Consider the following 144,179-nt stretch of genomic DNA (forward strand, 5'->3'; position numbering starts at 1 on the left):
GGCCAAGGGCAAAACACGCCGCAGCCAAAAATTTCTGTCACTCCCAAGAGAGAGAGGTGGGCTGGCGCTACCAGACTTTAAGGCATATTATTGGGTAACGGTCCTGCAATACATCAGAGGTATGCTGGGGGAGTGTTACAGACAGATGGAGAGGTAGAGATGGTGTCCCAGACGTATATGAACTCGTAGTGAAAAACTCTAATCAATGGCTACTTACATATGAGGAGAGGAGTTATCACAAAAAAGTAAGGTTTAAAACCTTGGTGGCCGCAAGGTCAGTCTGGTCTGGGATAAAGAGAAAATTAAAACTAGGGAGAATTAATCATTATACCCCTCTGTATGGGAACCCATCACTGGGTTTTCACGACCCAGTTATGAGGGGCTGGGATGCATTAGGGGTTAAAACTATCGGGGACCTTATAGGGGTAACCGGTCTGATCTCTTTAGAGCAGGTACAACGCTTATGTAACCTAGGGCATAGAGACTTCTTTAAGTACCTGCAAGTGAGGTCAGTTCTGTTAAAGAAACAGGGAGGAGACATGAATTTTCAAAGAATCGAACTTCGGAATGTGTAAGGGATGAAGGGGGATCCTCCATCTCGTAACTATACGAAGAAATTTGTAAATATAAAAAGGATGATTGTGATAGAATGTATGAGAAGTGGAGAGTCAAACTAGGTCTAACAGGAAATGAGGCAGAGAAGTCATTAAAACTGTCAAATTCGGTCTTAAGTGTGGCAAATTTGCAATCTCAACAATATAAGACTATGTTTGAACTTTATTACACTCCTCATAAAATAGTGCAGTGGGGGGGAAATAACGGGGGCATCTGTCCGAGATGCAAATCCACGCAAGCAGATACAATTCATATGTTTGCATCATGCCCCTCTCTGGTTATATATAAAAAATCTTTGGAACAATTCTTGGCCGATTCTCTGGGGATACATTTAACTTTGACAGATGAAGTTATGATTTTGGGTGTAGTGAGGGCGGGTGTAGATGTTCTTCACCATGAGTTTCTGTATTTAGCTATGACCCTCAGCAGACTATGCATAGCCACACTCTGGAAGGATCCTAACCCCCCAACATTACAGCAATGGATCTCTCGCGTACTGGCCATATACATCCTAGAAATGGCCCTATATGAAAAAAGAGGGAGGGGAAAAAAAAGAGGCCGGACGGAGGATATGGGCCCCAATAATTGAATGGAAAAGGAGGCTGGGAGAGATTTAAGATGAAATGGGGGGGAAAGTCTGACGCAATCAAGATTATGTGATATTTCTTAATTATGGTTTTCTATTGTTTCTGAGATGAATTTTCCCCATTTTTTTTAACTCACTCTTCCCAGTATAAAGCTCTTTGCGTTTTTTGAAAAGTGCTTTATTCGTTTTAAACTTGATGATAATGCTTTCTGAATTGTAAGATTATTTTTTGTTTCTGTTTCTCTGGCAATGTATTATGAATTTGTAATTCTGATGTTGATGAAAAATAAAAATTTCTTAAAAAAAAAAAAAATGAATCCTGCCAGGGGCGTGCTGCTGCTTGGGCCCAGGGGAAGGCTTGCCTCCCTGGATTGCTGGAGGACTTCTTTTGGACCCTTCTGTCTGGCCTGAGGATGACTGGGGGATTTTCTCCGTGCTCTGGAGACCTTTTCCTGGGATCCCCTGCTTGATGCTGGGACCCCCTTGCTCTGGGAGACTTTCCTGTGGGGCTGGATGCTTGCTGTGCCCCAGAACCTAGTAGGTGTTTGTTTCCCCTAAAGGAGCCTTTGTTTCTGACCAGGAGCGCTGGGCTGCATCATGGGCTGGGGATTCTCCTCTTTGTGCCTTCGCAGGAGCCTACCCTGCGTTATGCCCCGCATATTTAATTATTATCGTGGGTGCCACCCCGCTCATTTTTATGTTTCTAGGTGCTAGCCTGGGCATAGCGCCCTTAGCGGTGCCCACCCTGCGTGCTGAGTCTAGTTTTGCTTATCGAGGGTGCCCACCCCTCATTTTGTGCCCTCGAGTAGAATCACCGCCGCCGGCCCAGAGATCATGTAAGGAGGCGCTGTGCCCGACTCCCTACCGAGGGCCGCGCTGCCATTGGCGGCCCTCAAACAGGAAGTCAGGCAGGCCCAGCCGTGATGAGGGTTGGGCCTGCCACCAGGGGAAGTGCGGGGAGAGAGAGGAAGCCGTGCCGTGGTTGCCGGTCTCCCGTAGGAAGAGGGAGACCGGAGATGCTGGCTGCCCCCCCGCCGCGACCAGAGGAGGAGTGTTGCACCCCTGCGGTGTCCGGTGAAGTCTGGACCGGGTAAAGATGCGCCTGTGTGCATTTCGTAGTGGGACTCCCATGAGGGAGGGGAGCCCCGGTGGCAGAGTACCGCTGGTGAAGCAGAGAAGCCGGTGAGTGGGGCCCTGGTATGCGTGTGAAGGGAGGAGGGCGTTGGGGCACATTGCCGGTGCCCGCCCCTCCCGCTTGGGCTATCTTCATTCCGGGGGGCCTGGGGGCATTTGGTCTAATTCGAGTCCCCCTGAGAGGGACTCCAACGAAGCCCGGGTGACGTCGGTTGAGCCCACGGGGCTCAAGGGGGCATTTGTGTATTTTGAGTCCCCCAGAGAGGGACTCCAACTATGGGGCTAATTTGATTTAGAGGCCCCCAGTTATTTGGAAAGCCAGAGGGCTCACATGTGCTGTATGCATTTTCAGAAGCCTGGTGTGGCTGTACCATTTGCCTAAGTGTTTTCAGCGCCTGGGTGGCTCCAACAGTTGGTGCAGTCCGGTTCTAGGGTCAGTGAGGGCCCTGTCGGTGTTTTGTTGTTTTCCAGCTGCCCAGCAAGTAGAGGGCAGCTGCAGCGTTTAGGCTGTTATTTCTCTTAGAGGGACGTGTTCTTTGTGAATCCAGGAGTGAGTCGCACTCCCTTTGCCCTAACTTGACCTGTCACAGCTGCGCAGCACTTAGTGCCAGCTGCAGCGTTTAGGCCCTTGTGATTGTTCCCAGCTGCCCAGCAAGTTGTGGGCAGCTGCAACGTTTAGGTTTGTGCCGGTAGTGCACCCCTGACTGGCGCTGCATTGGCAGCGCGCCCTGACATTCTGGACACAGGGCATTTGAGCCCTCCTTGAGATGGCCAGTTGGCTAGGGGGCTAGTATGTGATTTCTGCGCAATATGATTTTACTATGTTTATAATGGTAATTGCCTAATGTGATTTTTGCGCAATGTGATGTTACTGTGATTGTGAGGTTATGTTAGTGAGAGTTTACTTCACTGTGAGTTGCGCCCCTAAATGTGGTTTATTTTTAGGAGGCAGAGTCTAATGTGTTTAGACTAGTGAAGAGATTGCCTACTGTACTTTTACCGGTTAGGCCCAAATGTGAGTTATGCGTAATGTGCTATGCCATTATGCCTGTGACACCCCTGCATGTTTCTATGCATCATGTGTAATGCTTCTGACCTATACCCCTAAACATATTTTATTCTTAGGTGGTTGTGTTTTGCCTAGTATAGTGTATACTAGAGAAGTTATGTGTCCATGCGTGATCTAGGCCTATGGTTATTAGTATTGTGTAGTGTGTACCTACCTGTTACCAGTGGTTACTGGTTGTTGTCTATAATTGTTATTTTGTGCTATACTTATTCTAAGTTCTAGAAGTGCTGATTCTGACAGTGGCCCATGTGACCCTGTACTGGTGTAAATAATCCCTTGTGAATATTGCCTGTGCCAGTTGGCACAATGTATACGTGTGATTACTTTCTGATCTGTTTTGACAATACAATTTTTTTTTTATATAACCTTGTGTAGAGTTCCTTTTGTGGTGTGCCTAGGATATTGTTGCTGTTGTGTGCATGCGCAAATGCTTTACACATTGCCTCCGGGATAAGCCTGTCTGCTCGTGCCAAGCTACCAAGGGGGTGAGCAGGGGTTATCTTGGCGAGTGACTCCCTAGCCCTGACTAGAATGGTGGTTTCTGCCTGGCTTTGGCATCAGCCTTAGCCAACCAGAAATAGCCAATTATAACAATAATCACTCTTCCCGACCCAATAGGCTACTTAGTTATCGAATAACAGTATCCTCTCCCTGCTAGCCACTTATAACTGTGTTCCGGAAGACCGCACTTTCAGGCACATGCATCAACCATTTTTGCGAGAACAAACGGGGTGATTCGCAAAAAACGTCAGTTCGCACCCGCAAAAAGGGCATTTGCAATGCATCAAGGTTCAAGGCACTCGCAATTTGAGAACTCGCAATTAATTGTGAGTTCTCAAATTGCGATTGTATTTAAGGAATGGCAATTTGATATTTCTTAAATGCAATGCAAGAACCACTTTAGAATAGCGATTTTGCTACTAGGGGTCACAAATTACCATCAAGTTGAACTTGATGGTAATTTGCAAAAACTTTGAGAAATGCACTAAAGTGCATTTTTCAAAGTTCTAGGTTACACACACACATGCTGTTGGGGCATGTGGGTGCGCAACATATGTGCACAGATCAATCTCAGGGGTGCTACAGGGGGTCCTTTTGAGTCCCTTGCACCCTTGAAATTGCATGTACAATTTGAGAGTACCTATTGGTCCTTGCAAATTGCGCATGCAATCTCCCATTCATTCCAATGGGCCTGTAAGCCCATAGGAATGAATGGGAAGGCATTCCTTAATTGCGACTCGCAATGAATGTTTGGGAATTGCTAATTTTGTAGCGATTCCTACATGCATAGGCTTTTGTAATTCCTTAATTCGATTCCTTAATAATCGCAATTAAGGAATCGCAAAAGGCTAAATTGATGCATGCACCTGTATATCTGCTAGAAAAGTTTTGGCTATTGGCTCTCACCCTCTCAGGGAATCCCACCCCAGAACTAGGTGAACTAAGTGAACCTGAAACAAGTAATCAATCAATCAATCAATCATCGTATTTATATAGCGCACTACTTACCCAGAGGGTCTCAAGGCGCTGGGGGGGGGGATCCGCTACTGCTTGAACAGCCAGGTCTTGAGTTGCTTCCTGAAGGCGAGGTGGTCCTGGGTCAGGCGGAGGTAGGTGGGGAGGGAGTTCCATGTCTTGGCGGCGAGGTAGGAGAAGGACCGTCCCCCTGTGGTGGCTCTGCGGATGCGGGGGACGGCGGCGAGGGCGTGGCTGGTCGAACGAAGCTGGCGTTTGGGAGCGTAGAAGTTGAGGCGGCTGTTGAGGTATCCTGGGCCTTGGCTGTGTAGGGCTTTGTGTGCGTGGGTGAGGAGGCAGAAGGTGATTCTCTTGTTGACCGGGAGACAATGCAGATCTCTCAGGTGTCCGGAGATGTGGCTGCGACGGGGGATGTCAGGATGAGTCGTGCTGAGGAGTTCTGGATCCGCTGGAGTCTCTTCTGGAGTTTGGCGGTGGTTCCGGCGTAGAGGGTGTTGCCGTAGTCCAGACGGCTGGTGACGAGGGCCTGGGTGACCGTCTTCCTGGTCTCGGTGGGGATCCACCGGAAGATCTTACGTAGCATGCGCAGGATATTGAAGCACGATGAGGAGACGGCGTTGACTTGTCTGGTCATGGAGAAGGAGGAGTCCAGGATGAAGCCCAGGTTGCGTGCGTGGTCTGTTGGTTTGGGTGCGCTGCCTAGGGCGGGGGGCCACCAGGAGTTGTTCCAGGCGGAGGGTGAGAATCCCAGGATGAGGACTTCCGTCTTGTCCGAGTTCAGTTTCAGGCGGCTGTTCTTCATCCATTCGGCTACCTCTTTCATCCCTTCGTAAAGGTTGGCTCTGGCGGTGGTGGGGTCGTTGGTAAGGGAGAGGATCAGCTGGGTGTCGTCGGCGTAGGAGATGATGTTGAGGTTGTGCTGGCGTGCGATGTCTGCGAGGGGGCTCATGTAGATGTTGAAGAGGGTTGGACTGAGCGAAGAGCCTTGAGGGACACCGCAGATGACTTTGGTGGCTTCAGATCTGCACGGGGGGAGGCGGACTCTCTGTGTCCTTCCAGCGAGGAAGGAGATGATCCACTCCAGTGCCTTCTCCTGGACTCCGACGTTGCTGAGGCGTTGTACTAGGGTACGATGGCAGACAGTGTCGAAGGCTGCGGAGAGGTCGAGGAGGATGAGGGCCGCTGTTTCTCCGTTGTCGAGCAGTGCTCGGATGTCATCGGTGACTGTGATCAGGGCGGTCTCGGTGCTGTAGTTGGCCCGGAAGCCAGACTGCGAGGGGTCGAGGGAGCCGTTCGTCTCGAGGAAGGCGGCCAGCTGCTTGTTTACGGTCTTCTCGATGACTTTTGCAGGAAACGGGAGCAGCGAGATGGGGCAGTAGTTCTTAAGGTCGGTGGGGTCAGCCGATGGCTTCTTGAGTAGAGCGCTGAGTTCGGCGTGCTTCCAGCACTCCGGGAAGGTAGCGGTGTCGAAGGAGGTGTTGATGATGTCCCGCAGGTGGGGTGCGATGATAGCGTCGGCCTTGTTGAAGACGTGGTGAGGGCAGGGCTCGGTTGGAGATCCGGAGTGGATGGAGGTCATCGTGCGGACGGTGTCTTCGGTGCTGATCGGAGTCCAGGCGCGGAGGGTGGTGGTGGGGGGCGGTGGTTCGGTCGTGGTGCTCGTCAGTTGAGTGCTGAAGCTGTTGTGTATGTCCGCGATCTTGTTGTGGAAGTAGGAGGCGAGGGAGTTGCAGAGGTCTTGCGAAGGGGTGATGTTGTTGTTTCCGGCGTTGGGTTGGAGAGCTCTTTGACGATGTTGAAGAGTTCCTTGCTGTTGTGTGCGTTGTTGTCCAGTCGTTCCTTGAATGCAGTTTTCTTGGTGGCGCGGATGAGTTGGTGGTGTTTCCGGGTGGCGAGCTTGAAGGCAGTCATGTTGTCCGGTGTTGGGTCTCTGCGCCAGGTTCTCTCAAGGGCCCGGCAGTTCTTCTTGGAGCTCTTGAGTTCGTCGGTGAACCATGGGGCTTTCTTGCTGCCGGGTCTGCTGGGCGGGGTCCTCAGGGGGGCGAGCTCGTCTGCGCAGTCGTTGATCCACTTCGTGAGGTTGGTGGCCGCCTGGCTAGGGTTCGTTGTGCTGGTGGGAGGGTTCGTGCTCAGGGAGGACGTGAGCTGGCCGGCTGTGATCTTGTTCCAGTTCCTGCGTGCAGCCTGTTGCTGGTGGTGGTGGATCGTGGTCCTTGCGAAGCTGAAGTGGACGCAGCTGTGGTCCGTCCAGTGGAGTCGGGTGGCGTGGCTGAAGGCGATGTCCTTGCTGGATGAGAAGACGGGGTCGAGTGTGTGTCCGGTGTAGTGGATGGGGGTAGTCACCAGTTGCTTGAGTCCCAGGTTGGCGAGGTTGTCCAGCAGGGTGGTGGTGTTGCGGTCGTTGTTGTTCTCCAGGTGGAAGTTGAGGTCCCTGAGGAGGATGTAGTCAGCGGAGCAGAGGGCGTGCGGGCTGATGAAGTCGGCGAAGTCTTCGCTGAATTGTGTGCGTTGTCCAGGGGGTCTGTAGATGAGGGTGCCTCTGAGGGTGGTCTTGGGGTTGATGTGGACTTGGAAGTGCAGGTGCTCGGCGGTAGCGAGGGTGTCATCGGTGTTGGTTGTGATGCGGATGGTGTTCCTGTGGACGATGGCGATGCCTCCTCCGATGTTAGGCGCGGAGGAGGCGTTCATCCAGGTTTCCGTGAAGAAGGCAACGTCTGGGGCTGTGGTGTCGAGCAGGTTCCAGATCTCGATGGCGTGCCTGTGGACGGAGCGGGTGTTGAGCAGGATGCATCTCAGGTGGCTGCTGCTGTTGCTCGTCGAGGTCTTCGGCACTGCTGGAGTGGTGCAGGTCCGGATGCAGGTGAAGTTGCAGGCGTTGCAGCAGAAGGGTCCGTGGGTGCATCTCGGGGTGGCTCGGTAGCAGTCCGGGACTCGGCCGGAGTTGAGTGCGTTGAGGGTGGCGGCATCGTACGTTCGGAGGGTGGGCAAGGTACTGCGGGGGCCAGGGGTCCTGGCGCTGGGCGCTGGGCGCGGTCCAGGTGCAGACGGGCTTACCTTTGGCGCGCCTTCGGCGCACAATCGGCGCTCCCGCTGCGCGTGACCGCTGCACGTTCGCACGGTCGCCATACATGGCGAAGTGCGAGGGAGGGCGGAGCAGCTGGGAGGCGGGAGCGGGGAGGGCACAGAAAGAAAGGGGGCGTGGCTAAACAAAGGAGGCGGGAAGCGGGGAGCGGGGCAGGAGGAAACCGCGGGAGCGACTACAGGGGGACAGGCGAAGACAAAAACAATGCAAACAAAAGACAGTGTCAGTCACAGCAAAGGGGCACACAGCAGGATAAATATGGGGCACAGGAGCCTAGCAGGCAACAACAGCGAACACAGCACTAGATGTCCCGACCGCAGGAGACCACGCCGCTCGGTGGCAGGGGGTGTGGTCAGGCGGCGTCGGCAGGGTCAGCGAGGTAGGCGGGTGGCGAGAGGCACACGCAGCAGCTGGTGGCCGTGCGGCGCAGGGGTGTCCTAAGCCAGGTCACCAGCTCATATACATTTACGAATACCACTAAAACATTCTTTAAATGCTAGCTAGTCAACTTACATTCAGCTGTGAAACATGAAGCTAAAATAGCCGTTCTTAAGCTTAATTTTGGCCTTTTGCATCCCTATACTCACCTATACTCACTGAAACTTGGTTGAACAAATCCTCTTCCCCAGTTCCTGACATACTTGCCCCCCCAGTCATGACATCATCAGACTAGACTGTTCAGTCTGCTCTGGGGTGACCTAGCCTGCATATATAGGTCCATACTATCTATGAAACAATCGCATTAGCTAATTCTGCCTCCTGTGAATACCTTAAGATCAATATCATCACCAATGACAGCTTGACATGCTCTCTTCACACGTTTTACCACCCTCTCAGAGGGATTCATCGAACAGATCATGGAGAGTATCTCCAACAACAATGAAGACCATAAGAGGCAGATTTTTCCTGGTGACTTCAACATTCACTGGAACAACTCCAGTGACTCTCTTGTGAATAGTTTTACATCCTTCCTCCAGGACTTCAGTCTTATCCAAGCCAGCAACAGCCTGATGCATAACAAAGGGGCCACCTTAGATGTAACCATTGAAAAAAAAACATGCAAATTGATCCATCCTACCAGGCCACTGGACTGACGCACATAGCATCACCTTCCTTATTTCTGAAAGGTCAATTATCTCTAGGGGCCAACCTATAAAAGCCAAACATTGAGTCAGCGACATTTGTATTATTAACCCACTCACAAAGGTTGCTTTTAGTAACTGAAACCTGTACCCGTCCTTTTCCATGTATGACGGTTATGACATCACTGATCACTACATCATTCCATCTTTAAAATCATAAACATCATGTCCACCAAACAACTAAAGATAGTCCTGTTCAAAAGATTTCACCCCATGTCCATCAGTAACCTAAACGAGTAATGCTGATGCCTTATACTTGCTGAAAGAGCATGGAGACATACCCAGCATCGGTCTAACCTCAAACTTCTATGAAAAAGATGGAGCACCTACAATAGGCACATGAGTAACTCCAGAGTAGCATTCTTTCAAAATCAAATTGATGCAGCAATTAATTTACAAGAAAACTGTATGAAATTGTTGAAAACCAAATGAACCCAAAAAGAAATGCTTCATCCTCAGGCAGCAACAACCTGCCTAACTGCGAAACTTCTCCCTCCTTCTCTGCAGAGAAAACCATGCTAATCACCACCAATCATATTCAGAAAGCTATGAAACTCCTACTATGCAAACAACCCCACACACCATCTACTATCCAACAAATTCTTCTCAAATTGAGTCCTGAAGAAGGAGGACTGAACCTCCCTCTCCTCATGTGTGATGCATTCCTGCCCATTTGCCATTTAATTGTTTTGCACGCTTTCATCCATACTTCTGAGATCGGTATTGTTTCCTCCATTTCCCAGCCATCTACACACCGTCCTAACACCTATCAATCTTTGCCCATTCTAGTATTTATGATTGTCTAGGTGTTCCTATCTTTCATCACCTGCGTTTCATAGTAAGAGGCTGGTCAAGACAGAACTACCAAGTTCTTACCCACCCATTTGGGTGTGGAAGCAATGTCAAGTTCTGAGGGCTACCAGTCAGAAGCCCACAGTTCTTGGCTTGCCAAACCACATAATCTGTGTTTTTGGACCATTCAACTGGAGACAGTTCTCTGTCATCCAGGCAGCAATAGCTGTCATCCCGGCCGAGAAGCTTTCTTTCGTTTTGAACGGTAGACAGTCAAAATATCGAGTTGTTAATGTCGAAGTACCATATTATCGAGTCCTAAAAGTCGATGGTAAGAAATATCGACAACCAAAATATCGTTGTAGAAAATATCGATTCATGTGTGTGTCAATATTATCGAAGACATGAATATCGAAATCAGTAATATCGAAGCTGAAAATATCGATAGGCAAAAATATCGATATGTAAAAGTGATGTTTTAAAGTATGTTAAGTAATGATATAGTCAAATGTAGTCTATATATAAGGTAATTTATACATATAATTTCAATAATATTAGTTATAAGTGTAGGAGCGGGATGTAGAGTTTATAGGGGATAAGGGTGGGTAGTGTTTTAAAAAAGTATAGTGTAATTATGGAATAATACATTTCGAATTTTAAGTAAAATTTAACATTTTCGAAATTTGAATTAAATATTTGTAAAAGGCGAAATTTTATATAAATTTATGGAGTATTTTTAAATTTATTGTAGTTTGCTTTTGTGTATGTAGTAAACAAGTTTGTAAATATATATTTCTATTTAAATATTTACGAAATAATTGTATAATAATTTTAGGAGCGGGGATGTAGAGTTTATAGGGGATAAGGGTGGGTAGTGTTTTAAAAAAGTATAGTGTAATTATACAAAAAAAAATTCGAATTTTCATTTAAATTTGTAAATTTCGAAAATTGAAAAAAAAAATTGAATTAGTCGAAATTTTATCGAAATTTAGGGAGTATATTAAAAAAACTTTACTTTTCTTTTGTGTATGTACTAAAAAGTATTGTAAATATAAAATAATTATTATATATTTTTTAAATATTTCTAAAATAATGTTAGGAGCGGGATGTAGAGTTTATAGGGGATAAGGGTGGGTAGTGTTTTAAAAATATAGTGTAATTATAGAAAATAAAATTTCGCTTTTTCATTTAAATTTCGAAATTTCGAAATTTGATATAAATATTTTAACAAGTCGAAATTATATCGAATTTTATGGAGTATAGTACAACATTTTTTAGTTTGCTTTTGTGTATGTACTAAAAAGAATTGTAAATATAAAATTTTTATATATATTTAAAATATATTTGTCTAATTATTTTAGGAGTGGGATGTACAGTTTCAAGGGGATAAGGGTGGGTAGTGTATAAAAAAAGTATACTGTAATCATAGAAGAATACATTTCGTATTTTATTAAATTATTTCTACTTTTCGAAATTTTAAATACATATTTGTTAAATGCGAAATTTCACACACAATTATGTTATTTTGTTTTAATTTAGGGATTTTGTGTATGTAGTAAAAAGTATTATAAATATATATTTTCGTAGATATTTAAAAAAGAAATGTATTAAAATTTTAGGAGCGGGGTGTCGAGTTTATAGTGGATAAGGTGGGTAGTGTTTTAAAAGGGAAATTTTTAGCGTTCAGGGTCAGTTTTTTGTTTGTGGGCAAAGGGGTATTTTTAGGGTTCAGGGTCAGTTTTTAGTTTGTGGGTAAAGGGGTATTTTTAGGTTTCAGGGTCAGTTTTTAGTTTGTGGGTAAAGGGGTATTTTTATGTTTCAGAGTCAGTTTATAGTTTGTGGGTAAAGGGGTATTTTTAGGTTTCAGGGTAAGTTTTTAGTTTGTGGGTAAAGGTTTTTTTTAGGGTTCAGGGTCAGTTTTTAGTTTGTGGGTAAAGGGGTATTTTTTGGTTTCAGGGTTAGGTTTTACTTTGTGGGTAAAGGGGTATTTTTAGGTTTCAGGGTCAGTTTTTAGTTTGTGGGTAAAGGGGTATTTTTATGTTTCAGGGTCAGTTTTTAGTTTTTGGGTAAAGGGGTTTTGTTAGAGTTTAGGGTCAGTTTTTAGTTTGTGGGTAAAGGGGTATTTATAGGTTTCAGGGTCAGTTTTTAGTTTGTGGGTAAAGGGGTTTATTAGGGTTCAGGGTCAGTTTTTAGTTTGTGGGTAAAGGGTATTTTTAGGTTTCAGGGTCAGTTTTTAGTTTGTGGGTAAAGGGGTATTTTAAGGTTTCAGGGTCAGTTTTTAGTTTGTGGGTAAAGGGGTATTTTTAGGTTTCAGGGTCAGTTTTTAGTTTGTGGGTAAAGGGGTTTTGTAAGGTTTCAGGGTCAGTTTTTAGTTTGTGGGTAAAGGGGTATTTTTAGGTTTCAGGGTCAGTTTTTAGTTTGTGGGTAAAGGGGTATTTTTAGGTTTCAGGGTCAGTTTTTAGTTTCTGGGTAAAGGGTTTTTTTTAGGGTTCAGGGTCAGTTTTTAGTTTATGGGTAAAGGGGTATTTTCAGGTTTCAGGGTCAGTTTTTAGTTTTTGGGTAAAGGGGTATTTTGGGGTTCTGGGTCAGTTTTTAGTTATAGGGGTACAGGGGTACAGGGAAAAAATAAATTAAGATTTAATTTAAATTAAATTAATTAAATGAAATTACATTAAATTATATTACATTAATTTTTTTTTACATTCAATTTACGATAGTAATTTATTATGAATTAATGTCCTGCACTTACTCTAATTAATTGGTGATTGGAGTTGGAATAGTACATTAAATAGGTTCTGTGTCCTGCACTTACCCTAATTAAATGGTGATTGTAGTTGTAATAGTAAATTATTAAAGTTTTTTGACAAGCAATTACCTAAAGTAAATGGTGATTGGAGTCGGAATATGAAAATTATTAATTCTGTGTCCTTCAAATATTGATATTATATGTATATGGGTGTATGAATCATAACTGTTATAGGTTCAGTGTATAGTATGTACTCTAATTACATGTGTTATAGAGAAATAGATAGAACATTACAGTTATAATACATTTGCAAAAAGACATAAAAATGATTTTGTAATAGGTAATAGAAAATAATGACACAATTTTTGTTGACAATAATGTTTTTTTATTCAACAATTGAAAATTACGATCACATATACATTTTATCAAGCTATGTTTGGTATAAATATTAAAAAAAGAAGGACAATGTTCTTTTAATAATCACATTTTTGAGTAGTTTTCTTGAAAAGTACTTTTAATTTGTAGAGAAAAAATGGTTAGTTAACATAATGCAATGTATGATATTATACATACATAATAAAATTATTGTTTCTTAATAAAACATTAAACATGTGTAATGAAAAACATAAATTACAAAATTTCAATAAATATAGTGATATACAGATGATGATATTAACATATGAACACTTTTAAATGTATAATATAATATAAAGATCTTGATTAGAACATTTACATCATCATCAATGATTGTTTTAACAATACAATATTGTTATGTATAATTATTATTATTATTATTAATAAATACGTTTTAATAATATTAATTTACACCTATTAGTCATATTGTAAACAAGTAAATCAGAAAAACAAATACAATATTACACATTTAGTTATATAATAATTTTAATAAATATTACATTAAATATTTCAACATTTTCATACTTAATGTAATAAATATTAAAAGTATGTAAAATATAATTAATATACTGTAAAAAAGATTTTCATTTCACAATGTACTATACAATTTTTTGTACATTACACATAATTTCGAACATATATATAACAATAATGGACATTTATAGTAGTACTTTTCACAGTTACATATAATTCGGTTCTTTTATTTTGTAACCACTCTTTGTCTTTTTGCTTTATTTTGGGAAAGGGAAAGTCGCGGTTGGAAGCAGGTTCACGTTTGAGTAGGTACGATTCTACTTTTATTTTTTTAAAGTATTGTAACTAACAATTAAAGGTAGTCCTTTGTTATTTTGGGGTTGGTAATTAAAGTATGACTATTTACATATAATGGAGTGGACTCAATACGTATTTCCGTTCACGAGTTTTTGGGCCATTTGAAATAGTTGGAGTTAATGAGCATGAGGTATGATTTAATTAAAATTTAAAATAATAGGAATGTTATGTTTATATATTATAGTATACTCGTTAGTGTTATGTCGGTGGGATTGTTTTGAATTTTTTTGTCTCGTATTTTGAAACAGCTATTTCCGTTTCCGATTACTCTTTTTTTGGGGAAAGGAAGTGTGTTTCAGTTGTTAGAACGGAGATGTATAACATTCTTCCTTTATATTTTGAGTTCTCTGAAATATTTATCACAGTTTAAGAGAACAGTCGTCATTTTCAATGGCATTTAAAGAGCCGTTTTATTTGGATGATAGATAGTTTTAGCACAGTTAATAAAAAAATAATTAATGATTTGTTGGATTAAGTCTTTGAGATTTACACATTGTATTGTCGGTAAAGGATTAATCTTTATGATGTTCTATTTAAAGGTAAGTTATTCATTTTTATTATTTTGTTTGGATGGAAACAGTATTTAAAAATGTTTTTTTTTGATATAATGATACATTTATTTAGTCTTTTTATAATAGTGTAAAAAAATAAATTAGACTAAATAAATATAGATGTATTATATTAGAATATGTGTGTTATCAGATTAAGGATATTGTTTGATGTTTATACATTGATTTACTTATTGCAATTAGTTCAATGTTTTGGCTATCATTTTTAGATATTCCAGTCCTCTTGTTGTAGGATTTAGTTGGACTTGCTGTTGAAGATATAGATACATTTGAGCAGTTTGTCTAGATATTTTTTGTTTTAGTTGTATGACAGATTGCTCTATACGTAGTTCCTGAAAGCTTTGCTCTTTTTGTATAGCTGTGACTAGCTTGTGTAATGTGGGTGTTGTACGTCCAGTAGAAGAGAGGAAGGCATTGTGCCAACCTTCAACAGCATTGTTCGTTTTTGCCTCTTGGTTCAGCGTTGGTAGATATACATTCCACCAGGGAATTAAAAATTTAGGCTGGCGTCTGTGGCCTGACCTATGTAGTCTTCCTACCCAGTTGTCCTCAAAGAAATCTAAAAGTGGGGCGAGTCTTTGCTCATTTTGGGTGTAGAAAGGACTTTTAATTAATAGATTGTAATGTTCTGCCACATCAGTTACTGGTACATATGCCAGAGCAATGAGATGTTTTATTTGGTATGCAAAAGTTATATTTGTTGCATACTCAACACTAAGGGCAGATTTTTGTAAATGTCTCCAGAGACATTGATTGAAATGAAAATAACATCCTTGAATGGATGTGTGTGGGTAACTTTTCAAAATAGAATTAATCATAGCTTGTTTGAAGTCTATGATGATTTTCATTGGGAAGTAGTCAGAAGTTTGTTCTTTTATTTTTTGCAAAATTTCTGAGTAAGTTGTGGCTTGTTTGTTCGGTAATAAACAGTATATGAAGGGGATACAGGTATTATGATATTGCCCATGAATTGTGTATAATTGGTAGAAAGGTTTTGGGCATATAGAAAAAGTTCCATCCATCATCCAAGTAGCACTTTCTGTTAATTTTTTCATATTGTTATTAGTTGCAAACATGATTATTCTTTTGTCCTTGCTATGATTATCATAAAAAATAAATGGCTCGTCATTATGAGTGATTACAAGCTCAGGCGGAATTATGACTTCCTCAAAAGTTCTAGGAGTTGGTATATTGGGTCTACTTGCTTTCTTTGTCCTTGCTATTGTTCTTTTAATGGAAGCAATAGATGGTAGCTGACCTCTTGCTTCTCTGGGAACTTTAGGTAGTAATTCTTTCAGAATTACGTTGGTAGGTAGTTCTGATCTGGTACTTAATTCTTTGATATTCTCGAGAGTGGATCTCACTTCGATTTCCAAGATGTTTGGTGGGTGATTATGTTCAGTGGTATTAATAACACTAGTTTCCCTTATTGTAGCACGGCCATAGCATTTATTGGAGTAATATTTCGTACACTTCCAATTCACTTTAAGGTCTTTTTGTTTCTCCTGAGAATAAATGTAGCCCATATAGCATAACAAAAATGTGCCTTTCTGAGATGTAATAAATCTTGCATCATCAGTCATTCTTGAGTTCTGGTATCTAGAAAAGTTAATATACAAATATTAACAAATTGTGAAATCTATGAAAGATTTTAAATAAAGCAAGTACTCTTCTAGTAATTTACTTACCAGCAGTAATGTTCTATGAATCGAAAGTAGGTGCTTGTTCAGTCCGATGTTGTGGTCCTATTGCCACGGTCTGTTGAAAAAAAATTAAGTATGTTATAGGAAAAGTTACAATTTTTATCTTGGTTACATTTTTGTAAGTTTATAACGTCTCTAAAAATACTTTAGTTTATTTGGATTTTAAAAGAGACATTTCCAAGATAATACTAACAGAAGCATAAAAAGAGTCATTTTTTGTTCGAGTATATTCTATAGAGTTTATAAAGACTTGTTATGTTTTATTTCTGAACTTACCAAGAGAATTAGAGTAGTAGCAGAATGTTTGTTCTTTGATGTGAATTATCTGTTTTCTGTTGCTTTGAGGTCTGTTTAGAGAGAAAGTTTATGAAAATTACCAATGCGTTTATATGTTCCATAAACAATACACACTTGTTATAAAGCATTGTTACTTATTTGCTGAAAAGAACCTGGGATGACACATGTATTATGAGTTAAAGCAAAAGAAACATATTTAAGAACAGGAATAAATAATTTTTTATACAGCATTGTAACGTTTTTTCCCCAAAACATTCTGGCTTCACAATATGTATTAAGAGTTACAGCCTAAGAAACAAAGTAGAGAGTTTGAAATTAGGACACTAATTGTCAAATAACGTTAAGTAAATACTAAAAATATGTAGATACCTTTTTTACATTTAAAGTGTCCAGTATCTTGAAGTTGAAGTATAACTTGATTTGTTTGTAGAGTCTGTTTAAAGGCAAAGTACATAAAGAAACAACAATTTAGGTTACAAATCTTGGTCTATAAGTAATAGTAAAAAAACATTAGAATTTATTAACAGAGCTATATGATTACTTACTTGTAGTTTCAGGACGAATTTTCTTGCACAGAAGAATATAGATGGTGCTCCCAAAATTGGCAGTATGTGGTCACGAAGAATATTTCCTGCAAGTTGTATGGCTGTTTGTGACTGGTTTATATAGTCTATGTGTAATGAAGTTTGCTATCTGATTGGTCAGATATGTAAAGACAAGTTACTATTGGTTAGTTTGAATTTTTTTAACTTAAACTTTTAAGATATATCTTCTTATATTGTTTATCTAGAGGAACTGAAATGATATATTTATGTAATAAAAAACTCTTGTAATAAATATAGAATATGTACAATGAGTACTAAGTATAAAAAAAGTATGTTTACAAAGAGTTTATATCCAAATATCGTTAGTGCGCGAAAACACTATTTTATTGTCTCCCTTCTTCTCCTTCTTTCTTTCTTTCTCTTTTTTCTCTTTTTCGGATCGCCAACCACTGGCTCACCACCTTGGGTGCCATGTCACAGCACCCCAATGTAGGAAGGGGAGGGGTCACATGGGGGTGGGAGGGAGGGTAGCAGGGTCACTAGGGGTTAAGGGGGAATCACTGAGGGAGCCCCTGTCAGGAAAGGCTCCGAATATTAAGGGGATTGGAGTGGGGAGGAAGGGTTCAATGAATGTAGGTGGGGCAAGGGGGAAGGGTCCACGGGGACTGGGGGGTGAAACAATATAATGTAGCGGAACTATCATAGTAATGCAAGAGATCTAGATAATTTATTCTTTGTTTTTATATGTCAGCTATATCACTAAAGGTTATTTCCTGCAATGTAAATGGCTTCAATAATACACTGATGTAACGTTCGAACCTGGCTTGGTTTAAGTCTTTACAAGTCAATTACATTTTTGTTTTCAGGAGACTCATTAGAATGAGGGGTCACTAAGGGATAAAACCTCTGCATTTGTCCAACATGAATGTTATGCTTCCTCAAATGTGGCTATTAGGGGAGTAGCCATACTAGTGAGTAAAAAGGTAAAGGGTGATATTATAATGGTCCAGAGGAAGAACAGCGCTAGGTGGCTTTGTTTACAAATGAAGATCTGTAATCAATTATTTAATTTTGTAAGTTTGTGTGGCCCTATTGAAGACTCATCTGAGATGCTCCAGTCTTTATATGATTTTGCTATGGCTCAAACAGGGTTTATGGTGATTGTTAGGGATTTTAATTTGTTAATCGATCTAGCTATTGATTACTCACGACCTCAGAAATGCAGACAAAACCTAAATCGATCAGGGTCTGCCAGGATTTAATAGGGGACTTTAGGTTAGTCAGACTTAAGCTCAGATCGAGTTTAGATGGTCATTCGATAAGTCTTTCTTAGTGGATGAGCAATGGGTAGGCTATATATGCCCTCAACGTTATTGGATTTATTTAAAGCAATTTGGATACAGCTCCTGTCTACAGTATGGGGTGCTGTCAAGGCATTTTTTTGAGGGGAGGAAATCACTTACAAATCGTATAAGAAGAAAAAAGAGAATTAAGAAAGGTATCATCTAGAAAAACAGCTTTCGATAACCATGCCTAAATACTTAGCAATACCTTCTTGGGAAAATAAAAACAAGCTTCATCAAACAAAATATAATTTACAAGACTTCTATACCTCTAAGAAGATTCTAGCACATGATGCCATATTGCAAAAAAGATATGAAGAGAACAAACATATAGGTATATACCTTGCTTTGTCAGCAAAACGCAGGGATAATAAGAGTACTATTAAAAAGATAAAAGACCCAGGAACTGAGAGATCTACATCTCACCCCCAGGATATTTCAGCTATTTTTCTTGAACATTATAGGGAGTTTCACTCTGATCCCCATATTACCTCAACAGAGGAAGCGGCTAGCTGGCCTAATGAATCAATTGCCCCTCACTATCTCTGGAGCAAAGAGATCTTTTGCCTACGAATCTTACAGCAGAGGAAATAAATCATGCAGTGATGTCTTCACCTTCTCCAAAAGCAAGTGGGTGCAATGGTATCCCAATAGAGGTTTATAAGATTTTTCTACCTCAGCTTAGTTCTTTTTTGAGATTATTATTTAATGAAATTCTTTAGGCGAGACAGTCCCCCTCACTTTTACGCAAGCTGTAGTAGTCCGCTTCATCAAAAATGAAAATCAGAGGAGGAGGTCAATTCTTATTGCCCGATAAGTTTACTTACTACCGACTACAAGATCTTTTTGAAGATCCTGGCTAGTCGATTATCTCAGATGACTTTATCTCTTATACATAGGGACCAGAATGCGTTTGTCCCAGGCAGACTTTCAGCCACTAATATGCACTTCGTATGTCAATTAATTGATTATTTGAATACTAATAAAACAAAAGCAGTCAATTTAATGTTGGAAGCAGAGAAAGCGTTCGATAGAGTTCAGCGGAATGTAATATTTGCTATTTTAAATAAATTTGCGGTTCCAGAGGAATTCTGTTGAGCAGTGAGACATCAACACTCAGGCATCCATCATTATAAATGGGAACAAGGCCGGTAACATTTCTATTACTCGGGGGACGCATCAGGGTGCCCCCTTTCTCCAACACTTTTTTCTTTGTTTTTGGAACCGCTAACATGTGCAATAAAGCAGGGTTATTCTTTTCTACCCACGGTTCCTGGACCTGCTAAACTTAAGATGTTTGCTGATGACACAGCTTTGTACTTAGCTGCTGAGGAAGATAACATCCTGCAAACCCTCACCAAAATAAGCAAATTTACAGCCATTGGGGGATGCAAAATAAACCATTCAAAGTCACAGGCCCTGCTTTTTAACTGCTCCCGAATATATATTACCTCTCTCAATGCAAGGAAAACATTAAGGGCTAGATGTAGGTAGAATAGATTTACCGATTTTTAATTACCGAATTTTACCGATTCGGTAATTAAAAATCGGTAAATCTAAGGGGTGGATATGTAGGTATTCCAGATGTGCTGGAATACCGAATCGGATGAATTCGGTATTTACCGATTCGGTAAATACCGAATCAGTAATGCCCATTCAATCCTATGGGCTTTGAAGCCCATATGAATCAATGGGCAATACCGATTCTGTAATTACAGATTCGGTAAATACCGAATTTTGCAAGGGTGCAGGGGGTGTCACTTTGACACCCTCTGGCACCCCAAAAATAGGCATGTGCGCCATGTGGCACACAGACATGCCCTAAGGGCATGTCTATCTGTCACATGGCTAGGTGTGCATGCACACATGTGCATGCACACCTGAATTCGGTATTTTAACACCCAATTGGATTGGGTGGTAAAATACCGAATTTGTAGGGCATTTGGGACTCAGAAGAGTTCCACCTACATCTGGGAATTACTGAATCGGTAAAAATACCGATTCGGTATTTTACAGATTCTGTAAATTTACTGATTCGGTAAATTTACAGAATCTGTAAAATCTGGCCCCCTACATCTCAAGATGCTAAATACCGGTCGGAAACGGCCGAATTCGGCCGTTTCCGACCGGTATTTGCCACCTACATCGGGCCCCTAATGACTCAACCTATAAGGTATCTCAGAATATTTGTTACTTCCAATCTGGAAGATTTGTTCTTGCTTAATTTGATTCCGACACATATTAAGTTGTGTAATCTGCTTGTACAATGAAAGGACCTTCTCTTGACAATTATGGATTGAGTAGGGCTTATTAAAATGATACTACCTCTTTTTTAATTTCTATTTTCTGATTTGATGGTTAAGTTCACTCAGTCCTTTTTTGAGCAAATTAACTCTGAAATAAGATTTTTTATATGCAAGGTAAAAAACCAAGACTGACATTAGAAACATTACAATTAGATGTTGAAGATGGAGGCCTTGTGCTACCTAATTTCGATTATATTACCAAGCCTCACTTATCAATTGGCTAAATTACAACGATTCAGAAGAGATGTCTCCCGCAATTTTTTTTTTTACTTTACTGCTAGGCGAAACTGAGATCACCCTCGCTCCCTTTTTCCGAATTCCTAAGCTCCAGAAAAAAATCACGGTATACAATTCCCATGATCATAGCTTCTCAATTCCAAAAAGTCAGGAATACATTTGGTATCCCTTGGTTTACAGCCGCAGCTGAGATTAGTTGAATACGTTTCCTTGGGACTTCGCACGTCTATTCAGACTGGTGAACTTTGGGCACAATTCGGGTTTCTTAAGCTTCAGGATTTTTATTTTTAAGTGAAAGATTGATAAGATGGCAGGAAATTAGAGAGCACAATAGCAATATAAAGATGTCTCTTTTTTTTAACCTATTTTCAGATGAAGAAATTCTGTTCAGGGTTAATAAATTTAGACAGCTGTAAATTCTTGCTTTTAAGTAAAGCTCATTTTATACTTAGAGTCAGAGGAATTAGGAATTGGTATACATTGTTCAAGTCTCCTTAGATTGAACGAATGGTGCTTATTCACATAGAAAGAATCTCTAAGGCAATTGGCTGGCGCCTAAATTTCTAACAATGGCAAAGCTTTAATAAAATGAGTTTCAAAGTGGTAAGAGCGGCAAATTTAAGGAGGATGACATTCTTCAGCAAAGGGATGATTTATTTTACTCTGGCCAAATTCCATACAATCTATCCAGCAGTGGACCCTTGATGCTGTAGTTGTCTACGGGCAATAGGAAATTGGCTACATGTGGTATTTACATGCACCAGGGTCATGAAATGTTGATAAAAATGTTTTTTTCAGAAATTGGAAGAACACTGGCAGTCTATCTTCCTCCTGAGGTCTCTACAGCCCTCTTAGGCCACGTAAAAGCTAGAAATGCATTCACTCTACCTCAACGTCAATTTATTTTTCTTTCCACTTCAGTTGCAAGGTCATTCATTTTGACTAACTGGAAATAAGTAACAATACCAACAATTTCCCAATGGTTAATCAAAATGCATAGCATTTTTAAGAGGAAAACTACACACGCATGAAGGGTGGGGTCTGTAATCAGGTTGAATAGAATAGGGAAAGAATGGAAATAATACATTTTAAATGTAGGCCTGGACATTGATAAGGTATATTTTGATGACAGATGTTTCATTAATGTAATTTTTATGAGCAATTTATTAATGATTTATCATGTCTTTGTATTAGTTAATAATATGTATCACGATCTCCATATGCACTTTATGTACATTGCTGGAGATGTAATGCGAAAAAATATAAAATATATTTTTTTAAAAGCCAGTTTTGCCTGTCCCGTGAATTCCAATCTCCTGTAACCTCCGGAGTAACCTGGGATGAGACACAGTATCGAATGTGTGCACAAACTTAGCAGCACTAGCCTAGATGGTATATTATCACCCAAGAACCTCTGATGTGGTCAATGACTGATATAAATGCTGCTCTATCTGCCTCCTTATCACAAACATTATTTGTGTGCCGCCACTGTCTTTCTAATCTTTTATACAATGCTTTCGCCACTCTAAGAGCTAACTTATCCCAGGGGGCATGGGTTTCATGTGTGGAATTCGGACACAGTTTGAGAGGGGAAATCTTATCAAATGTTGTGCGTAAATCTTGTGATATTCTAAAAGCGCTTGCACCACCTCTGAGGCAGCTACTGTGCAGGAATGATTGAACACCTCACCAAAAGATTCCAGAGTGATTTTCTGCCAATGTCTAAATTGTTTTTTAACAACTTCAAGTGCTTTATCAGTATCGGTTATGATAGGAATCCTGAAACTGATCAATAAATGATCCATCCAAGTAAGGGTTGTAGTGTTTCACAGGTTAGAGAAATCGAGTTAGTAAAGATTATGTGGTAACGGTCTAGTTGTTACCAACTAGAGCCGGAAGTGGGTACAGGAACCGGAAGGCGGCCATTTTGTGTGGCGCCGGCCGGGCTCAAGAGAAGACGTAGTCCCGGCGCTCCGGGGAATAAAGAAACTAAAACTTATATCGGCTCCTGTTGTATGTGTGGGGGAGGTTCCTATAATGGCGACGAAGAGAGGCACGGACCAGCGCTAACAGCAACGAAAACAAAATACAACAAAGGAATGTCGAAAAACATAAGAAAACAGAGTCGCATACACCCACACACATGTTGATGCGAGATTAGGGGCCTTTTTATGAGTTTGATGGTCCATAGGACCGCCGAACCGGTGGTGGCGGTCTGACCACCGCTATACTGCAAGCCCACTTGCAGTATTAAGGCTTTGGGGGTCAGACAGCCACGAGACTGTTAGCACCGCTGGAATCAAGGATTCCGCTGGGCCACCGGTCTGCAACTGGCTGTAATATGCAGTCAGTGTCACTGCCAGCACCGCAAAGCATATTAAAAGTTGCTTTTTTGTCACCCTTTTCATAGGAGTGTTTAGCAGTATGAGTGCTTGGCCTTGTGTGGATGTGTCCTTCACTCCAAAGCTTGGGTGGAGTACATTTCTTCATGTTTTGTCTCTATTAGAGCTGTAGAAGAATTAGAAGTGCATTTTATGAATGCGTTTGTGCTTCTCTTTTTAGAGTGTGCTTTCCATTGCCATGCTCCAAACTAAACACTTTGGTAATGTCCATGTTCACAAACCCCATGTTGTAATACATATTCCCCATTTCTCAGCTGCCCCCCGCCCCTTGTGCCGTCCACATTCACTGCAAAAATGTAAACGTATCCATGCAGAGATATGCATGCAGAGAGCACCACAATCGTGGCGGTGATTACCGTACAAAAAACTGGTGCGGGGGGATTTGATTTGGTTATTTGTTAAGCGCACCTATCACTCTGGAGGGAGCCTCCTGGCGCCATGCGGAGAGGGTAGAGATTAAGATTAAGATGTCATGTCAGAGGTTTGAGAATTTCGTTTTGTAATAGGTACATTTTACTAGCTGACTAATATTTTATGTAACTAAAGCAAACAATGATATTATATAAATGTACTTTTATTGAAATAAATAATCACAAAAAAACACTTTCAATCTCACATGAATCACCCAAGTGAAATCTATTTTTTAATCTGTATTTTGGCACAATTAAACATGTTTAAGTAAAAAAAAAATAGAAAGTTTAAATGTCTATCATTACATTAAGATTCATTACAGTACTTCTGTACAGTGTTGCATACATATTTACGATTACATTACTTGCAAAGCTGCGAAGTACAAACACGATCTTTGCACTGACTAACCAGTACAAAAACATATTTCTCTTCGGTCCGTGGGCCAGATCTCAGCACAGATGTATGTCTATGCAGTTTATTTATTTACAACAAGGGGTGGTGAGGGACAGAGTCTCTGAATTAAACAGAATACTCTCACCAAGTCAAGAGATCAGGGCTAGATCCAACACCGTTTTTTAGCTCACTGCACCATCCCAGTTTCAGAACCTGGCTGTATGCAAATTAGTCTGTTCCTGTCCCAGTGCATGATGGGAACAGGGCAAACCAAACTACAAAAGCCAATTCTTACACTGGGAAGGAAACAAGCTACCGGGGACCGGTTTCTGGCATTTCAGCCTCTTCGGCCCGGCTTGCTTGAATCCTGATGGTGCAATGAGCAAGGGACTCACATCTGAGTATACCCTTCCACGCTTAGGGTGGACAAAAATATTTACAACAAGGGGTGGTGAGGGACAGAGTCTCTGAATTAAACAGAATACTCTCACCCAGTCAAGAGATCAGGGCTAGATCCAACACCGTTTTTTAGCTCACTGCACCATCCCAGTTTCAGAACCTGGCTGTATGCAAATTAGTCTGTTCCTGTCCCAGTGCATGATGGGAACAGGGCAAACCAAACTACAAAAGCCAATTCTTACACTGGGAAGGAAACAAGCTACCGGGGACCGGTTTCTGGCATTTCAGCCTCTTCGGCCCGGCTTGCTTGAATCCTGATGGTGCAATGAGCAAGGGACTCACATCTGAGTATACCCTTCCACGCTTAGGGTGGACAAAAATATTTACAACAAGGGGTGGTGAGGGACAGAGTCTCTGAATTAAACAGAATACTCTCACCCAGTCAAGAGATCAGGGCTAGATCCAACACCGTTTTTTAGCTCACTGCACCATCCCAGTTTCAGAACCTGGCTGTATGCAAATTAGTCTGTTCCTGTCCCAGTGCATGATGGGAACAGGGCAAACCAAACTACAAAAGCCAATTCTTACACTGGGAAGGAAACAAGCTACCGGGGACCGGTTTCTGGCATTTCAGCCTCTTCGGCCCGGCTTGCTTGAATCCTGATGGTGCAATGAGCAAGGGACTCACATCTGAGTATACCCTTCCACGCTTAGGGTGGACAAAAATATTTACAACAAGGGGTGGTGAGGGACAGAGTCTCTGAATTAAACAGAATACTCTCACCCAGTCAAGAGATCAGGGCTAGATCCAACACCGTTTTTTAGCTCACTGCACCATCCCAGTTTCAGAACCTGGCTGTATGCAAATTAGTCTGTTCCTGTCCCAGTGCATGATGGGAACAGGGCAAACCAAACTACAAAAGCCAATTCTTACACTGGGAAGGAAACAAGCTACCGGGGACCGGTTTCTGGCATTTCAGCCTCTTCGGCCCGGCTTGCTTGAATCCTGATGGTGCAATGAGCAAGGGACTCACATCTGAGTATACCCTTCCACGCTTAGGGTGGACAAAAATATTTACAACAAGGGGTGGTGAGGGACAGAGTCTCTGAATTAAACAGAATACTCTCACCCAGTCAAGAGATCAGGGCTAGATCCAACACCGTTTTTTAGCTCACTGCACCATCCCAGTTTCAGAACCTGGCTGTATGCAAATTAGTCTGTTCCTGTCCCAGTGCATGATGGGAACAGGGCAAACCAAACTACAAAAGCCAATTCTTACACTGGGAAGGAAACAAGCTACCGGGGACCGGTTTCTGGCATTTCAGCCTCTTCGGCCCGGCTTGCTTGAATCCTGATGGTGCAATGAGCAAGGGACTCACATCTGAGTATACCCTTCCACGCTTAGGGTGGACAAAAATATTTACAACAAGGGGTGGTGAGGGACAGAGTCTCTGAATTAAACAGAATACTCTCACCCAGTCAAGAGATCAGGGCTAGATCCAACACCGTTTTTTAGCTCACTGCACCATCCCAGTTTCAGAACCTGGCTGTATGCAAATTAGTCTGTTCCTGTCCCAGTGCATGATGGGAACAGGGCAAACCAAACTACAAAAGCCAATTCTTACACTGGGAAGGAAACAAGCTACCGGGGACCGGTTTCTGGCATTTCAGCCTCTTCGGCCCGGCTTGCTTGAATCCTGATGGTGCAATGAGCAAGGGACTCACATCTGAGTATACCCTTCCACGCTTAGGGTGGACAAAATATTTACAACAAGGGGTGGTGAGGGACAGAGTCTCTGAATTAAACAGAATACTCTCACCCAGTCAAGAGATCAGGGCTAGATCCAACACCGTTTTTTAGCTCACTGCACCATCCCAGTTTCAGAACCTGGCTGTATGCAAATTAGTCTGTTCCTGTCCCAGTGCATGATGGGAACAGGGCAAACCAAACTACAAAAGCCAATTCTTACACTGGGAAGGAAACAAGCTACCGGGGACCGGTTTCTGGCATTTCAGCCTCTTCGGCCCGGCTTGCTTGAATCCTGATGGTGCAATGAGCAAGGGACTCACATCTGAGTATACCCTTCCACGCTTAGGGTGGACAAAAATATTTACAACAAGGGGTGGTGAGGGACAGAGTCTCTGAATTAAACAGAATACTCTCACCCAGTCAAGAGATCAGGGCTAGATCCAACACCGTTTTTTAGCTCACTGCACCATCCCAGTTTCAGAACCTGGCTGTATGCAAATTAGTCTGTTCCTGTCCCAGTGCATGATGGGAACAGGGCAAACCAAACTACAAAAGCCAATTCTTACACTGGGAAGGAAACAAGCTACCGGGGACCGGTTTCTGGCATTTCAGCCTCTTCGGCCCGGCTTGCTTGAATCCTGATGGTGCAATGAGCAAGGGACTCACATCTGAGTATACCCTTCCACGCTTAGGGTGGACAAAAATATTTACAACAAGGGGTGGTGAGGGACAGAGTCTCTGAATTAAACAGAATACTCTCACCCAGTCAAGAGATCAGGGCTAGATCCAACACCGTTTTTTAGCTCACTGCACCATCCCAGTTTCAGAACCTGGCTGTATGCAAATTAGTCTGTTCCTGTCCCAGTGCATGATGGGAACAGGGCAAACCAAACTACAAAAGCCAATTCTTACACTGGGAAGGAAACAAGCTACCGGGGACCGGTTTCTGGCATTTCAGCCTCTTCGGTCCGGCTTGCTTGAATCCTGATGGTGCAATGAGCAAGGGACTCACATCTGAGTATACCCTTCCACGCTTAGGGTGGACAAAAATATTTACAACAAGGGGTGGTGAGGGACAGAGTCTCTGAATTAAACAGAATACTCTCACCCAGTCAAGAGATCAGGGCTAGATCCAACACCGTTTTTTAGCTCACTGCACCATCCCAGTTTCAGAACCTGGCTGTATGCAAATTAGTCTGTTCCTGTCCCAGTGCATGATGGGAACAGGGCAAACCAAACTACAAAAGCCAATTCTTACACTGGGAAGGAAACAAGCTACCGGGGACCGGTTTCTGGAATTTCAGCCTCTTCGGCCCGGCTTGCTTGAATCCTGATGGTGCAATGAGCAAGGGACTCACATCTGAGTATACCCTTCCACGCTTAGGGTGGACAAAAATATTTACAACAAGGGGTGGTGAGGGACAGAGTCTCTGAATTAAACAGAATACTCTCACCCAGTCAAGAGATCAGGGCTAGATCCAACACCGTTTTTTAGCTCACTGCACCATCCCAGTTTCAGAACCTGGCTGTATGCAAATTAGTCTGTTCCTGTCCCAGTGCATGATGGGAACAGGGCAAACCAAACTACAAAAGCCAATTCTTACACTGGGAAGGAAACAAGCTACCGGGGACCGGTTTCTGGCATTTCAGCCTCTTCGGCCCGGCTTGCTTGAATCCTGATGGTGCAATGAGCAAGGGACTCACATCTGAGTATACCCTTCCACGCTTAGGGTGGACAAAAATATTTACAACAAGGGGTGGTGAGGGACAGAGTCTCTGAATTAAACAGAATACTCTCACCCAGTCAAGAGATCAGGGCTAGATCCAACACCGTTTTTTAGCTCACTGCACCATCCCAGTTTCAGAACCTGGCTGTATGCAAATTAGTCTGTTCCTGTCCCAGTGCATGATGGGAACAGGGCAAACCAAACTACAAAAGCCAATTCTTACACTGAGAAGGAAACAAGATACCGGGGACCGGTTTCTGGCATTTCAGCCTCTTCGGCCCGGCTTGCTTGAATCCTGATGGTGCAATGAGCAAGGGACTCACATCTGAGTATACCCTTCCACGCTTAGGGTGGACAAAAATATTTACAACAAGGGGTGGTGAGGGACAGAGTCTCTGAATTAAACAGAATACTCTCACCCAGTCAAGAGATCAGGGCTAGATCCAACACCGTTTTTTAGCTCACTGCACCATCCCAGTTTCAGAACCTGGCTGTATGCAAATTAGTCTGTTCCTGTCCCAGTGCATGATGGGAACAGGGCAAACCAAACTACAAAAGCCAATTCTTACACTGGGAAGGAAACAAGCTACCGGGGACCGGTTTCTGGCATTTCAGCCTCTTCGGCCCGGCTTGCTTGAATCCTGATGGTGCAATGAGCAAGGGACTCACATCTGAGTATACCCTTCCACGCTTAGGGTGGACAAAAATATTTACAACAAGGGGTGGTGAGGGACAGAGTCTCTGAATTAAACAGAATACTCTGTAAAAAAAAAAATAGAAAGTTTAAATGTCTATCATTACATTAAGATTCATTACAGTACTTCTGTACAGTGTTGCATACATATTTACGATTACATTACTTGCAAAGCTGCGAAGTACAAACACGATCTTTGCACTGACTAACCAGTACAAAAACATATTTCTCTTCGGTCCGTGGGCCAGATCTCAGCACAGATGTATGTCTATGCAGTTTATTTATTCTTGACATTTCTGCATAAAATTGCACTGCCATAAGTGTGCTGGAGATCAGCTCACACTCGTCATAAATACCAGAACAGTGCAGTATGTTCAATACTAAATTGTTTTATTTAGAAAAGCCTAGCCAATTTACTGCATTATAGTCACTTTTAAAATCTGCCGAACAGCTTGTTCCTGGAATTTAATAAGAACATAAACACAATTGTTCAGGAACTGAACCACATTGCTCACAAGTCAAATACTGAACTGTTGTATTTGTTTTCCAGGGGAAAAAACTGAAAGTGTTTTTTTTTTTCAGGACAGTTTGCTGTATTTTCAAACGTGTCCTTAGGGAACGAAGAATGCATGTTGTGATTTAGGAATTAATAAACTGTAGGAAATTGGATCGTTTTGTCACAGAAGTAAGGCATCACCTTGCAGCCAAGATTTAACTCCTCTAATGGCAACAGTGAAGCACACAAAGGAGGCAGCATTGCTCCACTGAGTATCCCATGCTACCTTAATTAGTGTGGTTGATAAATCCCTACCTATAAACAAATGCTTTAGCAATATTCTCGTCTTCAAACAAACACGGACTACGCAAATTATTATTATATTACCATGCAGCTGAATTAACTAACTATAATTATCTTCCATGTTTAGGTGTGTTTGGATGAAATTCTTATCTGTAAAAAGGGCAATTTGTTCTAGTTTTGTTGTTTTTTCACCTGCAATGACCTGTGGTTCTTTTCGAATTATCTGTGGGAAACGAAAGTGCTATTTATTGTTAGACCAGTCAGCTTTAGGGTGGCCTCCCCTCTCAAACGTTTTGCCTGCATACCACCTCTTTTTACTGAATCTTTTTGTTAGCTGTAGGACTCTGAGCACTTTACTATTGGTGACCAGTTTTAAAGTGCACATGTTTATCGTCTACACATGTTAACATTGGTGTATACACAATTGGCATGTTTTCTTTACTTGTAAGTCCCTTGTGAAGTGGTTACCATATTCCTAGGGCCTGTAAATTTAATGCTACTAATGGGCCTGCACCACTGATTATGCCTCCCACGCAAGTTGCCTTTAAAACCTGAATCAAGCCTGCCACCACAGAGCCTGTGTGTGCAGTTTGACTGCCACTTCCACTGCATTTTAAACCCTATGTTAAGCCATAAACTCCCCTTTTATTACACATAGGTCACTTCTTAGGTAGGCTCTAGGTAGCCCAATGGGCAGGGTGCTGTGTAAGTAAATGGTAGGACATGTACTTTTAAGTTTTGCATCTCCTGGTAGCGACAAACAGCAAAATTAATTTTTCACCACTCCCTCTGTCTAACTCCCTTTGTCTTCCTCCCTCTGTCTCCCTCCCTCTGTCTCCATCCCTCTCTCTCCCTCCCTCCCTCTGACTCCCTCCATCTCTGTCGCCCTCTCTCTCTGTCTCCCTCTCCCTATGTCTCCCTCTCTCTGTCTCCCTACCTCTGTCTCTCTCCCTCTGTCTGTCTCCCTCTGTCTGATTCCCTCTCCTTCCCTCTGTCTCCCCCTGACTCCCTCCCTCTCTCTCACTCTGCCTCCCTCACTCTGTCTCCCTCTCTGTCTGTCTCCTCCCACTCCCTCCCTCTGTCTCCCACTCTCTATCTCCCTCTCCATCTCTCTGCCTCTCTGCCTCTCTGCCTGTCTCAGTCTCTGCCTCTATCTGCCTGTCTGTCCCTGTCTCCCTCACTCTCTCTCCCTCTGTCTCCCTCCCTCTCTCTCCCTCTGTCTCCCTCCCTCTTGCCTGTCTCCCTCTTGGCTGCCTCCCTCTTGTCTGTCTCGCTCTTGTCAGTCTCGCTCTTGTCTGTCTCGCTCTTGTCTGCCTCCCTCCCTCTGTCTAACTCCTTCTGTCTCCCTCCCTCTGTCTCCCTTCCTCTGTCTCCATCCCTCTGTCTCCATCCCTCTGTCTCCTTCCATCTGACTCCCTCCCTCTCTCTCCCTCCCTCCCTGTGACTCCCTCCATCTCAGTCGCCCTCTCTCTCTGTCTCCCTCTCCCTATGTCTCCCTCTCTCTGTCTCCCTACCTCTGTCTCTCTCCCTCTGTCTGTCTCCCTCTGTCTGTCTCCCTCTCCTTCCCTCTGTCTCCCCCTGACTCCCTCCCTCTCTCTCACTCTTCCTCCATCACTCTGTCTCCGTCTCTGTCTGCCTCCTCCCGCACCCTCCCTCTGTCTCCCACTCTCTCTCTCCCTCTCCATCTCTCTGCCTCTCTGTCTCTCTGCCTGTCTCAGTCTCTGCCTCTATCTGCCTGTCTGTCCCTGTCTCCCTCACTCTCTCTCCCTCTGTCTCCCTCCCTCTCTCTCCCTATGTCTCCCTCCCTCTTGCCTGTCTCCCTCTTGGCTGTCTCCCTCTTGTCTGTCTCGCTCTTGTCAGTCTCGCTCTTGTCTGTCTCGCTCTTGTCTGCCTCCCTCGGTATACACCTGTTTCAACGCATTTGTTACTCCGCACTACCATTACAACGCGACTTTTACAACGCATACCATTACAACGCATTGCGCTGGGGGGCGCTCTAGGATAGGGAATAAGTATAATTTACTATCCAACACCTTCCCTAGGGTCCACGGGGACTGGAGTTAGAATAGTAAATTATACTTACCACTATCCAGCACCTCAAAGCGCTATGCGTTGTAATGGTATGCGTTGTAATGGTCGCGTTGTAATAGTAGGTAGTTGTAACGGTATGCGTTGTAACATGGTACATCCCCTCCCTCCCTCTGTCTAACTCCCTCTGTCTACCTCCATCTGTCTCCCGCCTCGGTCTGTCGCCCTCCCTCTGTCTCCGTTTCTCTGTCTCCGCTTCTCTGTCTCCGTTTCTCTGTCTCCATCCCTCTGTCTCCCTCCCTCTGTCACCCTCCTCCCTCTGTATCCCTCCTTAGTTTTCCTCCCTCTGTCACCTCACCCCAGCTTCCTGGGCCCACACACAGTCGCACCCGAGCACTGCACAGGTCTTTTAAAGACCATAGAGCAGAGTGTCTAGGGATGTCTCTTAATTACCAGCAGTCATGTGCTAAGTGCTTGCGACACACCCACCATTTGCAGGCGACACAGTACTGTGTCAGGACACACCGTTTGGAAAGCTCTGTAGTAGACAATGGGCCCTGGTGTAGGCAGCACAAGGCCCTCCTGTGATCATTGCAAACACAAACACCAGGACAAGGTCAGACATCCTGTGCAGAAACCCACAACCACGATCATAGCAGCATGCTTCACAGGGGCACAGCCAAACCACGAAGGATGGACGCTTGCAAATCACACTCAAACTACTAGCATGGCCAGTCACACAAACCCCTTACATTAACTTATCCCCTGGGGACAGGCAATGGAGTGCAACCCTGTCACAATTGTCAAGTAGCACAACAAAACAATCACTCATATGAATACGCATCCAAATTTAACATGCACAGTGCAGATTCTCAAGTCCATTGTGCCTCTCACACAATGCACTTGACCGATCTAATGAACATTGTGGATGCACTTAAGTAGCACCATGGACATGGGTATTGACAAGGTGATGCGTCTTGGAGAAGTGCCACGTTCTAAAGCCATGATCTAGAAGTGGGTGTACAGGTCCAGGGGGGTTGGCATCGGTTGGCCATCACGGAACAGCAACACCTATCGAAAGTAGCTGAATTGAATCTTTACAATTCCGCTCTGTCTTTTACATGAACATGCTGCATCTAAACCCTGTGCATGCTTGACGCAGGCATAAGGATTGACACTGTATCCTCACTGTTGCGTGAAACAGAGCACTGCTGTATATGTGTTGTGCCGGCAATACAAGACACAGCAATGGCTGTGTCAGTCATTGTCAAGAGAATGGAACATGGAAAATACCCCTCAGTACATGTTAATTTGCTCCCACTACATACACAACTGAACAATGACAACAATGTAAAGCTGGTGGAACTGTGATGCTGACAATGGATAACAAATTAAGATGTTTGATGATAGTGCATTAACAGTGTCTGGCTCTCACACCCACAGGGCAACATGTGGAAACCACCCCCAACCACGGGGGAGAAGGATCCCAGTCCCAGGCTCAGCAGGACCCTGACCCCACCAACAGCGATGCCACTCAACGCACCGTGGATGACCCCAACTAACCTGGCTCCTCTGGATCCCAAACCCCTGCAGCAACTGTATCAGATACATCTGTGCCAACCATCAGACCCATTCCTACCACATCCCAGCAGACAGGTCAGAGCCCTGCCCATGACCCACCAGAGAGCCAGTCTGAAAATGAGGGACACCTTTGGCGGGCACCCTGGAGGTGGCAGACAACATCCAGCCTGCCAACACTCAGGGGTCCTGTCGATCCGATGTGCCCACAAGCGCAGGCCGTGCTCGTGTGGGTCAGGGTGGTGGGAGTGGTGCAAGGCAGAGGCGAGATTCTGGCCAGTCAGCTGCAGGGCCCGGTATGACTGAACTGAGTACCATCCTGGAGGCATACCGGTGGGACACCAGGGAGGTAAGCCAGGTAGTGGAGGCCCTCAACGAACTGAAACAACAGCAGGCCGATCAACATGCCAGGCAAGTACAACATCATGGACGGGTGGAGGCAACACTGGCTTAGCTCTTGACGGTGCATCGGGATATAAGCCAATCACTCTGTCAGATTGCTGCCAACATGCAGCACCCTCCCTGTGTCACCAGGTCAGACACGTCAAGGCAAAGTTCAACATCATCCACAGGGAGGGAGGAGGAGGAGGAGGAGGAACTGTCTGACGGAGCGTCCCATGCATTGTCCAGGCCTGCACGTGAGGGTCCCCCAAGGAAGAAGGGTCGTCCACGGCTAAGACGTTGAGAGGCAGTGGGGCATGTACAAATACCCGGGACACCTGACCTGGCATATTGCCCTTGGGTGCAACAGCATCACCTATGAGACTCTCCCACATGGACTTGCTGGTCACAGTCTGCCCAATGATGCCAAACACTGTGGCCTGGACTCTGTTGACTGAAACTGCAAGGCATCTCATCTCCAGCAGTGAACTTTGGATTCCCCCCTTTCTGTACAGCACCTAGTCACTTTTCCTGCACAAGGTCACCTAATAAATATAAGAAACATCATACTCATTGGTGTAGTAATCTTGTACCCAGAGTATAAAACATATGTGTGTGCAAATGTCTGAAATGCAAGAGTATTGAACAAACTGCAGCCATCCACACACTTGGATCTGAGTCTGGGTGATGACACATATAGGTCACAATACCCTAACAACTAGATACATGGATGGCAATACACACCTGTGATGGTTACTAAATGCTAGAGGGGGGTTTGCCTCACAAAACTGCAATTACAGACAGGCACAGGAGAGTCACTTGGAGGTGTATAGATCACGGTTAAAAAGCTAGGTGTTCACATAGGGAGTACCTACATCTGTGTCCTGAGGTATGAGCTATCATCAGCATGCTGCTGTACTGTGGATGTGATGAATGGCGCATAGGCCAAGGGTGGCAGGACAGACTGTGGGCAATGGGCTGTAGCACTCTATCCAAGCTCACCTGATTACGTGACCACCCCCATGGAGCTACAGCAACAAAACTCCTGTGATGGGTGCAACGCATCCAGAACACCTAGCCCCCTCTGACAATTCTCTGCATCAGAACGGCCACATCACACCACACCCAAGAGACGTGGTTTTGGTGTGTGTCCCCAGTGGATACTTAACTGTCTGTGACGGCTATGTTGAAGTGGTACGCCGAGATTGCGTACTGCCACCTTACTGTAAGGAAGGCGAGGTGTGCTGCTGTGGTGTTGAAAAGGTAACACAGTACAATATTGTGCTTCTGGGAGGTGTGTGTGTGCTGTACGAGGCACATGACCTGGTGGTACGTAGACACACTGTCATGTGGGTAAGCATAGTCTTGCCAGTATGTGTTGCACACACAGGCATAGAAGCTGTTATGGGTGAGTTTGAGGTATTGTGATACCAGGTGGATGATTGTCTGGTGTCCTCTGTATGTAGGGTGGGCGGAGCATGCTCAATAAATGGATGGAAGGAGGAGTATCCTGTAGGCGTGTGTGGTCCTGGATCTGGCCAGTCTGCACTGCATTGTGGCTGTGGATACAGCAGCAGGAATGAGTGAACACATGACGGCAGAAGGGGTGAGACAACATGCAAAACAAGACCATACCACAAGGGCATTGGCAAGCCACAAAGTTGCATGTGTATGTGAATGCAGGATTGTCTGCTTGACTCTTGGTCACTGCAAGCAAAATGGCAGAGTACTCACCAAAGATCACGGTCACAGGATCAGGCCCCTTAGGGACAAGTGGGGCACAGGACACACAGCGTCAGCAGGTGTAGTCTGCACGTAGTGTGTTCCAAGCCAAACAGCAACTATACAGCCATCTACCTCACACACAATATAGTACTTTTGCCTTTACCAACACCATGCATGTTGTCACTGTACACGTAAACACCTATCAACAATTAACTCACATTAGGCCATATTGAAGACATGCACATTAGAAGGACATGTGCTTTGACATCAAGGAGGCACAACGTTCTGTGGCAATCACACGTCATACACAACATGATGAATTACCTTGGGAGGACATGCAGCATTATCAAACGTACATGGTCAGTGGCATTGCCCTGAAGACAAAAAAAGTCATGCAATGATGTCACCTGTAATGCAGCAGAAAAATTCTCCAAAAGACTGCTAGGGACTGGCCGTACCTCACTTCATCAGAGTGGTGTGATGCTCAAAGGGTTCCACCTCCAAATAGCCCCTTGGTCTGAGTACAACTGACAGACACGATAGGGTGATCAGGCGAGGGAAGGAGAGGATGGGAACTGCAGGGAGGGAGACAGAAAACAGAGGCTAACAAGCATTAGGACTACATTCTCATGTCACTCATACTACTAATACCTCATGAGATACACTATACCAGTCACACCTGTGAAGTGTAACGACTGTACCCAATTTGAGATCACTGATATTGCTATGACATAAGATCAGATGCTTGAACATGGACACATAAAACCTAGGACAGTCTGTCACCTATTTGATTCTTGTGTAACGCTCACAAGTCGGCTACTATGCAATGAGATCCATGTGGACAAAAACTAAGTCACTGTGTATGATGATGTGTCCCATACAAAGAAAACTAAACGTATGGAAGTGCTACTTAGGCAAATTGTAATATCTGTATTTGTCCCTGTGTACCCGAAAGGGCCATGAAGGCAAACTTTACATCACCCACAACAGCTGTGACCATCACATATGATGAGGAAGCTAATGACCTAAATGCAATGAAGCCCCTCTGTAGCTAGTCTTTTGCTCTAGCAATGGAGCCTCACTATGCTAAACATGACAAGCAGGTGGAAATTAAGTCAACAGCAAGTAATGAGGAGCCAAGCCACATAAAGAACCCTACCGTCAGCCTGAGATGCTGCACGGGACAAGAGAATCATGTGAATGACCGCACTCCACTGGTGCCACGGAATAATTTACATGAGCTTCAGCCCGCCATTGTGATGTCATCAGCGCAACATACCTGGCATCATGTGAATGAAAACAGAACTTCAACTCACTGTGAAGGCTGGCGTAGCAGTATTCTCTACCTGCACTGAGGTAACGACATGACAGTGACATGACATACTGCCACAAGGGGCAATGCATCCATGCAAACAGAATCACAGGACAATTGTCTTAACATGTGGAACATACACTGGGCCACACCTACACGACATGTTTTTTGGGAAACCTAACTGTACTGGCCCACAAGGTTGAGGGGATGATCCAGACACATCCTGCTGCACACAGTGAGACTGCAATCCCCACAGAGTCTGTGGTTGTGACCTTCCACACAATGTCAAACCATGGTATATGCAATGTTTCAGTGTCAATGTCTACACACATTGATGCATTCACCAGACTCTAAAACAACGACAGATCTAATCTACTTGTGTTTCTATTTTTTTATATCATCCGGAACTTGCTCCATCATTATACAATATAGATGTTTAATTTTCCAGCTTGGTTACCCATAGTTTCAAACAATGACATTTTGGCACTTGGAATTGCCTGTTTCCATTTGCCAAAAAAAACCTTTATTTGAAGGTATTTAAAATAAGGCCTATCCGATATTCTGTACTTTTTTTGTGACTCAGCTAATGAATATAGTTGGTGTTTTGATTAAATATCCCCAACTGTTCTTAAACCGAGTTGCTCCCATTGTTTCCCCATAATATCATAAAACATAGTGATGATCTCCAGATGGGTGTATACTTTGTAAATTTCCTAATATTCATATGTTTTTGAGTTTTACCCCAGACTTTCCATGCACTTATAATGATCTTAAATTAAATCTTTTTATAGTAGCTGGGTTCCAACTGGCAAAGCAACAATGCTAATGCCAACTGGTAGATTGTCGAGAGACCCTCGGCCTGTACCCCACTAGCTCTGACATCATTATCAAAGAAGAGTATGTTCCAATGTTGTAATAATGCTGCCCAATGATAAAAGACAAGATTAGGAGCAGCCCATCCTCCCCGTGCTTGTGGCAAGACAAGAAACTTTAGAGATCTTCTAACCTTCCCATATTGCCAGATAAGTTTACTCAATAAGGAGTCTAAAGTTTTAATTATAGAACCCTCGATTTCTACTAGGAGCACCCTAAACAGATACAATATCTTGGGGAGGCTCACCATTTTAAGGACATTAATTCTTCCTATAAAAGTTAGGTGCAGCAAGCTCATCCGCCTAAGGTCATTAGTCATTTTATTAATCAGGGGGATAAAATTAATTTGGGCAGTCTGATCTTTATCCGAGCTAACCCTGAACCCTGGGATAGGTGGCCGTAGACACTCGCCGGCTACCCTGATAGATAACCTTTTCAGAACAAACTATCTGGCTCTTGGATTTATTCAGTAGATACCCCAACTCTTTACCAAATATAATAGCCTTGGTTTCTATTTCCTTCATTCCTCCCTTGGGGTCAGGTGTTAGTACCGCAATATCATCCACGTGAGCTAATACTTTAGCATTGAACCCCTGGGTTGTCACTGGTGTAATTGTCTGATTTTCAATTATTGCTTGGAGGAACAGATCAATATATAGGGAGAATAAAATTGGGAAGCAGGGACACCTCTGCCTTGTACCCCTTGACACCCTTATAATGTCTGACTCTCTGCCGATCAACTGTAGCTTCGCTTATGGTGCCTTGTACATTGCTTTAATTGCATTGATTACCTGAGGGTCAAATCCTTTGGTTGCCAGAATTCTCCATAAGTACTCCCATGCCACCCTGTCAAATGCTTTTTCCGCGTCCAGTTGGATCATAGCCAGACTATTATTAGTTTCCCGTGCAATATCAAATAAGACCACGGTTCGCCTTACATGATCAGTTGTATCTCTGCCCGGTATAAAGCCGCGTTGCCAAAGTGAAAAAAGTCTGGCTATGACCCCCAAGATTTTGGAATAGATTTTTGCATCCTCATTAATTAGATAAAAGGGCCATTAGAAAATAGGCATATCCTGTGGTTATCCTTATTGGGGAAAATAACATGGTGCCTTTCCAAGAATGTGGTGGGTCTCCAGAATATTGTACCCCCAGATACAGATCCCAGAGCAGAGAGGCTAGCTCTTCTGAAAAGATTTTATAAAATTCTAGAGGTATCTTATCAGGGCCGTCTGCCTGACCTGAGGCCAGCTGCTGTATCGCTATTTGTATCTCCTCTATTGTGAATTCAGACTCCAACCTATCTCTTGCGTCCCCCCAACCTCCTATACTCTTCACTGGTCTTCGTAAATACATTTCCATGGGGGCCATGTTTGTCTTCCATGTAGAGATCTTGATAAAACTTGTGAAAAACATTCACTTCATCGCCAGGTTCTGTATATGAGGTTCGGAAATGTTGCATTTTTCAATGGAATTGAATGCAGAAAAAAAGCTGTTTTTCATTTAAAATGTTGCAGCATGCTTTCTATGGTATTTAGTCCTGTTGCAAATTCCAGATTGTATCATTTGCACCAGAAAATCGGTGGTATATATCTGCACTCTGGAAATTGCAAATATGAACATAATTGGTAGCAGTTTAGGCATTAGCCACAGCTATGTATCTGAGTTTGCAAATGAAAAACCTACAAAAATATAAACAGTACCTTTAATAGTATAAAGTTATTGTTAGAAATTGGGTTAATAGTTGAATGGGATGGAAGCCCTAGTCAAGCAGCAACCACAACCCTAGTCAGGGTAAGGCACAAGCAAACCCCAACTTAACCTGTGCACATTGCCCTGGTAGCTTGTCACAGAGCATCCATCTGAGTATGCTCAGGTATGAGGTCTGCCAGTAATTCCAGATATCTTTCATGTATAATCATTAGCGTTAGTAGCAGGGGAAGAGGGGATTATGTCACTCTCCCTTATAAAGTCACAGGGCTTTTCATGGTACATAGATTATTAACCATCCTACCGCATTATTTGTATTTTGCATTTGTATTCTAATTGTGGAATGTATACTGCATTTCAGAGCATGATAGTTTAAATAAATATTCTAAACTTCCTTTGTGTCTCCTGGTTATCTTACTGTAGAAAAGTACGAGTGAGATAGCGGAAGGGTGTGTCCTGTTACTGCGATCCCTGAGAGGGTTGTGTTTTGGGAGGCCAATTCACTTGTTTCTCTGGTAAGGTTAGGAGACCAAGTGGGGCACTACAGCTAGTCAGACTCTGTCTCATCAACAGTGAAGTGGTATATTGACTCAAGCCCTACATACTGATGTTCTATAGTTTCAAGCATAGTTATGTTCCAGAGCAGAATCCTTGCAACATTATATTGTTATGCACTTTTAAACTTTGATATTAGTTTTGTGCACATATGTGTGTGTATGTATACATGTGCCAACCTTTTTGTAGTTGATAGCTGTGGGCCGATGTATATGTACATAGATATATTTATATGTGTATACATTGATTATTTATTGGATTTTAGCTTCACGTATATCAGGATTTTTGCTGGCTTTAATTTGCCGGGTTTTACTGGTTTTTATCCGGTGTCTGTGTGGTATTGGAGTCCAATGGTAGTTAATTTTGCACGTATTGAATACATATGTTTACTTCCTTTTTCCCTTAAAAGCATATATTCGTACAGTTGTCGTTTCAGGCATTTTAATGTACCAACTCATATGAATTTGATTAATTAGGATTTATGAATTGCATCCGCCCGACCTGTTCGTTTCTTTTCTTATTTTTGATCTTATCGTGTTTTCTATGACTTTATTAGTTTACCGATAAGAAATTGCACTTAATTGGTTATTTTTTAAATGCTCACGTTTACATTTGTTTATATCTGAATTGAAAGTATCAGACTGACGTTGTTGCACTTTAATTTTGGGCACTTGCCCTGCATTGCACATCTTGCACATTTGCTACTTTGAACAATATTGAAGTACTATTGGGAGTGATGTAAATTCAAGATTTTTCAGTACCTTTATTTTCCTTTAAGCGTTGTTTTTAAACATATTTATTAAGGTGTCTATATTTTATAACCACAAGGATTCTATCAAAAAAGTGAATAGGTGATAATTTTTATATATACTTTTTACCGTTTACACCAGGGTGCTAGGCTCTCTCTTACACATGGAAAGATGGGAGCACAATGTGCTTGTTAAAATACCCCTCACACTCTAAAAAACCAAGTAGAGTCATGCTTCATCATAGGGGTCTTCCCGCCCCTATAACGGGACGGGGCGTGCTACGACCAGACGGAATACGCGGGAGCACTAAGATGTGACAGAGGCTATGTGTGGGTGTATAGGAGTCAGTGAAAGTGTAGGGACCTAACACTAGTGAGTGTGTAAAAAAGTGAAAAAATGGAAAAGATTTAAAAATTCCCTGGCTAGTAGAAAAAAACACATTTATTAACTTCTCCAGCTGGGAACATTAAGAAGGGGTTGTGTGGTAGAGCATTAGCTACTACCTTGTCGACATGTTTCGTAAGCAGTCCCCTACTGCTTACTCATCAGGACCAAAAAGACGGTCCCTACTGTTGTTTACTCAGTTTCTAACAGATAATGCCTACTGTCCTATAAACAGCCAACAAAATTAAGTTGGGTGTTTAGGCCTCAGGGCATGAGTTGGCCCTCACGAGGCAGAAAAAATCGACCTATTTGGTCTTTATCTCAGCAGTTATCATGCCCCATGAGGTATTGCAGGCGAGGGGTAATCTGCGCAGTATCAGTCTCTGCTAACAACAGGAAAACATTGTTCCTACCCCCGTGCACCTCCGAGGATTGCCGGGCTCCTCGTGAGGGCCAACTCATGCCCTGAGGCCTAAACACCCAACTTAATTTTGTTGGCTGTTTATAGGACAGTAGGCATTATCTGTTAGAAACTGAGTAAACAACAGTAGGGACCGTCTTTTTGGTCCTGATGAGTAAGCAGTAGGGGACTGCTTACGAAACATGTCGACAAGGTAGTAGCTAATGCTCTACCACACAACCCCTTCTTAATGTTCCCAGCTGGAGAAGTTAATAAATGTGTTTTTTTCTACTAGCCAGGGAATTTTTAAATCTTTTCCATTTTTTCACTTTTTTACACACTCACTAGTGTTAGGTCCCTACACTTTCACTGACTCCTATACACCCACACATAGCCTCTGTCACATCTTAGTGCTCCCGCGTATTCCGTCTGGTCGTAGCACGCCCCGTCCCGTTATAGGGGCGGGAAGACCCCTATGATGAAGCATGACTCTACTTGGTTTTTTAGAGTGTGAGGGGTATTTTAACAAGCACATTGTGCTCCCATCTTTCCATGTGTAAGAGAGAGCCTAGCACCCTGGTGTAAACGGTAAAAAGTATATATAAAAATTATCACCTATTCACTTTTTTGATAGAATCCTTGTGGTTATAAAAGCTTACTTTGGAGGGTGATTCTATCAGTACCTCTACGCTTCTCCCTTTTGGTTTGGGTCTATATTTTATGGCAACTTTGTTATTTAAAACTCGCTATTCATATGTTTTGAGAAAAAAATTAAATAGGTACTTTTTGTTAATTTACACTCCTCTTATGTAGTCTGTCTTTTACCTCTATGTTGATCAAAGAATGGAGGGAAAACATTGTTACAAGAGTATTTAAATCACGCAGGAAGTGGAGCATGTTATGTGATCAAGACCCGGGAAACCCGGTCTAAACGCGTCAAGTTGTGACTTTAGAAATAAACGCACCTTTGATAATTGTATCCTGTGTGGCGGTCCGTTCCTGGACTCAAGGGAAAATAAATATAGACACAGTGGACCTATATTAAGTAAGGTGATTTGTCCAGCTGGACAGGGATCACAAATCTTTACTGTATAATTAAATAATCAAAACAATACCTTACATTCATTAGAGTGAGAGTGTTGGTGCCCGACAATTAACCCCCCCCCCTCGCGGGCTCATTCCATTTCATCCTTGCTTTAAACGGGTAAGCTCCAGGTTGCTGCTCAGCTCTTTTTTCAATCCTGCATGCGTTCATGGGCCACTGTATTAATTTCTGTCCGCCTATGTCTCCATCCTAGAGCGCGTCCTGATCCTTAGTGATTCGGCGACTTTCAGCCTTTCCTTCAATCGAACCCTGGCACCTACAATACGGCGACCCACTGTGGTTGGTAAGCCTCCCTCCCTCTTTCATGCGAGCCTCCCAACTTGCATTTACTGCAACTGGCTTACACCTCTGGTATTTCCACCTTAGATGCCATGAATTAATGCCCTCACCCTGCTCCACGTGACTGCTATTTCCTTTTTACCAGGTAGTTCGGGCTTGAACAGTCATGCCGGTTTCTTTTCTTATTATATCACTTATCTTAGATTATCACTTTTTATCACTTGTGTTTAGACCTCCTAGTCCACTGCGCTCACTGTTGGAATCAGTCCCACCAGGCTGTACCTTTGCCGCTGCCGGCTTTAATTTGGTACCATTTCCACCGTTCCACTTGTGCTGCATGGTTTCGCGTATAACTTCGTAGACTTACCGTTTACCCAGATGACTCCTGCACGCTGGTATTAGGAACAAATTCCTGCATGTGACGAGAGAGCCTTTGTGTAGTCCTTACACTCCCTTAGACACTCGTCTTGTACTTAGATGATTCCTACTCACAGTAATCTGTATGTGGATAGAACGCCGCACCCCAGTGCAATTTTTAATTCACATTTCACTGGCCATCACCACCACTTGTTGCTGTATTATTCTTCCTTGATGGAATTTCCTTGTAAATATTTTTCTATTCCTCCCCTCTTTTTTCTTTAGGCGATTGTGTCCAATACCCTTTAGGCATAATCTTTGTCCTGATGATGATCCCATGAATTTTGTAAAAGGGATCGAAACACCATATATCTAAATGTATACCAAATGTGATATGCGTATAATGGTGTAATTGAATTTCTGTCATTTCTTCATTTTCAGAAATCTTTCACTCTTTGCCTAAAAACTCTTCCCTCTGTCTCTCTACTACCCTGTCACTCTGCCAATTTGTAAGCGTGAGGGCACAGGCTTGTGTCTCACTCTAATGAATGTAAGGTATTGTTTTGATTATTTAATTATACAGTAAAGATTTGTGATCCCTGTCAGGCTGGACAAATCACCTTACTTAATATAGGTCCACTGTGTCTATATTTATTGAATTAGATTTTGCATGGGACCATTGTTGTTTGAGAAATATGTTCCCCGAGGTCCTGTGCTGACTCGTTTGGGCGCCCTTGTTGTTTTTGATAGGTTCGTTCCTGGAAGCATTGGTAGAAATATTGCTGCAGCAATTTCTTGTAGACAGGATTTGGTGTTCATATATATATATATATATATATATATATATATATATATATATATATATATATATATATATATATATAACCTACTGGCGGTCACCAGTAGGTAGTTATAGTTAGGACCTATTATCCATAGGAAATCCACAACATTCTATTGGCAATAACTTTGGCATTGCTTAATGAATCTTGTTGAAAATTTCCAAACTTTTGGCGAGCTTAGTTCTGCTCCTACCCTGAAAATTTGGGGGTGATTAGTAAAGCGGGGGACAGGAAAAAAGGGGGGTCCCAAAACGTGTTTTCCCAATGCAATTTCCCAAAGGACCTTTAGCCACAGCTACAGCTCGAACGGCTGAACGAAATTACACCAAATTTGGCAGAGAGGTAGTCCTCAGTTCCGGCTTGTGCCTTTTGCATATCTGGTGTCAATCTGTTCAGTAGTTTCTTTGAAAATTATGATTAAAGTCATTTATATATCTATGGGCGCGGAGGATCCACAGATTGTGCGACGATTGTTCTCGAAGGATAAGCGCACCGTCCCGATCACACGCTCAATTCTAATTGGCTGTTAAGTGGTTGCAAACATTCAAAAGCTGGAACTGTTGGCAGTCATTTTGTGCCTCAGTAGAAGCGAGTCTGAAGAAGTCATTGAAATATGTGTGGAACGTGTGAAAAGGGGGCAGAGTAGACACACCCTGACCCCCTAGGCCTGCTCAGGGGGTCACATAAGGACCCGTAGGGCCAAAAAAGTGAGATAGTATTTTTCCTTTTTTTTTAAAAGTCGCAGTATGCAAGTAGGATCTGTGCATTTCGCTGCAGAAAAAAAAGCATGTCTTTTTGAGATAATTATCAAGCTTATGTGTATAGATGTTGGGTGGCTCTAAAAAGAGCCACTGTGTTTATTGAGAGATTTTAGTACTTACAAGTAAGTACTGATGCAGAGTCTAAAGATCATGAGAAAGACTCTGTTCCCTTCATCTGTAAAATGTACAGCATCTCTCCTATAGATGCATGCATATTGAAAATGAGATTTTTGTGGTATATGGACACCATTCTATAGTCTCGGAGAAAAGTAGAAACAGATTTATTCCCATGTTTTCTTAGCTTTCTCAATCTGTGGACAAAATAGATTGTAGTAGTTCCATTTCTGCCTTTGGCATATGTTAGAATAGACAAAGGGAGTTTGGTCGAAAAGTGAAATTAATACAGAAAAGAAATGATTGGTTGTTTGACAACATTCTACACAGAAAACTAGGTGCATGTTTTTGTTTTTTAAAAGCATGATTCTTATTGGTTATCAGAACATGATTGAAAATAACATTACGTAGGATAAGGTAGTATATTGAGAAGTCGAGCACACTTGTTTTTTTTTTGCAACATTGTGTGGTGGCAAACTTTTGCGTTCTTCGGGAGCCTGTATTGCTTTTTTGCATGGGTAGATGCTAATTTGTATATGGAAATGCAATCTGCTTTGGATTTTGAAAGTGAGAATAGATTTCACTGCTCTGTCTTTCAAAATGCAAACTATGTTTGCTATTGGAGGGCAGGAGTCGTGAGAGTCCCGCTCTGTCAAAGCAAACAGCAGTATAGTGGGGGCAGGCACCCCGGGACACTGCAGGAGCCGGTTGTAGTAGTTTCCAGAGCCCTCAAGGGCACCAGGCGGCGGGCCACGCAGTCTGCCTCCCATAATACACAAATTCCCGGGGATGGTGATTCCCAGAGCTTGAGGGGGGTTGTTGAAGAGCACATACTTGTAATTTTGTAGGGGGGGTTTGGATGCGAAAGTGGTGCAACGGGGTTGTAAATCTGGTACACAGTGTTTTGTTTTACTTTGCTTTCCTTTCTGTCATGTAGAGGATCCAGGGTAAATATAATGGTTTCTGTACAGTCAGTAACTTTTTACCCTACCCCCAAATGGCTTTCTGCCTGTTACTATAGTACCAGTTCATGGAACACTTACGTGAGCACAGAGGTTATAATTTCACCACACTATGGGGCTGATTATGATTGCGGTTAATCCGCATCCTCTGGGCCGGCGGAAGCCACCGCCGGCCCGGAGGATGCAGATTAACCGCTGCCTACTGAAAAAAGACCCCCGCCAGATTAGGATGGCTGGGGGATCTTTTTTCCGTCCACCACTTTTCCGCCGCAGTAGCCTTCCGACCACGGCAGAAAAGCTCTAACATGGCTGGCGGTGTCTATCAGACACCGCCAGCCATATTAGGATGTCAGCGGTCCTATGACTTTCCACGGCGGCTTTTCCATTGTGGAAAGGCATACAGACTTTTCTTTGGGGGCCCGTTGCGGGCACCCAGGAGTGAAGGGGGGTGGGGGGTGCACATGGGGGGTACCTATGGTACCCCCCTGCCTTTGCGTGCACGAAGCGGCAGGCACCACACGGTGCCTGCTACTCCGTGCATGCAAAGGAAATCATACACTTTAACCTTGCGGCGGGTGCTGCTTGAAGCAGCATCCACTGCAATGTTAAAGGTAGGGGATGTGACCGCCAGGGTGGCGGTCACATCCTAATTGGGATGAAGGGAACGCCGCAGCCCCTGTGGACGGTCCCTCCACCTCGGGGGTGGCGGACGGACGCAAGTCCGTCCGCCATCCTAATTGGCCCCCTATGTTGCTAAAGGCATTGTACTTTTTATTCTTTTGAATTGGAACCGTAAGTTGTAGCTATACACTCTGGTGAAGATCTGGTGAAGATCTAGCCTCAGAATTATACTTCAAATTATAAATATCATTTCTATTGTGGATTGCTACCCCCACAAAAAAAAATATGTATGTACTTTTTGAATTAACTTTTATTAAAAAAATAAATAACTGGAAGTATAACTAAATGATGACAATACAATAAATAACTAGAACCATAACTTTAACTAAACAATATAACAAAGAACATATATATGGACTCCAATAGAAGTAGTGTAGTTAATCTGCAAAACAAAAAAGAAAATTAGTGTTGAAAATTAGATTGATGTGACTAAATGAGGTCACACATTACAAGTCAAGGTAACACTTGATGATATTTTCTATTTTTTTAATGTGTGTAGTGTACCTGATAGATTTCACTTATCTTATAGGCTTGTATTCAAACTGTGTCTGTATAGAAGTGCCTAGTGCGTCATATTTATATTACAGATGAAAAGGTCTTTAAAATGATTCACAGATGGGACAGAATTAGATGAGAGATGAAGTCATTATGCAGGACAATATTTTTTAGGGCTTATTTACAAAACTCTTCTGCCACTTTTGTTTTACTTTTCTCATGTTGAAATGCATTTAATCAGAAGTATTGTATATCTAGGCCGCTCTGCTTACGTTGTGTAAACACAGTGGCCAACAGAGTTCACAACCTGAACTCCGCTTAGGTTTATTACTTGCCAGATATGCAAGACTACTTTCAAGAGGAGACCCCAATAAAGAGTACTGGTGTGGAACTGCAAGTATGCGAAAGGACTTGCAGACTAAGAATTCGGTCAACTTTGGAAGGGAAGAGTTAAGGATATTGAGAGTGCTCCTTCTGAGAAGGCCCAAGTACCAGTGGAGCAACACCGTCAACCTCTACTGCACAGCCTAATATTCTTCCCCAATTTGGAACCCTTTAAGAGAAAAAGTAAGAAGGTTGGGAGCTTTGTATGCCATCCTAATCATCCATTATTTATACAGAGATCCCCCTGATACCAAAAACCCCTCAAGGACTTATATCTGTTACTTTTTAACTTCGTCGACTACTCATATTGAGAGTATTTACCTTAACGTTATCCGTTACAAATGTGTGAATCTGCATGGTTCAGACAACTAGTAAATGCCATATTAGAGACATCGGTATAATCAGTTGGAAGAGGAGGATATACTTTTTTTCAACCTCTGCAATTTGCTGCTGATTTATGTAACATTCTGCAAACTGAAAAAAGAGTTAAAAATGTATATGTTGTAGATATGTCCAAGATTAATTTTAATGTACATAAAAACATTTGTCCACAATAGGATTGTGGTTGAAAAGCAATTATCAGAGGTTATATTTGGCAAGCAAAATAGGAAATAGCATTGCATTATTCAAATGATAGGCCGAGATTGGTCACTCACTTCATTTACAAACTCCTGGTCTTGATCTGATAGAAACCTTTTTGGTCTTCCATGATCTAGAAATTGAGAAATAAACATCAAGAAAAATTGAAAGACAAGTCTTCAAATAATAAAATTCAAAACAACATTTTCAATTTGTATCTCAAGTGCAGGCTGAAAATGTGTAGCGAGCATTTAAATGAGAAACATATGGGTTTCAGAAACAAACGTCTATAAGACTATCACAGTGGAGATTTACATTTTATAATAAATATTTATAGAAGCAAGAAAAATTATAAAACACATTGTTCAATTTCAAATCACATATTTGGCCAATAAAATCACTAGCACATATTTCTTTTCATTTTCTTCATACCAGAATGCCCACTAATTCTACCAAAACATGAGAACAGCACAGTTATCTGTCTGAAAACACATGAAATACACCAATGCTTATCTTAGAATGCTTTTCAATTATGAAATGTTAAAGTCAAACCTGATAACTCCGTTAGGTCCATTGCAATTTTCGGCTGATAGGAATATGGAGAGCAATCAGTGGATCTGGTATGTCGAGTGGTTGACCACCATCTGGTATAGTACATGGGCAGGAATGAACAGCTAGTAGCGACCAGTACGTCTCATGGTTGAGATATCTGTATAATGATATAGAACAAGGGACAAATCAGGTTTAAGGTTATTAAAATAACTTGGACAGCTTACTAAAATACAACATTGACCTATCGATTACATGTGCAGTGCATGGGGAGGAAGTAGCACGTGGCGCACTACTTTCAAAAATTAGAGGCGGCAGAATTAAGTGATTTGTCTAGAAACATCGCCTACCAAGTCAAGATATTGGAGGTATAAGAGCTGGAAACCGTGTTAAAATACAGCATTGCCGAAAACACTACTTTTGCAATGCATGAGGCACGTGACGCACTATTTACACGAGAAAAACTACATTGCATTAAGTTGAAAAGCACGTAGCACACTGCTGCGGGAACGGCCACGTGACGCTTGGCAAATTAAAGAAACGTGGCAGGATTAACTGATTTGCACAGAACAAAGGATAGCAAATCAAGTTTAACGTTATTAAAAAACATGGAGAGCATACTAAAATACAACATTTACCAATCGATTACATGTGCAGTGCATGGGGAGGAAGGAGCACTTGGGACACTACTTACAAAATTGGAGGCGGCAGGATTAAGTGATTTGCCTAGAAACATCGCCTACCAAGGTAAGATATTGGAGGTATCAGAGCTGGAAACTGTGCTAAAATACACTATTGCCGAAAATATTACTTTTGCAATGCATGGGGCACGTGACGCACTACTTACACGAGAAAAACTACATCGCATTAAGTTGAACAGCACGTAGCACACTGTTGCTGGAACGGCCACGTGGCGCTTGGCAAATTAAAGAAAAGTGTCAGGATTAAGTGTTTTGCACAGAACTAAGGATAGTAAATCAAGTTTAACGTTATTAAAACACATGAAGAGAGTGCTAAAATTCAACATTGGTCAATTGATTACATGTGCATTGCATGAGGAGGAAGCAGCACGTGGCACACTACTTACAAAATTAAAGGCGGCAGGATTAAGTGATTTGCCTAGAAACATCGCCTACCAAGGTAAGATATTTGAGGTATAAGAGCTGGAAATCGTATTAAAATACACTATTGCAGAAAACATTACTTTTGCAATGCATGGGACAGGTAACGCACTACTTACACGAGAAAAACTACATCGCAATAAATTGAACAGTACATAGTACACTGATGCGGGAAGGGCCACATGGAGCTTGCCAAATTAAAGAAACGTGGCAGGATTAACTGATGTGCACAGAACAAAGGATAATAAATCAAGTTTAACATTATTAAAAAACATGGAGAGCATGCTAAAATATATTGGCCAATCGATTACATGTGCACTGCATGGGGAGGAAGCCGTACGTGGCACACTACTCACAAAATTGAAGGCAGCAGGATTAAGTGATTTGCTCAAAATAAAAAGTTACTAAGTCAACTTTAACAATATAAAAAAGTAGGAAAGCATGCTTAAATACAACATTGTCAAATCGAACAAAAATTTGCATGTACGTGCTATTTAACGATCATTCAGATTAATTAATTTAATTATTCTTTTAAAAAAGTGCTCACCTACAAAGAAGTGGATATTGGTTGTGCATGATGTCACTGGGTGTGAGAACTGTGATCGGGCATGTTGTAATTGAGCATGCGCAAATAAAACAAAATGCAATAGGGGTACATAGCCAGACTGTGGGACGTATTGTGCGCATACGTAATATTAACACGGATGCGCTACCACAAATGTGCATGCGCAAAGTGAAGGCAACTCCTAGGTGGTACATACACAGATGGACTTCGGATGTTGATAGAACTCCGGCTCCCGCAGGAGGCAGGGAGCTGATGGGACAGTGGGGGAATTGAAGACCCTCGCATGGTCCCTAACAGTGAGGGCCATAATAAAAAAAAAAGAAAAGGCCGTCCACGGGGAATGGGGTCCCCGAGGCCTTGAAGTGGCTTCAGTAGGGGGGCTATGCAGCCCTCCTCCATAAAATAATAATATATAATTAGCCATGCCCCGGGGGAGGGGACCTCGGTGCCCAGAATTGACCACAGGAGGGGGGCCACACAGCCCCCTTCCTTTAAAAAAATTGAATGCAGATACTTCGCTTATTGTCATCGTACGATAAGTGCAGCCTTCCGATCATGCGCTGAATGACAATTGGCTGTCAAGGGCTTTTCCATATTCGAAACTTGAAACTGTTGGCAGCCATTTTATGCCTCGGTAGAAGGGACGCTGAAGAAGCGTGTGCAATGTGAGTTTAAAACGTGAAAAGGGGAGGTAGGCCCACCCTGACCCTCTAGGTCTGCTCAGGTAGTTCCATAAGGACCCCCTTGGCCCCAATTTAAAATTTTTGGGATAAAATCACGGGGTGCGCGTATGATCTGCAGATTCTAGCAATATTTTTAAAAAAGAAAAGAGTCGTGGGCTTCCACGCCTCTTTGGTAATTTGCATTCTTTCAACTGTCTAGAGGTGATGCAGCAGTGCTAGATTCAGGATCCACCCCTGAGTAAGAAAAAGTAATAATAACACTATGTACCTGCTAAGTGAATTTCCTTTCATAGGCTGACATTGACTGGTTTCAGTTGGAAATTCTTCTAAGTGTGCAGTTTTGGAACTTTAAAATAGTCACCTTAGGTCATCCGAAGAACGGATTCGGATTTATTCATTTTTTATCAGGAGAGAAACCAGTGCTGCATCTTTTAGCCTAGCACTGACCCTGAAAAGTAGTTCCAAGCATACTTACAAGTAACTTATATTTCCTTCCATAGGAATCCCATTTCTATAAAAAAAAATAATGCATTTAGATTTTCGGGTCATGCTCTAGGGCAAATGTCTTCAAACTGTGGGGCGCGCCCCCCTGGGGGACGTGGATGTGCTGGCAGGGGGGCACCAAATGGTCTGCAATTACATGCAAATGAAGATAGCCTTTAACCACATGGCTGCTAGGCGTTTTCCCGTCCTGTGCTGCAGGATGAAAATTACCATTATTCATGACGAGCTGGCCTTGTCATCCGCGCACGGCAGGTAAGCGCCATGACGAGCCCAGCTCGTCATTAGCCTCGAAGGGGTTAAACGCGAAAGACGCCGGTCTAAGCTGTCTTCATTTACATGCAGCAATCAAACGCTACAAAAAAAGTGAATGGATGTATTAGTTAGTGGCACTGGGGAGGCCAGCGAGTGTGATGTTAGGGTCAAAGACCAGGCTAAAAAGAAGGGAAAAATTACATTCTATTGTTTTCTGTTCACCTTGGAATAACTACATATAGGAACGCACATTAAACTACGAAAGTGTTTAAGCAACTCGGAAAGGTGCGGTGGGTAAAATAAACAGAGTTTCCCTCCAAACTGCCAGTGGTCATTGAAATTTAGCACATAGAAATGTACTTAAGAACTTTTTTTTGGGAGGCAGAACAAACAAGGGATTTTTCTTTTTTATTGAAAAATAAACTTTGCACAACTACAACCTCACAGAACATACTGCTGCATTTTTGTATTTTGGAGCTGGTGAGAATAAAGTGCTCGCAATGTTTTCGATTTTGTTTTCAAGTGTGGAGATTACATGCAGGAGAGTGGTACATAGATGGCATTCATCACCTAACATTCTCGTTGGGGCACTGACAGACATGATGGTGACTTGTCCTGCACTCAATTACTGCACCACAGTGACGATTGGAAAAGGACTTTGAGGTATTGCAGATATAGGCATCTTTTCTATTCTTCCTTGGTGCTGCATATTTAGGGGCAGATTTACAATAACTGGCGCATCCCTGCATATCAGCAGGGATGCGTCAGTTATTGTGCGTCACGTCAGACACCTCCTGCGCCACCATGGATGCGCCGCATTTACCATGGGGCAAGAAGAGACAGATGCATTACGCATCTGCTGCCCTAAAGATGACGCATTGCTGGAGTTGCGTTGCAAGCGCGACGCAGCTCCAGCAAGGCTCAGGGTGCCTCTATGCCTAACATGCTGCATCAATCCTTACGCCTGCTTCAAGCAGGTGCAGGGTTTTGACGCAACATGGCCTTAAAAGTGACTGAGTGAAATCTTGTAGATTTCACTCAGCCACCTTTAGGAGGCGTTCCTGCTCTGGAACGCCCACCCCCTGCATCGGAATGCCCACATGTGGTGCAGGGCTTTACAACGTGACGCAGCTCCCAGATGCGTCACGTTATAAATACCTGGCAGCATGGCGCTGGCTTTGCGCCACCCCTGCATCACAATAGTGACGCAAAGGCGGCGCAAATGTGGCATCCAGGACTTGTAAATCTGCCCCTATGTGTGGATTACGAGCTACAGAAAAGAACACCTGAAATTGTCTCACGATCTCTGCCCCCTGTGATCATTCCTCCCACTCCCCAAATCCTTGCCATATAGTTTTGGAGGGGAGCCCAACTTCAAAACATTTTGGCAAGGGGGGCTCAGACCAAAATAGTTTGAAGACCTCTGCTCTAGGGGATGGGGTCCATAAATAGTTTTTAAAAAAAATTAGTAAATCAGTATAAAAAATAATAAATATAAAAATAATTATATTTAAAAATTGTCATTTGCAAAACCTTTAAAATTCACTGAAAAAAACATAGGTTTCAGACATGTTGTAGTTAGGAGATAGCATTTAAAAACATTTGAAATTCACTGAAAAAAACATAGGTTTTAGACATGTTATAGTTAGGAATTAGCATTTCAAAAACCTCAGAAATTCACTGAAAAAAACACAGGGTTCAGGGGTGTTATAGTTAGTTGGATATTTCACTCTTACAAAACCATTGAAATTCCTCCGTTATAGTTAGTTGTACTAATTATAACTCACGCGCCCGCAATCCACTGCTGATAATGTCACATATTACATCATTCATGACATGGTCAGTGGCATCACTGATGACATCACAGATGACATCTCAAATGACATCACGGCTTAGTATATAAGAACTTGACACACTAGATATTTGAAATAGCATGCCCACACAGTGAGTAAATATCCAAAGGTTGCTTTCACTGTGTAGGTGTATCTAGATTCTGAGTGAACTGGCTTTGATGCAAACTTTAATCCCCATTATCACTTGAGAAAATGCTAGCAAAATAATTCATAAATAATTTCTACTGAGTTTTTGAAACTTATGGATAGATGTATCAAAACATCATGCAATGTACTGCCACAAGACAACTTGCTGTACTGCTTCGAGTGACCGGGAGTGAGCAGATATGATACATTGCTGGTCTCCCTGTGCTGGCTCACTGAGTGCCGCCTAACACCAATGCAGGCACCTTTGTGGCAATGTGCAAGGGTGCTGTGTTACAGGAAGGATTTATTTTTGCAGGAAGGAACACCTTCAGTGGTAAAAAAACTTGGGAGGGCCCCCTTCAAAGAACATGGAGTGACCCCCTCTCCCCATGGACACAGACAAGGGCTCTCAGTCCTGGGGCCTGCTGTCCGTGCAAAGTGCCAGAGGGGGTCCCCTGGATCTCAGGGCCTCCCCCAGCACCACGGAGACTGCAGGAGTGAATGTTAGCCACTGGACACATTCCTGCTTAAAACTATCCTTTGAGACATTTTTCTCTTTCTAGTTTGCTGCAGAATACAACATGCATAGAAAGGGGAAATTACAATGAGAAATAAAGATATTTCTCCTATTTCTGCGCATACTCCAGCCATGGAATCCATTCCTAATACAGAGTAGCACAAGTCAGCTAATTACACTCCATTGCATTAGTCTGGATTTACTAATCCACGCGGAGTCATGCAAGGTCGTTGTACGTGACTTAGTAAATCCCACTAAAGGGCATGCATTGTCTTGCGTTACCTTGTGTGACACAAGGGCAATACAGGCCCTTTGTCAATCTGGTCCCTTATTTTAAAGGAAATAGGATTTTAGATAACTTTAGTGCAAGAGTAACCTTATAACAATATATTTCTTACTACCTAAGCCAAACCTCCCTTGGAACCATTTTTGCTCTAATCTCAAATCCAGAGGTCCAGAGCACATACATGACTGAGATTAAGGATCCACCTTTCCACAAGACAATAACCAGATTCATCAGGACCTTAAGTTAAAGGTATCGTACCCTGTGGAGCCTTACCTCGCTACAGCTTCCACCCTTGCCCTGCTGGAAGAACTAAAAGAGTAAACCTTTGGTCTGGGATGAAGACTTTAAAGCATTAAAACTGCATTTCTCATTTTCTCCTTATACAATTTGAATTATTTTGACATCATTGTGATTGTCAAATTTTTCTAAGTTGTTTTTCTATGTTGTTTTTTATATACGGCTGAGAAAATTGTTTTTTATGTTCTCATAACTTTAAAAGAGTTGGCATTGTTTAACCGTAACACGTTTCTCTGGTAAGTTGCCTCCTGCTTGTGCCAAAAGTAAAGGGTTGAGCAGAGTTTCACTGAGACTTACAGTCTTCTCAGTCAGAAAATGCACCCAGGCTAAACATTGAGCAAGCATAGTCTGCAATCAAAGTCTGCTCCCTCTTGACTAACCCTTGGCGTAGTGGACGTAGCAGGGCTACGCGGAGGTCCACCGAGTTGCAAACAAACTCAGTGGAACTCCCTGGAGCTCCGCTATGCCTCCCGCCTCCACCCCCCTATTAAGAAGTAAGTTAACCGTGATATAGAAAAAAGCTTAAAGCCACTTACCTCTTTATTGCAGCATCCCCGGACTGCCCTGCTCCTCTCCCTCACCGTACCGGTAATGCTTGAGAAAACTGCGCATGCGCATGCCCCCGTGCATTTCTGGCAAGATAGGGGGATGGAGGCGGGGGATGGCCACCTTTCCTCTGCTGCGGAGTGTGCGGAGATTTGCCTTCTCCGCATTCTGTGAATCTCTGCACACTCCGTTGGTGGAGTGGAGGTCTCCATCCAGGGTTACTCTTGACGTCATTAACATATAGGGCCCGATGTAGGTGGCCATTTACCAGCCGGTAACGGCCGAATTCGGCCGTTACCGACCGGTAAATGGGTTTTCAGATGTAGGGGGCCTATGTTTTACCGATTCTGTAAATTTACCGAATCGGTAAATTTACAGAATCGGTAAAATACCGAATTGGTATATTTACCGATTAGGTGAATCCACATGTAGGTGGCACTCCTAAGAGTGCCACAGGCCCTTCAGAATCGGTATTTTACCACCCAATCCTATTGGGTGGTAAAATACCGAATTCAGTGCATCTGTGCATGCACACCTGTGCAATGTGACACACAGACATGCCCTAGGGCATGTATGTGTGCCACATGGCACACAAGTCCAGAATTGGGGTGCTATAGGGTGTCAAAGCAACACCCCCTGCACCCTTGCTGAAATCGGTATTCACAGAATCGGTAAATACCGATTCGGTAATGCCCATTGATTCCTATGGGCTTCAATGCCCATTGGAATCAATGGGCATTACCGATTCGGTATTTACAGAATCTGTAAATACCGAATCTTAATGATTCGGTATTTACCGAGTCTGAATTACCTACATCCCCCACCCCCCCTCTCTATTTTACCACTTCTTAAATACCGATTCGGTATCATTCGGTATTTAAAAAGTGGTAAAAAAATATTACCTACATCGGGCCCATAGTGCTCTAAAAATGTGACTTTATACTGCCACATTTGTCTGGCTACTCATCGTTTTCATTCAAATAAGATGTTCCTAAAATGCCACTTAGGAAAAGAGGAATCAATATTTGTCTAAAGAATAGTGGTTGTGGGACAGATGGTGAGAGCCTCTTGGAAAGAGAAGAGGGGCTTTGTTAGCAATTGGCCATGATAAAGCAACCGAAAAATATTAGTACCCCCTGTTCTCCTGAATCCCTGTAGTTTTTTGTTAAGAACCCAACCTGCTGTTAACCTGTCTTCATGTCAACGCAAAGAAACATTCGACATATTTAACAGATGTTGCAACCAAATGTGATAAATTCTAATGTGCCAGACATCAAAAAAATGCCAATTTAGAGTGTGTTGCGATAGCAAAAACTTTTCCATGCTTTCATGACTTTACATCAATGTTATCTTCTGCTAGTTAAATAAAACATAACAATCGATGCAAGAATGCCATAAATACACTCTTTTCTTGATATGATTAAAGGGTACAATTATGTTTTTGATCTAAAAATGACTTTTCCCAACAGTATGGAGTTTAGAATTAGGGTCAATCATCAAGGTCGAACATTACCTACTTACATATTTATTTATTCCTGTAATTATTCATGCATTCATGTATTTAATTGTTTGTATAGCGTTGGCAGGTGACGCTTGCTAGTACCGTAGAGACAATTGCAAGCAGTTAAATAGTGAGAATCCCTCGAAGAGTTGAGATTCGTAGTAAACAATGTGAGAGATACGCCCATTTAAATTTTGCAGCAGAAGAATCAAATGTGTTTATTTTGGTGAAATATGGGGCATATTACCAAGCAATAGCGATAATTATCGCTATTGCTTGGTTAGAGACAAAAATTTACCGCTGAGCTGCGGCGATTTTTATCGCAGATAAACCATTACCAAGGTTTATCGCAAATGCGTTAAAAATCGGCCGCAATGCATGAATATCGCTGAAAAGTCAGCGATATTCATGCATTACCGAGCTAATGCTCTTAGCCATGTTATCCACCTCCCATTGGATAGCATGGCTAAGAACTGCTCAGGGCAGGTGTTAGCTTTTGGAGATATTCGCGCTTAGCGCGAATATCTCCAAAAGTTGGTAATAGGAGATCGCGATGTTAGCGACTGTTTCCAGTCGCTAACATCTTGGCACGCCCACTTTGCATGTCTTTAATGATAAATATCACTGACATGCAAAGTGGGGCCCAAGATGGTCGCTGTCTCCTACTAGCTGTCGCTAACTGGTGTTAGCGACAGCTAGGTAAAAGGGAGATAATTTTATCTCCGCTTTCTTGGCTTTTAAAGCCAAAAAAGCGGAGATAAACCCCCTTGATAATACACCCCATAGTTTTTAGAAAAAATAGCGAATCATACTACAAATGCAAATTATACATTTACGAAAATGTTTAATCTATCCATGAAAGAGGGTGTGCCCCACTGCCACTTTCTTAGAGCATATCCACCCTGCAGCTCAGTGAATTATGTCAAATTGCAGCTCTCAGTGGGGGATTACTCATGGCATGTCAGCTGAAATTCATATACTATTGATTTACATCCAATTAATTTTCCGCGTTTACTGCTACCTAGGTACTCACTCACTCTTAAATTGCAAGCCTCCAGGGGCTCAAATTACCAGCTGTCCCCAGGTGGTGGCTTGTTATGCCTTAGAGGTAGGATGCTTCCTTTGAGTGCTGGTCCACGCACAGTAGCACTTAAGAACTGAATGTATGGGAGCCTGTCACATAAAAAAGGACATCACTGAGCGAAAAATATCCTATTTTTTCTCAGAATGTAGTGCTTTCACACATCTCTTCGCTCCCCAATCAAACTTCTTTTGTAGTGTCCGTAATCTTTCGTACGTCTGTAGATATACCCACGTCTTTGCTCCCACCCTTCTCAAGACCTTGCTCCTCAGCTGCAGTCGAGTAAGTCATGGATATAAAATTTAAGGTATGCATGAAGTGACTAGTGCTACAAATCTATTACACTAATGTACATCACTTCAAGGACCTAAAATAACCACATATTCTGACTGGTAAGCAAATATTATTAAATAATATGCATTTTTTCTCAGTGCATCGCGGTCCAGGGTTATTTACAGCGGGCACTGATGATTCAAGAAAGCATTATGTTGTAGGCCTTACATTGTCACGATTCATTGATTATTGTGATTATGTGGTTTAGGTGGATAAATAGCCTCATGCCCTTCATTGTTCTTTCTATTTGTGTTTAATTGGACTAATCTCTATGTGGAGACCGGTCATTGAGTATTCAAGTGTGAGTGGGGCTGAGCCCAGCTCCATCCTCCAAACATGAACTACCAGTTGTTTTTAATGCACTTAAGCGTGCACTGCCGTGTTGCCTGCTGTCATTTTAAAGGCAGTCCTGCTTTGTAGGCTGCTTAAAAGAAAATGACATGAAAATTTGACTTGGGAATTAAAGGTACTTCCAAAGTCTTATACTACCTTATTTTTACAAAAAGGTCACAACTAAGGTCTCCCTTAGGTGCACCAGGGTAGAATTCCTTGTAACTATAAGCAAGCAGGGACATTCTAAAAGATGTTTATATGCCCTGGTGAGGGATAAAACTCCCAATTTCATTTTCCCCATTGTAGCACATTTGCTCCATATGCTAACATGGGATAGTTTAATAAAGTTTACCTATTGATAGGGGTGAGCAGAAATTGTTATTACTACCACAGAAAATAAGTTATAAATCGTGCTTTTCTGGTGAACCAAAATCCAGCCTTCCAGCAGTCACTCCTGTTTGCCCAGCCTTTTACATACTGAGCCAAACTGCTCTGATGATGTGTGAAGTGGCCTGCATAAAGACAAAAGGACATAAGGTGGGAGAAGATCTGAAGCTGCTGAGCAAAAGGCAGGATTGACGTTAAGTAGCCAAACTGATCTTCAAAGGGAGACTGACACTTTAGGACAGAATAAGCTCATCCTTACTTCCGGCAACTCCAGTCAGACAGGTGCCCAAAAATTGATTTGGCAGATGGGCTGCAATGGGAGTGTTAGGGGAAGTTAGCCACACTAGTGGGATGGCATAGCCAGATTTGAACCTTCAGGAGAGAGTTTCTTCTTTTTTGATTTTAAAGAATAGTGCTTTCTGGGACAAGAATATACCACACTTTGTAGGAAGTTGGCACCCTGAACCCCATTGGCCAGTAGTGCGCTGCTACTTGTCACCTATTGTAAGCAGGTTCTGACAATCAAAAAGGAGAAGAGTGAGGCTTGGCACTGAGGTATAGTTTAAGTTTAATTAGTCAGTAACGGCTGGGAATTGCAGCCACATCTCTTACAGTTACGTACTGAAATTCAACTTGCATTAAGTACATGGCATGGGTTATACTGTACAGCAGGTTCAATAAATAGAAACTCATCCCCCTTTTGATAGGAAATACTGGTACAGTGGCCTATAAATTAAGTGTTAGGTGCTTGCTCTCAAACTGAAAAAAGGAGCCATAATTACCAACTGGAGGTCACATTCTGAGCTGGTCCTGGTGGCTGGGTGTGTCATGTGTGTGTAATCTAGGATGATGCTTACTATGAAGCATTGTTTAGGTTTTATCTGATGAAAGCAACTGTCTGGTTGCTCTGGGATCCTGTCCATGGGCCAACGCAGGCCTTCTGCTGAGCTTTTGTTTGCGTTTATGAGTTTTTGGATCTGATTAGTTTCTTAGGCATTATCCTTGAGCTGCAATGTTCCAGGTGTGTATAAGGCTATTCCATATCTGGTGCCTCCTTCACAGGAAGTGCTGTGGGTGGATAGAAAGCATCTGTGTTACGTTTATCTGATAATGGGTGACTCTGAAACTGTAACTAGTGTTTTAAAAAAAAAATGTGGGTAGTTCAGGCAACAGTCGCTCTGCAGTGTGCTGGATTCCTAAAAGCGGGACCTTTTTATACATCGATCCAATGCTAACACACCAAAGAACACTGGATAAATATGGGAGAGCTGCCCAGCAACCCAGATCGATGTCTGAAACTGAGAGAGGAAAAAATACTGCCCTGCTAGAACTCTGGCCTGCACCAAGAGGGTCGCACTCTGATTGACTGTACGTGCTGCACACTTTGAAACGACAACCCTAAGGACTTTACCCTGCTTTGAAAAGTGAAGGAGTGGACTCCCTGAAAGCAAGAGATTAAAAGAGCAACATCTGCATCATTCCCTGCAAGAAGAAACCAGCTGACCGCCTTCAGCTGGACTTTAAAATAATTCGCCAGGTGCATTATGGGAGATTTAGTCCCAACATCCCAAAGAACTACTCAGAGCTTCTGGAATCTTGGATTGGTGTTGTTGACAATTTGGAACCCTCGCGAAGAAGATCCAGAAGTTTGGAGAATGTTTTTCAGAAAGCTCTATAAGGCTTTATACATACATTGCGCACTGCCCTCTGAACTATCCAAGGCCTACTCTAGAGGTGACTTCTATGTGCTAAAAAGAAAAATTGTGTCTGGCCAAAAGTGTAATTTGCCAGGTCAACATGACAGTTGCAAACTGCACCCAGAGTGCAATGGCAAGGGCAGGCCTGAGACATGGTTAAAAGGCTATTTCAGTGGGAGACACAATCAGTGCTGCAGGCCCACCAATAGCATTTAATTCACAGGCCACAGGTTGTACCACTTTACTAGGGACATGCAAGTAAATTAACTATGCCAATTGGGTATAAGCCAATGTTCCCATGTTTTAGGGAAAGATGACAAGCACTTTAGCACTGGTTAGCTGCGGTAAAGTGTGCGGAGTCCTAAGGCCAACAATAAAGAAATCAGCAAAAAAAGGAGGAGGAAGGCAAACAGCCTAGGGATGATCCTACAGAGAGGGCCAGGTCCCGCATGCCCCCCCCCTCCTGCCTAATTACATGGATGACTCATCAATGGCATAGTGGACATCCTTGCTAAGGCGATTGAACTTGTCCAGTGACCCTCTACTGTAGGGGCACTGGCCAGGCCTACTTTCTTCTGATCTCAGCTTGACTCCTCTGTTTATACTCTCCTGAGCCTCTGAACTGACCCATGGGGAACCCATCTTTTCATCTGTGGACCCCATCATTGCAGCACCTAACCTTACCATGCTCACAGATGCAACACATTAGGCAGGGAGAACCCCAGTGCCAATAAAGTGATGTGACCCAGTCCACCTCACCCAAGGAAAACTCTACCTATAAGGATAGCAACCAAAAAAGGCCACTGACAGCTGTTCACTTCAAGAGCCAGGGTCCAATTTAATCAGGACCCTCTTCCCTTTGAGGGTTCTCAAAGTGGGAGGTAGTAGTCCCAGGTGCTTTGCACCCTACTTCCACTCTACCTTCCACCAGTTAAGGGGTAATATCTGGAGACTATCCAATCAGCACAGGGTCTATACTCTGAGGCTGAACATTTGTCTGGTTAGTCAGGACATGTAAGGGTCTACCTGGCACAGATCTACAGCCCTCTGTCTCTGTAACAGCACAACGAGCACCCCTCTAGTCCTAAGTGGCCTCACCAGGGTCAGTCCTCTGGTGCTCGGTTCTCAGAGCTGGTTACCCAAGATCCCCTGATCTTCCTCCTGTGGACTGTTTGCACCTCCTGCCCTTCGTTCTGATTCTCTGTACCCTACGCTGTAGAGTATTATCCCAAAAGATGTAAATGATAGGGCACCTTGGGCAGCCGTCCCACCCAGCTCTGCTGACACTGGAGCTCCCACCAGTGGATCGTCTCAAGGTACAGACCAAGTCACCCTGCCGATGCTCCAACTTGAGAAATCCAAGCACTGGGGTTGGAAATATGACACTACGAGCCTTTGCCCAACAAACCTTCCCCTCCTACACTTGTAAGGGACATGTTAACCCTTTCCCCACACTATACTGGGACCTGTCCGGGTCGATGTGTACCTCTCCCACTCTGTCGGAGGGAACAAGAGCCACCTTCCATAGGATCACTCCAGAATTCCTTCCCAGGCATTCTGGTAATATCACAGAGGTCTGCCTCCTTTGCAAGTTCCCTGGGTTAGTAAGCTTGCAGTCAACCAGGTGTTGGTGTAGCTGTGGAAAACAATGACTACATATGTGCTCTTTGGTGTTCAAATTTTACAACCCCCTAAGAGGGGTTTACCTAACTTCCCTTCACCCAAACACACAGGGCCTTATATAAGTAACTCACAAAATCCCCCTAGAAAAGGTGAGCCAGTTTCTGGCTGATTCTAAACCACAACCTGCACTCTTCTGGGTTGAATCCATACCTCTCGACAACCGTCTCCTTCATTGGGGGATACCTCATCCTGTTCTCCTTTTCTAGGTCAAGTAATGTGTCCCTCCCATCTCTATGTATATGCCTCCAGAGACCAGCTCCACAATCTTCCTCAGGGATCTTGTGGATCTCTAGAGCAACTTCATATGCCTCAAACCACCTGTAAATATCATTCCCCACCTCTACATCAGTCACACAGTCCCTGGCTAAGTGGACCTTTTCTTCAGAACTGGTCACTGTATTTTTACTGCCACCATTTCTGCTGCACTCTAATAGCTATTTTGCCTTCTAGTCCAGCTCTTTAAGACTCAGTTCATAAGCCAGCAAGATTTGTCTTTCTTCCAAGACCCTCTCTGCTTCAGCTTTCCTTTGTCCTACCTCCTTTGCTGGTTTTCATTGGTTCCCCTCAGCCCACCTCTCCTCCACGTTTCTCTCCTTTGCAGCCAGTTGGGCCAAGTGCAGCCACAGGTTCTTCTCAGCCTGTCTGTCTCTCAACTTCTCAGGAGACTGGGTGTGGGAGGATATATGGCTTCCTGCAGGGGACTCCATCTCTGTGCACTCCGCATTCTCCTTTGGAGCCAATGTCATGTACTTTCCTCCTCCTCCTTCTCATCCTTCTCAGAGCCTTCACCTCTTAGTGCCCTGAATCTGGGTCATGTGTAAAAAGGGGCTCCAGTCTCTCTAGACCTAGACCTACAAAGTAGTCCTCCTCAGCCTCTTTTTTCTTTAATGTACAATTGTGTTCATTAAGTACTTCTTTAAGAATCTGGTAGTTTTTGCCTCAGGTAAGTTAAGGTCCCTAATTTCATTTCAAGAACCTGTATGTCGGTCTGTAAATTGCTTTTTTTTTAGTTCAACATCCCTGACCAAAATGTCGATCATACATGTAGAAGATGTGAGCAGAAGCTCTTCCCATTCCTTCCAATGATTTACACCTACGTCTTCGAAAGTAATCAAATGATTATATGTAAACCCATAGAGACTTGTATTTATATGAGACTGTGGCATCCCACTACCTGGACAATTCTTGCTTTTTAAGGTTTTTTAGTGAAGATGAGCTACATTTTAACAATTCCTCCAATAATTAACCCCGATTATCATCAAAAGTTGCCATTGTATATCAAGCAACAACAATATAGGTGAAACGTGAAAACCCCCAGTCAGACTGCAAGACAGCCTATACAGACAAAGAATAAATAATTCACAGGTGGTTATGCTATAAGCTTGCACATCAAATTAATCATATAGTGTAATAAATATGATATCAAGCATCCAAAATGAACTGCCCTGAAGGCACCATTACATTAAATGTATAACCCACATCTGTGAATTAATGGTGCCTTCAAAGCAGTTGCATGCAGGATGCAGGACTAAAATCTGTACAACATGTGGTTTAAAGGATAGTCGTTAACTTTGCCTAAAATAAATGTACAAGATTTTACATCCATTATAGTTTTTGGTAAGTGGTACTCAGCCGCGGCCCATGCAGGTAGGAGCGGTGGGGCTGGGTTGGGGGGATTTGGCAGACGACCACAAGGGAAAATTAAATGAATAATTAATTCTTCCTTGTCGTTGTGTGTCGAAATCCCACCCCACCCGGCCACACTCTCCCACTGCTCTGGCCTGCACAGGCCGCAGCTGGTGGTACTATCCACTCATTAATGGGTGTTGGGTTTGTAGTTATTTGCAGTGTAATTGTGTCAACTACATTCTCCCTGGAATGGAGTGAGTGGCTTTTTGGTTGCCTGTAAAGAACTAGCTTTCTGTCTGTACATTAGTGGTCGTATATATGGTGGGTATTTTGCACCGCCTCTTGTTAATTGAATAATGTCTTGTTAACCTATCACGCACAAGTAACAGTGACATTACTTTCAATTGTTCTTACCAGTGGGATTAAGATGAGTATCACCCTAACGGGTGACATCTTGCAGACATCGTTGCGGTATGGAATTGAGTTTCCACTTGATGGTGTTTGTTGTTCTTCAAATTCATGTTTTTCATATGAGGTCCTGGTATTTGGTATCTAACAGTGGGATATTTAACTTTGTCTCCGTCTTCAAAATTATACTTGTTTGTCAAAAACAGATGATATCTTTCTTCAGTTTTTAGTGACTTTTACGCAATCTCTATTTTAACTCCCCCGCCATGGCAGCACTCACTTTTGGTGTTTTCGAGCCATTACGGATGTCGGGTGAGTTAGTTGGCTGCATTCGTGCTGTCATTAAGGCTTAAGGAAATGTTACTCTTTTTTAAACTGGACATCCCTTATCAATATATATTGTTTTATGTTTTACTTTTCAGCAGGCTTATCATGGTTCTGGTTGGAAGCAGTGCTTGATTCAGTTTCACTTTATCGGCAACTCCCGTATGACGGTAAGCAAACGTACAGCTACTGCCAGTCAAGTGAACCTGTCTTTACACACTTCAGCCCTGAGGCAGGGGGGTTGTCAGTGTGTTGGAAGTTACTTGTATTGAACTGTACATAAAGTCAGTATATGGTCATGAAATTGGGTGGCAAGTTTCGAATGGGTATATGTATGGTATGGGCATTTTTTTAATTTGCACTAGCGGACATTTTCTTATGTTTTATACTTTAACATAAGAGGCCCCATAACTGCCAGGCTGGGCTCATGGTCAGAGTGGTTTATGATGAACTTAAGGTGGCTGCACAATATTATATGTGATTCAATGTATTTAATAATAGTGCCTACTTGGGAAGCTGACCATTAATATGTTTTTGAAGACTTGTACGATTTCTTCATTCAATCACTCAGGGAATTGTAAGTGCGCTACTCACCAGTGAGGGTCTCACGTTGCTGAGGGGGGGTCCGTGGGGCTGTTTAGCCAAAGAGCCAGGTCCTGAAGGTCTTCCTGAAGGTGTTCTGGTGTCTGCCGGTACACAACTTATGGTTACCATGAGGCCTTCAGCATTCCTGAAAGCAACGTGACCATGTAATGTAGGATTACCTCACATCATGGATCCTCGCAGGGGCGGTGGCTTGTAGTCACACATACGCCAAAGCCAGGCGCCGTATGGCACCTGGAACATCCAACATTCAGGCTTCATGGTAACCATAAGTTGTGCGTTTTTAGTATACCGCCACACAATTTGGTCCTGAAGAAAGCCTTGCTACGGGCATTTAGGAGGCTGAAACATGTAGACCACTTTTTACTACCACTTGGGGATGTTTCTGGTCAATTTAACAAGTTCCACACATCCTCCTCACTAATTCTTTTACCTTGCTGTACTTCTCCACCAATAAATTTGTTTGGGCAGATAAGATCACTTTTTACACCTCGGGAAAATCAAAAACCTGCCCCGCTGCAAGCAGGCATTGCAGCACACCAGAGAGGCACTCTGTGGTAACCCAATGATGAAGCATGTCACCAACTAGGTTGGTGAGTGAGGGTTCCTCTAATAAATATATGTGACTCCTTTTATTCATAAGCTTATAGCCAGTAACTCTTTCTTGAGATATTTCTAATGATCATAACAAGTATTTGTTGTAGCTTGAGTTTGTATCCTTAATCAGTGCTTGCCATGAAATGCTGATTAAAGGTCTAAACTGATTGTTTCATATTTTATGCCAGGATTTGATTGAGTGGTATCGTCTTACTATATTTTGCTGGATCATACCATATTTCAAATGGATTTGAGCAGGTGTAGCATTACAAGGAACACCAAAAACACGTTTATACGTTTTGATTTGTCCAGCATTTTAAAATCTTTACCGTGCATCACCATACTTGCGTAAGTTAACGTGGGAAGCAATTTTGCTTTGATGACAGCGAGCAATGGTTGAAAGGAAAAGGCATGTATTAAGGTGTTTTTTTTTCTAGCCATATGCAGCTGGTGTTTTTGAAAATCAAAGTTCTTGTCAAAGTAGAAGCCTAGATATTTGTAAGTGCTGACTTCTTCTATGGTTGCGTTACCCAGTTTGAATTTCAATGAAGCATTGAGATTATTTCCTATTGACATGATTTTTGTCTTTGTGATATTTATTTCCAATATGTTGAGTTTTGTGAAAAATGCAGTTTCTCTAATTAATCTTTGAAGTTCCACTTCTGTGTGACACAATATCATCAGCGTAAGACAGAAGAGATATTGTCAATGGACCTAATCTCAGAGCATGTGAGTTTACTTGATTCAGGTGGGTGGGTCGGTGGATAATCAGCAGTAAAGAGATTAAACAGGTGTAGTGCTAGCACACACCCTTGCTTAAGACCCTTAGCAGTTGGTATTTTTGTACCCTCTCCCACCTTGATTTGAATCCATGTCTCTTTACATAACATTTTAATCGCTCTTAAGTTTTTTTCTAAAAAGCCCCATCGTCTTAATTTTGCCCATAAAAGGAGACAATCCACCCAATCGAAAGATCGATAAAGCAGAGTTGCAGTTTTTTCTTTAGACGTTTGCACTTCTCTGCAATTGTTGCAACTGTTAACATATTAATTGTGGTACTGTACCTTTTCCAGAAGCCTGTCTGTTGGGCTGGAATCAGATTCTTGGTATTTGACCATTCAATTAAATCTTCCAATATTAATGAAGCATAGTATTTTGTTTCTGAGTCAATAAGTGCTATTACTCTGTAATTCACCGGCTTTGGTCTGTCACCCCCCTCAAAAATTGGGTTTATTATTGATCCCCTCCAACTGTCTGGGACCAGGCCCATATTTTCCACCTCTTTAAACAGTGCCATTATCAGATTAGCCCAATATTTTGGATCACATTTGTATATTGCTTGCGGAATACCGTTTGGGCCTGGGGGCGGGCACTGTCACTTCTGCCAGCATTAATCACTTTTTCCACTCTTGATTGAGAACAAGATGTATGATCTGAGAAGGTTAAGTAATCAAGACGAGGCAGTATTTGGTGCTATTTGTTATATGTGACTCCATGACTTTGATGGTTTTATTAAATTGTAGCTGCTCTTCATTAGAAAAGATGTTTGTCAGATAAGCTGCCCAATCTTTTTCTGTGACATTTGATGAGGTTGTTACTTTAACTTCCTTGTCGAAGCCATTTATTATTTTCCAAAAGGCTTTGATGTTTTTTCGTTTGCAATTGTAGAGTTGCTTAATCCAAAACTCTTGTCATTTTTGTCTTCTCCTGCCAGACATGTTTCTTATATTCCTTTTTTAATTGTTTTAGTTTTTCCAATGTAGTTGTTTTTTGGCCTTCCTCATTTCTCTTCTCAATTCTTTATTTAATTTTCTGGGTTTCTGTGATAATGGACAACCATAGTTTTTGAACCCTCTTGATGTTAAATTTGGGGTTTGTTTTGTCAATTGTATCACAAATTCAGCCCAGGCTTTTAATGCCATTGAGGATAATGCTATACTTGCCTCTATGATCCTTTTTTGCTTTATCTGCGAGTTTTGGAAGTAGGTGAGATGACCAATTCAGTCGTTTTTGAGTTTTCTTCACTTCCCCCACTGATTATGGAGCAAACTGATATCTTTCTGAGTTTATGTTTATAGCTATTTGCTGGATTGAGTGGTCTCTGTCTGTGGAACATTTGATTTTAAACATGCTTAGTTGTTGTAGCAATGATCAGGAAAGTATAATGTAGTCAACTATTGACCCATACGTTGGTCCGTATTATGTAAAGTTTGGAGGATTATTGTCCCATGTTCTTCCATTGATTACTCTCAAACCAAAATATTCTAGGGTGGTGACCAGTTTTTTACCCGCTTTGTTGGCTTTCCTCCTAGGATGGCTTGGTTTGTGATTTTCTGACCAGATTTCATTTCCCGCTGCTAGCTGGTCATCGTCATCTGGTATGTATATAAAATGCCTAATAAAGTCGCCTGTAATCAATATTTCCCAGTTTGGGGGTTTGTAACTTACTTCCCCTATTTCATATATTAGTTTTTGGAATGTAACCGATTTGTCTTGGGCATTTGAATGAGCATAGATTTTGAAAAAGAGTATCAAAGTTGTTGAATGATGTCTGCCAAAATGAAGTATAGTTATCTGTATGTTTGTAGTAGTCACCAATAGGTGTTCTGATTATACCTTGAGGTTGTTTGATATATAGACCGATTGCCCACCTGTCAGCCTTCCAAATTGACTCGTTTTTTCGGCATCCACCTGATATAGTGTATAACCTAGCAGTTGGAATGGACCTGACAGCCAGGTCTCTTGTAGTGCTCTGATGTTATATGTAGCCCAGATTTCAAATAGTGTACTATCTGTGAGTTTGAATTTTGCACCTGCTATGTTCCAGGTATATATGTTTATATTAGCGGCTTGCAATGCACCTGTTGTTTCAATGATTGGTCATTGGATTTTCGAGTTTTTTTAATGCAGACTCTGTCCAGCGTCTTTGACTTCTTTCAGTTAGTGTAGCTATATGCTTGGTATCTGTGCCCGTTGGACCTCGGGCAGTCTGCAAATTTTAGTATTCAGGGGTGTAAATGCTCTGCCTATGTTCATGATGATCCGGTGGTGCTGGGTAACACTGTGGTCCAGTATTTATACACGGTTGTGCCTTTGAAGTGGGGAGACACGTTAAGAGGCATGGCTTTGAAGTGCACAGATAAACTGTCTCCCCTGGCCCTGGCTCCAGACTAAATACAGGGGGTATGCAGCCCTTTGTGTGGAAACAAAAAACAGGAAATTGGAATGTAAATTGGGCTGAGGCAAGCTCCTCTCATCCATCCTGCCAGTGATGGCCCATCCACTCACACTCAAACTCGCCATTGTGTGTGGCTGTCTAGGAGGGATACACAAAGTGCAACTGTCACCCACAACCAGTCATGTGAACAGAGACAGGCTATGGGCACCAATTGTCTATGGCAAGACAATGCAAACTTTCTAATGCTGCATTTTCAGAATTGCAATTTGAAACACAACTTCACCAAAAGTTAGGTTTTTAAGTTTTGATTCCACAGACACCAAACATGAACTGATTATCTCTTCTGAGTATAAAATGACCCCTATAAAATGTTGTAAGGCAACTCCAATGATATCCTGTGGGAGATATAGGCCTTGTTGTAGTGAAAAATGAATTGTACATTGCCCTCTGGTTTATCCAGTGCCTTCCCTAGGGGTGGGTTACATGTATTAAAAAGGAATGTTTGGACCTGGCAAAAGTTTTTTTTTATATCACACAAATTAGAGGTAGGAATGTGTCTTCCAGTGGTGGCACGTGCTCAGTGAGTAAAAACTACCCTCACTGACAACATTGTGACATGCTTCATCATCGGCTTGCTAAATGACACCCATGCGCTGACCAATGCCTGGGGTGAACGAAAGGGGAGGGGGAAACAGTACAAATATAGTGTAGTAGTGGGATTAATTCTGGGTGTTGAACTCCGCTCCGCTTGTGGAGATTGCGGAGTTTTCCACACTTCGCATTACGCGGAGCTTCATAAAACTCTGCTTCGCATAGCGGAGGTTTTTTTTCTCGCTCGCCTTTGTCAACATCACATTGGTGAGCGCTAGTGACGAAAATCCACCTCAAGTGAGATTTTTACTCATTTGCGATTGTCAACATCAAGTTGGCGTGTACAAGCATGGAAAATCAACCTCCTTGGGAGATTTCTTAACGCAGGCGGTCAGAATTCTCATTGCTAGTGGTGGGGTATGCTCGCTACAGCTGGCGTCGAGAAACCATTCGTTCGCGTAGAGAGAGCTGCTGCTCGAGTAAAGATCTACTGGAGTGGCAGAAAGGAAGAAGCGCCCACTTGCGCTGTGCATTGTGTCATTCGTGATGATTGCACAGTGAGGACCAGCACCTGGCACTGAAAATCACAGCGAACTGCATTTATCTAATGCACTCCGCTGCTCGCAGAGCTCCCCGTAGCGTGGCAGATTTCTTTACGCAGAACTTTGCAAACTCCACCCAGGCTTCAATGGGATCAATGAAGAAAAGTGCAGCATGTGAAAGTTAACACTAGTTCAGATGTGTCCCTAATACAATTTTTTTTTTCGGACCACTCAGCCAGGGTTAAAACGTGAAGGATGGTGGTGAAAACAGAAAGTTAGGATCCCTCCACGCCTCCTTACTGCAAAGGTGTTGACATGTTTCTGCCAATTAAACTGCACCCACAGTATTGGGTCACTCTGGCATTCATCAGGACCTTCAGGATCCCAAACACCCTCTTATCCTAATTTAGGATTTGCTTGGTTATTCCCTCCAAGATAGGGTTTCAGTAACTTACACTCTTGTAATACTTGTGAAGAAAGGTGATCTTCCATCAAATCCTCTGGCTCTAAAATAATTTATTGGGCAAGAGTAACAACACTATTCTGGTTAGTGCTCATATGTACATCTCATTCAACATACACATATGACCACCACTTACAGATCATGTGGTCTCACATACAAGCTTCCGCTATCCAAATCGGAATATTGTCATGGAAAATTCACCTTTTCATTTAACCGCAGGTATTTGGTCTTCCCATTTGTTAAGAGCGTCTCTGACACACGTGTGCTATGGAAGTGCAAGCCCTAACCCTTCACCGAGTTTCATCAATCAGTAAGCTTGAACAAGAGAGGGAGTAAGAGCAGCTCCCTGTAGTCACATACTACATGGAAAATACATATACATATTGAATTAGTGGTAGGCGACTCAAGAACTGTGTTCCACATAGGTTGTAAAACAAATCAAGTTGCTTAGTTTCATGGGATTATGCACCTCTACGGTCCAGACATTGTGCTAGTCTGGGAAGCCCCCACCTATGACTGTAATTAGGGTTTCGCAAGGTTTTTCTCCTCCCCGTACAAGCATCGTACCAAGAGTGTGTCATAACGTCATCTACGACACACATAAAGTACTAATGCAGCGAGAGTAACTTAGCATACTGGTCATTGCTAAATCACTCACTCAAATGGTGACATTAACGATGTAGGTGATACCCCACACATTGCCATAAGCAATGGGCTAGGTAGCACTGTTTTTATAAGGAGAAGCTATCCAGTATTTTAAAAACTCCAGGCACCAGGACCATTTTTGCGGTATTGAATAGATTTGTAGCCCCCTCCCCTTGATTCCTTACTTCATCAAGGTGAGACCGCTGCCTGCTGTCTGCCCACCTCCAGCCGTTAAGGTGGCGGTCTCCCTTTTCCGTAGCTCTCTATAACAAGGGGTTTGTTCCAGTCATGTGGAGAGGCATTCCTAAATGTGACCAGGACATGATGACATCCTCGTTTCTCTCTGTTCCTGACTCTCAAGTAGTCTCCTTTTGCCCTTGTAGTGTCACTTGTGTACGTTTTTCCTTCAAAGAGAACAATAAACTTTATTAATGTGTTGTTGCATTCGGGAACTGGTGTGGTAATTTGTTTTACTAAATCTCAATTAGTACAAATTTGCCCTAACAGCATAGTGCTTGTACATAATCAAAAGGAGAAATAAAAAGTTACTAATGTATCTGGCCACAATATAATTGACGTGGTGAATGACGATTGTGCTGATTATCACCATATCCGATATTATGCATCAATCCGCTAAAACACGAGGTGCATGTACCTGAGTCTTCCATGGGTATCTCAGGGTGTGTGGAACAAGTGATAGATGTTCAGTTCTCAGAATCATGTACCCCTAAGTCGTATCACCATATAAAATACTAGATGAGGCATCCAATTGCATTATAACTTGTGTCTTACTCGGTATGGTACACAATCATGTTTTTAGAACCACCCTACTCACGTAAATGTCATGGTGATGTGTACCTGGAAGCATATGTGCAGACAAATCCTTTCCCATACTTGAGGAATTCATCTGTTCAGGGAACTCCAGAGGATGTCCTCATTGAGCCCTATCTAATGACTACGTAGTCTGTATACCCACTTCTGTTCCCTGAGAAGAAGTCGTCTCTTAACCTCTCCTGTGGAAGTATAGATCTTTGGTTTATCCTGCACTGTCCAGAATATGTCATTTACTGATTAGTGTTCCTCCAAGTAGTGTGTTGTGAATTATTTTCAGACCTCTGACATCGGATATTGCTCCTGTCTTCCATGAGTCGTATCTTCTCCTTTCTTGTCATCATGCCTATTTAACATTTCTTACATGAGTATTCTATCAAATAGAAAACATTCTCTGAATTGAATTTGTATAGATCTTCTGCAACCATGGGTAAGTAAGACCCACATCAATGCTCATGGTGTCCTTAGTCAGGTAGCAGACATCACAAGAGCCACATCTCGTGTGGTATATCACATGGATGATTCCCCACTGACCCTGAGTTCTATCCTGTGCAGTAATATGGGGTCAGGTGTATACCAGCAGATCTTTCAAGTTAGCACTCATTTTCATAAGAGATCAAGGGTCTTTTCAGGTTGAGGCCGTTGGAATTCAGGGTCCGCAAGTTCTTAAGTATCAGGCGTCTTATGAGGTGTAAGGCTGAGTTGAAGGTAGTGATGCATACGATGTTTGTGACAGTAGGTTTTTCCACTATTTCTAAAAGGCAATCCCGGTTGTCATTCTTGGCACTTTTTCTTGCCATTTGACCACCTTCTCAGGATATTGTCTATCTTGGAGTTTCTTAGTTAAAAGCGATGCTTCCTCTACAAAATCTGTCGTGTCTGTACAGTTCCTCGGGAGATGGAAGAATTTTCCCTCTGGCAATTTCTCTCTTAAGGATCTTAAATGAAAGCTCTCGAATGATAATTGGGCATTCTTGTCTGTTCATCAATGATGTCCTAGTACTATGGAGGGGAAATCGGCAGACTCAGGCACATGCACATTGTGTATTAGTGGATTGATGCATACTATCCGATATGGTGATAATCAGCACAACAGTCATGCACCCCATCAATTATATTGTGGGCAGATACATTCATAAAGTTTTATTTCTCCTTTTGATTACATACAAGCACTACTCTGTGAGGGCACATTGGCACTAATTGAGATTTAGTAATACAAATTAACACGCATGTTCTTGAATACACCAATAAAATGTATAGTTCTCGTTGAATGAAAAAACGTATACCAGCGACTCTTTGAGGGCAATAGGAGACTACTTTAGAGTCAGGAACAGAGAGAAATGAGGACGTCATCACGTCCCAGTCCCAAGTAGGAACGTCTGCCTACGTGACCAGATAAAACCCCGTTATAGAGAACTGTGCAGAAGGGAGCCTGCCACCTTCATGGCGAGAAGCGGACAGTCTCACCTTGATGAAGTAAGGAGTCAGGGATGGGGGGGGCTACAAACCTGTTCAATACCACCACAACAGTACTGGTGCATGGAGTTTTTAGAATACTGGGTACCTTTTCCTTGTAAAAACAGGGCTACCTAGCCTAGTGCTGATGGCAATGTGTGGGCACTTAAGGGAGTATCACCCACATTTGTAACGTTGCCATATGAGGGAGTGATTTAGCAATGACCAGAATGCTAGGTTAATCTTGCCGCATTCATAATTTTTGTGTGTGTCGTAAACAACATTAAGACACACTCTTGGTACAATGCTTGTATGGGGAGGAGAACATCCTCACAAAATGCTAATTGCAGTCATAGGTGGGGGGTTTCCAGACTAGCACAATGTTCAGAGTGTAGAGGTTCATAATACCATGAAACTAAGGGCCAGATGTAGGTGGCCTTTGAAGCCATTTACCGAGCGGTAAAGGCCGATTTTGGCCGTTACCGATCGGTAAATGGGTGACAGGTATGTAGGGGGCATTATTTTACCGAATCGGTAAAATTACCGATTCGGTAATTTTACCGATTCGGTAAAATAAAAATTCAGTCATTTTACCGATTCTGAGGCACGCAGATGTAGGTGGGACTCTTCAGAGTCCCAGAGGCCTTACCGAATCGGTATTTTACCATCAAATCCAATTTGATGGTAAAATACCGATTCCGGTGTGCATGCAATGTGTGCATGCACACCTATGCCATGTGACAGGCAGACCTGCCCTTAGGGCATGTATGCCTGCCACATGGCACCCGAGCCTGTTTTGGGGGTGCCAGAGGGTGTCAAAGTGACACCCCCTGCACCCTTGTGAAAATCGGTATTTACCGATTCGGTAAATACTGAATCGGTAATGCCCATTCATTCCTATGGGCTTCAAAGCCCATAGGAATGAATGGGCATTATCGATTCGGTATTTACCGAATCGGTAAATACCGAATTCTTCCGAATCGATATTCCAGCACATCTGGAATACCTACATATCCACCCCTTAGATTTACTGATTTTTAATTACCGAATCAGTAAAATTCGGTAATTAAAAATCGGTAAATCTATTTTACCTACATCTGACCCTCAGCTACTATATTTGTTTTTTATGTATATGTATTTGTTTTTTCCGTGTACTGTGTGACTGTAGGGAGCTGCTTCTACTCCTTTTCTTGTTCAAGTCTATCGATTGATGCAACTTTTGAGTGTTAGGGCTGGTACTGCCATAGTAGATGCATGTCAGAGACGCGCTTCTTAAATGGGAAGGCCGAATAGCTGGGGTTGAATGAAAAGGTGGATTTTCCACAACGAATATTCCGACTTGGATAGCGGAAGCTAGTGTGTGAGACCACATTGGTCTCTAGGTGGTGGTCATGTGCGTATGTTGAGTAAGATATACATATGCTCACTAACCAGAAGAGTGTTCTTACTCTAGTACATCAAGTTGTTTAAGAGCAAGAGGATCTTATGGAAGGTCACCTCTTTTCACAGGTTTTATGAGAGTGTAAGTTACTAAAACCCTATCTTGGAGGGAAGAACCCAGCGAAACCTAAATTTGGATTAGAGGGTTTTGTATTTGGGATCCTAAAGGTCCTGGTGAATGCCCGAGTGACCCAACACTTTGGGCGCAGTTCTTACGACAGAAACATGTCAACACCTTTTGCAGTAAGAAGGGGAGAATCGATCCTAACATTCTCGTCTCACCATCATCCTTCACATTTTTAACCTTGGCCGGGTAGTCCAGAAATAAAAATAGTATTAGGGAGACATCAGAGCTAGTTTTAACTTTCACATGCTGCACTTTTCTTTGTTGATCCCATTATGCTGTTGGTACTGTCTCTCCCTCCCCTTTGCTCCAACCCAGGTGTAATATTTGTTTAATTTATAATTAATTATGGTAATTATGGAGGTACATAAAAAAATATATAGGTGGGTTGTGAATTGTGAGGTAGTATATGGTAGGGATTAAACATGTTTACATTTATGTAATAAATAATATTTTTGTTTATAAAAAAAAATCTATACAAATATTTTTTTGTTTTTAAATATATATATATATATTTTTTTAAATAATCTGTCTAGGTATTTGTTAGATCTTTTAACATTGTTATGTTATGTTATGTTATGTTAGGGTTTTTTTGTAAAGCACACGTACGCCCGTGGGCTTCATGGCGCTGTTGAAGTAGGAACCTAACACGACAACTTACTGAAAATAAGCCTGTCTGAACAGCCAAGTTTTATAAGAACGTCTAAAAGTTAGAAAGTCTGGGCTAAGCCTAAGGGAAAGTGGTAGGGAGTTCCATAGGACAGCGGCTAAGTAATGGAAACAGCTGCCGCCCTGACGCTTTCTCTTGTAAGAGGGAACAACCAGCAAGTCTTTATTGATGGATCTAAGATTGCGAGTGGGCTTATATTTGGAGACCAACTGATTGATGAACTGAGGCCCTGTGTTTTGTAGACTCCTGTATATGATACAACCGGACTTAAACATGATTCTTTGAGATACAGGCAGCCAGTGTAATTGTTTTAGACCAGGCCGGATGGAACACCGCCTAGGTTGTTTAAGAACAAGTCTGGCTGCCTGGTTCTGCACTAGTTGGAGTCTTTTTAAAAGGCCAGATGGAAGGCCCAGGTACAGACTGTTAAAAAAGTCCAGCCTGGAAAGTACAAGTGCGATGGTAACCTGGACATTCCAACCTGTTTCTATCTTTTGTAATAATTAAAAATGTGTATATACATTTTTTTGTAAATCTTTTGTTTTGTTGTTAATTTGTTTGTTTTTAATTTTGCACTGACTCCAGCAGAAATATTAATTCTTACCCCTCCACTATCCAACTCTTTCCCTACTGTTGCACAAACTGGAGTGGGAATAGTAATTTTTACCCCTCCGCTGTCCAACACTTTCCCTACATTTGCACAAACTGGAGTGAGAATAGTGTTTCACCCCTCAGCTATCTAATACTTTCCCTACTGTTGCACTCACTGGAGAGGGAATAGTAATGTTTACCCCTCCGCTATCCAACACTTTCCCTACTGTTGCACTCACTGGAGTGGTAATAGTAATTTTTACGTCTCCACTATCCAATATTTTCCCTACTGTTGCACCCACTGGAGTGGAAATAGTCATTTTTACCCATCCGCTATCCAACACGTTACCCACTGTTGCTCTCACTGGAATGGGAATAGTAATGTTTACCTCTCCGCTATCCAATATTTTCCCTTCTGTCTGATTTATTTTGCCAGGTCGAAATGGCAGTTTAAAACTGAACACCCAGGCTCCAATGACATTCCTGAGACATGCTTTAAAGAGATGTTTAAGTGGGTGACACAATAAGTGCTGCAGACACACTAGTATCATTCAATGTGCAGGCCCTGGGTGCCTGTAGCACCCCTTTACTTGGGATTTATTTGTAACTTAAATCTGCCTATTGGGTGTAAGCCAATGTAACTATGTTTAAAGGAGAGTGCACACAATCTTTAGCACTGGTTAGCAGTGGTGAGGTGCACAGATTCCTATACGCCATCGAAAACGGGCCCAGAAACAGGAGAGGTGAAGGCAAAACAGTTTGGGGGTGACCCTGTAGAGAAGGGCAGGTCCAACAATAATGGTTTAATGACATGCATTCAAAGACTGTCACTGTGGTTGCCGACTGGGAAAGTAAATTGTTAAGGTATTACCAGAATATTTCCTTTCATGGCTACTGCAGAGATGCATGCATCTATGACAGATTAATTTTGTTAAATCACTACCAAAATACATTCAAGGATGTGCACAGCCAAGTCCATGCACTCACACCTAAAAACAAACAAGCATTGGCAGAGCAAATAGGTTTCACTCTGGAGACCTTACGTCTTTGTTAATGATTGCTGGCTAATCACTAGACAAGTCCGTGGAACAACGGTTTACAAGCGTACTTGGAGCATTATTGGGAGTCATAGGGTGTGGATCATAAACAGATAATTTGAGTAGCTGTGAAGTTATAACATGTTATAATGAGCAGTGGACTTTGGCAGTGCTTTTGTAAAATGCAGGGATTGTCCAAAAATGAAGCGTGTTTTACAGAGGTATCAATTGGTGGAAAAAGCCGCATCTTTCAGAGCCAACTTCCTGGTGGTGGAGCATACCCTGGATAACTGCCTGTTGCTAAACCATGAAGATAGCAATACGAATTATGCTTTGGTGCACTTATTGTATGCTTTAAAACTTATTATTTTAAAACTGTAGGCAGGAAATAAAATTCGGTCTGAACATTTGTAAATCTAAATACGTTCACTAGTGACGTCATAGACAAGGACAATAAACAGCCAGGAAATGATGTATGATTTTCTAATCTATTTATTTGATATCGTTTTTTTTTTTGCGGTATATACAAACATTTTCCAAATACGTTTTGTTCTGTTCAGACTACAAAAAATATTTGTGATAAAATATAAGGTAAGCCGTGCTCAGCGGGGCAGAGCTGAATAGCTGGTATTTGCTTTTGACAGTTTGTGTGCCTGATTTAAAAACACGGTATCTAGAATGGTGACATTTGCAGCGCGGTGCAATGTCAAAAGGAGGCAGGATATGTGACAAGCCTTCAAGACACCGGGCCTAATGATTCTGTAGCGAGATCATTCTTTAAGCTGTCTGTCTGTCGTCGCCATTACTAGGACCGCAGAGCCTTCAGGCAGCGGGCAGGAGAACACCCGGAGGTCCAATAAATTGATGGTGTGAAAAAGATCCAACCTGTGGTTAGATGTCACATTGACGTAGCTTCCAAATAACAACTCTGCACCCACCTGTTTTGGAGAATTATAAAGTGCTGGTGTCCCTACCCTCACAGAATTGAGAAACCACTTGCGCTTTAAATGAAAAATTGCTATTCACAGTTTTGAAGGTCAGCACCGTGCTTCAATCCATTCATGTGCACTGTGCTTTAAAATGGAAAATGCAATGGTAGAAATATACAACGGATTGGCACATCGTTTCTGTAACATTTCTCCTTTTTCATATTCCACGGAATGCCTGGTAAAAGTTCTGACTGTCAAAAGCATCTAAGAAGAAAGATGTGAAAAAAAGACAAAAACGTTTACACAGACAGGAAAAACCAGAATTGCGCATTTCCTTGATCGAGGAAGTTTGTTGATTTTTATTAATGTGTGAATTCAAAGCAAAGAGAAATTGAGAAAAAGAGGAGTTGCAATAATAACAGATGCAGGAAATATGTAGATAAGCAGAATGCATAGAGGTAGGATGGCTACGTATAACCAATGCATTCTAGTTAATATAGGAAAGGCAGCCAGAGCACAGAGAAGTGTATGTTTTGTTCTTGATGTATTCCATGGTGGCTGGTTCTGAGATCTCAAACAAAGAACTGAGAAGCACATTCCTGAGGGGGCTGAATAACCGTCTTTTTGGATCCCTACTTAAGATTGTGGATCACAGTCTTGAGCATCCCAAATCTCGTGATATCTTCTCTTGAGATTGTGTTTAGTTATATTTTACTCAGCAGTCCTACCAAATTCAGTTGGTTTATGGATTGATAAGGCGTGTACCTTCCGTTCCTGATGGGTCTGCCCTTTTGACATTTCCTCCTTCTTACGTTTCATAGAATAGCCCAAAACTCACCCACGGCCGAACTGAGCAAAAAGGCCCTGGCAATTAAGTCGGACTGGTGCAATAAGAACAGTTGATGGACAGAATGCAGAACAATGTCATACATTCACCCCAGTACAGAGATCTGGGCCTAAATCCATCGTTTTTTTGCACTCCACACCACCCCAGTACAGACATGGCCATATCAAATCAGCCTTGACCAATTAAGTCGGACTGGTCCGGGAGAGAGTTTCGGCGGGAAACATTACTGTTGCTGTCTTTACGGGCGGGCTGACATTGCAGCGCTGCTGGAAAACCAGACCCCACTAACAAAAAAACTGCCCCCACCCCTCTAAAACTGGCCCACAGCAATCTGGCCTACGGGGAAAACACCCAGTGCCAACTGCGACCAGTCCGGCCCTGAACTCACCTGTTCCTAGCACAATGGCTCTGTCTCACCTCACCTTAATTGTATCTAGTACCACAATACACTAAGGGCCTTATTTATGAAGGCCTTGCGCCACCGGTGCGTCACTTTTTCACATGTTAAAAGTGACGCACCGGCGGCGCAAGGCCTTCATAAATAAGGCCCTAAGTTACCAGTGTGCTTTATACATCTACCAATCAATGAATTATTCAGATGCCCTGAGGTTTATTGCTGAGGGCAAATTTTCCTGTTCTAAGGGAGGAATGGCTGTATTTGGACAGAGTTTTTGCATTCATGGTTGAAGGCTGTACGTGAGGGTGACATACTTAATATTGGTAGTGTTGACAAGGCAATAGTGAAATCAATTTTCTGCTCTGAGAGATTGGTCTGGGCACTGTTGTAAGGGTAGTGCATAGGAAATGGAAATGTATGATGCAGAACTTAGGGGCATATTTACCACTTTTTCACACAGAGCAGTGCAGTGCAGCCGCAAATGTGCACTGTGAAAAGGACAGAGGAGGAGAGCGCCAAATGTACTGAAATATGGCACTGTCCTCCCCAATCCCTAAAGCCAGTGTGGAAATCAGCTGATTCGCGCCACGGAGACACCTTTGCGCCATAGTGCAAGGGTGTCTCTGTGAGTCTTTAAGGTTTTGTAACGGAAGGGTATCCTTCCAGTACAAAATACTATGCATAGACTGACTTAAACTACTTTCCCTCTTTGTATGTGTATTATGCAGTTGAGAGAGCGCAAACTGACCTAAATGTATAAGTACACCACACTTACACGTAGTAAGCACAAGTCATGAAGAGAAATGCCATGAGTGCTGATAGCACCTACTTCTATATTCTGAAATGTGTAGTTAATGTAGAGATTTAAGTAGAAGTGGAACTAATGCAGAAATGTGTGAAACTATATGACTTTATTAGACGTGATTATTCCTGAATCCATGTCGTGTAGCTGCTAAAATGTAAGATGGCATACGGTTAAACGTAGAACGTGGTAGGCCTCAGGGCCAGAGCTAGAAGGGAGGGGGAAGGTGGTTCATTTCACGACATGGATTGCACTAATGTTTTAGTAATAACGTTAATAGGCCATGATTTATAGATGTGTTTACCGAATAATAGAATAAGAGTACTAACATGCTATTAATTAATGAAGAAGTTGAATGCTATAATCATTATGAGAAATGCTGTAGGCCTGAAATGTTTAAACATTGATTTACACGTATTGGTCTGGGCCGAGAAATGTTGCAAACTTTTGTTGGAAGTCTATGAGAATTGGGATCTTGGCTGCAGGTGTCTGTCTGCAAGAGAAAGGGGGGATCCAATTATACATGGAATGAATAGAGGTTTGTTCAGGAGACGGCCCAGACATGGAGGAGGGTTCCGGAATGTTTTAAGGGGTATCAGCGGGCCGGAGAAGAGTCTGGGAAGCAAGGTCAACTCTAACGCACGAGGCCTCATCATGGAAAAAGCCAGAAGCTACACCACGTGAGGGGCGTCTCACGAGGGGCGTCCCAAATGCTGTTGTGTGTTTTTGTATTAGGGACAGCACCCCTGGGTGGAGTTAGAGCAGATGCCTGAGGACCCTTTAGAGAGCGGATGGGTAGGCAGAGAGGGGTCATGACTGGAGAACTATAGGTTTTCACCAAGAGACTGAGAGTGGGTGACTTCCCTTGGGGGTCATTCACTGCTGACACCTTTTGTTAGGTTGAGACCTGGTTAAGTAGGGATACCATCTAGAGCAGGGTAGGGACAGCCTAACTTGTGTTTTTCCTCCAACTTAAATGACGGAGAGATCCCAGTACGTGTCAATGCTGATAGCTTTATTATTCTTAGAACTTGTACTCGTAGTTTCCGTTGCTCGTCTGAGGGCTTTCAGAGAGCACATGTATGTAGTTGGGCCTGTGTATCTTGTGAATCTCATTCTGAGATGCCTGTATTTGCAACTTATCTTAACCTTATAATAAACCTTTGAAAGCTAGAAGTTGTTTGTGATCTTTTGGAGCGGAGTCCTTTATTGGGTGAACTAACTTGGTAAGAGATGCACTTTCTTCCCTCTATGACAGGCAACAAAGGTTCAGTCGACCAGATCGGGGTTTTAGATCAATAGTGATAAGGTATCGATCAAAATCTCGCCCTTCCAGTTGGTAGCTATAGAGGATGGTTGCCTTCTTGAGGAAGGTGATCTAGGCCAGGTTAGATTACCCCAAGGCCCCTAGAGATCAATGATCGGAAGAACCGCCCGCCGAAGAAGGACCGGATGACGTGAGACAGACAAAGCAGCAGTATCGGTCGAGAGTGAGTATAAAGGGTCATGCGTGCTAGATTGCGGGGTTTTTGTGTTGTATTTATGTTGTAATGTCTGGCGGAGTTGAATGCCTGTAGAGAGACTGTGGAACAGGTTGTGAGCGCGCGCAACCGGTGGAAATCTTAAGTTCAAGGAGAGCTTAAGTGGTTCGGGTGTATCGGACACCCAGAGTAATTGTCAACTAGTGTGAAGGGGGTCATGAGGTACCATTGATCACCCGAAAGACCGGGATAGGGGGAACGTAAGAGTGAGTGCGTGAGTAACGGACGCTGGTCGGAGGTTACTGTGTGTGTATAGAACCTATCAGAGAGACGATAGACATTTCGTCAGTTGTGTTGACAATTACAGATAGACTGTGGACGTACAGTCGAGGGAAGTGACCGCTTGGTCGGAAGTAGTCATTTTTCAGGGAATGAATGGGACGCATGCATGACCGGGAGGAGAGCTGAGAAAGGAGGGGTGCTGCTGCGAAGCGGAGACTAGTGACGTCAGAAAGTGCCGCGCTGGGATTAGCCGGCCGGTGAAAGACCGCGCTGCGATAGGCCAGCTAGCAAAGCCGCGCTAGGATTGGTGGATTGTCATCAGGAAGTAAACAGAGTATTCAGGCTGGAAATTGTGCGTATAATTATGAAGTGTTTTAAATGGTTGAGAGCGGCGTTCAAAAGAGAGAGGCGGGGATCGTATGAAGGGGAAGAAGCCCCGCCGGAGGGTACGCCGGCTCGTTACATGGCAGTACATGTTGGGCTGCATACAATTTTGTGGATCTCAGAGTGGAGTAAGATTACAGAAGGAAATGAGGAACTGACGTTCCCGAAGTACGGGACGTTCAGATTAGAGGTGCTACACAGATTAAAAGCAATTATGACCTCAACGAGACCCTTGCCTAGACCGACCCAGTTTGAAGCCCTTAATGCGTGGATTAGGGCAGCGCACGAAAAGAACATGAACAGACGACAAGAAAGGGTGAAACGTTCGGTAAGGGCAGTGCAGGATGCCAAGTGGGATGCGGATGCTAAAAGATGGAGAGTACATAATATGGAAGTAAATAAATTGTATCCAGTGTTAGAGATGCCCGGGAACAAAAGCCCCCTAGAAGAAGATGATGAGAGCGAGACAGAGGACAGCCTGATAAACAGATTATTGACAGATAGGCCACCCCCGTATAACAGAGCAGGGGGGATGTCGAGCATAGTGGAGAAGGGGGGGGCAATGCAGGAGAGCATGGGCCGCTTCCCAGTTCCGATTGGGATCCCGCTGCGAAGAAAGAACTGTCCCAGCCTAGTCAGGTGCAGCAGGTGGTCGGAAGGTTTGTGGTACAAAGGGCGCCGGAAACGGAGTGTGCCACATCCTACGCATTACCAGATGCACTACAGGTACCTGTTACAATAGGTCCTATAGTATCGATATATGACCCAGAAAGGGCCAGAGGGGAGGAACGGGTACGGAGGGACAGAGAAAGAGCAGAAATGGCAAGGAGAAATGATACAATTAACTCCCCAAGTCAGTTGCCGATACCAAGAGAGTGGAGCACCCCAGTGCACACAGCAGGGGACCCAGCAGGGGATCCCGGGGACCATAGATGGCCAGTGGATATGAGGGGATCAGGACGAAAATCCTTTCAGGAGTTAAACGAGTACATGAAGAAGTGGGATGAAGCAGTAGAGGCTCACAAGAGCATCAAAGCTGCGGAAGCTGGAAGAGAAAGTCAGGATCAGGATAGCAGAGCCCGGACTCACTGCGGGGCTGAGGAGAGTAGCCCGGAGTGGGACGGGAGGGAGAGGGAAAGTAGGGGAGTCACCCATTGGGCCCGGAGTGGAGGTAGATCAGACCTGGAAAACGGGGGCCCAGAGAGCGGGGGGGTGTCTCGCCCAATACATAGTGAAGAAGACAGGAGGACTCGGGAGTACAGAGACAGCTTTAAGTGTATCCACTGTGTGCCTGGCAACAGAGAACAGAATGGAAGTTGCGAAAGGTCGCACCACAGTCCCTGTGATGATGGACATGAGCGCAGTCCAGGGAATATGGGGAACCAGGAAGGATCGTATCGGATACTGAGTGATACTAGGCCGAGAGAGAATGGAGACCGAAGGGAGAATAGCAGAGAGTCCTACTGTGAAAGGAGAGGAGAGAGAGAGAATGGACAAAGTAAGATAGGGGGTAACAGGCCCGTGTTCCATCACCTTCCAAGATCAGATGGCCGAGCATGGGACCTGGAGAGATGGGAGCAAGGGAGGACACTCCCCAACTCTCCCGAACCCAAACGTAGGGCTCGGAGTTGGGATGGGAGAGAAACCTGTGAACCTCCCTCGAAAGAGATATTGCGAGTTGAGATAAAAGCCAAGAGACTCGATGTCTCCAGCTTAAGGTCAGATCTGGATGACATGGTAGATGGTACCCTGCCCTTAGAAAGAATGGAAATGTATGAGCAGGATGAAATTCTGTTCATGGCAAAGGACGTAATTCGAAAGGCGAGAGCAATCCATGAGAAGTTAGTCGAACTAGCAGGCAAATATATGGTGGACCTGTCAAGGACCAAAGCATTACAGGGTAACCACAGGCTACATTACTCAGATCGAGACCTAGATGAGAGGAGAACGATCGGATTGAAAACGCACATAAGGGAACTGATTACTGGAATAAGGAGATGGAGAGCACTAAATAAGTGGGAAGAGAGGTGGTCCAAGAAAGGGACCGTCAGGAGAAGCACACTTGGTATGACACCAGGAAGACTGCAGGGAGTAGAGGCATACCCTTTGCGTGAAGTCGCAAATGGGACCTATGTCCACGTCCCTTGGAGTAGGGGAGATTTAGCTGCTTTTACCACCTCCTTCCCCAAGCTGCGGGAAAATCCAGTGGAGTGGTACAAGCAAGTTGAGAGATTCGTAAAAATCTCAAAGGTCCTATGGATAGATCTGAACACGCTGTTTGACATTGTAGTGCCAGGAGATTTGTGGACGGCATGCAAGGTTAGCGCTGAGTGGCCCACAACTGAGCCAGAGAGAGATGCTAAGACTAATGGGCCGTCTGAGATTGTGATGGCAAAATTCGAGAGAGTGATGACTTGGCTGAAAGATAAAGTGCCAATGCAAGACATAGATTGGGTCAAAATAGACCGAACAAGACAGGAACCCAAAGAGACAGTTCACGAATATTATGAGAGATTGCTGAAGGCGTTTAAACAGTATAGCGGTCTGGATGTAATGGATCCAAAAGACATAGGGCAATTTGTGTCCAAGTTCGTCTTGGGCCTGAGACCGGATATTAGTTTAATGATTCAGCAACACTTGATTTGTTGGCAAAATAAGCCCCTAGATGAAATACTGAGATATGCCAGGTACTGCTGTGACGAGATAGACTCCAAGGCAAAGAAACTAAAGGAGAAACTGATGGTGGTACAGATGCAGGCAGCTGGGAAGGGGGGACAGCAGCAACAGCAACCAGGAACAGGTACTGGAGGAAAGAAACAGTACAGTCAGAACAAGGGCAATGAGGAGAACTCCACCTTTAGACCCAGGATAGATATAGCTGCCTTAAAGAAAACGACTAGGTGCCACCAGTGTAACGAGGTGGGGCATTGGAAACGCGAGTGTCCCTATAATGTTGAGATAGGAGAACAAGAGGTAGAGGAGGAAGAGACCCAGAGTGCGCCTACAAGAGGGGTAACGCAATACCAGGGAAAGGTGCTCAAAGGGGGGGGGCCCTCCTCCCCGAGCCCAGTTCCCGCAGCCCCCCCGAGTAGGGACTATGGGTAAGACATATAGACAGATGCCCCTGTTTGTCGGAGGAGAGGAATGCTATTATGTGGACCCACTAACTGGACAGAGAGTGGAAAGGGAAGACTGCACCCTCGGGGCAGCTTTGGAGGTAGACCAGAGGGGACCCTATGTTGAGGCCGAAGTGGCAGGGTTCCCCACGACATTTCTAGTGGACACAGGAGCCACTCGATCCACGATCAGATCAGCCGCAGTTCCAGGCCTGCCTATGTCTGGAGAGACCATACAAGTGGTGGGGGTCGCTAACAGGAGAATGACCAGTCCTCTGACTGAACCCGTGCAGGTGAAAATAGGGAAGTACAGTGATGAGCACCAGTTTGTGGTTTGCGATTCTAGTCCTGTATGTCTGCTAGGAAGAGACCTTTTGTGCAAACTAAATTGCACCATATACTGCACACCACAGGGAGTGGAGGTATTGACTAATGACGATGATGCGGACTTTAAAGTTGCAAATTCCAGAATATGTGTGGAGTTATATCCCACTCTGACAGTAGATGAGCTCCCCTGGGATCTGAGAGAGACAGTAGCTCCAGAAGTGTGGGATTTCACTGGGGAAGAGATTGGGTTGGTGAAAGGGGTGGACCCAGTGAAAATTGTAGTGAAACCACATGCTGAGTTTCCAAGAACACCTCAATATAAAGTGACTCCAGAAACGATTGCAGGCATAAAACCCGTGATCGAGTCCATGATTAAGCAGGGAATACTGAAAGAAATCGTGGGTAGTCCATGTAACTCCCCGATTATGGGTTTGCAGAAACCAAATGGGAAATTCCGGATAGTGCAGGACCTCCGAAAGATTAATAATATAGTCGTTTCGTGTTGTCCAGTGGTACCGAATCCATCAGTGATACTGTTTCAGATACCGTTCCAAGCAGAATGGTTCACTGTGATTGATCTTTGCCAGGCTTTCTTTTCGATCCCTTTGGACGAAGAGAGCCATTTTCTTTTCGCATTTAAGCTGGAAGGTCGCGTCCTAACATGGTGTCGTATTCCTCAGGGGTATACAGAGAGCCCATCGATCTTCAACCAGCTTCTGAAGAAAAATCTTGAAAGTCTAGTGCTGCCCCAGAGGTCAGTTCTGGTCCAGTACATAGACGACCTCCTTGTAGCGTCAGAAACAGAGGAAGCTTGCAGGGAGGACTCTATTGCTTTGTTAAATCACCTAGCTGAGAATGGGCACAAGGTGTCCCCGGGGAAATTGCAGTACTGCTTGACAGAAGTGCAGTACTTGGGACACAGAATTGAGAAAGGTAAACGAAAAGTGTCACCAGACAGGATAGAGGCCATCATGAAGATGAATGCGCCTAAAACACAGAGAGAAGTCAGGATGTTTCTAGGGATGGTGGGTTATTGCCGACAGTGGATTGCAAACTTTTCACTGAAAGCAAAGCCCTTGCAAAAACTGACGCACAAGGAGGTGAGCGATCCGGTACCATGGGACAAGGACTGTTTGATGGCGTTCCTACAGCTGAGAGAGGACCTGTGTCGTGCTCCGGCTTTGGGAATGCCGGATTATGATAAACCATTCTTGCTTTATTGTTGTGAGAGAGAGGGTTGCGCGCTGTCTGTGTTAGTCCAAATTCATGGGAATGCCCGTAGACCAGTCGCTTATTTCTCGGCTACTTTAGACCCAGTAGCCGCAGCGTTGCCCGGATGTCTCAAATCCGTTGCCGCAACAGGTGTCAGCATTGAGAGGTGTGAGAATATTGTCATGGGGCATCCGTTAGAGGTGCATGTGCCCCACTCTGTTGAATTGTTAATGACCAGGACCAAAACACAGCATCTGACCAACAGCAGGCTCACGCGCTATGAGCAAGTTATTCTTGCTGCAGAGAACGTGACCCTCAGGAGATGCTCTGTTTTAAATCCTGCTACTTTGATGCCACTCCCAAACGATATTGAGGATGATGATGAATGTACAGACCATGACTGCCTCGATGTGACTGAACTATGCACCAAACCAAGACCCGACATCGTAGATGAGCCACTGACTGACCCAGATGAAATTTTCTTTGTCGATGGCTCATGTGTAAGAGACGAAGTTGGGCAGTTGAGGGCAGCTTACGCTGTTTGTACAATTACTGGAGTTGTGGAAGCTGGGTGCCTGGAAGGAGTACACTCCGCTCAGGTAGCCGAGATTATTGCCCTGACGCGTGCCTGCCTGGCAAGCAATCAAATCCGAGTCACCATATACACCGACAGCCAATATGGTTACGGGGTAGTTCATGATTACGGGCAGTTGTGGTCTCAAAGAGGTTTCATGACCTCTTCAGGCTCTCCCATTCGCAATGGAGAGTTTGTGCGCCTGTTGTTAGAGGCGTTGCAATGTCCAGCAGGTATCGCAGTTGTGAAGTGCACCGCACATACCAGAAATATGGACTTCGTGTCACAAGGCAATAGATATGCTGACGAAGTCGCGCGGTATTGTGCGGAACAAGGATACTCTTTCACAGAGGTGGAAGTGGGTGGAATAAATGTAAGAACTGAATTAGCTATGATATTAGAAACTGTTGACTCTTGGGATGAACTGAAGAGCATGCAAGAAAATGCCCCGGATTTTGAAAAAGAGACATGGGAAAAGGCAGGATGTGTGATGGGTGAGGCCCATTTCTGGGTCTCAGCAGATGGCAGAGCAGTGTTGCCCAATGAGATGGTGAGCCCAATGGCCAGACAAATACATGGTCCCGTACACTTAGGAAGAGACGCCATGCTGAGAGTGTTTAGACAGACCTGGTACAACCCTAAGTTCAGAGTAGCAGCCGAAGCAGTGTGCCAGCGTTGTGTGACTTGTCAGCAGTTGAATGTAGGGAAAAAGACACCAGTTGCACTGAGCCACATTGGGAGGTCAGGGGGTCCCTTCAACCGCATGCAGTTGGATTTTATCGAACTGCCAAGGTGCAACCGCCTCCGTTATATCCTGGTGGTTGTTTGCGTATTCTCCAGATGGGTTGAGGCATACCCTACACGTAGGTGCGACACCCTCACAGTAGCCAAGTTACTGCTTAGGGAGCTCATTCCGCGCTTCGGGGTGCCGGCCTCTTTGGAATCAGATAGGGGAACACATTTCAACAGCTCGCTTGTGAAAATGATTTGTGCGGCTTTGAACATAGATCAGAAATTGCATTGCAGTTATCGACCAGAGGCCTCAGGAATTGTGGAGCAGATAAATGGCACCATCAAGGCCAGAATTGCAAAAGTGTGTTCATCAACATCCTTGAGTTGGCCTGACGCTCTGCCATTGGTCCTTATGAGCCTCCGTAGTACCCCAGATAGAAGAACGGGGCTGTCTCCCCATGAGGTGTTGATGGGGAGAGCAATGAGGTTGCCTTCTGTCCCAACTACTGCACTGATTAACATCACAGATGATATGATCCTGGACTATTGTAAGGGGCTGTCTGACGCCATTCATTCTGTGTCCCTTCAGGTGCAGGCTGCCGAGGTTCCATCGTGCCAGGGCCCGTGTCATGACCTGTATCCTGGGGACTGGGTCCTGGTGAAAAAGCACGTGAGGAGTAGCTGCCTGGATGTTCGTTGGCGTGGGCCTTTCCAGATCATCCTGATCACGAACACAGCTGTGAAGGTGGGAGGCCTGCCCAATTGGATCCACGCGTCACATACGCGGAGGGTTCCAGCACCTCTGGAAGAAACAGCTCCTCTCTCGGATAGACGTCCAGCTGCGGACCGAGAAGCCATAGAGGGGGCTAGCCAAGCTGTAGAGGTGCCAGCGGAAGCAGGGAACGAGTCTGACCAAGCTGAGGACGGTCAGTACAACAGCGAAACTGAAGACGCTACTGAAGGAGAAAGTAGCTGGGAGTACGAGTCAGACACTGACAGGTCTGACAGAGAGCGTGAACCGACAAGAAGGAGAAGGAGTAGAAGGGTACGTGGAGAAGCTAATTGGCCGCAAAGAAGAAGCTCGAGCCTAAGGTCAACTCCAGAGAGAACCCTTCCTCCGATATCAGAGGACTCAGACCCGGAAGAAGGTGCTCAGGGCGCTGAAGCACCGGACTTGAGGAGGTCAAGAAGAGTGCGTATGCCTAGCAGAAGATACTCCACCCCTGAGTGGACATATCTGGCGACAAATGTCTTTGAAACCGGAGACAGGGAGGATCCGAGCGGTGGTGGTGTCCAGTTCTGAGCCCATCGTCACAGTGGAAATACGACTGTTAGTACCCGGAGTCGAACAAGAAGGGTCACTAACTTTCATGCTCCCCAGACCTCCCCGCCTCAGCAAGTTAAAGCACATGTTTCTCACAGAATTGCAATTCCCCGATTTTGGTACAAGGATAACAGACCATGAAGAGCACAATCTTCGTTTGGAAATATTGAACTTTGCTGTCGAAGCTGCAGGCACAAGCCTGATAGTAGATGCTTAAAAGACTTTGTAAATAAGCGTGAATAAAAGAAGATTACCTAGCGCCCAGGAAGCAGAGAATCTTAGGGACCTTCCCTTGAGTTGATGGAGAAGGGCTAGGGTTGTCTGTATTGAACTGTTAAAGAACTTTTTGCGAAGAAGGTTGTCAGCTTCCAGTTGTGTGGTTCTAAAGACAACAGGAGTAAAAGAGACTGTAAAGGAACGAAAAGAAAAGAACTTTGTGCTGAGTTACGAGAGAGCCATACTGTCTGACGAAATGGAGGCCGGCACCCAGAACCGCAGAGCTAAATGTATAATAGGCACACTAATAGTAGGAGTGATAATATTAATAGCTTTAGTAGTAACAGTTTCTTATGTAAAGGGACGTGAGGAAGAGGCAAAAGTAACCGATGTGAAATCTGTAGAGACGCTTACACCCACCGTTGCTGGTGAGAAAGGGGAAAACACTCAAGAGAAAGCGTTATTAGCTGCAGAAGCCCGCAGGTTACACGTAGATGAGTCCCAAGGCGACTTTAGGTCAAATGCTTATGCTAAACTTTTATATGAATACGTGGATGCCATGGAGGTTAAGGACTGCTATGTCTGCATGCAGTTGCCGGCGTCTGTAGATGAAGGCATTCGATATCATCACCTCCCGTTGACATATGGCATTACATGTAGCTTGTTGCTTAGTATATTTTATGGGAGAGATAGTTTTGAATACTATTTCTCCAACTACGATTCAGTGTTACCAGAAGTCCCAAATTATAAACAGATGAACAAATGGGACTACTGGAAGAGTGAAGACAGGTTGGCAAAGTTTTTCATTCCTTGGTTTACCTTAGATACTTCACATGCCCGCAGAAATAACCTGACATGCAAGGTGTCAGAAGTCGAGAAGAAATTCATAGGGCAGGTGGATGATCGAAATAGGAGACAAAAGATTTTGAAAAAATCAGGACAATGGAAAACAGATTGGACCGAGGAAGAGAAGGCACACAAGAGAAAGGGTAGTAGTGGTCCAATAGCTTTAGATAGAACGCAGAGAGGAAAGTTATGTCTTCATAGAGCCAAAACGTATTATGAAAATGTATACGTGGGAGAAGTTAGCTGTGAACATGCTTTCAATCTAGAGTACTATACCAAGGACTTCCTGAAGGGAATGCAAGTGATTCCAAATGTGTATTTTGTATGTGGAAGAAATGCCTACGTGAGACTACCTGACAATTGGTATGGATCATGTTACTTGGCAATTATCTTCCCCAAAATATATCATGCCCAAGACTTAGAGATCATCGAGGGCAAGACATCATCGAGGGGAAGGAGAGATATAGGAGATGCAGAAATGGTTGGAGATGTCTTTGGAGCTGTGTTCCCTCTTTTGGGACTAATCCTTAATGATGTTAAAATTAGACGACTGGCAACAGTCGTAGACAGGTTGTCTGCCAGCACTGCTCAGTCCTTAATGCTGGTAGAAGGAGAGATGCAATCGATAAGGGCTATGGTTCTCCAGAACCGTCTTGCATTAGACGTCCTATTAGCAAAAGAGGGCGGAGTCTGTAAGGCTTTGAAGGTCCAGGAATGTTGCACTTACATTCCAGACAATTCGAAGCCCCTTGAGAAAGTTATTAGGAACATAACTGATATTCACAAGGAGATCGAAGACCTGAGTAGAGAAAATGTCTGGGAAAAGGTGGGCCACGGAATGAGTGAAGCTGGAGGTTGGCTCACCACATTAGGCAAAAGCTTTGTGTGGTACATACTGAAACCTATCATCATAATATTGATCTGTGGGATCGTGTTGTGGGGATTGGTGAGGGTATTCAAATGGTACAGAGCAAGAAGGTCAGAGAGGGCCCAGAGAGAACAGCTGCAGAGATTGGCTGCCATACAAGATAGTCAGTACAGGAGTCTGAGGGCTCTGGAAACGCAGAAACGAGTTATGCTAGCAATCACTGCAGTTTAAATGTTAATGATGACCCCGAGAGGTCATCAAAGGGGGGAACTGAGAGAGCGCAAACTGACCTAAATGTATAAGTACACCACACTTACACGTAGTAAGCACAAGTCATGAAGAGAAATGCCATGAGTGCTGATAGTACCTACTTCTATATTCTGAAATGTGTAGTTAATGTAGAGATTTAAGTAGAAGTGGAACTAATGCAGAAATGTGTGAAACTATATGACTTTATTAGACGTGAATATTCCTGAATCCATGTCGTGTAGCTGCTAAAATGTAAGATGGCATACGGTTAAACGTAGAACGTGGTAGGCCTCAGGGCCAGAGCTAGAAGGGAGGGGGAAGGTGGTTCATTTCACGACATGGATTGCACTAATGTTTTAGTAATAACGTTAATAGGCCATGATTTATAGATGTGTTTACCGAATAATAGAATAAGAGTACTAACATGCTATTAATTAATGAAGAAGTTGAATGCTATAATCATTATGAGAAATGCTGTAGGCCTGAAATGTTTAAACATTGATTTACACGTATTGGTCTGGGCCGAGAAATGTTGCAAACTTTTGTTGGACGTCTATGAGAATTGGGATCTTGGCTGCAGGTGTCTGTCTGCAAGAGAAAGGGGGGATCCAATTATACATGGAATGAATAGAGGTTTGTTCAGGAGACGGCCCAGACATGGAGGAGGGTTCCGGAATGTTTTAAGGGGTATCAGCGGGCCGGAGAAGAGTCTGGGAAGCAAGGTCAACTCTAACGCACGAGGCCTCATCATGGAAAAAGCCAGAAGCTACACCACGTGAGGGGCGTCTCACGAGGGGCGTCCCAAATGCTGTTGTGTGTTTTTGTATTAGGGACAGCACCCCTGGGTGGAGTTAGAGCAGATGCCTGAGGACCCTTTAGAGAGCGGATGGGTAGGCAGAGAGGGGTCATGACTGGAGAACTATAGGTTTTCACCAAGAGACTGAGAGTGGGTGACTTCCCTTGGGGGTCATTCACTGCTGACACCTTTTGTTAGGTTGAGACCTGGTTAAGTAGGGATACCATCTAGAGCAGGGTAGGGACAGCCTAACTTGTGTTTTTCCTCCAACTTAAATGACGGAGAGATCCCAGTACGTGTCAATGCTGATAGCTTTATTATTCTTAGAACTTGTACTCGTAGTTTCCGTTGCTCGTCTGAGGGCTTTCAGAGAGCACATGTATGTAGTTGGGCCTGTGTATCTTGTGAATCTCATTCTGAGATGCCTGTATTTGCAACTTATCTTAACCTTATAATAAACCTTTGAAAGCTAGAAGTTGTTTGTGATCTTTTGGAGCGGAGTCCTTTATTGGGTGAACTAACTTGGTAAGAGATGCACTTTCTTCCCTCTATGACAGGCAACAAAGGTTCAGTCGACCAGATCGGGGTTTTAGATCAATAGTGATAAGGTATCGATCAAAATCTCGCCCTTCCACAGTGCAGCACATGTGCAAAGCCGGAAAAAGGAGAAATGAAAGCATTTCTGCCTCCTTACACCTACTTCTAAAGGATGCAGTTTTGTGACACTAAAGCATGTCTACTTTATTTAGTAAATTAGGTTTAGTGTCAGAAACCTTGGGTGGTTGCATGGGAATCCCGATGCTCCACCCATGGTTCGCCCCGTTGGACCTAAGCAATACAAAGCAGTGCTGTGCGCTGCTTTGCTCTAATATTACATTGTTTCCAGTGATAACATTTTTTAGCACTGTAAAGTAAATCAGAAAAGACAGATATTACGCTGATTTGCATCACTTTTGTGTAAAATCTTAGTAAATCACCCCCCAATGTCTGTTGTCTGCCAGTTGTGTCCCATTACAGCGATGTTTATTTTACCACTGACTCACTAACACTCCTGTTGTACCAAGAGCATACTTTAGTCAGCTGCTGGTATGGGAGGGGGAGGTGTGAGTAGTGGGTTTTGGTTGGCAGGACATGGTGGAAACAGCTGTTGGAAGGATCCCAAAAGCAGAGGTTTGGGTTGCCAGGTGACAAGTAGAGATGTTCGCTGTAGCATATCAGCAGGGACAGTCAGTCTCAAGATGTTTTGCTCCATGCATACAAGCTATGACATGGCTGTCATGAAAGTTAAGCTCAGTGGTCGAGAGGAGTGGTAAATACCAATGCCGAGGTCACAGCAGCTAGTAACAATAGATTGTTTGGACGTGTTGTGTGGTTAAGTTTCTTAGGAAAAAAACCCTTTTGATACATAAAGTGGGTCAGGTGTTTTTATTTCGCCTTTAACTTCAAACATTCATTTGTATAGTGTACATAAAAGACATTACCCCTTCCACGCTGATGACGAGCTGGGCTCGTCATGGCGTAGCCTCCTCGCACGCTGATGACAAGCCCAGCTCGTCACGCAAAGTGCGATTTAGAAAATCTCAGCGAGCGAGCGGAATTCCGCTCGCACGCATGAGGTTAAATTCATGTCATAAAAAAGGGACATACATATAATCAAAAGGACATCATTAAAATGGCAGTCTGGTGAAAGACTTAAAGGCAAGTGTCAATATGCATTTTTACAATAAGGTATGCTTCCCCAAGGCACGATTTTCCACAAACACTGTGACCCAATCTTTTTAACACAAAGTTCCTTTGTGGCAATGTTCATTAGAGTGCACCTTAAACACAGCCAATTTTTTAATTATTCATTTCAGAAAACCACTTTGAACAGTACAGAACAATTCGGTATCGAATGCCAAACAGCCTATGTACTTACCATTTCTTACTGAAAGGTAAGAATAGACTAAAGAGTGGAACAAACAGAAGTAAGCAAATATAAGTCTGAATTCACATTCACATCTGTGTAATATTCTATTAAGTTGTAGAGTCCCGGGAAGTCCTGGTCCTGAGGAGAACCCTCAAGGAAGATATGGTTCCGAAACGCGTCAAGGACACACAGCTAACCGCAACCATCACAATCTCACTGAATAATACAGTGTGCAAACAAGGCATTTTGTAATTAAGTCTGCACCGCTTTTGTTTCTTATCTAGCTCAAGGACTGATCATTTATGTTTTTAATGATTTTTTTTGTCATGCATTCGTTGAATGTCAATTATATTGTATTCATTATTTGATGTAATGTTGAATGATTGTATATATGTCCCTTTTTTATGACATGAATTGAATGTCTTTTATGTACACTATACAAATGAATGTTTGAAGTAAAAGGTGAAATAAAAACACCTAACCCACCTTATGTACCAAAAGGGTTTTTTTCCTAAGAAACTTAACCGCTTAATCAAGATAGCCCCAGAATAAAATGTGTTTCTAATGATATCTAATAGCATCCAACAGGAATCAGGCCTCACCCACGTGTTCTTTGCTCTGTTGCTCTTTCAGGGTGAAAATGACAGAAAGCATATCTGAGACTTGCTTCAGGTTCATGGAATGTTCCTGCTTCAAGTGTTTAGTATGGATCTGTGGTTAATAGCTGAGTGTTCTCTTCCAGTGTAAGTCAGCCTTTGCTCAGAAATGATTGTGAACCACAGCCGAGGTCACCTTTCTGTCACTTTGTCACTTTGTTTTGTAATGCGCTCCTCTACATTTGAGAAATGTGGGTCACTTATTCTATGACTTCGAGGCCCCATCTTTGAATATCTCAGGCACCAGGTCACATTTCATCAGGTCTGCATTATGGTTATGGTTGGTGCCTGATCATGTCCTTAATGTCTTCCTCTAGATGTGAATGTCCTGTTTTAGGTGGTATCTCTGGTTTGACATTATGTTCCAGGTCGTTGGATGAGTGCAGACAGGAGACAGTCCTCCAACTGCAAAGGTTTCTACTGTGGTTCTCGTGTTTCTTCTATTCATTATCACTATATCTCCTGCTGACAGTGAGGACCAACTGTATCATCAACATGGCCTGCTTCATTAGGTTGGAAGGCTAGATCTTGTTTCTTTGCAGTTACGACCTTCTTTGGAAGACGTGTGTAAGGGCCCATCTGCCATAATTTTTCTTGTCTCGTGTCCACAGATTGGACAACCCACAAGTGCATTCTCTAATTGGATAGATATATTGGCCTTCCAAATGAATGCCATGTAGCCAAGGGTTTTCCCCAGCATTCCTGATCCAAGGCTGGAAAGCCTAATTATATCATCCATAGGCACTTGGTTCATATAGTGCTTCAGACTAGCATTGTAGGTGTTTCTTAGTCCTCTCTTTACCAGATGTTACAAATACCCATTAATCAATGTTGCAAGCTTGACAGGGTGAGTTGGCCGTACTGGAATTTGAACGTGTGACCTGCATGTCACAAGATGTGGCTGTTACCTCACTGAGTCATCTGACTGGCATATTGACATGTCAGTCTAGTGTCACCTGTGACTTCTCTACCAATTACCTTGCTTTCAATTAATATCCTAGGTCATAATGTTTGGGGGTTCCATACCAGGCCTGGATTAGATTGTGCTGGACCTTCCGCTGTTGGTAATTGACTCTCCCTTTTCTGTCATCTCTTTTGATTTCTACAAGTCAGAGTACTTAATGGCAGGGGAGGCTCCTCCGTTTGAGCAGAGGAACGTCACCTCACTGAAATTACCCCAGAGACAAAAAATAAAATGGTAATGAAGTTCATTTATTACCATTTTATTTTTCGTCATATCATCAGGGTGAGGGAGGAGCTGCTGCAAACTGGTATCAGCAAAAAGAGCTGGGCACTTTCGGTTTAAAGTGTGCATGTCTTTTTGGCCGCTATCTTGCGAAGGTCAGCCACTATGTACACTTTAAACCTCTCTGAACCAGCTGTCTTTAGACAGCTAAGTTAAAGAAAGCAGAAGCCTCCAGTACTTTTCTGAGCGTTGATAGAGTCTGCTCAAACCAATCCTGGCGTTGCTCTCATAGTGGTGAGAGCACCATCAGGATTGGCTTTGGTGTTTGGAGCCTGGCTGCCTCGAGGAGAGAAGACCATTGAGGTGGCTGTCACACTTGCAAGTGCTTTTAATTTAATTATTATTATTTTTGTTAATGGCCCACCTGGCACACCACCGTCGGGACATGCCAGCCACCACTGCTTACTGGCGGCATCGTATCTGATTATGAAAGCCTATTTCATAGCTACTGTTGCTACTGGCACAAAGTATGCTTATCAAATTCCCGCCCAACCACCTACGGCCGGGTTTATAAAGCAAAAGAGGTTAATTTTTTTATTAAGGCCCAGCAAGCTGCTATTAATTGTTTCGAAACTTTCCATAAAATAACTAAAAGGTCATTATCTTCTGCCATTTGAATAGATATTGTCGTGTATCCCTGTATCTGAAAAGTTTTAGCAGAAGCATGACAAGCTAATACAGTTTCTAATTCCGATTTATGATGTGTCTGACTTACTTTGTTATTTATATTTATATTCAGAAATGTATTTTCTTGGCGAAATATGTGTTTGAAGGTAAAGATGAGAAGTGATCTGATTTCTGAAAGCCTCCCCACAGTGTAACCCGCTTTTTCAGTCGTGAGACTGAGGAGTTCATGTCATCACAAAACCTCTCAAAAGTTTTTCTTTGGCTCTCTAGCATTTCACAGAAATTTAATGTATTTATTGTTTTCAGGGTGGCAACATCTGAAATTATAACTTCAGAACAAAACGTAGACCTAAATAATGTGTTCTACCAACAACCATACAAATATGTGCCGGCATAAGAGATGCTGTCTTAGATTCCCTCAACATTGATCAAGTGCTCAAAAGAACTCAACGGGTTTGACTGAAAATGCCCTTGCTAGATATGTCTGTTAGCGAAAGTAACCCTCACCAAAATGGAAGATCTTCAAATAGTGTGATTCAGGTGGTTACTGCGGTATTCATTTACTATTAAAATGTAGTATTCATTTAGTAAGCATGAAGGCTAAGTAGTGTGCCCACGAGCCGAAATATGCTAATGAGGGAATACTAGTTCTACTCAACTACCCTTCAAATACATGATGAACACTTCAATTGATTGCTAAAAGAAGACTAGTAGTATTCTAGAAGAATAGTATCTGAAGCTTAGTAGTATTCTGTTAGGGTTTATTTGCAGCTCTTGTGCTATTTCAAGAGCAAAATGAAGGCTAGTCTCATTGCTTGTGACCACTGTTTGAAGACTAGTGGTATTCTTTGTGAATACTAACTGAATACTAACTGAATACTAACTGAATACTAACTGAATACTAACTGAATACTAACTGAATACTAACTGAATACTAACTGAATACTAACTGAATACTAACTGAATACTAACGATTGATGGGGGGGGTCGCGCAGGGAGGGGGTGCAGGCCAATCCCCCCAGCAGCACTTCAGCTTGGGAATAGTCTCTCCTCGGTTTCTTCAGGTTCCTCTCCTCAGTAAAGGTTTCTTCTTGTAGTCCAAAAGTGATCTAATTTCATGGGCTCAGGGTCCCAATACTTATACCCCAAAATCCTTTGTTCTCTGTGGGGAGAGGGGCCTTTGCCCAGTCCAAACCAGTTTTGATTGTAGTCCAAAAGTGATCTAATTTCATGGGCTCAGGGTCCCAATACTTATACCCCAAAATCCTTTGTTCTCTGAGGGGAGAGGGGCCTTTGCCCAGTCCAAACCAGTTCTGAAGCACTCTGTTTACCAAACTTCTCTTTTCCTTTCACAGTGCAGGGCAGAAACATCAGAAGTACAGCCCTGGAGCACTTTGTTGACAGGACTCCTCTTCTTTCAGTGTGCAGGGCAGAGACATCAGCCGCTCCCCAGGGGGCGGAGCCAGCATTGTGGAAGGCAGGCACAGCCCTATTCAGAGTTCAGGTGCACTCGTCCCTCCCATCTAGATGCAGATCACTCTATTCACCACTGGGTGACTCAGCCTGTCTCTTGGTATCCCCCAGCCCTGTCACTCACAAAACCAGACAAAGGAATACACAACCTAGCAGAGGCAGGTTTGAATGGTTAGACAAGAAAATACCTACTTTCTAAAAGTAGTATTTGCAAACACAGAAAATTAAAATAAACTTTACTAAAAGATGTATTTTATTATTCTGAGTTCAGGCATAATAAACTCAAATTTCTACCATGTTCTCTGAGCCTGTTAGGATTATAAAATGTAACAATTCTAACAGCCCATTCTGGCCTATGGAGAACAGGTAGCCTTGCAATAGTGAAAAACGAAAATGGCTGTAATTCACTATTAGGACATGCCACACACATCAGGGCTTGTCCTACCTTATGCTTACAATGCACCCTTCCCTCTGGCCTACCATAGGGGTGACTAATAGGAAGAAAAGGGAAGGTTTAGGGACTGGCAAGTGGGTGCACTTGCCCAGTCAGCATGACAGTACCAGGCTGCACACAGGCTCTGCAATGGCAGACCGTAGACACATTTTACAAGGCTGCTTCTGTGGGCAGCACAACCAGTGCTGCAGGCCCACCAGCAGCATTTGTATTACACGCCCTGGAACACTTAGTGCACTAGACTACGGTCTGACAAGCAAACCAAAGGAGCCAAACATGGAATCACGAATCAATTTACAATAGGGAGCACTTGCACTGTGGTACTGGATAGCAGTGGCACAGTGCCCAAAGCATCTAACACCAGCAAAAATTCATGAGGCAACAACAAAAATGGAATGGAGACCCACGCCAATGGTGCCAGGTCTAACAGGGGTGTTCGCGCAGAGTTTCGGATTGCTTATGCGTGACATTTTCTGAATTTCAGTGCAATTATGAGTGGCATTTCAATGACTATGAGCGACATTTTCTTGCGAGCAAAATCAAGCAATGAAGATGAGGGAAACAGACATTTCAGAAATTACAGCCATTTAAGCAACGAGAAACTCAAAGATCATCTTAAAACTGCTGCAAAGAACAAGGAATGGAAGAGTTTGACATCAGGGTTTTAAGTGGGATGAAAAACAATAGGTCTCGCTTTTGCGGAGGGAGGTGAGCGGATACACATGTTGGCATGCAGATAACGCAGGGAAGCATACAGAATGTGGAGGGCAGGGAGCAAGTACTGTATGAGGAGCACATTTGGAGGGAAAATGCAGAGGGTGGAGAGCATAAGTGGTAGCAAGAAAGTATATATGGACAGGCGAGCCAATGTAAGAAGCAAATGTAGAGGGTGGAAAGTTAATGTCAAGCATGAGGATAGGAAATAATGGATGTAGAGAGCCGATGTACATGGTGGAGAGTGGAAGTGGGACTTGGGAAGTGGATGCAGAGGGCTTTGAATGGATGTAAATGGTAGAGAGCAAATATAAAGAGTGGACAATGGATGTATTATTGAAAGTGCATGTGAAGATTACATATGGAGGGTGAAGATAGTTTAGAGAGCGGCTATTCAGCATAGAGAGCAAAGGTAGAGTACAAGGCGAAGCACAGAATTAGGGTAAAAGCAGATATACAGCATGATGAGAGGGTTAGAAGAGTGGATGTGCAGTGTAGAGAGGATGTGAACCACTGGGTACGGATGTACCTGGTAGAGCCTGCACTGCATTTGTTGTATGGGGTGTGGAGAACACAGAGACAATAGAGAGTGAAAATACAGAGTGGATATACAGAGTAGAGCGTGGATATGCATGGTGTGCATGGATAGCCTAGAGTGCATCCTGCGGATGGTGAGCAGACAAAGGGTGTAAAATTCAAGTGAAAGTCAAGGAATGTATGTAGAGGGCATATGTACAAGGTGGAGAGGGGATGCACACAGTGGACAGCAAATGTGAACAGTGTAGTGCATATGTATTGCATATGTGAAGGATTAACAGCAAATGACTGTATGGACTGTGCTCTTGGAGTGTAACTGCGTTAGGTGGTGCACACATGGAGTGTAAAAGTAGGTGGTGAATGTATATGGAGGATGGAGAGCCTTTTCAGAAGGCAGATATACAGGGTGAACAAAGAATGTAGAGGGTAAAGTGGATGCAGCATTTACACCGTAAGAGGGAGTGTGCAGAGAGAATAGAGCAACAACAGAGAGTGGATGTGGAAAGTATAAGTATATTGTATACAGTGCAGGTGTGACTTGGAGATGAGAACAATGGATTTACACTGGAAAGAGCAAATGAATGGCACACAGATGGCAGAGATCACACATGGAAGTACAGGGTGAAGTGGATCATCAATGTATGACAGATGTGTTACAGGGTGGTAACAGGAGAGTGGATAAGCAATGGAGACAGAATACAGGCCGGAGAGTGTGCATACACACGAATGAGAGAGGAGCTACAACAAGCACATCTGATATAGTGAGGTGGATTGGAAAACAGATATTGATAGTGGGTGAGGACTGTGGACATACAGGGCGGAGGGTGCTTGTGCAGGGAGGGGAACACACTTTGGCAAAGGACAAAAAGAATGTCACACAGTGGAGGGGCATGTCGTACAGAAGAGTGGCATAGAGTAGAGTGGTACAGAGTGTTGTGCTATATCGCAGAGTGGGGTGTTGTGGAATGGCATAGATGGAGTGGAGTGAAAGGGTGAAGAGTAGCATAGAGTATTGTAGAGCAGTGTTTCCCAAACTGTGGGTTGCAAGCCAAATTTTGTGGGTTGCCAAAATCCAGGCAAAAAAAATCGGCTAGGGCTTCTGCTGCTTATTTTAACACAACAACTGCTGTTTACGAACTCCTTTCACTTTGCAGTCAGAGAAAGTAAAGTGAATTATCTGACAATCATGCTGGGGTACATAAAGTATGTCTGTCTCTCTCCGTCGGTCTCCCTCTCCCACCCCTGACTGTATACCTCTGTCTCCCTCCCTCTCTCTGTGCCTCTATCCGTTTGTCCCCGTCTCCCTCCCTCTCTCTGTGCCTCTGTTTGTCCCCGTCTCCCTCCCTTTCTGCCGCCTCTATCTGTCCCTGCTGTCTCTGTGCCTCTATCTGTCTCTGTGCAAACAGAAAACTTCCCAAAAGGCCCTTTTAAAAGTCAGCCGTGAAAGCGCTAACAGCTGACCTTTAATGGGCCTTTTGGGAAGCTTTCTGAAGGTGCCCTGAGGTTACAGAGGCTGCCTGTAAACACAGAAGATGGCCGCAGGCGCATAAGTAGTGAATATCTATTTAATACGTATTCACTACGTATGCTCCTGCTGTCATCTTCTGTGTTTACTGCAGGCCGTGTAAACTGCAAGGCAAGGTCCACGGGCTGCCAATGAAGGCCGGCCGGGCCGCCGGAGGCCCACGGGCTGTACTATGAGTACCACAGGTGTAAAAAGTAGATAAATAGTGTGGCAAGCACATGTGCAGTATAGAGAAGATGCCTGATGTGGACAACAATGTGCACAGTAGAGATCGGATTTGGTGAGTGGAGATAGCGGATAAAAGGTTAGAAAGAGGTATTACAAAGAGTATAGGCAAGGAAGTAGCCAAAAAATGTAAATACCCCCAACTTTGAACCAAAACTCTTATGACACCAAGCAAGTGAAGCAAGCCATCGGGACCAACCCAGAAAGGCTTGCTTTTCTCTTGCATCCAAGCATTTATCCATTCATCTATTCATTCTTCCATCCACTTGATAATCATCATTTCACCTTACATTCTGTCTTCCATCCAATATTCAGTCCTTCACCATTCTGTCCATCCATATACCTGTCTACATGCAAACCTATTCATCAATCTTCAAACCTATCCACAAAACTTCTATCCTTCCACTCAGACATCCACCATTTCACTTGTCCATCCCCACTTTCTTCCATTGAACCTTTCATTCATTCTTTTCTCATCTATTCATCCGTTTATTCCTTCCATCCTGCCTTTCACTCATTCATTGACTGATCCATCCTTTCACTCAGCGATCCATCCTTTCACTCGTCCATCCTTTTACCCATCCATCCTCTCATCTATCCATATACCCTTTCACTCACTCATCCACCCATCCTTTCACTCAATACAATTATGCATCCATTCAGCCTCTCCATTTAATACAGGCACCCATCTACCCTTCCCTTAACGCATCCATGCATACATCCTTTCATGTAGCCCATCCATTCATCCATCCACTCAGTCCTTCCATTTACTCTTTCCCTCATCCACCCTTCCTCTCATCTATCCATCCTTTCACTCATCCATTCATTTTTCCTTTACTCATCCATCCTTACCTCCATTCTTTCACACATTCATCCATGCATCCATCTATCCACCTCTTCACTGACATCCATCCATCCACCATGTACCTCTTCACTCATCCAATCCACCTTCCCTTTCACTCATCCATCAATCCACCATTTCCTTCAGCCACCCGTCCCTTCACTCACCCTTCGACACATTGATCCACTCATCCATTTACACTTTTACTCATCCATTCTTTCGCCTGAACCCTAAATGAGCCGAACTTTCACAAGTGACTTGTTCATCCATCTATCCACCTCTTCACTCGCATCCATCCATCATCCATTTACCTTTTCACTTATACATCCATCTTCCCTTTCACTCATCCATCAATCCACCCTTTCGTCCTGTAGGTATCGCCTTTGGGACCTATTGGCATTGCTAATGCCTTTTACTACTGCTGTAGAGAATCGGCATGTTTCAGAGACATTACCACACATGCTTCACTTTTAAAACAAAGAAAATACAGTTAACTCATCACAATTGGTGTTTTCATGTTAAATAGAGTTTAAAAAAAATGAATATTCATTTTGTGGTTCAATTTAAATGTGCGTATTTTAGCAATGACAACAAACTGCTCAGTTAAAAAAAAAAGTTACGCTTGTGTACTAGGGTATTTTGGAAATGTTGGCCTATTAATGCTGCATGCTCACCTTTTATTATTTTTCCATAAATAGGATACTTGCTTTGCATGAAGCAAACACACCTATGTAAAGGTTTCTTAAACAGATAACAGTTTGATAACCGAAGTTAAACGTGCTGTGCCATTCCACATGTCAAGCTTGGGCTGCTAACACTTGACAAAGTGAGAAAAGTCAGAAGCCGTGCATGTTAAGGAATGCCTTCCTTCGTATCACACAGCAGGCATATCTGAGCTTTCGTCTTAACGCCAGACCTCTTGTTAAAGCAAATATTTATGGTGAGAAATCCGTACGTACACACGAGGCTTTAAGAAAATATTCTCCCCTTGCCAAAAAAAAAGATGAATTTTTAAGAGCCTGAATCGGCTCCCCCTCTTAACTTATTGACTCATCCACCTCTACCACCACGCAAGTGCCTTATGTAAAAAAGAAAAAAAAACTCAATCATGCAAAAAGCCACAGGTTCTCGGGTCCTGTTCCCACGCCGTAAAAAGGAAAGCCACAATTGGTAAAGATCACAGTGGCGATCGGCGGACTCATGCATCCACCTCTCCCAAACAAAGCAGCCGGTCCGGTCCGATGGCTGCATTAAATGGCGGGCTTTCGTCTTTCAAACAATTAGCACCTCACTTGCAAATAACCCCAAATGGTGAGGAGAGGCAGGAAATCACACCCCATACTTTCAGTCTCTCCACATCCACAACCCGACCGAAAATACCGAACGAAATAGCTTATTTCTCCTTCTTGCTAGTGAATGCAGTACTTCACGCGGGTCCCGACGCAGTAGCACCTTCTCTTTCTCCTCGCCCAACCAAACAACTGCACTTCCGCTTCCGCTCCGAGGCAACGGCCACAATGTTGGATAAAAGAAACAGACAAAGGACTGCAGCCAATACACAGTAAAATACTTGACCTCGCAGTCACTAAGCACTGGCAATGACAATACCAGTGTCTTCATTTATATAACGCGCCACCTTAAACCTCTCTGCAGATGGGCGCTCTGCACAAGCCTTTATGTTTTTTCTTATTTAAGATAAATCTCGTAGATGCAGATGAGACCCTGCTGACATTTTAATTTGTTTGAAAGAAGCATTTAACTGCAGTTGTATGTAGCGCAAACTTGCTCCAATTGGCATTCGAGCGCTATACACAAACAAAACATTTTTACTTTTGAGTCAATAATTGCACCTTTTTTTTAGGTACAGGGATGTTCAGTTATTTACGCTGAATCACGGAATGTGGAGCAGAGGTCAAAACTCGAAGAAACAGTTGTTTCAAACCTTCACTTGGAATATTATTCTGTTAATATAACAGCCACACCACATATATTAGTTATTCTTAGAGCCATTGAAAATATGCAATAATGGAAGGACCATATTACGGAAAACATAAATGGTGGCAAAGATGGCCATATTACGTGGCAATAAAAGGAAAATTATATTGCATTATCTGCACACGCTGTGACATTAATGTATATATTTTCTTTATTTCACCACACTTTCCTAAAGGTTTCTAAAAATAAATAAATGTTGGACATTAATAAATAACTAAAATGTTCCAGAATGGTGCGCACACCCCAAATACACCGACATCCCCGGCCCGATATGTAACTCTTACTTAAGGACGGGCCTGAAACTCTGAGTCCCTTCGGGGTGGGGAGGAGGGCATCCGCTGCATGACAGGTTAATGACAATGTGCAAGCAGAATATATGGGGTGTGCTGCGGAATACTGTATTCCTGCTACCCTACAGCAAGAATCACCAGTCGTCTCCCCGCTGGCAAAGGGATTTCCTCTGGGGCCTATAATCAAGTCGAAGCCCCCTGGCAGGATGATTAAAACCACCCGCAACCCACCGACTGAATGTCACGGTTCAGACGGTAAGGTCCATCTGGAGGGGTCCTCATCCACAGCTTTGGGGCGCGGCCCACAGGACAACGGATTTGCTAGGTTGAAGAATCCTGCTTGATGCCGTGCTCCCCTACACCCATCTGGCCACAAGCAGGCCCAGCACATGCTCACCCTGCTCCGGCGGCGCGGGCGCCTCGTCCGCTCTATCGGCTATTGTAGCCATCGGGAGAGCGGTGGATGCGGCTATCTTACAGCCTCGCACCCATCTGGCCACAAGCAGCCCCAGCACGCGCTCACCCTGCTCCGGCGGCGCGGGCACCTCGTCCGCGCTATCGGCTATTGTAGCCATTGGGAGGGCGGTGGAGGCAGCCATCTTGCAGCCTCGCATGTGGGGGGAGCCTAAGGAGGAAGGGGCGGCAAGATGGAGCAGTGGAAGAGCCCGTATTTATTTATTTTATTTTATTTATTTATTTAAGAGGTTTTATATAGCGCTGGCTGGACCCAGGAGTATCAGAGCGCTTTACAAGGTGTTTCCATACAGAAACAGTGTGTATAAGCACAGACAATGGAATAATAAAAGAGCAAGTCCACATAGGATACATGACATCAAGATAAAAAAGTAAAAACAATTGCTAGACACTATGAGTAATACAAAATCAGGGGTGTGGAATTTATTAAAATATCTACTTGTCCATGGGGCAAGTTGCTTCATAAATCTACTTGTCCTGTAACAAAATCCACTTGTCCCTATGGTGCCATGTGGTTCGGCGACAAATTATGGCAGCAATCTCATTATATAAGAGCTCTTATATTGCCTCTCTGATTATGCAAGGGCTCATACCATAGTAGTTTTTGAATACTAGCAATCCCTTTATGTTGCCACGTTTCTGCAGATCTACATACTGGGACTAAAGGTAGTGGTAAGCAATAGTTCCAGGGTTGGAATGCCCTTTCAGTCTGTGCAAATCTACTAACTTGCATGTTTTAAGGGTTTTCAACATCTCTTCTCTAATCTTTTCCCATACTGAGAAATGTTAGAAATTTACTCCTGACAATGGCAGACGTAAACCTTCTGCCAAAGTTGGGAAAAAAGTGGTTGATGGGAAAATGACCTTGCAAACACTCGGGTTTTCGCATGAGCAAATCTACACATGCATATATGCTCATGATAAACTGCAGTTCACAAGTATTTTCCAGGAGTACATTTCTTGCCCTACTTCTATAAATAGTAGGGCCCCTAATTTGGTCGGGCGTTAACCACAACCTTTTGTGTTTGTTAAAATTCTCTCTCCCTCTCTCTGTATCGGCTGGCTTCACTGTGAGGGACGGCATTAAGCTCTTTCTCAAGGAGTATATTGGCACGCAAAGTAGTTTTGTTCAGTGGCAGTAACTAATGTGGCAGTGTGTGCTTTTTTTAGACCAATTTTTTTTGTTACTTGTGCCAATGTTTGTTTTAATGGTGAGGGCCCGGCAGTTCTCACATCAAGAAGGCTTTACAAAAACCATGCCAAAACAAGTCACGTATTGGCAAAACTAAAAAGCTGATCACTAATTTCAGACCTACTGGCTTTGCCAATGCTTGTTTATTTGTATGTTTCTCATAATCTTATTGAAACTGGTTACACTGATTTTACAATATGAATATTTTTGCGAAATACTAGCATGCATCAACACATTTTACTAAATGATGCTGCAAAAAAACGGTACCTGAAATTTCACAGTAGTTTAGCAAAAAAATGTTTTTCCTACTTTTATTTTTTTTAGGAACATTTTATATTGAAAGCAAAGAGTCATTAATCTTGCTCTCAAGCTTCTGCAAATATATGCATCTAATCAGAGAGCATTCTGGGAGCATTATGGATAGCCTCATATTGCTAAACTTTGAAACTGAGTACACATTTTTATACTGTAACCACTGTCAGTAGTGCGATCAGAACTTACATTTACTTAGAGCACTCACCCTAATAATAGAGGCTTTCAATTAATGAACCATGAATACAAGTTTGAACAGCATTAGCATAGGCACACAAATAATAACTTAACTTCAGGCAGTGCCCTTCCCTGGCCCTTAATGTGCTACTGCAAATTGGCAGCCAAAGCGTTTGTGCTGCAGGGGGTTGGGCCTACTTGTCCCAAGGACAAAATACACATTAAAACTTGTTGCCCTTGACCCCAAACAATATGTCCTGGGCGTCGGGCTATAGGAATTCCACGTCCCTGCAAAATAGCGGTCACAGTTTGGCGGGAAGCCTCACTTAAGTATACAAAAAACATGCAAGAGTACTGAGGGTCATGAGGAGGGGAGGTAAGGTGATCAGATAGAAGGAAAGGGAGTTGGCCAGGCGGGTGGTCACAAGTCATATGCGGAACAGCTAGGTGGGGTGATGCAGAGGGGTGAGGCTACCAGGGAGGGATTAGAAACCCCAGTATTTATTAAGGAGAAGTTTGAGTTCTTTTTTGAAGCTGGGGTAGGACTGGTTACAGCGGAGGTCTTTTGGGAGGGCATTCCAAATAAGTGGGGCATTGCCTGAAAAGGAGCGTGACTGAGTGGAATTCTTTTTCTGAAGGGGGGGGATAAGTAGGAGGGTGTTGGAGCTTCTCATTGATCGCGTGCAGCCTGCTTTGGTCAGTTTATTGGAGAGGTATGTTGGTGTGTTTTGGTGGAGGATTTTGTGCGTAATGCAGGCGGTTTTATATGTGGATCTACCTTCAATGGGGAGCCATTTAAGGGATTTAAGGGCGGGAGAGATGTGGTCAAATCGTTTGCAGTCCGTGATAAGCCTAGCCTCGAGGTTGAGCACAGATTTAAGAGGTGCCAGGTGGGTTTTGGGAATTCCGGAGAGGATGGCATTGCCGTAATCAATGCGCGATAGAGCAAGCAATTGGACTGCCAGTTTAAAGTCATCAATTGGGATGAAGGGCTTAATTTTCTTAAGGTTACGGAGGGTAAAGAGGGCTCCTTTGGCAGAGTTGTTGATGTGAACGTTGAGAGTTAGGCAGTTGTCAAGGGAGATGCCCAAGGATTTGACTGAGGTGGCTAGGGACAAGGAGCAGTTGAGGGCGTTAAGGTCTGTGATCCACTTTTGAATGGGGAGCTGGTTGTTTTTTGGGGAGAAAAGAATAATTTCAGGTTTTTTTGGGTTAAGTTTGAGATGGTTCGAGTGGAACCAGGCTTGAATTTTGATGAGGGTGTTGTTGAGGTGGAGGATGTCAGCATGGGTTTTTATCTTATGGTAGAGTTGTGTATCGTCAGCGTAGAGGTGATAGTTAATCCCTGCTTGTTTGAGAATGAGGGTGAGAGGTTCCATGAAGAGGTTAAAGAGAGAGGGAAATAGTATGGATCCTTGTGGAACTCCAAGAGAGATGGGGGAGGGGTTCGAAAGGCAATTGTGGATTTTAATTTGCTGAGCGCGGTGCTGCAGGTATGAGACAAACCAATTATGAGTCATGCCATTAAGGCCGAATCGTTCTTTAAGGACTTTAAGAAGAACAGAGTGGTTAACGGTATCGAACGCTGCGGAGAGATCGAGGAGGATCAGTAGGCTAGATTCGCCATTGTCGAGGGAGTGGTGAATGTCATCTATAATGTTAAGCATGGCGGTTTCGGTGCTGCAGCCTTTCCTGAAGCCTGATTGAAGGGGGTCAAGTAAGTTAAAAAGTTCAATGTGTCTGTCAAGCTGAAGAAGGACACATTTTTCAAGGGCTTTCGAGAGGAGGGGCAAGTTGGAGATAGGACGGAGGATGTTGAGGTCATTAGGGTCAGCCGTAGGGTTTTTAAGAATGGGGGTGATTTGTCCCAGTTGAAGGGAGGTGGGGACACAGCCGGTGGCTAGGGAGGTGTTAATGATCGAGGTCCAGGCAGGTGTGATGATATGTTTGAGGTTTTGGACGAGTTTAGAAGGGAGGGGGTCTTTAGTGTGGGAGGAGGGTTTAAGTTTTGCAATGATGTCAAAGACATCTCTTTCAGTGACTACAGTGGCACGTTGCAACAAGATGGGTGTGGGGATGACGATAGGGGCGGAGCCAATAGAAACCAGTAACAGAGACACCACTAAATGAAGAATGAATTACTCTGCGGCCTACTCTAAGTATTTATTTATTTGTGCATTTTTATAAAGCGCGGACATTACCCGAAGGTGTCAGAGCGCTGTACAATAGAGCCAGATACATTACAAAAGAACAGTGGAATTAATTAATTAATTAAGTAATTTGTCACCCCCTGATGCAGGTGCATAGCTGCCAAGGTTTTAGACTGCTATGTGTGACATTTTCATAATTTTGATGTAATTATGAGTGACATTTCAAGGAATATGAGTGACACTTTCTCGTGTGAGAAATCAAGTAACAAAGAATAGGGAAATATATTAAATTACACCCAATTGAGCAAGGAGATCTATATCTAACCCCAAGAATACATTGTCCTTCATTGAATCTGGAAACCTCAGTCTTATTTATAAGCGTGGTCGGTCTTTCCACTTATCAGTATTGTGTGATCCTTGTTCAATCACCTGATCTCGTACTCCACTCCGTTACCAACAACATAGGATTGCTTGAAAACATGTGCCTGTCCGTATTAGATGCTGTGTAAAAAACAAAAGAAAGCCACCCTCGCTTAGTGATTATTATTTTTGAAACGCTCGTCTTTCTAGAGTCGCTTCTGTGGTACTGTATGCATGCAAATATTTAAAATGGGCTACAGGTGAAACATGTTTTCTGAGATTGACTATTTCATCAGATGTCAAGATGTGTTTTCAGTGAGCCATTTCATGACTGACCTGTGTTTTGCCTCAGGACACAAGAGTGTAAAAACAGCCCAGGACAGAAGAACTTCAGCTAATTATACGATTGGCACTTCAGGCAGCTGATCGTGGGCTGCCACTAAAAAGCAAATTCAATTAACACACTCTGCTGTACTCACTAGGTTGCGAGGCCGCAAGCCACTGCAATGGGGCCAGACCTGGCCGCTCCAATTTCACCGCGGAGAGGTGACTGTCACGGACTGCTCAGCTACCAGATGAGGTGCGCTGCAGTGTTTTGCGTGGCCCAGCCGCCCGCCGCAATTGACATTCATGCCTCTTGCGTGGCGGGCGGCCATCAGAGACTCTCCTCGTGCTGCACACTCTGATGAGTCCCCCGCAGTTCCACTTCCTCCGGACATGACGCAGCACTGACTCTACTGGCACATCCGGATCCCGGCCCCCATGGTGTGCCACAGTGATGATTGACAGCAGTAGTGACTGCTGAGAGGGCATCGATCGGTTTAACTATTTAGGAGCTCAGCAAGCAAGCAGCTCGTCTCTCAGAGTACCAAAGAGCCCTTGCACAGGTGCCGCTATCGGCGCACTCTGGCATGTGGCAAAATGCGTGACAATGCATTTCAGTGCGGTGATGCGGATCACCGCACTGAAATGCGTGAGCGTCACGGCTGATGCGTGATACTTGGCAGGACTGCAAGTGCGGCGGGTCTGTCTTGGCAAAATCACGCCCTACAGTGGACCTCAAGAATACAGCAAGTCTCACCTGCACCCCGACCAAATAAAATACCAACAAAGGGAGCTATTTTCTTTTTTCCTCTCAGCCCAATCCATGTGCACACACTGCGGTGCAGCAGCATGGTACTCGCCTCACTCAGCCTCAGACTAGTACAACTCATCTTCCGCTTCCGTTCTAACCAATGTTAGAAATGGCTGCGGCATGGTTGCCTGGATTCTACCAAAAGTAGCCCAAATGTGGCCCATTGTTCTACTACGAAGCAGGGGCTGGGCACTTGATACAGCCAGACCTCCCAAATTGAACAGCCTACTGCCACATCAGAACCAGTGTGCAAAGGCTCTGGGCAATTATGTTAAAATGTCAAAACAACGTTATTAAATCAGTCCAATATTTTCTATTGCTTATTCATCTGCAAATAGGTAAATCTCTCCCTAAAATGTCAATCAAGTATTATATCATGAAAAAACAAGTATATAGAATAATGCAAACAGTGTTAAAACAAGCCTCAGTGCCTTACATATCAGGAACAAAAAAAACACAAAGCAAGACGTTGGATACTGTCTATAATGCACCTTTCAATAAGCACTGAAAATGCAATCGGTCGTGCATTTGTTGGTGTTAGAGCTATATGCATCATAAATGGCAATACCTTTTACCTATGTGTTATGGAATGAGGAGTAAAGCAGATGACGTTGAATGGAGAGGAGCCAAGCAGAGTAGTGTGGAGTAAAGCAGAGTGGTGAGTGGAGTAATGCGGAGTGAAGTAAAGCAGAGTGGCGTTGAGTGATGTGGTGTGGTGTGGAGAAAAGTGGAGTGGAGTTAAGCTGAGTGGAGTAAACCAGAGTGGCGTAGAGTGGAGTAAAACAGAGTGGAGTAAAGCACAGCAGAGCGGAGTAAAGCAGAGTGACGTTGATTGAAGTGGAGTAAAGCAGAGTGGCGTGGAGTGGTCAAGCAGAGCGGCGTAGAGTGGACAAGTAGAGCGGCGTTGAGTGAGGCAAAATGGCGTTGAGTGGAGTAAAGCAGAGCCGAGTAAAGCAGAGTGGTGTGGAGTAAAGCAGTATGAAGTGGAGTAAAGCAGAGTGGAGTAAAGCAAGTGGAGTGGAGTTGTGTGGAGTAAAGCAGAGTGATCTTGAGTGGAGTAAAGCAGAGTGGAGTGGAGTAAAGCAGATTGCCGTTGAGTGGAGTAAAGAAGAGTGGCGTTGAGTAGAGTGGAGTAAACCAGAATGTAATTGAGCAGAGTGAGTGGAGTAAAGCACAGTGGCGTTGAGTGGAGTAAAGCACAGTGGCATTGAGTGGAGTAAAGCAGAGTGAAGTTGTGTGGAGTAAAGCAGAGTGGAGTGGAGTAAAGCAGAGTGGCATTGAGTGGAGTACCACACCACAACACTACCATAAACCCTAAAACACTACTCCCAGCATGACCCTCCCCGACCCCCAGTCCGGTCCCCACACTCAAACACTACCCTGCATGACCCCCCAGCACTACCCTAAACCATAAAACACTACCCTACACTACACAAACACCACAAAACTACCCTAAACCCTAAAACACTACTCCCAGCACGACCCTCCCCAGACCGAGTCCGGTCCCCACCCTCAAACACTACCCTGTATGACTCCCGAGCACTACTCTAAAACCTAAAACACTACCCTAATCTACACGAACACCATAACACTACCCTAAACCCTGAAACACTACCCCCAGCAAGACCCTCCCTCAACCCCCAGTCCGGTCCCTACACTCAATCTCTGCCCTGCACGACCCCCAGCACTGCCCTAAACCCTAAAACACTACCCTACACTACACAAACACCGCAACTACCCTAAACCCTAAAACACTACCCCCAGCATGACCCTCTCCGACCCACAGTCTGTTCCCTACTCTCAAACACTACCCTGCACGATCCCCCAGCACTATCCTAAACACTAAAACACTACCCTATACTACACAAACACCACAATAGTATAATAAATAAGGCATCAAAATAGTATAATACATAAGGCACCATTAAACTACCATTCAGCATGCAGCTTGAATAGAATGTTGATAGTAGTCTGGATAAAGTCCAGTAGTATTCAAATTGTTTGTATTCACTAAATGTTCTGCATTGTAAATGAAGACTATGCGATTACAAATAAGTATGTGCTTAGTATTCTGTTAGTATTCAAGAAGTTCCACTCAAATATCAGTAGTCTTCATGCACTAGCCTTCCCAAAAAGAATACTACTGAATACTAAAATTGGCATAAATTAGTCTTCGAATGCTATAAAAAGACAGGTTAACCACTAAATGTAGTATTCCACTTCGGTAAGGGAACTTTTAATTACCTCCCCTTTTCCTCGTCGCCGCAGGCACAGACTTCAAGGCCCAGCTCCTCTTCAAAGCCTTGTAAAGCACAGGAAACCTTCAGGGCTAGCAGGGATTTTGGCAGCATCTGAAGAAACGTGGTTGTCAAGAGACGGGCATAAAGGGATAGCGTTTTTAGCGTTTCCAAAAGTATTACCTGAGTCACAGACAATTACGTTTTTGAATTGGAGGTACCACGCCTTTATTATTTTTGAGTTACTGGAGTAAAAGTGTGAGTATTTACATCAGTTTTAATAACATACCATTCCTTTCAGTCTTCAGTGGTGTCAGGCTTTACTTTTTAGTTATTTTTCCTCACCTAGCTTAACATAGATTCTGAACCAAAATATTTGTTTCGTTTATCTAGGTATGAAAAAACGATGCCCTATTCAGATCAACCATCTTACCCAGATGTGGAATCGACCCAATGAGCCTTTGCTTTTCTTTCGATATTAGAAATTGCGGAAGCGACCCTGCCATTTTGCACTCCTACTTGAATCCCATCTAAAGGTTTTGTTTGCATGAAGTCTGATGACTGGAAACAAATCTGTGAGAATTTGCGTTTATGCTTGAGAGGGGTGTGAAGCCTTCTCAAGGGTGAACCACACAAAACTCTCTGGTAGGCTGGCACAAGATCACCCAGTCTTAACTTAGAGGTAACTGCATTGTACAGCACACTCAGAATGTGGAAGACGTTTTAAATAATGTCTGAGCCTAATATTTGTTGCGGGACAGGTACCATTCCAGTACAAGCGACCCATGTTAGACATCACACCTGCACCTTTGCACTATGATGCAAAGGTGTGCGTGTGGCACTAAGCAGTCTTATTGTGCGTCAGAAATGGCGAAGAGGTCATAAAGCGCCATTTCTTAGTAATGCAATGGCAATTAGCATGAGAGAGCGCAATTTGAATGCAAAGTATATAGTAACCATATCTAGACGTATATGTCATAAACGTAGGAATGAAACGCATATCGTAATGTAAAGTTGGCGATTATAGCATAAAGGCCAATGGATGTGATAACATGGTATAGGAAATGTAAATGTATTCACATGTTAAAATGCTTTAGATTTAGAAGACCCGTATACATGATGGGTATATATAGAAATGTGTAGAAATGCTTATGAAATGTAGAACGTGCACAGTAGAATTCGTGTACATGTGTAACTTTAAATTGGAAGAAGCGGCGAGAAATATAACGTGGAAAGACGTAAACGTGGAGAAACGTGGATAAATGTATAAGAGAACTCACATAAAGATGTAACCAAGGAAAATGCATAAGTTATATTCTATACAGTCGTATTCTATGTATTACTTATATTTGATGTAGAATGTTTAAGTATAACTAAGGCTTTTTGCTAAAATACGAATATATAAATGTATGCCAAAGGTTATGCTGTGTAGAGGGTTTCTGTAGGAATGCTGGAAGAGTTTAGGTCATTTGTGTTTGTAACCTAACTGGTCAAGAGTTCGAAGGAGCATAGTCACATGAATGTAATTTAGAGGGTTTGTGAAGGTCGTAAATAGCTTGATGTGGACGTGAGAGCCAAGAAGTCTAGCACTTGTTAGATTTAAGGTGACAATGCCGGACGGAGCTTATTGCTCGAACGTGAGGAGAGACACTTTGAATGTAGACTATGTTTTGACAAGACCATTCACAGGACCTAGCAGGGTCAAGTTAAGAGACATAGAGTTAAGGCCTTGTCTAAATTCATATGTTACATGATCTGAAAGAATCAATAAAAGTCGACGATGAGATGATGGAGATGACATCTGAAGAAAAAGGTCAACTTAACGAACGACGCGAGGAGTGGACCAATGGAAGAAGCAGGAAGTTGACATCATCGGGGAAAGTCCGTGGTGGGCGTCAAGGGGCGTTCCACCCACACTGTGATTGTGTATTTTAGGGACAGCACCCCGGGGAGGAGAGAGCAATCAGGGAAGAGCAATGTGAGGAATAGCGAGACGAATTGCTCAGAGCAAGGGCGAAGGGTAGATGCCTTGAGCAGATGCGCTGAGAGATCAGAGCGCAAGGGAGCAGTAGGCCGAGGACCCTTAGAGAGCGGATGGGTAGGCAGAGAGGGTACTGCTTCTGAAACTTAAGATTTCCTTTAGAGGCTAAAGAGAGTTTGAACTTCTTTGGAAGTCAAACTGCTGACACCTTTTTAGGGGAGAGAACTTGCGAAGTAGGGATGTCACATAGCATAGAGTAGGGACAGTTTTAACTCGATTATTGTTTTTATCTTACTGCAGATGACGCAGAAGGAACCACTTCACACCGAAGCTTGAGATTCTGATATTGTAACTGATTTTGTATTTTGTATTCTTTTGAGATTTATCCTGAGTGGATTGTAACGCATTCAAAATAATCTTATATAAACTCTTAAAACTTTATCAGTTGTAAGTGGTTCTTCAGAGTGGCGTCAGTTAATGGGGTTTATCTAACCAATGCGGGGGTGGTCCTTTCCTCAATGACAGATACGAGCGGTCCAAAACAGATGAATGGGATTCTTTATTGAATTTATCATAATCATAAATTGATACCAAATCTCATTCCCCGCAGTTGGTAGCAGAGGATGGTTATCTTCTTGAGGAAGACGACCTAGGCCAGGTTAGTTTACCCCAAGGTCCCTAGTCATCGTCGACCAGAAGAAGAATTGCAGCCGAAGACGGTGCTGACGGTGCGTCGAGAGAAAAGCAGCAGAGTCGGTCGAGAGTGAGTATAAGGGTCATGCGTTGTAAGATTGCGGTGTTTTATGTTGTTCCTGTGTTGTAATGTCAAGCGGAGTTGAATGCCTGTAGTGTGATTGGGGGAAGGTTGTGAGCGCGCGCAACCGGATGAAATCTTATGTCCAGAGGACTTAAGTGGTTCGGGTGTATCGAACACCCAGAGTAATTTGTCTACCATTGAAAGGGGGTCATGAGGTACCATTGATTTCCCGACAGACCGATGATAGGGGGAGCGTATGTGTGAGTGAATGAGTAACGGACGCTGGTCGTACGTTTACTGTGTGTAAGTAACCTATCAGTTGAGGCAAGTGTCCGACCGTAAGAGGAAAGACGCGGTGCCAGTTGAGGTAGCAATTACAGTTAGACTGTGGCCGTACAGTCAGAGAAAAGTGATCGCTTGGACGGAAGTAGTCATTTTTCAATGTATGAATGAAAACGCATGTGAAATCGTGAGACGAGTCGAGAAACGAGAAAAGCTGCTGAAGAGAGAAGTGACGTCAGCGTAAGAGCCGCGCTGACATTGGTCGATTGGCATAGAACCGTGCTGGGATAGGCTGATTAGCGAGAGTCGCACAGGGATTGGTGGTTGTCATCGAGACGTAAACGAAAAAGAATTAGTACGTTATCAAAAAAAAAAAAAAATGAAGTGTTTCAAGGGTTTAGGAAAAATCTTTAAACGAAAAAGGAGAAATTTGTATGCCGGAGAAGAAGCTCCACCAGAAGGCACACCAGCATATCATATGGCAATCAATGTAGGCTTACATTCAATATTGTGGATCTCCGAGTGGCATAGGCTAACTGAAGGGCAAAAAGAACTGGCGTTTCCGAGATTCGGGACGTTTAAATTAGAAGTATTGAACCAACTGAAGGCGACGATGCTTTCAATGAGACCTCTACCGAGGCCAACACAATTTGAAGCTCTTGGTGTGTGGTTTAGAACAGCACACGAAAGGGGCGTAAAGAGGCGCCAAGAAAGAGTGAGAAGATCAGTAAAGGCAGTGCAGGATGCTAAATGGGACGAAGAAGCTAAGAAATGGAGGGTGCAGAAGGTAGAAGCGGACAAACTGTTCACCATGATAGAGGCTACGGGAGAAAGGAAACCTCTAGAACAAGAAGATGAGGAAAGCGAGACGGAGGAGGATCTGATAGATAGGCTGTTAACAGATAGACCACCTCCATACAGCGGTGAACTTGCGAGTCCCATATTACCGCAAGTAGACGGAACTAGGTGGGGGGAATATAAGTCGATCCCAGTAACAGAGTGGGACGCTACTAAGACTGTAGAGATACCCCAAACTAGTCCTGAACAGAGAGTAGTGGGAAGATTTGTGGTCCAGAAGGTGCCGGAGACGCAATGCGCTAGGTCATACCAAATGCCGGACGCTTTACAGGTCCCGGTCACCATAGGCCCTATTGTGTCAATCTATAACCCAGAAGGGGTCCAGCAGGAGGAACAGGCATGATGGGACAATGAAAGAGCAGAAGAGGAGAATAGGAATGCCACAATGAATCCCCACAGGCAGATACGAGCACCAATAAGTCGGAGTACCCCATTAGATTCTGCAACAGGTCCCAGAGTAGAACAGGGAGGTCGAAGAGGGCCAATGGATTTGAGGGGTCCTAAACCGAAAACCCATAAGGAATTAAGGGAATACCTGAGAGAATGGGACGCTGCCGAAGAGGCTCGGAATAGAAGTTTAGAAACGGGATCCGAATGGAGAGAGCAGGATAACAGGATTCTCTCTCATTGTGGAGCTGGCGAAAGCAGCCCCGAGTGGGAGAGAGGAAGCCAAGAGAGCAGGAGGGATACTTATCCCACTGATAACAGCAATAGGCTAATGTGCGAAGACAGAAGTGCAGGGTGTGGCGAAGTGCCTCGCGTCACCTTCAGTGAAGGGGAACGTAGGACACAGGAGTACCAGAATACCTTTAGGTGCACACACCATGCCCCAGGTGAGAATGTGAGACATTGGAGTCACGGAAACATAGAGAGTCGCGAAGCGTCTCGACATGCATCCGGGGATAGTGGAAGGAGTCATGAGAATTTAGGGAGTCGCGAAACGTCTCGCCATCCATCCGGTGATCGCGAAAGAGATCACGGGAACATGGAGGGTCGTGACGGACCCTATCGTTTATTAAGCGACACCAGACAGCAAGAGAGTTATAATGGGTTAGAACAGAACGGTGGATCCTATCTCACATCTGGAGAAACCGAGCCTAAAAATCGGAACATAGGGTTGGGGGACGGAGCATTATTCCACCATACCCCACGTGGAGATGGAAAGGCTTGGGATCTCGAAGGGTGGGAACGAAGAGATGGAAGGAAGACTCCTCATAACTCACCTGTGCTCAGGCGTAGGGCGCATAGTGGAGGTGAGAGGGATATGAGAGAAGAACATAGAACTGAGATGCTGAAAGCTGAAATAAAAGCAAAACGGCTTGATGTGATGAGTTTGAAGGCAGATCTGGATGAATTGATTGATGGTACAGTATCATTAGAGAGATTAGCCTCGTATACACCAGATGAGATACTGTTCCTATCCAAAGATATTACTCGAAGAGCGAGGTCAGCTCATGAGAACTTATCAAATTTGGCAAACAGGTACATGGTAGACCTGTCACGAACTAAGGCTTTACAGAGCAACCATAGGCTAACTTGCACAGATCAGGATTTGGATGACCGCAGAACGATTGCGCTGAAAGTACACATAAGGGAATTGATCGTAAGTATCAGAATATGGAGAGATCTAGATAGATGGGAGGAAAGATGGTCCAGAAAGGGCTCCGTTAGACGGAGTGTGCTTGAGGGCTCCCAGGACACAGGCTTGATGCGAATGGAAGCCTTCCCTTTGCGAGAAATCGCGAATGGAAGTTACGTTCATGTGCCCTGGAGTAGGGGGGATTTGGCGGCATTCACCAATTCCTTCCCAAAGCTTAGGGATAATCCTGTCGAGTGGTATAAGCAGGTAGAGAGATTCGTGAAGATCTCGAAGGTACTGTGGATCGATTTGAACACACTGTTCGATATCGTAGTACCCGGAGACTTGTGGACGGCGTGCAAGCTTAGTGTTGAATGGCCCACTTGTGAGCCATCAAGAGACGCCAGGACGAATGGTCCATCTGATAGAGTCATGGAAAAATACGAGAGAGTAATAACGTGGCTAAAAGAGAAAGTGCCGGTGCAAGACATAGACTGGGTAAAGATAGATCGAACTACTCAGGAGCCGAAAGAGACAGTGCATGAGTTCTACGAGAGATTGCTGAAAGCATTCAAGCAATACAGCGGGTTAGATGTGATGGATCCCAAGGACATAGGACAGTTTGTTTCAAAATTTGTCCTCGGATTAAGACCAGAAATATGCCTAATGATCCAACAGCATCTGATCTGTTGGCAGAACAAACCTTTAGATGAAATTCTGAGGTATGCAAGGTACTGTAGTGACGAGATAGACTCGAAGGCAAAGAAGCTTAAAGAAAAGTTAATGTTAGTCCAAATGCAAGCTGCTGGAAAGGATAAACAGCGGCAGCAGGGAACAGGAACGCAGGCAAAGAAACAGAATAATCAGAGTAGAGACGAAGAAGAAAGACCAAGACCGAGAATGGATATTGCGACACTGAAAAAGACGACGAGATGCCATCAGTGTAATGAGGTGGGACACTGGCGACGCGAGTGTCCTTACAATGTTGAGTCAGGGGAATTAGAGCAGGAGGAGGAAGAGGTTCAGAACAACGTGGTTAAGGGAGCCACAGTCCCGAAGGGCAAGTTTGTCAAAGGGGGGACTCAGACTCCTCGAGCCCCGTTTCCTCAACCACCTCGTATCTCAAACGGAGGGAAAACCTACAGACAGATGCCATTGTTTGTAGGAGGAGAGGAATGTTACTACGTTGATCCTCTTACAGGGCAGCGGGCGAATAGGGAGGAAGACTGTACACTAGGAGCCGCCTTGGAGGTAGATCAGAGAGGACCATACGTAGAGGCTGAAATAGCGGGATGTCCTACAACCTTTTTGGTGGATACGGGGGCCACTCGATCCACGTTGAGATCGGCGGTAGTCCCGGGTCTGCCAATATCAGGAGAAACGGTTCAGGTGGTAGGAGTCGCGAACAAAAGGATGACAAATCCCTTGACCGAACCAGTGTCAGTAAGGATAGGGAATTACAGTGACGAACATCAGTTTGTGATCTGCGACTCTAGTCCTGTGTGCTTATTAGGGAGAGATTTGCTGTGCAAACTGAATTGCACGATACATTGCACACCTGAGGGAGTAGAAGTGCAGACCAATGATGAGGACGCTGATTTTAAAGTCGTGAACTCAAGGGAATGTGTGGAACTTTATCCTACCTTAACAGTGGAGGAGCTTCCGCAAGACTTGAGAGAGAAAGTCTCAGCTGAGGTATGGGATTTTACTGGGGAAGAAATAGGATTGATCAAAGGAGTAGACCCGGTAAAAATCTTGGTAAGACCCCATGCTGAGTATCCAAGGACACCACAGTATAAGCTAACGCCAGAGACGATTGCAGGGATAAAGCCTGTGATCGAATCTATGATTAAGCAGGGAATACTGAAGGAGATCGTGGGCAGTCCATGTAACTCCCCGATCATGGGTTTGCAGAAGCCTAGTGGAAAATATAGAATAGTGCAGGATCTTCGAAAGATTAATAACATTGTTGTCTCATGTTGTCCAGTGGTACCGAATCCATCAGTGATATTATTCCAGATACCGTTCCAAGCTGAATGGTTTACCGTGATAGATTTGTGCCAGGCTTTCTTTTCGATACCGTTAGACGAAGAGAGCCAGTATCTTTTCGCTTTCAAGCTGGAAGATCGCGTCTTAACATGGTGTCGTATCCCTCAGGGGTATACAGAGAGCCCATCGATCTTTAACCAGTTATTGAAACGAAATCTTGAGAGTCTGGTACTGCCCAAGAATTCAGTTCTGGTCCAGTACATAGACGACCTCCTAGTTGCGTCAGAAACTGAGGAAGCTTGCAGAGAAGACACCATCACCTTGTTAAATCACTTGGCCGAAAACGGACACAAAGTGTCTCCAGGTAAATTGCAATATTGTAAGACTGAGGTGCAATACTTGGGCCATAGGATTGAAAAGGGAAAACGGAAGGTGTCTCCAGACAGAATAGAGGCGATTATGAAAATGAACGCGCCTACGACACAAAGAGAAGTCAGGATGTTTCTAGGCATGGTCGGTTATTGTCGACAGTGGATAGCAAACTTTTCACTGAAGGCCAAACCGTTATTGCAACTGACGCACAAGGGAGTAAGTGATCCGGTACCATGGGACAAAGATTGTTTGATGGCGTTTTTGCAGCTGAGGGAGGACTTATGTCGTGCCCCGGCTTTAGGAATGCCAGATTACACTAAACCTTTTTTGCTTTACTGCTGCGAGAGAGAGGGATGCGCTTTAGCGGTATTAGCACAGGTCCATGGAGATGCGCGCAGGCCAGTGGCGTACTTTTCGGCTACATTAGATCCAGTAGCCGCAGCGTTGCCCGGATGTCTCAAATCCGTAGCTGCAACGGGTGTCAGCATTGAACGATCTGAAAGTGTAGTTATGGGTCATCAGTTAGAAGTGTATGTACCACATTCTGTAGAACTGTTAATGACCAGGACTAAGACTCAGCATCTGACGAATAGCAGGCTCACACGCTACGAGCAGGTCATACTGGCTGCCGAGAATGTGACCCTAAAGAGATGCTCTGTCTTGAATCCTGCAACCTTGATGCCACTTCCGAATGAAGTGGACGATGAAAATTGTACAGAGCATGACTGCCTTGATGTGACTGAACTATGTACCAAACCGAGACCTGATATCGTAGATGAGCCATTGACAGACCCAGACGAAATTTTCTTCGTTGATGGTTCATGCGTAAGAAACGATGTCGGTCAGCTGAGAGCAGCTTATGCAGTGTGCACGATTACCAGAGTTATAGAAGCCGCTTGCCTGGAAGGAGTACACTCCGCACAGGTAGCTGAAATTGTGGCTTTGACTCGTGCTTGCTTAGCAGGCGACAAACTTCGAGTCACCATATACACCGATAGCCAGTATGGTTTCGGCGTAGTTCATGATTACGGGCAGTTATGGTCTCAAAGAGGTTACATGACCTCCTCGGGTTCTCCTATAAGGAATGGAGAATTCGTGAAACTACTGTTAGAGGCTTTGCAAAAACCTATGGCCATAGCTGTGGTCAAATGTGTAGCACATACAAAAAATACGGACTTTGTATCACTAGGAAACAAATACGCAGATGAAGTAGCGCGTTACTGCGCAGAGCAGGGATATTCTCACACTGATGCAAAAGTGGGGGGAATCCAGGAAAGAACTGAATTGACCATGTTGTTAGACACTGTGGATACATGGGATGAATTGAGAGCAGTACAAGAAAATGCAACAAATGATGAGAAAAAGAGCTGGGAAACAGCAGGGTGTGAAAAAAGTGAGATGAATTTCTGGGTTTCTGCCGACGGAAGGGCAGTATTACCAAATGAGCTTGTTAGTCCAATGGCAAGGAAATTGCATGGATCAGCACACATAGGGAGAGATGCTATGGTGAGAGTATTCAGACAAACGTGGTTCAATCCTAAGTTTAGAGTAGCGGCAGAAGCAGTGTGTCAGCGATGTACGATCTGTCAGCAACTAAATGTGGGTAAGAGAACACCAGTTACTTTGAGTCACATAGGAAGGTCTGGGGGGCCTTTCAATAGGATGCAGATTGACTTCATAGAAATGCCTCCATGCAACAGACTCAGATACGTTTTAGTGATTGTCTGTATATTTTCTAGATGGGTTGAGGCTTACCCTACACGTAGGTGCGATACACTTACAGTAGCAAAATTGTTACTTAGGGAATTAATACCGAGATTTGGGGTGCCATCCTCTTTGGAATCGGACAGAGGAACTCATTTTAATAGCGAAATAGTGAAGATGCTATGTTCAGCTTTGAATATCGATCAGAAGTTACACTGCAGCTATCGACCAGAAGCTTCAGGGATTGTAGAACAAATCAACAGCACGATAAAGTCCAGACTTGCCAAAGTTTGTTCAGCAACATCCCTGAGTTGGCCAGACGCACTTCCAGTGGTTCTTATGAGCATACGTAGTACACCAGATAGAAAAACGGGTCTCTCTCCACACGAAGTGCTAATGGGGAGAGCCATGAGATTGCCATCGGTTCCGACTGCAGCTCTAGTGAACATCACCGACGATTTGATCTTGGACTACTGTAAGGGACTATCTGACGCCGTTAATTCTGTGTCCCTCCAGGTCCAGGCTCCAGAGGTTCCATCAGCACAAGATTTGTGCCACGACCTGAGTCCGGGGGACTGGGTCCTGGTGAAGAAGCATGTTAGGAAGAACTGCTTAGACGTGCGCTGGAGAGGACCGTTTCAAGTCATACTTGTAACGAATACCGCAGTGAAGTGTGGAGGTCTGCCAAACTGGATACATGCCTCACACACCCGAAGAGTGCCAACACCTCCAGAAGAAACAGCTCCTCTCTCGGATGAAGATCCGACCGGAAGCGGAGCAGCCATAGAGGGGGAAAGCCAAGCTGTGGAGGTGATCGAAGAAGCTGAAACTGTGTTGGAACAGGACGACGGAGGTCAGGACACTAGTGGGACCGAAGTCGCCTCAGGAGAAGAAAGTAATTGGGAATCCGACACAGATATCGAGCAGGCTGAGAGTGACCAAGAGACAGGTCCTAGAACAAAGAGCGGAAAGACGGAAAGCAACGAAGCCAGTTGGCCGGAGAGAAGGAAAAGGCCAAGTTCGGAAAGGAAAAAGGAAAGAACTCTTGCCCCGATCGCTGAAGAATCGGATCAGGAGGAAGAGACGACAGATTCAGGAACTGAGAGTCCACGAAGATCAAGAAGGGTACGTGTGCCCAGCAGAAGGTACGCCACCCCAGAGTGGACATATCTAGCAGATGTATTGGGGACAGAAATCTGGGAGAGTGAAGAGCGTGAAAGTAATCGATCTCGATCCATTTGTGGCAGTGGAGATATGGATGTTGGCACCTGGACTCGAGACTGAGGGGTTACTGACTTTCACACTTCCCATACCCCCACGTTTGAGTAAAATTCAAGATCTAGTGCTAAAAAGATTACAATTTCCAACAGTTGGTCAGCAAATGACAGAAGAAGAAGAAAAAGTTATTCGCTTTGAACTGTTAATTATTGTTGTGAAAGCTGCAGGTCCGAAAATAATTGTTGATGCATAAAGACTTTTTGTACGTATGTTATAAAGAAGAAGATAACCTAGCACCGAGTGGAAAGAAGAATAAAATTAGGGATTACATTTAGAGGACGGAGAAGGGCTAGGGTTGTCTGCTGCTAAGAAAAGAAAAAGACATTGTGGTGAAAAGATACCTGTTGATAAAAAGCACTTTAAAGACTGTGAAAGCAAACAAGCAACCAAAGACTGAGAAGAGAACTTTCGCTAGAGAACGAGGTACGCTGTTGATGACATGGAGAACGGCAACCCAAATCGAAAAGCTAGATGTATAGTAGGTACACTTATAGCGGTAGTGATACTTCTTATAATTACAGTAGTAACGATATCTTACATGACAGGACATGAGAATGATAAAAGAATAGCAAATGTAAAAATTGTAACGACCTTGAAACCTGCTCTGGTGGGAAAGAAGGAGGAGAGCACTGTTATACGTGAAAAGGCGTTACTTGCAGATGAAGCTCGTAGATTGCACATAGATGAGTCACAGGGAAACTTTAGGTCAAATGCATATGCCAAATTATTGTACGAATATATCGATGCCATGGAGGCCAAAGATTGCTACGTTTGTATGCAATTGCCGGCTTCTGTAGACGAGGGCATTAGATATCACCATCTCCCATTGACTTATGGGATAACATGTAGTTTACTGCTTAGTATATTTTATGGAAGAGAAGGGTTTGAGTACTACTTTTCAAATTATGATTCGGTACTGCCTGAAGTTCCGAATTATAAGCAAATGAATAAGTGGGACTACTACAAAAAGGAAGATAGACTAGCTAAATTCTTTCTTCCTTGGGACACATTAGATACATCATATGCACGTAGAAATAATCTGACTTGCAAAGTATCAGAAGTAGAGAAAAGGTTTATAGCACAAGTAGATGATCGATGCAGAAGGCAGAAGATTCTAAAAATGTCAGGACAATGGAAAATAGACTGGACCGAAGAAGAGAAGGCACATAAAAAGAAAGGTAGCAATGGTCCAATAGCATTGGATAGAACACAGAAAGGAAAGTTATGTTTAACTCGAAGCAAAACGTATTATGAGAGTGAATTTGTAGGTGAAGTTAGTTGCGAGCACTCTTTTAGGTTAGAGCACTACACGAAGGATTTTATGAAAGGGATGCAAGCTATTCCGAATGTGTATTTTGTATGTGGGAGAAATGCCTATGTAAAACTTCCAGACAATTGGTATGGTTCGTGTTACTTGGCAATTGTCTTCCCCAAAATATATCATGCAAAGGATTTAGCGATCATAGAAGGAAAGGCTTCGAGGAGAACGAAAAGGGAAGTAGGAGATGCAGAAGTAGTAGGAGATGTATTTGGAGCGATGTTTCCATTGTTAGGTTTGATTCTTAACGATGTTAAGATTAGAAGGTTAGCGACAGTCGTGGATAGATTGTCTGCCAGCACTGCAAGATCTTTAATGTTAGTAGAAGGTGAGATGCAGTCGATTAGAGCAATGGTTTTACAGAACAGACTTGCTTTAGATGTGATATTAGCAAAAGAAGGCGGAGTTTGTAAAGCTTTGAAAGTTCAGGAATGTTGTACTTATATTCCTGATAATTCAAAACCACTTGAGAAAGTCATACAGAACATTACACAGATTCATCAAGAAATTGAAGATTTATCAAAACTAAATGTTTGGGAAAAAGTAGGAAATGGAGTGGGAAAGGTTGGAAGTTGGTTTGCTAATCTAGGCAAAAGCATAGTTTGGTATATTTTAAAGCCTGTATTAATAGTATTAATTTGTATAATTACATTATTAGGATTAGTAAAATTGTATAAGTGGTATAGGTCGAACCAGTTACAAAGATCGATGAGAGACCAAGAAAGGAGACTAGCTGTTCTACAAGATCAACAGTATAAAAGTCTGAGAACACTTGAATCGATAAAAAGAGGAACTGATGTAACTAGTTCGATATAAGTGATGTATTCAAATTGCTTTTAGTGATGACTCCTAAAAGTCATCAAAGGGGGGAACTGAGAGAGCGCAATTTGAATGCAAAGTATATAGTAACCATATCTAGACGTATATGTCATAAACGTAGGAATGAAACGCATATCGTAATGTAAAGTTGGCGATTATAGCATAAAGGCCAATGGATGTGATAACATGGTATAGGAAATGTAAATGTATTCACATGTTAAAATGCTTTAGATTTAGAAGACCCGTATACATGATGGGTATATATAGAAATGTGTAGAAATGCTTATGAAATGTAGAACGTGCACAGTAGAATTCGTGTACATGTGTAACTTTAAATTGGAAGAAGCGGCGAGAAATATAACGTGGAAAGACGTAAACGTGGAGAAACGTGGATAAATGTATAAGAGAACTCACATAAAGATGTAACCAAGGAAAATGCATAAGTTATATTCTATACAGTCGTATTCTATGTATTACTTATATTTGATGTAGAATGTTTAAGTATAACTAAGGCTTTTTGCTAAAATACGAATATATAAATGTATGCCAAAGGTTATGCTGTGTAGAGGGTTTCTGTAGGAATGCTGGAAGAGTTTAGGTCATTTGTGTTTGTAACCTAACTGGTCAAGAGTTCGAAGGAGCATAGTCACATGAATGTAATTTAGAGGGTTTGTGAAGGTCGTAAATAGCTTGATGTGGACGTGAGAGCCAAGAAGTCTAGCACTTGTTAGATTTAAGGTGACAATGCCGGACGGAGCTTATTGCTCGAACGTGAGGAGAGACACTTTGAATGTAGACTATGTTTTGACAAGACCATTCACAGGACCTAGCAGGGTCAAGTTAAGAGACATAGAGTTAAGGCCTTGTCTAAATTCATATGTTACATGATCTGAAAGAATCAATAAAAGTCGACGATGAGATGATGGAGATGACATCTGAAGAAAAAGGTCAACTTAACGAACGACGCGAGGAGTGGACCAATGGAAGAAGCAGGAAGTTGACATCATCGGGGAAAGTCCGTGGTGGGCGTCAAGGGGCGTTCCACCCACACTGTGATTGTGTATTTTAGGGACAGCACCCCGGGGAGGAGAGAGCAATCAGGGAAGAGCAATGTGAGGAATAGCGAGACGAATTGCTCAGAGCAAGGGCGAAGGGTAGATGCCTTGAGCAGATGCGCTGAGAGATCAGAGCGCAAGGGAGCAGTAGGCCGAGGACCCTTAGAGAGCGGATGGGTAGGCAGAGAGGGTACTGCTTCTGAAACTTAAGATTTCCTTTAGAGGCTAAAGAGAGTTTGAACTTCTTTGGAAGTCAAACTGCTGACACCTTTTTAGGGGAGAGAACTTGCGAAGTAGGGATGTCACATAGCATAGAGTAGGGACAGTTTTAACTCGATTATTGTTTTTATCTTACTGCAGATGACGCAGAAGGAACCACTTCACACCGAAGCTTGAGATTCTGATATTGTAACTGATTTTGTATTTTGTATTCTTTTGAGATTTATCCTGAGTGCATTCAAAATAATCTTATATAAACTCTTAAAACTTTATCAGTTGTAAGTGGTTCTTCAGAGTGGCGTCAGTTAATGGGGTTTATCTAACCAATGCGGGGGTGGTCCTTTCCTCAATGACAGATACGAGCGGTCCAAAACAGATGAATGGGATTCTTTATTAAATTTATCATAATCATAAATTGATACCAAATCTCATTCCCCGCAAGCACAAAATAGCACCACAACTTTACTTACTGCTGTGCATTACATAATTTTAAAGCAAACATGGCCCTTTTTTTTCACCGTGTTGGAGGCAAGCTTGTTTTAAAGCATGAATACATATTTTGTGAGACAACATGGCATATCATTGGTGCTAAAGAAAATGACCTCTTTCTGTTGTTTTGTGATATCCTTGAGTTTGGCTTTTAAGCTATCAATCTGTTATACCAATTGCTGGGGTCCTTGGGATCCTTGGGAGGCCTTTGCAACTCTTTTTACCCAATCCCAAAGCTCTAAATCAAGGCACAACATGTTTTCCGCCTTTTGGATGGTCTATGTTCTCACTTCCCTTAAGGGTTGCTGGAGACAAAGCTACTGAAGATTTCATGAATTTTATTGAGAAATCACCAATGAAAATGAGGGAAGACCACTCATAAAATGTGTGACCACTTCAAAATAGTCACACATCAGTGAACATGCCTGAAGCGTTCTAAAATGGTAGATTTGTTCGTGTGCACTTCCTATGTATTCATTTTAAAAGAGAAACAACATATTCATAGGAAGGAAAACTGGTTTCATATGAAGCGTCCTCTAGGTCCTGTATTAGTGATTTAAGAAAAAAGCACTGTTCAAATTTTTCACCTTGTTTCTTCACTGTCAGAGAGCATAACCAATCCAAGTGAAATGGCCTCTCAGAATAGTAGGAAATCATAGGTATTGTAGGATACATTCGCTTAGCTGCTCACAATGTGTCACTGTGTCTTGTCTTTTATGTCAGTAATGTAATTGCTGCTTCAAGACACACGTTGGTGCCAATTTGACTTTCACATAGGATGGATGCATAAATGAGTATTATCTTGTCTTTATCAGTTTTCCAATAGGTGCTGCATGCTTCATACTACCTTCCTGTACAGTTTGGTATCATTGACCCTTTCACATATGCTATGTTTAGAAATGAATATTGGGACTCATCTCGTGAGACTGGGCCAAAGTCTAAAGATATGGCCACCCGTGATGGAGCGCAAGATGGATACAAAAAGGGGGTTGGGCCTAACCAGCACTTAACTTTAGACTTAGAAGGTAGAAGTTCACTCAGGCAAGGATGCAAGTGGAGGACAATTAAGAGGCATAATCATTCGGGCCGTTAAACGATGTCACAGTGAAAAATACAACGTTAGCACTTAGGGCTAGATGTCCGTAACTTAGGAGTAGCGATTTGCTAATTGCGATTCCCTGCAAATCACAATTAGGCAATTGATATTCCTAACGTGTGAAACTCTTTTACTTTTAACTAGTGATTCGTAGTGGGTCATAATAGACCTACCTCATGAATATCAATGAGGTAGGTCACAATTTGTGACCCTTTAGGAATCCCAGCCATCACAGGGATGGTGGCCATCATGGGTCAGCAGACCACCATTTCTGTGATTGCTGTTAAATAAACCAATTTCTTGTTTTAAATGCAGCCATTTTCCTTAACCCCTTCGCCGCGGGGCTAATTCCCCCGCGGCGTGGGGGGGAGGGGGGCCGTGCACGGCGCCGGGGTGCTGATGACGAGCCCAGGCTCGTCACGCAGCACGGTTCTCGTGTGCTGGTGACGAGCCTGGGCTGGTAATGAGCCCGCCCGCGCAATGGAACGCTCAGCACAGCGGGGGAAATATCTCCGCGTGTGAGCGTTCCACGGCTCATGACGAGCCCAGGCTCGTCACCAGCACACGAGCACCGTGCTGCATGACGAGCCTGGGCTCATCATCAGCACAGAAGGGGTAAAGTAAAACTAGATGCAAAAAAAGAAAAACAAATTTAACTTGGAAGTTTCATTTTTCAAGAGTAGGCCACTGCCTAATGTTTAAATGTATTTTATCAACCATTTTCAAAGTAGAAGAGGTCCCTTGGGGATCCTGTGCTATTTGCAAATGGTTTATCAACAACTTTCAATTGGTGGTAAATTGAAAATGTTTTGCGACCGTATTTCAGTTGCAAAACATTTGTACATATCATTCCAATTTGGCATTAGGAATGGAAGCCCTATACACACACTTTCCTAATACCCAATTGCAAAACCCAGATGGCGATTTGGTAACAAGCTACTGAAACACAATTTGGGCTTTGTACATCCCAAAAAGCATTTCTGCAGTAACAGACAGACCAATTCTTTGAAATGGGCTGTTTGCGACCTCAAAAATACTTCATAGATGTAGGTGTTAGGGCCAGATATACAAATGAAATAGCAATTACCAAATAGCAATTTTTTTGTGAAACACTATTTGGTATCAATCAATCAATCATAGGCATTTATATCGCGCACTACTTATCCGGAGGGTCTCAAGGCGCTTGGGGGGGGGTCCGCTACTGCTCGAACAGCCAGGTCTTGAGCTTCTTCCTGAAGGAGAGGTGGTCTTGGGTCAGGCGTAGGTCGATCGGGAGGGGGTTCCAAGTCTTGGCGGCCAGGTGGGCGAAAGACCTTCCTTCTGTTGTCGCTCTGCGGATGCGGGGGACGGCGGCGAGGGCGTGACTGGTCGAGCGGAGGTGGCGTTTGGGAGCGTAGAAGTTGAGGCGGCTGTTGAGGTAGGTTGGGCCTTGGTTGTGTAGGGCTTTGTGTGCGTGGGTGAGGAGCCGGAAGGTGATTCTTTTGTTGATCGGGAGCCAGTGCAGGTCTCTCATGTGTCTGGAGATGTGGCTTCGTCTGGGGACGTCGAGGATGAGTCTCGCCGAGGCGTTCTGGATCCGCTGGAGTCTCTTCTGGACCTTGGCGGTGGTTCCGGCGTAGAGGGCATTGCCGTAGTCCAGTCGGCTGGTGACGAGGGCCTGGGTGACCGTCTTCCTGGTCTCGGTGGGGATCCACCGGAAGATCTTACGTAGCATGTGCAGGATGTTGAAACAGGACGAGGAGACGGCGTTGACTTGTCTGGTCATAGAGAGGGAGGAGTCCAGGATGAAGCCCAGGTTGCGTGTGTGGTATGTCGGTTTGGGTGCGTTGCCCAGGGCTTGGTAGTTTGGTCTGCCCTGTTCCCATGTTGCACTGGGCCAGGGACAGACTAATTTGCATGTAGCCAGGTTCTGAGCTGGGATGGTGCAGTGAGCTAAAAAACGGTGATGGATCAAGCCCTGATCTGTTGACTGGGTAGGAGTGTCTTGTTTAATTCAGATACTCTGTCCATCACCACCCCCTGTTCATAATGCTTTTAAATAAAGAAATCTTTTTTTCAAATGTGTAGAAAATTAGAAATATTGATGTACATAAGCAACGTTCATTTCCCTTTTCCCACTCCTCTCCCTGCACGCACCATGAATACCGTAAAGCATTGACTGCATCCCTCTGCCAGCAAAGGCCTGTACCCATACGTACATGACAGCCATTTTAGGTACCCTGGCCTTTTGCCCACCTAAGATTAGAATCACCGGCTTCCCTTCTGCGCGTATTTGAAACCCCCCCCCCCCTCTCTCTCACATGCATAAACCATGAAACCCTCTCCCTCTGCGCGACCCTGCCCTGAAAGGCAGCCCTTCTGCTTGACCCACGCAAACCCCCCATTTCCTCTTGAAGAGGCATCCTTCGCCTCAGCTGACATAGCCCTCCCCAGCTGCACCTGACTGCCCCCGCTCTCTCATGCCTGAGTCATAAGATCTCTCTTACTCTATGCGACTCTGTCCCTGCGCATACCCTGGCTCCCCCTTCCCCTTCTCCCTCACACGGGCAAGTCAAAAACCTTCTTCTGCAAGACCCTGTCCTTGGGAGTCACGGCTGCGCCTGACCAACACCTCCTTTTCCTTCCATGAATGCCCCTCTGTTGACAAGCCTTCCCTCCGCACTCGATTGTCCACGCGGCATGAATACCACTCCTTTGATGACCCCTTCCCCCGAGTCCGACTGACCACACATGTCCGAGGCCATCGCCTAAGCCAGGAGATACCATTTACTGCCCTTTTTTGTATGAAGTCACTCCTCTTCAAAGGACCCACTATTGATCCTGGCCACCCCACCCCCTGGGCTATGATCAGGCGCACACCTCCTAAACAGCTGACGGAACACTCAGCTGCGTGATTGCCCTCCCCTCTTATCAGCAGGTCAAGGGCCCCTATTGTGAACACATGTGGGGTAGGATTGACACAAGGATTATGGGGATGTCTTTTCCTTGTATCACAATGTCGTAATTGTAATGCCAAGTGTTTTGTAAAGTATAAAAGACGGAGTCTCAGCTCACTTGTTAGAGCACCTCCCGACAGACATTGTGTTTCGTGTCCGAAATGACTGGCTCTCCTCATGAGTAATAAATCCTGTTCTTATGATTCCTGCTTCCAGCGCCCGTCTCTTTATTTGGTAACTATTCAGAATGGGAACTAAGAGGCGGTTTGCGCCAGCAGCCCGGGCATCGATGCTAATACGGGCTCCTGTTTTACAATTGGCGTCCCAACGCGGGGCCCATCAGTGACATAAGGTCCGGTAAGAGAGATCCAGACGAAGAAGTGAACATCTAAATGATCGGAGTATACCTGCCTTGAGAGGGCCCTCGTCCGGCTGCCGATCGAAAGAACTTCACTGATTCTGAACGGACCTCTCTCGAGTGACCTATTGTCCTGACTGGAATCCCACAGGAATGCTGCATGGAGAAAGAGAACAATCGGGCGCTGGAGGAGGAAGACGAAGAGCTGTCCGTATGGTCCGGTCCGGGTAAGATTAAGTAGGGCGTTTTGCGCCTGATTGGTAGGATGGTTTTATCCATCTGATTGATTGATTGATTGTATTGGAATCGGTATTTGAATACTGATATTGTTGTTATTGGTTCATTTAGCTTTGGATGCTACTTGAAATATTGGTTCTCTTCTTGAGAACGAGACATTCTCTGTTTGCAAACGGCGGCGAATAGGAACGTTCGTCCCTCTTTGTAGATAGAGAAGGGTAGGTAATGCAGACTTTTGTCCCCGTTGTAATCCGTCATGCCTACTTTTCTCCCCACTGATTGTTTGAAATCGATTAATAATCGATTGTTGCTCTTTGAGATCTTCCCTGTCCACAAACAGAGACGAATAGGAATATTCTGTTTCCCTTTGCAGATAGCGAAGGGCAGGTAATGCAGACATTTGTCCCCGTTGTAATCCGTCATGCCTGTTTTTCTCCCCACTGATTGATTGGTTGCCTGGACATTGTTGTTCCAGGAATTGTTTCGTTTGAGGTATTTTCTACTTGCAAACAACGTGGAATAGAAATATTCTGTCTAGTCTTTGCAAGTAGTAAAGGGTAGGTTATGCCCCTTTGTGAATTCGTCAGTCCTACCCACTCCCCACTGATTGTTTATTTGGGGGGTAGCTCGCATGGTCCGCCCAGGAGACTACCCTTATGGAGGACATATGCTCCCCGCTCATGGGCCATTTAGTGGAAGTAGACCATCTGGTCCATCCAGGAGGCTACCCTAGTAAGTGGAAGTACATCGTTTGGTCCGTCCAGGATGATACCCTAATGAAGGAATATATGTTCCCCTTTGATCGATGATCTAGTTCCACCCCGGACCATTTATTGGAGGGAACTCGTCTGGTCCGTCCAGAAGTACCCCCCCCAGTGAAAAGGACACATAAAAATATGAAGTGATCACTGTTCCCTACTAACAGAAAGCTTTGGCTCGAAACACGCTAAGGAAGAGAAGGAAAAATAAAAAGAAATCAGGCTAAGTCAGTAACCCCCTGATGAGCTTTTGACTTCACTAAAAATAAGAAACATTAGAAACAGTTCGTAATAAGAAATATAAAATGGCGAAAATTTGACAGCAAGACAGCCACGAGGTAGCTAGGTTACACTGCCTACTCCTGCTCCAAACATGTCTGCCTCATTGCCCACCCCACCCAAATAACGGTCACATGAAATAGATACAAATCAATAGGTACCTACCCCCATTCCGGAAGCTCCCGAAGTGCAACAGGTCCGTGGTTACGCCCATCCGGAAGGCGAGGCCTCGAGGCATGTGGGGCTCGCCTGACCGCAGTCGGAAGGGGAGGCTGTGGGGCGGACGGCCCAGAAAACCGTGATGGCCTCTCCTTCTCTCCTGACCCGGCCTGCAAAGAAGGCCGAAGCTGAGGCAAGGACAGCGGCGCTTACAGGTAGTCCCGCCACATGTCAACGCATGGACAATTGTAGGTAGTCCCGCCACATGTCAGCGCCTGGACAATTGCAAGTAGTCCCGCCACATGTCAGAAAGGGGGGGGGATGTCTTGCCTCAGCCACCGACCCCCCCCCATCTTCAATATCCGGCACGGCCAATACCAAAGCGGTGGAGCCGAGGAACGGCGCGGGGTCGCTGGAAGGGGGAGGCGGCGCGAAAGAGCCTCCCCCACCTCCCTCCAGGTGGAGGCTTCCAGCAGCACCCCAATGCTCTTTGCTTAAAGAGGGTCCACATCGAAAAGCGGTCTTTTGCCCGGGACGAGCGCACGCCCCATGCCTTCTCTCCTCAACTTTGAAGATTCTATGAGAGCCGGGGGGGCCCCCCGACCCCTCTGCATGGGCGCCCCCGTCCCCCTCACTGGGAGCCGCGACACCGGCGCACTCCTGCCTGCGCCAGCCTCAGTTTGGAAATGGCTAAAATACAGCCAAGGCACGGACTTGTTCAGTTCCGGAGGAACACCAGAATGACCCGGTAGGAAAAAAAAATTGTTGCCGCCCACCCCACTCTTTGACTGATGGTCCATGTTGTTAGACTGTTACCACATTGCGCAAGACTTTTTGAACTACCAACGGAAGGTTCTGGTCCGACCACGAGTCATTGGAGACATTCTGACTGTGCTGGAACCTGCCTGACCTCGCCCAAAATGGCGCCGACACAAAATGAGACTTTTTAAATAAACCTTGTTGCACCCTGATTGCGCAGCTTTTTGCCCCGAGATATGTATGCAGTTTTTGGACAATGAAAGTAGATATGAAGGATATTGAGTATGTGCTTGGAAAAGAAAGCGATATAAGATGGATATTGATTATGTGCTGGAACAATGAGCTGATTTAGAGTGGGTACTAATAATGTGTTGGAAGCAATGAATTGGTATGAAATAGGAACTGATTGAGCAATTGGACAATGAATTGGTAAATATTAGATCTTGAGTAATAATTGGACAGTGAGATAAAATTGAATTATTTGCATGCATCATACTTGCAGTATAAGAAAGTTCGACATGATTTTATTGCACTGCTGCACTTTATGCAATGAACTACCACCAACTTCGTTCTTCTTATGCACAGCTTCAATCTGCTCCGTGGCCGGTCCACTGGGTTGTAGGCCTGTATTTATACATCAACACCTTTTATTAAAAGTATTTTGAAAAAGAAAGCATAATTGTAGCGGTTGCATTAATGAGTTTTGGATGTTTTTCTCCTATGAGCGAAGAATAAGTTTAATGAAAGCCGAAGGTTAAAAAGGACCAGATATTTAGCAGCTACATTATGTGTCACAGGCAGCCGGAAAAGTGTTTTAGACGCCTTAAAATGACACCACAGAAATGCCACCTGACTGCCACCCTTGCACCCAACAAAAGGGGTTGCGACCAAGTAACTCATGCAGATACTCAGATCGCAAATGATTATATATCTGACATTACTGGTCCCTCTGGGCTTAAACGCCGAGGTGGTAAAGAAATGCAGTACGTGGAGATAGGTCGAGTATGTGGTAGGTAAAAACATTTTCGGACTACTGCATGCTGATGTGCTTTGAATGCTGCCCCCCCCCCACCCCTTCTTTCTCCTCCCTTCTGCAGGTCGCGTCGGAACGCCGGCTGAAGTATGGGAGAACGATGATCGAATCACCGACGAAAAGGGAAGGAGGGAATATGTGCATAGTCCTTATGACGATAAGTTTTTTAAAGACATAGACTTAAACATGACTGTTCCTCCTTAGAACGTAACGACTGGAAGGATGGACTGACATAGAAACTTGACGGGTACTGTAATGACGGAAATTGACTCGACATTAGCACATTGACTCGACATTAGCACGCTAGATAATGCGATTATGACGTTTAATTAGATAAGGGAGAGGACTAGGAAAAGTCCTGAGGTAAGGGTACCCAGGCACCACCCGTCTGAAAAGTTAGAAATATTTTTGACGTTCGAGATATACCACCTCCTTCTCACCCTCTTATAGATATAACCAAGCTGCCTGACTGTTTTCCTGACCAATACCCTCTGTTGCCACAGCCTGGAGAACATCCAACCAATGGAAGAAAATCAAAAGTGGCTTAAGATCCACCTATGGGCAATAGCCCGACCAGGTTAATTTCTGACCGGCTGACCGAGGTGTAAGTATTGGCAATTGGGAGCGTTCGCAAAAATAGCCAACGAGAAGAGAAGGAGGAAGGGTAAAAAGAACTCAGCCCATGGATAAATAGGATGTTAAAAATGCGCAGAATGCGCATGAAGATTTTTTTTTGGCCAACAACTGTTTTATGTTTTGTTGTGAACGCTCTTGTATGTAACACATGTACTGTCTTCCCTTGTCTGAGTTTGTGTGTATGTAATGTACGGATTTATGTCTTCCCTCTGTCTGTGTTCGCGTGTTACCTGACCCCTGTTGTTCTGTGTTGTGAGCGCACTAAATGACCTATTACCGTACACATCTTTCTCTCTCTCTCTCCCCTCGATCTCTCTCTCTCCCTCTATCTGTCTCTCTCTCTCTCTCTCTCTCTCTCTCTCTCTCTGTCTCTCTCTCTCTCTCTACATGTCATATGTGTACTGAATAGCTCGTTTAGGTTGCGGACGACTCTCACTCTCTACGAGAGCCCCCCCCCCCGTTCCCTCTTCCTTTGTGTATATATTTTGTGCCCCGCTGGCACCAGTCTGATTGGATACTTATTGAACGCGAAGGTGTTCAGCAAAATTGACCGAAACTAAAAATGATTGTATCTTGCCACATTACTACCTCTCCTTTCTGCAAAATGAATGAACTCGAATTGGCTGAGAAGGAAAGGACAGGTAAGACGACTAAGGTCCCCCAATCTGGCCTTTTATAGGGGAACTGTATGTCAATGGCACCTTATTTTTCTGTTCACCAGAGACGAACACCAACGTCTAGATTGACCCCCAATGCCCAGACTGCCCCACCCCCTTTTCACCCAAGCGCGAGCGCCCGAAGCATCCCCGCCCCATTTGATAGACCCCAGTTGCTGTCCCGGATATAAACATGATGACCATGAGTAACTGTCGTCCCTCGAGAAAAACCTGTTTTGCCCCGACTCTCGATGATAGCGCCCCTGCCCTGTTTGAAAAGGTTAGCCAGCCTTGAAGGGAGATGTTCCGAAATATTGAATTTGATGGAATGCACAGTTGATGGAAATATTATTTATCCTCACTTGAGTTATAAATGGGACGATGAATAAACTTGGCATGAACCCAATAAGAATGCCGACATATGCACTGCCTGATAATAAGACCTCTGACTGTGACCGATGAGCGTATCTCCCAAGTGCGTAGGATTGAGGGAGGAATTCACATGCATAGATGTCTTCTTCTGCCAGTTCTCTAAAAACTTGTTTTGTACCTATTCAAAGATTCACGATCACCGGAGGAGAAGGGTCGGACGTAACGTACAGCCTGGCTGCAGATCTTGGGACACGTGTGACCTCGACCAAAGGTGGAGCTGCAGAAGCAACTAGATACGGGACGAGACAGCAATTCCAAACGTGGAAAATGAAACTTGACGGGCTGCCCTGAAGCCCTCCGTCTGCTAACCCACGTGTGCCTGGAGTCTCCGTCCCCCTTCTTTGGGCCCGATTGATGGGCCTGCCTGCTTGTTATCCTTTGCTCCCTTGGTCCCTTTTGTGTGTCCCAGGAACTCTGACCCAACTCCGCCCTCTCTCCTATCGACTATTTGAACCACACACCCTCTTTTCCACGTGACTTACTGCCGAGAGGAAGAACTGCATTCAAGTGGGAATAGGGTGTTGCCACGGAAATATAGGTGCCGAGCATAAGGCGCCGCTAAACGGATTGTTTAGGAAACAGGACTGTGGTCTAACAGCAGAGGACTGACTGCACCCTGCAACGCGTAAGGATAGACCCGAGCTGGACCTATAGCTCCACCGCCGGTGCTCAACAGCGCCAACGAAAGGACACGGACTAGAGCCTACCAGTGATGGCTCGCTGCTAAAAAGACACTGTGATGAAGAGATCTTGTGTATTGAACTGAATTCCGCCCTCAACTACTTGGTCAAAATGTTCATTGGTCACATTTTTAAGTCAGAAACATTTATGCTATGTAGTGCTTTGAAATGATAGGAACTAGACAAATGCAATCTCCTATGTGCTGCATTCTGCCAAACACATCAACTGTCCATGATTATATGCCATATGTTAGTATTGACAAATGCTAATTCTTCGACCGCACCTGTTTATATGTACCCTCATCGATTACGAAAATGAACTTTGATATGTAAAAAGGGGCGACTGTAGAAAATTAGAAATATTGATGTACATAAGCAACGTTCATTTCCCTTTTCCCACTCCTCTCCCTGCACGCACCATGAATACCGTAAAGCATTGACTGCATCCCTCTGCCAGCAAAGGCCTGTACCCATATGTACATGACAGCCATTTTAGGTACCCTGGCCTTTTGCCCACCTAAGATTAGAATCACCGGCTTCCCTTCTGCGCGTATTTGAAACCCCCCCTCTCACATGCATAAACCATGAAACCCTCTCCCTCTGCGCGACCCTGCCCTGAAAGGCAGCCCTTCTGCTTGACCCACGCAAACCCCCCATTTCCTCTTGAAGAGGCATCCTTCGCCTCAGCTGACATAGCCCTCCCCAGCTGCACCAGACTGCCCCCGCTCTCTCATGCCTGAGTCATAAGATCTCTCTTACTCTATGCGACTCTGTCCCTGCGCATACCCTGGCTCCCCCTTCCCCTTCTCCCTCACACGGGCAAGTCATAAACCTTCTTCTGCAAGACCCTGTCCTTGGGAGTCACGGCCGCGCCTGACCAACACCTCCTTTTCCTTCCATGAATGCCCCTCTGTTGACAAGCCTTCCCTCCGCACTCGATTGTCCACGCGGCATGAATACCACTCCTTTGATGACCCCTTCCCCCGAGTCCGACTGACCACACATGTCCGAGGCCATCGCCTAAGCCAGGAGATACCATTTACTGCCCTTTTTTGTATGAAGTCACTCCTCTTCAAAGGACCCACTATTGATCCTGGCCACCCCACCCCCTGGGCTATGATCAGGCGCACACCTCCTAAACAGCTGACGGAACACTCAGCTGCGTGATTGCCCTCCCCTCTTATCAGCAGATCAAGGGCCCCTATTGTGAACCCATGTGGGGTAGGATTGACACAAGGATTATGGGGATGTCTTTTCCTTGTATCACAATGTCGTAATTGTAATGCCAAGTGTTTTGTAAAGTATAAAAGACGGAGTCTCAGCTCACTTGTTAGAGCACCTCCCGACAGACATTGTGTTTCGTGTCCGAAATGACTGGCTCTCCTCATGAGTAATAAATCCTGTTCTTATGATTCCTGCCTCCAGCGCCCGTCTCTTTATTTGGTAACTATTCAGAATGGGAACTAAGAGGCGGTTTGCGCCAGCAGCCTGGGCATCGATGCTAATACGGGCTCCTGTTTTACAAATGCAGCCCATTTTCCTTAAAGGAAAACGAGATAGGTTTGAAAATAAAAATTAAAACGTTTAAGTTAAATTTTTTAGACCTTGGTCACATGGACCACTGCCTACTCTTCAAAAATATTTTTTTAACCATTCTCAAAGATTTACGAATGGGTTACCACCAATTTTGAGTTGGCTGTAAAGTAAGTTCGTACATACCAATGTGAATCCGTATTTGGAAGGGACACCCTAAACACAGCCCTTCCAACTTCCTATTTTCAAGCCCAAATTGAGATTCGGTAACAGGTTACAGAATCGCAATTAGGGCTTTGTACATTTGGAATTGCCTTTTTTCATTTGCAAATGGCTGATTCTGTGAATCAGGCCATTTGCAACCACAAAGTGATGAGGCTAGCTGATGAGAGCTCCATGAGGCCGGAAACCCATTCTGCGAAGGATGGCTGGACAGAATTTACTACTGCAGGCAAGAACATAGCGGATGGTGCCTCAAAGTGAGGCCAACCGGCGATGCACCTTGGGCAGACAAACAAGGAGGTAGGTCTCAGTCTCCTGTCGGTCCTCAAAGCAGGTTTTAGCAAACGACGTTCAAAGTCCCAAGTTTTGCATTTTGGCTATCTGGTTAACTTTAGCACCACTTCCAAGAGCCCAGGATTGAGAAGGTACCATTTAGAGGGCTGGGATTCACTCCGACTGGGTCCAAATGCACATTCAAGATGGTTGAATCCTTTTCGGTCCCTAAGGCTCTTATCAGGAGGCCAGCTAAATAGACATTTAAGTCAGTCTGGTAGTCCTGGAGTCAAGCCGTACAACATGACTCAAGCAGCAATGCTGGCTTCTGAGGTTTTAAGGCAGGATTTAGGCAACAGAGCAATCCTTCCGGGTACACAAACGCAGGCTTCTGAAATACACAGCAGGAGCAGCAGCTGGTAGTCATCTGAGAGTACTTCTACAGGTCCAGAAGGTGAACTGAACAGTGGGTTCTGAGGGTCCTATTTTTATACATGGTGCCTTCTTTGAATTAGGAGCAGTTTCTGGAGAATTCTGTTTCAAGTGCTTGGAGTTTCCTGCATCCCCTGCCCTGGCTCCAGCATGGCTGCATGAACAAATAAATGGTTGGAAGTCCGGTTTGTGAAGGCTAGGCACAGCTCTGACTGTGTCCTAGCTTTTCTCCTCATCCCGCCAGTTGGTGTTTATCCAGGCACACCTAATTTTCTATTGTGTGGCTGTATGGGAGGAATAAACACAGTCCTACTGCCATCTACACCCAGCAATGTGACTCAAGAATAGGCTGCAGGCACCAAATAGTTTAGGGCAGGAAAATGGCAATTTTGTAAACGTTGCATTTTGAAAATTGTAACTTAAATTTCACTTTACTTTTCAAGAGGATTTTAAATACAATTTCTCAAACCAACATGAAATATTTACCTGCTCCCAATCAAATGTTACCACTTTTGGAAATGGAATAAGGCAAACCAATGTCATCTTCTGGGAGAGGTAAGTCTTAAAATATTGAAAACATTTTTAACTCCATCGCTACTAATGGAATTCCCCTCCTGTGCTGTCCCTCATTGAAATGGGTGTGGTTGTGACGGAACCATTCCGTCATCAGCACAGCCCAACTGTGACTGATGACAGAATGGTTCCGTCACAAGCATCGAAGGGGTTAAAAGTGTTTCACTACCTGGACATGCAAATCTTAAACAAACATGTCTTGCCTTTTAATTAGAAATCACAATGTTCTATGGGCTATCTAGGGCTTACTTTAGGGGTGACATGTGAAATAAAAGGGGAGTTTAGGGCTTGGCAGTGCTGTTATTTTGCCATGTCGAATTGGCAGTTTAAAACTGCATTCAGGCTGCAATGGCAGACCAGGGAGATATTTTAAAGGGGTACTGAAGTGGCTGGCACAATAAGTGTTGTAGGCCCACTTGTGGGGAAAATTGCAAAAAACACAGTTGATGGACAGAATGTAGAGCAATGTCATACATTCACCCCAGTACAAGGATCTGGGCCTAAAGCCATCGTTTTTTTGCACTCCACACCACCCTGGGTTAGACAATGGCTATATGTAAATCAGCTCTGACCCTGTGCTTCATGGGAACAGTCCAGTCCGAAATACCAAGCCATGTCTTTCCCAGACCGGAATCAAGCATCCAAGGACCGGATTCTGGCTATCAGCCTTCATCAGCCTGGATAGCTTGACTCCAGTGGTGTGGAGAGCCTGGGACTCACGTCTGAGTATACCCAGCACACTCGGGGTGAAAATTGCAAAAAACACAGTTGATGGACAGAATGTAGAACAATATCATACATTCACCCCAGTACAAGGATCTGGGCCTAAATCCATCGTTTTTTTGCACTCCACACCACCCTGGGTTAGACACTGGCTATATGCAAATCAGCTCTGACCCTGTGCCTCATGGGAACAGTCCAGTCCGAACTACCAAGCCATGTCTTTCCCCGACCGGAATCAAGCATCCAAGGACCGGTTTCTGGCTATCAGCCTTCATCAGCCTGGATAGCTTGACTCCAGTGGTGTAGAGAGCCTGGGACTCACGTCTGAGTATACCCAGCACACTCGGGGTGAAAATTGCAAAAAACACAGTTGATGGACAGAATGTAGAACAATGTCATACATTCACCCCAGTACAAGGATCTGGGCCTAAATCCATCGTTTTTTGCACTCTACACCACCCTGGGTTAGACACTGGCTATATGCAAATCAGCTCTGACCCTGTGCCTCATGGGAACAGTCCAGTCCGAACTACCAAGCCTTGTGTTTCCCAGACCAGAATCAAGCATCCAAGGACCGGTTTCTGGCTATCAGCCTACATCAGCCTGGATAGCGTGACTCCAGTGGTGTGGAGAGCCTGGGACTCAAGTCTGAGTATACCCAGCACACTCGGGGTGAAAATTGCAAAAAACACAGTTGTTGGACAGAATGTAGAACAATGTCATACATTCACCCCAGTACAAGGATCTGGGCCTAAATCCATCGTTTTTTTGCACTCAACACCACCCTGGGTTAGACACTGGCTATATGCAAATCAGCTCTGACCCTGTGCCTCATGGGAACAGTCCAGTCCGAACTACCAAGCCATGTAGGCCCACTTGTAGCATTTAATTTACAGGTCCAGGTATATGATATATCTATTTACTAGGGAGTTCTAAGTACATTAAATATGCCAATCAGAGGTAAGCCATTTTTTTCAAATTTTAAGTAACAAGCACAAGTGCTTTATCACTGGGTAGCAGTGGTAAAGTGCACAGAGTTCTAAGGCCAATACAAACAAATCCAGCAAACTAGGAGGGTGACGTCAAAATGTTTAGGGGAAGACCACCCTAAGGCTGACAGGTAGAACACAGACTTTAAGAAATTGGACTTTTAATTCATTGGGGTGAAAACCCTTCTCAAACAACAATCACAATCCTTGTCAGGGTGAACCACAAAAGTCACAAAATTAACCTGTGCTTAACCCTTTTGTAGCTTGGCACAAAAGCATTCAGGTTTGACTTAGAGGCACTATGTTAAGTATTTATGCAGCCCACAAACAGTAATAAAGTGAAAATACAACACACTAAAAATCCCATACCAATTTGGAAAATTTTAATAAAATGAGCCCCAAACAACAAAAATCCAAACAGTACAACCAGATGTATGCAATTTAAAACGTTTAAGTAAAAATATCTCCAAGAAGCAGAAAGCACTAACTGTGGGTACCTGTTTGCGGTAGATACGAGCAAAGTCACAAGTTCAGGCCAATCACAATGGAATGTGGCCCAGATACAGGGAGCAGATTAGTCATGCTGAAAAAGTTACATTCTCAAAGTCCAGTGCACATCGTTCAAAATGTCTAGATTTCACAGGTGGAGCTCAAATGATGCCAGCCAAAGGACTAGGACCTGAAAAGAGACCTCCTGGGGTTCAGGAACACACTCCAGTAAATGCCAGCAGGTCTCTAGCAGGTCTAGTTGAAGGTCCAAGCATGGTCAGTTGCAGCAGGTGAGCTGGGAAGTGGAAGGGAGGCCTCTCAAGCGTGTTGTATCCCCATAGCTCCTAACTGGCAGTCAGCCAACTCACCCTTGGACGCGCATTGGTAGTCCTGGGTTCAAGTAGATGGCCCTCTCTCCTTCAAGAACAAGGCAGGCCTCAAGCAACAGGGAAGTGCCCTGATACCAGCAAGGCATTCCTTTTGAGAACCAAGGCAGGTCCTAAGCAGCAGGGTTCACCTCTGAAGTACAAAACAGTCATTCCGAAAACTTCATCAGGTCCAGGAGTGTACTGATGAGTGGCTCAGGTGGTCCAAGATTTATACCTGATGGCACCCTTTGTAGTAGGGTAAACTTCCAGTTCATCCGTACATCAGGATCTGAAAATTACTCCCTTCCCCTTTCTTCCCCTGTCCATGATTCAAGAGGTCTAGTGTGACAAAAGGCTGGTGTCAAGTTCCTCCACAGGTGTTGGAGGCTGCCCTATGAAATGAAAGTGGGGCAGGGAACAGCTCCACCCCTCCCATCCTGGCAGGTTGACCCTTTCCCAGTTACACCCAGGTCCTATTCTTTGTGTGGGCTCAATGCGCATTCCTGATTGGGAGGATTTACAGTCCGAGGCAGCTGGAAACTCCTAGTAGGCCTCACAACGTTTAGGGCAGAAAAACTGCAATTATCTAAATGTGGCATTTTCAAAATTGTAATCTGATTTTACCATTAAAGAGGATGTTAAATTACAATGAATGTGAGCCCAAGCATGACATTTCTACCTGTTCCCTATCAAAAGTTATCACTTATTAAATATAATAAGGCAACCCAATGTTACCCTATGACGGAGATAGGTCTCACAGTAGTAAAAAAAGTACTTTGGAGTTTTCACTA

This window comes from Lissotriton vulgaris, chromosome 10, assembly GCF_964263255.1.
Source record: "Lissotriton vulgaris chromosome 10, aLisVul1.2, whole genome shotgun sequence".
In the NCBI taxonomy this organism is placed as follows: Eukaryota; Metazoa; Chordata; class Amphibia; order Caudata; family Salamandridae; genus Lissotriton; species Lissotriton vulgaris.